This window comes from Panthera tigris, chromosome A2 (assembly GCF_018350195.1).
Source record: "Panthera tigris isolate Pti1 chromosome A2, P.tigris_Pti1_mat1.1, whole genome shotgun sequence".
NCBI lineage: Eukaryota > Metazoa > Chordata > Mammalia > Carnivora > Felidae > Panthera > Panthera tigris.
The window spans coordinates 112,698,845-112,820,740 of NC_056661.1; the positions used below are offsets into that span (position 1 = coordinate 112,698,845).

Sequence of the window (121,896 nt, forward strand, 5' to 3'; positions counted from 1 at the left end):
GTTTGAATGTGAATATTTATTTAGAATGAAAAATTATAGAACATTATAAATTTTTATAATACTAAGAAACAATGCAAATATTTTGAAATCTGGAAATATTATATCTTCATTAAATGCCGGCCTTATCCATTCAGACTGCTCTGTAACAAAATACCATAGGGTGGGCACCTTCAAAACAACAGAAATTTATTTCTCATGGTTCTAGAGGCGGGGAAGTTCAAGATGGAGATATCAGTATAGTCAAGTTCTGGTGAGAGTCTTCTTCCTGGTTCATAACAGTACTTCCTGGTTGTGTCCTCATTTGGGGGCTGGGGAGCTCTATGGGGTCTCTTTTTTAAGAACATTAACCAATTCATGAGGGCTCCACCTTCATGACCTAACCACCTCCAATACCATCGCTTTGGACATTAGGATTTCAACATATGAATTTACGGGGACAAAAATATTCAGACTATATCAGTGCCTGACACATCTTTCACCTTTTTTTTTTTTTAATTTTTCTTGCCTGAATACTGTTTGATAGCCTCTTTGCCCACTAATTTCAACATACTAATTTTATGGAAAGAATAGGAGTACAAGTCAGGATTTCCCCAACATAACTGATCAATTTTAAAAATTATTATTGGTATTTAAATGCCTAAAACATGTGATTTTACTCATAGACAAAAGTGCTGTTTGTAATATTGCTACAGATTTGTGACTGACAAGAAAAAAAATCTATTTTATGTGATTTTTATCAGAAAGAGGGGGGAAAAACTGCATCTGCTGCATTTTCATATATATTTTTGCTCAGTGGGAACTTATATTTTGCTTTTAAATGTTTATTTTTATCTTTGAGAGAAAGGGTGAGTGGGGGAGGGTCGAGAGAGAGAGAGGAGGACGGAGAGAGAATGCACATGATTGGGGGAGGAGCAGAGAGATAGGGGGACAGAGGATCTGAAGCGGCTCTGTGCTGACAGCAGAGAGCCTGATGCGGGGCTTGAACTCACGAACCATGAGATCCTGGCCTGAGCTGAAGTTGGACACTTAATTGGTGAGCCACCCAGGTGCCCTAAGTGGAAACTTCTAAATAGAAGTTGACCAGGTGCGTTTAAAAACCAAATCCTTTTCCATACACTAGCTTTTGTGTCTATTTTTAATGTCAAGTTTTGTTTCTTTTCTACCACCTACATGTTTCTGGTGCTATGGACACCAGACACATGATGGACAGGACACATGATTCATATCATCAGTCTACCTCCAGCACTGTACCATTGTGTCAAGATTCTAGGTGAGTTGGTTTCATTGTGTGGGTGTCCCTCCTACTCTGCGATAACTCAGTTATCAACCTCATAAATAACCTATTAAACACACACCAAACTTGTCTCCAACTCAGCTTTCTTTTAGCTAGTTCCCCAAAATGCTCACAACCTCTGCAAAAATCCCCAGCACAATGGGAAGTGTGAAAGGAGGGAAGTCTGAATGGAAAGAGGCAGCCATATTTACCAGTTATCATTAAAATAATTTCTAGAAATTTATATAATTGGATTGTTCTGATCAGTTGTTTTGAATGCCAATAGTTATTTCAATGATAATTCACCCCAGAGACGATTTGATAGTGGAAGCAAAATGGAAATATGAGTTTAAGGAGAACAAGGAACAACATCAAATTTCTAACTGCTGAAAAAAATCTTGTTCATGTATTTTAAATGAATAATGATGGCATCAAATCTATATGGTATTTTAATTATCTTTTCAACTTTTAAATATGCTGTAGAAGTTTAATTTTAAAATGCCATAGTTAAGTAAAATTACATCTTTTTACTTTTTAAACCTCTCATGGAAATTTTTAATATTAATTATAAAATGTTCAACAGGGTATGTGGTTTTTCAAAATGATTTTAGGATGTATATGAACAAAAATGCCTAATATCAATGCCCTAAATTCTCTAAGCTTTTCGCCTGTACAAAGCAATTCATCACTAATCTGTGAGCATGGATGACTGTAGTTCCCCATAGAAATTTCACAAAACTGTGAGTTAATATTTTATGCTCCTCATTAGTGGGATTAAAATTTTAGTGGGATAAAATTATTCTACTCTTAAAAATCCTTCTGAAAACCTTTTATTATGCCACCAGGATCCCTATAGGATATATACTTCCCTAAGGTAGGGAAGTTTATTTATCTTGATACACAGATATGGATGGTCCATAAAACATCACAATATCATTCTCAGTTGGCTGTCCCCAAAATGGGGACTCAAGTTCAGCTGAATTTAAATAGTTTCCCTTAGACTAGGTTCCCTAGCACCTAATTACACCTTAACCACCTTGGTTGTTACTTACATTGGACCTATTTTACTTATCCTAATGCTTTTATGGTTTTATTGTTTCTATGAATGAGTGGATTGCTTTCTTTCTTTGACCTTTAACTCATCCACTTGTTAAGCAAATAACACATAAATGAACTTGGATAAATTCAGTTGAATTAAGCAAATCATCAACCTGAATCAAAATACTCAGGTTAGATGATGGTATTATTGACTAGATACAGTCACAGAAGTACTAAATTAGCAGTGTATTTATTAAATAGTCAGAAAATTAAATAACTAAAATTATTACATTTTCTTTTTCCGACTGATAATCCTAATTACTCTTCTTTTGTGACTAAAAATTTAGGAATTAGAACTAGGGCGCATTGGAACGTTGTAGACATTACCAAAAAGGAAACAGTAGCCACCTAGACACATATTATGGATTTAAAAAATTATGATAGGGTGCCTGGGTGGCTCAGTCACTTAAGCTTCTGACTCAGTTTCGGCTCAGATCGTGATCTCACAGTTTGTGAGTTCAAGCCCTGTATCGAGTTGGGTGCTGACAGTGCAGAGCCTTCTTGGGATTCTCTCTCCCTCTCTCCCTGCCTCTCCCCTGCTCACTCTTATCTCTCTCTCTCAAAATAAGTAAACATTTAAAAAATAATAATAAAATAATAATAATTATTATTATTATAAGTCAAAATCATAGTTAGCAACCCAACCTTAGTAAATGCAAAAAAGAAATCACCAGGAAGTAAGTATATTATAAAACAGCAAATGATATTAAGTTCTAAAACATTTTGCAGAGCTACTTAAAATAATTAAATACAATCAATGTTATATTTATAAAACATTACAGAGATTCTTTAAATTCGAGGAATGAATGCATTTGTGATAAGCCTTCTGTAAGATAATACTACATACAATGAACTGATTCCCTTTAATTAAATCGTTCATTTCATTATGTATTTGTGAGGGAAAAAGAATCCACTCAGTGGAGTCTATTGAAAAATTTGATAGAGGGGCGCCTGGGTGGCTCAGTCGGTTAAACGTCCGACTTCAGCTCAGGTCACGATCTCGCGGTCTGTGAGTTCTAGCCCCGCGTCGGGCTCTGGGCTGATGGCTCAGAGCCTGGAGCCTGCTTCCGATTCTGTGTCTCCCTCTCTCTCTGCCCCTCCCCCGTTCATGCTCTGTCTCTCTCTGTCTCAAAAATAAATAAAACGTTAAAAAAAAATTAAAAAAAAAAAAAATTTGATAGAGGAAAAAATTAAGTTGAGGGACTATACCCGTATCTCTCCAGCGATGATTCCACATAGAAAGCACAGCCCCCATCTTTAATTTGCTTGAGAACCTCCATGAAGTCTTTCTGGTTCTTTAAAACCACAACAATAACAGGCAACAAAACACTATGTTAGCTACTCTTGTGTACTATCATTCTGGCAAAGTGTAGGTCAAAAATCTTAAATTGTCTTACAAATGATTCCATTTTATCTTAGATAAATTCTCAGTGCAGTATCTAAGCTATCTTAGGCAGATCAAGGCAGTTGCCAACCTGCTATGGGGAGTGTCTCTCTCCAGGAATCATACAATGCTTATAAAGTGGTTCCTCTTCAAGAGTATAAATATTTTATTTGCTCTTTTGACCTTGACAGAGAATCCATCAGAAAATTTTTATACCATCTTTATTCCTTTGCAAAATGTTAATCAAAAGAGATCCTCATACTTTATTTTCGAGTCCTACCTCTTTTAAGTCTTTCTCCTATAATCTAAATATGTGGTCCATGTCTCTACTGCAGCAATAGTGTGCCTTACTTGATTCCTCTATTGCTGAAGTGTTTTTATAGTAAAAATATTATACCCCAAAATTCCTTTCTCCTCATTGTCCTACGTAGTTCAATGAAAGCTTATTTCCAAATATTCTGCCACCCTCAATTAATGGGACCAGGACAGAATTGTAGATATTAGGGCCAAAGAATGAACAAAACTTATTTGATTTGTTGTAGTTTGGGCCTTCCTGATATAAATTATTATTAATGATTGAGAAGTTTAAGATGTTGGTTTTTTAGGGGAGCCTAGGTGTCTCAATCAGTTAAGTGCCTGACTTTGGCTCAGGTCATGATCTTGAGGTTCATGAGTTCAAGCCCCACATCAGGCTCTGTGCTGATAGCTCAGGGCCTGGAGCCTACCACAGATTCTGTCTCCCTCTCTCTCTGCCCCTCCCCAGGTCATACACTGTCTCATTCTCTCAAAAATAAATAAACATTAAAAAAAAATTTTTTTTAAGAGATGTTGGTTTTTTTAATTTTGTTTTGTTTTTTTAGTAACTTTCTGCCCAATCAAGAAGGGAAATAGGAAAGCTTTCTCTATAGTTTTTGAATCTGAGTCCTTCACTTGCCTTTGCAACTGAGAAGCATTCCGTGGGATTGCAGAAAGGAATAAATTCTCAATATTTCAAGCTCTAAGCACTATTGTCTAAAGTGCTTTCCTTTCTGAGGGACTCCATGTATAATTTTTTTTAATGTTTATTTATTTATTTTTGAAAGAGAGAGAGTGTGTGTGCAAGCATGAGGGGGTAGGGTCAGAGAGAGAGGGAGACAAAGAATCCCAAACAGGCTCCAAGCTGTCAGCACAGAGCCTGATGTGGGGCTGGACCCCACAGAGAGGCCATGACCTGAGCCGAAATCAAGAGACCGATGCCTAACTGACTGAGTCACCCAGGCACCCCATCCGTGTACTATTCTTAAAATCACAAATTCTCCGTGGCTTTAAAACCAGAGGTGGCTCTCTGTTGAGATGTATACCACACACTAGAGAAAATAGGCCTTTGATTCATTTTGTGAATGGCGAGAGACATGCCCAATTGCAGTATTTACCATTAATTATCTTAGAATCAAAGAAGACAACTATATGCAAATTTTTCCTTATTTTTTCACCTACTGTCTAAATCTTGACAGTTGACATTTTGATTGATCTTTTTTATTATTTTCTGTCTTTTTCCCTTTCTCACATTTTGTGTTCTTAAAACACAAAAACTCATAGGGGCGCCTGGGTGGTTCAGTCAGTTAAGCGTCTGACTTTGGCTCTGCCATTCCTGAGTTGGAGCCCCGCCTCGGACTCTGTGCTAACAGCTCAGAGCCTGGAGCCTGCTTCGGATTCTTTGTCTCCCTCTTTCTCTGCCCCTCCCCCACTCACACTCTGTCCCTCTCTCTGACAAAAAAAAAAAAAACATTAAAAGAAAAAAAAGAAATAAAAATGCATAACCTAAAAAAGAAAGGTACGATAACATGTATTAAAAGATAACCTGAGGCGTATTATCTAAGAGTTTTAGTAACTTTCTAAATCAAAAACCAATTTGAATTGGGCAGGGCCAAACCGGAAGTGGTTAAGAGTACTCTCCCAGCAGAAGCCAGAGCAAAGAGTTTTGTAAAGAAAAGGCAGAAAAAAAACAAAGAAAAGTTCTGATTGGCTATAGTTTAAGCACTTGCCTTATTTAGAAAAGCTTAGTTGACTGTTTGTGATTGGTTGCCTTTAGTTTTTTATTTCTTAGCCTTGCGGCATTTCCTGGCTTAGGTTTTGGTTTGCTTATGTAGGTTGCTGAGGTATCAACACCATCTCTGTCTAATGGCCTCCTTGGTTAATTATTTTAACACAGACATATGAATTGAATTTTTAAAGTTCAAACAACCTTTCCTCAACCGGGTTTTAGATACCTCTCCAGTAAGTACATAGAAGCCCATCCTTGATGAGTTACAGTAGTCTGGGGATTATGAAGCACCCTATCCCCAACCCCACTTCATATCCTACACTAGATCAAGGTAACTGAATAGCAGAAGCTCCACAGAGCAGGAATCAGGGGCAAGTTTTTGTACAGACTGCTGAGAATGTTGGGGTAGAAGGGCAAATGGCAGAGTTATGAGAGCCTCAAATGGGGAAAAGGAGAAGTATTCAGCTCTGTCTGCAGCTGGCTGTGGGACTGAGTTCAGGTTAGGACTGGGTATCATGAGAGAGTATTGCAGGATCTGGGGTTTGTTGTCCCGATGCTTCAAAAAATGAAGAGGTGGACACAAAATGAGCAGCGGGCAAAAGTTTATTAGAGTATAACATTAGAAAGTAAGAGTAGTAGGAAAACTCTCTCTTTACAGAGAGGGGACATTTGAAGTGAATGCCCACCGACAATAGGCAAGGGTCCTTGTTTTATAAGGTTCTAGTTGCCCCCCTCCCCTTCCCCCTTGTTCCTTCTCAAGTTCTACCCTTACTGGCTGGATAACTCTAGGTGCTGTGTAGTCCATTCTTGATTGGCTGTGGCCATACCTTCCTTATGGGTCATAGGTTTTATGGTCTACTTATTTTTAGTCAGGTCTTTGATCAAATTATTGAGGGAAACCTGAGGGGAGTAGGTGGTGTCTGTTACTTTCTTAAGAGGAACCTTAAGCCTGAGGGGGTTTGTTGAGGTCAGACACTCCCAGCATTGTTCCAAAATATGTGTTTTTCCCCCACCCAGGGACCTCAGGTCCTATCCTTTCCCTTTCTGCCTATTTTATCCTATCTTTTCCTATCATAAGAGGACCTGTAAACCAAAATGGAAAGTATTCACTTATACAACAAAACAACCGAAGGCCTAAATTCTACACAAACAATTGCATTGACTTGTTCACTACTGAGTAAAATATAATATTTGTAATTCATAAAAGCTCTTAAAAAGAAAAATTCAAAGGTAGATTTCATCATCAGTCTTAAATGAACCATCTGTAGCTACCATTTTGTTGTTGCAAGTGTGCCAACTAGCTTAACTCTGATTTCTTCAGAATAAAGTTGAACATCTAACTACTACAAAGGTAAATATAACCATGCTAATGACACTTCTATGAGTAGTATGAATTTATGTCAGTTAAACAATGGTATATAAATTTGAGAGCTTTGTAGAGATATACAATATTTTCAAATTAGAAATTCCATATTACAAACACCATTTGAGATTATTAATTTTCAATGGCATATTAGGAAAATCATATTAATATTTATCCTAATAATTTTAACAATAAATCAGTGGCCCTCTTGACATCTTTGGTCCTTCTTTATGACTACTTAGATTTCTTTTAAAAGTTTTTAGTCATAACAACCAACACAACAGAAATAAAAACAATAAGAGAATATTATGAGCAATTATATGCCAACAAAATGGGCAATCTGGAAGAAATGGACAAATTTCTAGAAACATATACACTACCAAAACTGAAACAGGAAGAAATAGAAAATTTGAACAGATCCATAACCCGTAAGGAAATCGAATTAGTAATCAAAAATCTGCCAAAAAACAAGAGTCCAGGGCCAGATGGCTTTCCAGGGGAATTCTACCAAACATTTAAGGAAGAGTTAACACCTATTCTCTTGAAACTGTTCCAAAAAATAGAAATGGAAGGAAAACTTCCAAACTCTTTCTATGAAGCCAGCATTACCCTGATTCCAAAACCAGACAGAGACCCCACTAAAAAGGAGAACTATAGATGAATTTCCCTGGTGAACATGGATGCAAAAATCCTCAACAAGGTATTAGCCAACCGGATCCAACAATACATTAAAAATATTATTCACCACGACCAAGTAGGATTTATACCTGAGATGCAGGGCTGGTTCAATATCCACAAAACAATTCACGTGATTCATCACATCAATAAAAGAAAGGACAAGAACCATATGATCCTCTCAATACATGCAGAGAAAGCATTTGACAAAATACAGCATCCTTTCTTGATAAAAACACTCAAGAAAGTAGGGATAGAAGGATCATACCTCAAAATGATAAAAGCCGTATACGAGCAACCCAACGCTAATATCATCCTCAATGGGGAAAAACTGAGAGTTTTCCCCCTAAGGTCAGAAACAAGACAGGGATGTCCACTCTCACCACTGTTATTCAACATAGCATTGGAAGTCTTAGCCTCTGCAATCAGACAACACAAAGAAATAAAAGGTACCCAAATCGGCCAGGAGGAGGTCAAACTTTCACTCTTTGCAGATGACATGATACTCTATATGGAAAACCCAAAAGATTCCACCAAAAAACTGCCAGAACTGATTCATGAATTCAGCAAAGTTGCAGGATATAAAATCAATGCACAGAAATCGGTTGCATCCCTATACACCAACAATGAAATGACAGAAAGAGAAATCAAGGAATCGATCCCATTTATAGTTACACCAAAAACCATAAAATACCTAGGAATAAATCTAACCAAAGAGGTGAAAAATCTATACACTGAAAACTATAGAAAGCTGATGAAAGAAATTGAAGAAGACACAAAGAAATGGAAAAAGATTCCATGCTCCTGGATAGGAAGAACACTGTTAAAATGTCGATACTGCCCAAAGCAATCTACATATTCAACACAATTCCTATCAAAGTAACACCAGCACTTTTCACAGAGCTAGAACAAATAATCCTAAAATTTGTATGGAACCAGAAAAGACCCCAAATAGCCAAAGCAATGTTGAAAAAGAAAACCAAAGCAGGAGGCATCACAACCCCAGACTAAAAGCTATACTACAAAGCTGTAATCATCAAGACAGTATGGTACTGGCACAAGAACAGACACTCAGATCAATGGAATAGAGAACGCAGAAATGGACCCACAAACTTATGGCCAACTCATCTTTGACAAAGCAGTAAAGAATATCCAATGGAATAAAGACAGTCTCTTCAGCAAGTGGTGCTGGGAAAACTGGACGGCGACATGCAGAAGAATGAACCTGGACCACTTTCTTAGACCATACACAAAAATAAACTCAAAATGGATCAAAGACCTCAATGTAAGACAGGAAGCCATCAAAATCCTCGAGGAGAAAGCAGGCAAAAACCTCTTTGATCTTGTCCGCAGCAATTTCTTATTCAACACGTCTCCGGAGGTAAGGGAGACAAAATCAAAAATTAACTACTGGGACCTCATCAAAATAAAAAGCTTCTGCACAGTGAAGGAAACAATCAGCAAAACTAAAAGGCAACCGACAGAATGGGAGAAGATATAAGCAAATGACATATCAGATAAAGGATTAGTATCCAAAATCTAGAAAGAACTTATCAAACTCAACACCCAAAAAACAAAGAATCCAGTGAAGAAATGGGCAAAAGACAGGAATAGACATTTCTCCAAAGAAGACATCCAGATGGCCAACTGACACATGAAAAAATGCTCAACATCACTCATCATCAGGGAAATACAAATCAAAACCACAATGAGATACCACCTTACACCTGTCAGAATGGCTAACATTAACAATTCACGCAACAACAGATGTCGGTGAAGATGCGGAGAAAGAGGATCTCTTTTGCATTGTTGGTGGGAATGCAAGCTGGTGCAGCCACTCTGGAAAACAGTATGGAGGTTTCTCAAAAAACTAAAAATAGAACTACCCTATAACCCAGCAATTGCACTACTAGGCATTTATCCAAGGGATACAGGTGTGCTGTTTCAAAGGGACACATGCACCCCCATGTTTATAGCAGCACTATCGACAATAGCCAAAGTATGGAAAGAGCCCAAATGTCCATCGATGGATGAATGGATAAAGATGTGATACACACACACACACACACACACACACACACACACACACAATGGAGTATTACTCAGCAATCAAAAAGAATGAAATCTTGCCATTTGCAACTACGTGGATGGAACTGAAGGGTATTATGCTAAGTGAAATGAGTCACTCAGAGAAAGACAAAAATTATATGACTTCATTCATATGAGGACTTTTAGAGACGAAATAGATGAACATAAGGGAAGGAAAACAAAAATAATAGAAAAACAGGGAGGGGGACAAAACAAAAGAGACCCTTAAATATGGAGAACAAACCGAGGGTTGCTGGAGGGGTTGTGGGAGGGGTGATGGGCTAAATGGGTAAGGGGCATTAAGGAATCTACTGAAATCATTGCTTCACTATATACGAACTAATTTGGATGTAAATTTTAAAAAATAAAGTTAAATCAAAAATAAATAAATAAAAATAAATAAAAGTTTTTAGTAATAGTAGTAACTAAGTAAGTCTCAAAATAGGGTGGTCAACACTTCATTTACAGACTACAAATGTAATCTGGTTGTATTCTATGGGCATAATTCAACCTTTTCTCATGAAAAAATTATCTTTGATTAGTAGTTGTGATATTGTGATTTATAATAAGAAATATATATTTGATCTACATTCCTCATTCCTGGTCCCAACCTCCTAAAACCTTCGGAATTTCCTCAAAGATTGGAACAATGGAAGCATCTTTTGTTTTGGTCTCTCCTCTTCAAACTGCTCCAGAGTGATAAAGGTGAAAGCACCTTTTGTTATTCATAACAAGGCCCTTTCAACTACACCTGAGTTTATGGTAATGAGATGACTTTTGGAAGTCCCCTAAGGATGGTGTCTTGTTGCCAGGGGAACCAACTCCCTGATTATGGGATTGGAGCTTTGGGTCCCACCTTCTAACCTCTGGGTGGGTGGGTGTGGGGGGGACTGAATTTTGAATTAACCATCAATGGCCAAGATTTAATCAATTGTGCCTCTGTAATAAAGCCTCCATAAGAATGCAAAAGGATGAGATTCACAGAGCTTCTGGGTTGTTAATAACATAGAGGTGCTGGGAGAGTAGCATGCCTGGAGAGGCCATGGGGGTTCCATGTCATGAGCTGAGAATAGAAGTTAAAGTGATAGAGATAGAATTTATTTAAAATAAAACACAAAAAAACCCCAAAACTATTTCAATAGAGGAAGAGAAATTCCTTAGAATAGAATTGGGCTGTATTCCAAATACAACCAGAACAAGTGGAGAATTATAACCAAGAAACAAGTTGAAGGGAGGAGCATTGGTGGATGGAAATTACTAATAGCAGACACTAATTCTGGGAGATTCTAGCTGAAATGACCTAACATGATTCTTGCAGAAGGCAGGCCAGGGTGCTCAAATATCGTCTGTGTGCTGTGTGTGTGTGTGTGTGTGCGTGCGTTTGTGTGTGTGTGTGTGGGGGTGCAGAATAGTGAGGGTTCAGAGTTTGGATATCAAGAATGGGGAATTCTCACTAAGATGACTTATCGGGATTCTGTGGAAAGGGTGTTCTACAAGGCAGTACAGCCCAAGGGATGGGCCTTGTAGGAGAGAAGGTTCAGGGGAACCTAACATTTGGTCAAGCAAAGAAGCTTTTTCATGCCTTTCTTCCATAGTTTGCCCCATGCATCTCTTCCATTGGGGTGTTTATTTGTATCCTTTGAAATATCCTTTATGTTAAAAAACAAAAATTCAAATTAGTAAATTTGATGATCTAATTAGCTTTTTTTTTTTTAACATTTATTAATTTTGAAAGACAGAGAGAGACAGAGTGCAAATTGGGAAGGGACATAGAGAGAGGGAGACACAGAATTCAAAGCAGGCTCCAGGCTCCAGGCTGTCAACACAGAGCCCGATGAGGGGCTCCAACTCACAGACCCTAAGATCATGACCTGAGCCAAAGTCAGCCACCCAACCAACTGAGCCACCCAGGTGCCCCGATCTAATTGGCTTTATTCAGTGATTCTTGAATTGGGCATCCTCATATGTAACAATAGAAAGTTGCTCCTAGGAGCTCTACAAAAGGGAGGCAGAAACAGGGCAGGACAGGAAGTTATTAGTAAAAGAAAAGAAAGCATTATTTCAGGCAAGATCACCTTCCTTTGGGGGAAGAGCAGATGACCTCACTAGTGGGGTCAGGAAATTCCACATTGACTGGTTAAAGGTCACATTCAGTCAGTTAAGTCTTTGTTTGCTGTCTTAGGAGCAAGTAATGCCACTGAGGTCATGTTATTGCTATCTTTTTCTTTTCCTTTCTTTTTTTAACATCGTAATAAATCATTAATAGTAAGTGACATGTTCCCCCTGAGTTCTGTGAGCCATTCTAGGAAGTAATTGAACTTGAAGAGGGGATCATGTTTATAGCCAGTTGATAGGTCAGAAGCCCAGATGAGAACATGGACTTGTGTTTGACATCTGAAGGGAGATAAGGAGCAGTCTTGTGGGATTGAACTCATAATGGTGGGAACTGATGCTAACTCAAGATATATAGTGTCAGAGTTGAGTTAAATTATAGGACACCCAGCTGGTGTTGGGAGAATCAGAGAATTGCTTAGTACGGAGAAATACTGCCACATGTTTGGTGACCAGAAGGGTCAGAGGTGAAGTATTCTGTGAGTAGAGTATAGTATTGAGACTAGAGGAGAAACACGGGAATGTATTTTCCCTCTACAGTAGTTAATTTCAGGATCTATATAGTTAGGACTTTTTAGCAATGACAGAAACCCAGCTTAAACTAGCTTACTTAGAATAGAAATATATTGGCTCAAATAATCCATAATAATGGTATTTCTGTTCCCACGCATGAGTTAATCCAAGTTCAAACAATATCATCAAGTTCTCTTGGCTCTGCTTGTCTTTGTATGTTGGCAATCTCCATGTTACAGAGATAATAGCTAATGACGGTCCCAGAGTAGTCCACACTGGTAGTCCATATGAAAGATAATTTTGCTCCACTAATTTTTGCTTCGGGTGGTTGTACTCCAACTCCAAACATGACCAAGGAAATTGGCCAGGTATCAGTCACATGCCTACCTCTGTTGGCAGAAAAAACAAAACAACTAGTGAAGAAAAAGAAAGAAAAACTTGTTAGCCAAAAAAGTTAATATAAGAGGGATCAGGAAGCAAATTATAATCATCATAAAACCCACTGAAATGGCTGTAAACTTCGGAATGTATATAACAGACCTGTAATATTACGAAGGAATAATTGGACAGGGGTAGGATGCTAAAAGCCAGTTACAGGATCTGCCCTGCAATGGAGAACAAGTCAAAACAAAATCAGTTGGACCAAGCACATTATTAGTTAGGCTGCAGACTAATTCTATGGTCTGGACTCAGGAATCAACAGAGTCTCCACAGACCTGATGCTTTCCTAGAAATTTAAGAAGTGCTATCCCTCAAATTTTTTAAATGTTCCTAACTATATCTGGAAGTCCAAGGAATTTGTGAGATGTCTGGAGTTCCATGGCTCCTCTAGGGAACCCTAGTAGATGTGATGGTGTCTAGAGACCCATGGAATCCCATGGATGCTGGCCAAATTAGAAATGTAGACCAGATATTCCCACTGTGTGTTAATTGTGTTTTAGGGTAGTGGTTCTCAAAGTCTGGACTCCAACTAGCAGCATCAGCAACAGCTGGGAACTTGTTAGAAAGGCAGATTCTCAGGTCCTCACCCCAGGACTATTGAAGTGGAAACTCTGGGGCTGGGGCCCAGCATCTGTGTTTTAACAAACCTTCTAGATGATGCTGATGCAACTGAAGTTTGAGAACCACGATCCAGAGCAGACTGGAAATGAACTTTACTAGTCAGACTCTTGAAAACATACTTTATTATGGTTCACATTATTGATCTGTCAGAAGAAAATGGAGTCGTTGCTCCAAATAACTCCCAACCGAGTTCATGAAGAATTATGGCTTCAGTGTAGATTATACTGTTAGCTGGTCATTTATTCCATAAATAAATGTACTGTATAATTATATGGAAACAAAATGTTTTGGTGGGGTTTTTTCTTTTTCATTTATTCTGTATAAATAGGCTGTTGTTATTATCCAAATTAATAGCTGTATTACACTCTGATTTATATAACGCAATGTAAAATTGCCATAATTACATTTCATGAAAAACACAGCTTGTATGGGAATGCTAAAATGATCAATATAATGTGACATCCTGCATTACACAAATATAGGAATGCACCCAAAAGTTAGTTCTTGGAAAGTATTAATCATAGTTTTAGATAATAGAAGACACATTAAACAATACAATTGTGATTATATAGTATTAGCAATAAATAACTTGAAAGTCAATTACACCCTTGCTCTGATATGAAAGTGTAGGAAAGGCAGAGACGTTTCAGATGCAGGTAAGCAAATATTGAGAATCTACAGTTGGTGGTCATTGACAGCTGACACTGATAGAGCCCTTACATGTGCCAAACACTGTGTTAGGAGTTTGATGAATACTAACTCAGCGGAGCCTGAAAACTTTCCTCTGAAGTACATTTCTTTTATTCATTCCCTTCTCTTCAGAAAAGTTAGAAAAGTTAAGCATGCTTTGCCTAGGGTTAAACAACCGATAGAGAAGGAAGCACGGCTCAAACCCAGTCTTTCACTACTTTGAAATAGGTGCTCCGAAGGACCAAACTATGAGAGTAGAACAACACGTGAAAAAACAAAAGAGTAACCTTGTGACCTTGCATTACGTAATGATTTCTTAAATATGATACCAAAACCACAAGTAACAACAACAATATATATATAAATAATTAGAATATATAATTAGAATATATATAATATATATAATTATAATATATAATATACATATTATAATATATAATATAATTATATATATATTATATATATATAGAAATATATATATATATATAAATTGGACTTCATAAAAATTAAACACTTTTGTGCTTTGAAGAATATCAAGAAAGCGAACAAACAACCCAATGAATGATAGAAAACATTTAAAAATTGTATCTGGTAAGGATTTTGTATCTAGAACAAATTGAAGAACTCCTACAACTTATTATAAGCTGAAGGTTTGCGTCCCTGCAAATTTCCTATATTGAAGACCTAATCCCCAGTATGGGTCTATGGGCATTAGGCCCATTAGATGGGGCATTTAAGGGTATAATAAAGGTTAAATGAGGTCATAAGGGTGGGGCTCTGAACCAATAGCATTAGCACTGGAGACAGCAAAAAAACTCCCTCTCTCCATCTTTGTGTCTCTTTTTCCTCAGAGAAAAGGCCATGGAATAGAAAGAATTAATTTGCAAAGCAGGAAGGGAGCTCTTACCAGAACCCAAACCTGCCAGACCTTGATCTTGGATTTTTTAGGCTCCAGAACTGTGAGAAAATAAATTTATGTTGTTTAAGCCACACAGTCTTTTGGTATTTTGTTATGACAGCCCAAGCAGACTAATACACAACTCAGTAATAAAAGATAATCCGAATGAAAATGTGCAAAGGACCTGAATAAACATTTCTCCAAGGAAGACATACAAATGGCCAGTAAACACATGTATTTTTTTTCTTTTTTTAAAAAAAACCTTTTTAACGTTTATTTTTGAGACAGAGAGAGACAGAGCATAAACAGGGGAGGGGCAGAGAGAGAGGGAGACACAGAATCTGAAACAGACTCCAGGCTCTGAGCTGTCAGCACAGAGCCCGACACGGGGCTTGAACTCATGGACCGTGAGATCATGACCTGAGCCGAAGCCGGATGCCTAACCGACTGAGCCACCCAGGCGCCCCATGAATTTTTTTTCTATATCACTAGTGATCAGGGATATCAGAACCATAATGAGATATCACTTCATATGTACTAGAATGGCTAAAATTTTAAAAACCAAAGGTTGGAAAAGATGTAGAGAAATTGGGACCTTCATAACACTACACTGTTGGTGGGAATTTAAGATGGGGAAGTCACTTTGGAAAAGGGACTGACAGTTTGTCAAGTGACTAAACATAGAGTTACCATATAACCTAGTAAGTCCACTCTTAAGTATATACCTAAGAGAAATAAAACATATGTCCACACAAACACTTGTGCACAAATGCTCAAGCAGCATTATTCATAATAGCCAAAAGGTAAAAACACCCAAATGTCTATCACCTGATGAATGGATAAAGAAAATATAGTATATTCACACAATGGAATATTATTCAGGTATGTGTCTTCCTGAAAAGGAATCAAGTTAGGGCACATATTGTATGATACCATTTATATAAAATGTCCAGAATAGACAAATCTATAAAGACAGAAAATAGACTGATGAAAAATTGCCCAGGGCTGGAGGGCTGTGGGATAGGGTTTGTGTGGTGACAGTTAAAGGGTACAAGACGTCCTTTAGGACTGACAAATGTTCTGAAATGGATTCTGGTGATAGTTGCACCACTTTGTGAATATACTTTTTCAAAAAATTGAATTATGCATTTTAAATGGGTATATTGAATGGTTATATCTCGATAAAGCTGTTACTGAAAAAAAGAGTGGAGATAGAGAATGATTAGTGTCCTTGGGAGAATGAAGGTTTAGGATAGCTGTTGGGGTAAGTGTGGCAAGACTTGCCAAGGATAACTATTTCTGTCCAGTGGTGAGAAACCAATTAAAATAAGATTGTGTGCACATTCAGGACTTTCAAGCCTGCAAGGTCAGCGTTCTTCAGCCCAGAGCCTGGAGGACAGAGAAAACAGGCTGGAAGACTTGCACCAAAGGGTGCAGACTTCGGTTAGCGTATGTCGTTCCTGGGGTTCTTTTCTTTCTTCTCTGATCATTCCTTCTTGGTCTCCTTTCTCTTGTCATCCTTCAAATGTCTGTGTCCTCAGGGACTCCACATGCCAGCCCTCTACTCTTCTTTCTCCACATGCTCCCTCTTGGTGAGCACACGCTGTCTTATGTTTCAGCTGCTACGAACATTTTGCTGGGTCCAGAGTATATGTCCCCAGCTCAGACCTTCCCTGAGCATAGCCCCAATTATTCAGCTGCCCATTAGACATCTCCATCTGATTGTCCACACATGTCCTAAACCAAAATGCCCAACCTTGCACTTTCTCCATCCAGCTTATCAGCTTCTACTCCCTATCTTGAAAAATGGGTAAGACTTTAAGATTCAGGTCAATTTTGCACACAGTACGGTAGTGGTTTCACAGGGCCCAATAAAATGAGAAGGTTTATAGATGTAAAGAGAACAGGGAAATGAAAGAGACTCAATAAATTACCCCTTTGATCAAGTCACACCTTTGGTTAACAACTCTCAATTATTCTTTAATATGCAGAGATGAAAACCCAAATTCTATATGCTGTTACTCATAATTCAACTTTCTCTGTAAATTTAATTCAAAAGAGCACATACTCAATATATGAGAAATTGTGATATAGATACAGACCTTGACTTCATCTAGTTTATGGTCTTGCAAGGGAAGCTTGAGAGTAAAAAAGAAATTTCCAAACGGTGTGATTAATGTCAATAAAGAATAAGCTCAAGCTGCTATGCCAGCACAGAGCGCATTTTACCCAGTAATTTGGGGTAGAGTGTAGGGAGTGAGTGTGTTAGAAATAGCTTTTCTGAGACTGGAAGAGTTTTGTTGTTGTTGTTGTTGTTGTCTTTTGAGACAGAGAGAGACAGAGCATGAGCAGGGGAGGGGCAGAGAGAGAGGGAGACACAGAATCCGAAGCAGGCTCCAGGCTCTGAGCTGTCAGCACAGAGCCCGATGCGGGGCTCGAACTCACAGACTGTGAGATCATGACCTGAGCTGAAGTCGGATGCTCAACCAACTGAGCCACCCAGGCGCCCCACTTTTTTTTTTTAATGTTTATTTATTTTTGAGAGACAGAAACAGAGTGCGAGTTGGGGAGGTGCAGAGAGAGGAAGACACAGAATCCAAAATAGCCTCCAGCCTCTTAGCTGTCAGCACAGTCTGCTGTAGGGCTCGGGCTTGAACTCATAGGCCGAGAGATAATGTCCTGAGCTGAAGTCGACTGAGCCACTCAGGCAGCCCAAAGCTGGAAAAGTTTCTGAAACAAACCCCATGAGTAGAAGTGTAGTGGAGAGAAAAGTATCACAGGAGTGTGGGGACCCATCAGTAAAAGTGGGTGCAGAGGGATGAGGCTTCGTGGGGAAATCTGGTGGAAGTAGATTGAGGAGTTTCAGTGAATAATGCAGGAGTCAAACTCAATGAGAAATGACAAAGTATACACAAAAGGGGATTTACCGTTTTTCCGATAAGCTTGGCTGTGAAGAGGAGAGAAAGATAAGGCAAGAGGCAAAGGAGGGTGTGTGCTGGGGGTAGTGCTTGGAGTCTTTATGTGTGTTTCTCAGATAAGAGAGGTGTGAACAAGTTTAAATGCTAAAGGGAAGAAGGCAGAGTCAGGAGAGGGTGGAGGGAGGGGCTGTGGGGCAATGGGCCTAATGTGAAAGAGGCTGAGAAACTGAAGCCTTTAGCCTCATTCTGGGGGATTAGAAGGAAGAGAGAAGATGGATGTGGCAAATAGGATGGCAGGGATTTGATGGATTTCATTTGCCCAGGGAAATGAGGGGGCAAATCAGGTAGATGGTTTGCAGAGTGTAGGGAATGTATGAAACAGCCATCCATGATGATTGTAGAAAGACTGAGTAGGAATGATAGAGGGAACGGCAAATGAACTGGTGTTTTCCATGAAGTTGGTAACCAGCTAACTTAGGAGTAAGTAAGAAACTGCGCAAAGATAAAGAGATTGGCCTTTGAGAAAGGAATGTGCTGTTTTATGACTTCAGAAGCAGATCAAACCCAGATGACGATAAGATCTTGACCTGGCAGTGAGACTTAGCTGCTAATTGGGGAAACGATGTGAAGGTATTTGCGATAACGAAGTCAATGAACTGAGAGGCCAGTGAATTGAAGGGAGCATCAAGGTGTAAGGCGAATTCCCCTAGGTGGTGGCAAGTCTTAGGGAGAAGAAGAAAACTGTGAAAGAAGGGCTTAGAGTCCTCAGGAATGATGGAGAGGAAGGAGAGTTAGGAAGGTAATGGTCAGGTGAAGAAGATTCTACAACTGGATGACATGACCCGTAAAGATGCAAAACGTCGAGGTGCCTGGGTGGCTCAGTCGGTTAAGCGGCCGACTTCGGCTCGGATCGTGATCTCGCGGTCAGTGAGTTCGAGCCCCGCGTGGGGCTCTGTGCTGACAGCTCCGAGCCTGGAGCCTGCTTCTGTTTCTATGTCTCCCTCTCTCTCTGCCCCTCCCCCGTTCGCGTTCTGTCTCTCTCTGCCTTTCAAAAATGAATAAATGTTAAAAAAAAAAATTTTTTTTAAAAAGATGCAAAATGTCTACAAAAAACTGGAAGAATGATTCAGAAACCATCTCCCTGCTTCTACCATCTATTCTTCATACAGCAGTTGAGTTGATTTTTTTTTTTTTTTTTTTTTAGAGAGAGAGAGCACGTGTGAGTGGGAGAGGGGCAGAGAGAGACACACAGAGAGAGAGAGAGAGAGAGAGAGAGAGAGAGTATCTTAAGTAGGCTCCATGCTTAGCACGGAGCCCAGTGTAGGGCTTGACCCCACAACCTTGGGATCATGACCTGAGCTGAAATCAAGAGTCGGACACTCAACCCACTGAGGCACCCAGGCACCCCAGGTTGATTTTTTTTTTGCTGTTTTTAATGCACTTCCGATCATGTTAATTGTCTATTCATGGCTTCTCACCTCCCTTTGAGTAACTCCAGTATGCCCACCTTGGCCCTCACTAGCTGTCCTGCCTATCTTTCCTCTCTGACTTCATCTCATACTACTTTTCTTCTTGTCCATCCCGCTCCAGCCACACCAGCTTCTTGCTGTCTCCAAACATGCAAAACTTGTCCCTGCCTCAGACCCTTTTCACTTGCTCTTGGCTATGCCTGGACAGCTCTTCCCCAGGGCTATGCTCATCCCCTCTCTGCTTACTGCTTATTTCTCACTTGCTCAGCAAGACCTTCCTGCTCTCATCCTGTGCCTATTCCTATAGGAAGTCCGTATTCTATACCTCTTCTTCATTTTCCTCCAGAGCACTCATCATCATCTGACTTGACACACATTTACTTTTTGTTCCCCCTAGCAACACTCTCCCAAGAATGGAAGCTACTTGAAGGCAGGATTTGGTGTCATTCTGTTCACTGCTATATGCCACAGGAGATATACATAAATATCTTTTTGAATGAAGGCAGTGGCAGTGGGCTGTGAGAAGGCAGTAGGTGAGAGAGTTGCAGGGGAAGGTGCAGAGGGAGGCATGGGAGCATGTCGAGGGGGTCGTTGCCATGCAATGGATGTCCAGTGGGAGCTCTGCGAAGTGTTGGTGGGGCAATGGATCAGTGAGAGGAAGCCTGGACCAGTATGGGGACACTAAGCCTGACAGCACCTGACATGATTTTATTGCCAACCCCTCACAGCAAGAATGGGTGATTGGAGGAATTTGCCTTTTGGGAAGTTTCCCAAGACAAGGACAGGGATTAGAGGTGTGGTGACATTTGTTGGCTTTAGAGTTCCCAAAAGGCTTAGAACCAACAGCCCTTGGATTGTACATCTGGATTGATTTGTACTTCTGAAGAAATTTTCATGAGAGACAATAGCAGCCATTGGGGTGTGGGAGGAAGATTTCTTGCCCATCCTGTGGATAGATGTGTTACCAAGGGCTCCCTGGCAGCCCTGTGCTCACAGGGCTCAGGTGAGTAGTTAGACACTGGCTAGTACCAGGGCACTTTACCAAGAGATCTCCACAGCAGCAGCTCTGAGGGGTGAGGGGTTGGCAATAAAATCATGTCAGGTGCTGTCAGGCTTAATTTTTACTGTCCCCACTTCAAATGTGAGCTTCCAGCATTTTCTTGCCTCCACACCTAGGCTCACACTGCTATCTGTCCGGAATGTCTTTCCCTTCCCCTAGAACTACTCATATTTTTGGCATCCTTTAAGACCCAACTCAAGCCTTATCTCCAGGACAGAGTGTTCCTTTACACCCCCAGGCTAGAGATTTGTTCCTTGCCTTATGCTCCCTTCGTGCTTATTGACTGTAGAATTCACTTATCATTTAATCACCTACTGCTCTGTGACATCTCTTCAGTGGTTGCATCGAACTCTTATTTATACCTTCTGGGTTGCATAATTTTTTTTTAATTTTTTTTTTAACGTTTTATTTATTTTTGAGACAGAGAGAGACAGAGCATGAACGGGGCAGGGGCAGAGAGAGAGGGAGACACAGAATCGGAAGCAGGCTCCAGGCTCTGAGCCATCAGCCCAGAGCCCGATGCGGGGCTCGAACTCACGGACCGCGAGATCGTGACCTGAGCTGAAGTCGGACGCTTAACCGACTGAGCCACCCAGGCGCCCCCTGGGTTGCATAATTTTTAAAAAAGTGTGTGTGTGTGTGTGTGTGTGTGTGTGTGTGTGTGTGTGTGATGGTGCCGTGCTGTCTCTCTAGCTTCCTTGCAGGCTTCTTGAAGGGAGGGCAAGTTTTGTTGTTTTTGCAGACCCCATATTATCTGACAGAAACCCTGACACATACAAGGTACACAGATCAGGGGCACCTGGGTGGCTCAGTTGGTTGAGCGTCCAACTCTTGATTTTGGCTCAGGTCACTATCTTGGGGTTCATGGGATCAAGCTCCTTGTCAGGCTATGGGATGATAGTGCAGAGCCTGCTTCTGATCCTTTCTCTCTCCACCTCTTTCTGCCCCTCCCCTGCTTGTGCTCTCTCTCTCTCAAAATAAATAAATAAACAAAATAAACATAAAAGAAGGTATTTAGACCATATAAATTGCTCCACTTTAATTTATTAATCATTAATACTCCATGCTGATACCCAAATGATAGTTCTATTTTCCTTCAAATGGTTTAACATAATGACACTGTAATATTATGTATTCTTACCATAAACATGTTATGCATTCTCCCATTTTTAAAAATTTTTAGATAAATTTATCTATTTTCAGAGAGAGAGAGAGAGAGAGACAGCACGAGCAGGGGAGGGGCTGAGAGAAAGGGAGAGAGAATTCCAAGCAGACTCAGCACTGCCAGCACAGAGCCTGAGGTGGGGCTCAAACTTACAACCATGAGATCACGGCCTGAGCCTTAATAAAGAGTCAGGCGCTTAGCGGACTGAGCCACCCAGGTGCCCCGTACTCTCCTGTTCCATTCACAGATGATTCTGTGGACTGATGCTGTTGGGATCTCTGTTGAACAATTCAATCTTAATTTTCCAGCCGCAGAGAGCTTGGTGGATAAGACTTTCCATAATCAGAAGTCCTGGTTTGAATATGAGCTCTGCCACTTGCTGGGAAGGTGAGCCTAAGCAAGTTATTTAACTTTTCCACACCTCAGTTTCTTTATGAGCAAAGTGGGGATTATAATAATATGCTTCTCATTGACTTATTGTGATTTAATTATGACTAAGTGAATTATGCCATGTGACATTCTTAGGTTGATATTGGTACATAATAAAGCCCTCAATACTTACTAGTATTTTTTTGTGTGGGTGACTTGAAATTTGCATATTTAAAATATGAGGTTCTCATACCTCTTTCCACCCTATTTTCACCACTAAGGAAGGAGGGTGGGATGAAGCTAGAAGGCTCTGGTGTCTACCTCAGGAGACCTGGTTATGGTCTAAACTCTGCCACATGGTTTGTATGTTATTTTAAGCAAGACACTTAACCTCTTGGGGTGCCATAAAGATCAAGGAGTAAACATCTGTGAAAGTACTTTTTAAACAGCAAGCTTGTTTTACCCAAAGAAGGAACTGTGGTTCAGGGCAGGAAACAAATTTAATTGGTTCCGTTTTGAAAATCTTACCCTTAGAAAGTTTGCTTCAGGGTAAGAGTAACTCTTTGTCTCACGTTGATTGGATTATCCTGATTATCTTACAAGGGCTTTTTTTTTTTTTTTTTTTTTGTAACTACTAGTGCTGTGGGAAGTTGTTCTGAGCCCTTGATACACTTCCTTTATACTTCCTTTCCTCGTTTGCAAATCTGGTTGGTGTACTAAACAAACAAGTACAGTCATACACATCTTTGTGGTTTAAAACCTGTTCCTGTGCTTTGACAATGGAGCTCTGTAGGGAATGGTAATGCGATTAGGACAGTAACTGGCTGGGGGAGTGAGAACAGCCACACCGGGCAACCATCCCTACAGGATTCCTGACAGAGAGGCAGGTTAGGAGCAAGGTCTCTGGCTTGAGTTGCCTGGGTTCGAATCCCCCCAGTTCTACTACTTATTTTCTGGGTGACATTGCAAATTATGTAACCTCTGAGTGCCTCTGCTTACACATCTGTAAAATGGGAACAACTATAGTACCTACCTTGTAGGGTTACTGTGGGAGTAAATGAGTAAATGTATGTGAAGTGCTTATATATGAGTGTGTGCTAACTGGGCATTTACTATTAATACATGCACAGAGTCAATGCTAGCAAAGGCATGTCCTTTGGTATTAGATACGCCTTCCCAAATACCAGTGCACCCTGGGACACATGGAGGATCTGGGACAGATGGGGGACTCACTTTGTCTAGGCTGCAGGTTTACTCTTCCTCTTTCTCCTTTTCTCTAAGGCCACAGCCAAGGCTAAGAAAGGTAGACTCAGAATACACCAATTAGATAAAGATGTAGACAGTGAGTCCCAGCGCTGCTTGGGTCTGCCACTTGGATCTTCCCAGGGCTGGTGGAGTCATTTCCAAATAATTTATTCCCTGGTTTATTTCTCCTAGCTAGTAGAAGAAAGGTGTGGCGTGGTAGTGGAAAGGATAGATGAGAAAGGAGAAAAGGAAAAGTGGTTTTGACATCGGATCTATACCCTGGTCCCATCTTTTCTGTTCTGCTCTTAGAAAAATATGTCTCTTAGAGAGAAATGGCTGGATTTTCTCTCACGTATAATTTGCCATTTCAAGTTTGAACTATTCCAATCTCATGAGTTATAGGAAAGGAAGACACCCCAAGGTGTAAAAGGTCAACGAGAATCAGGTGGACTGGGCCTCCTCCCTGGGAATTGAGGCAAGCAACCCCCTTGCTTCTTCTCACCTTCTCTAACCTCATAAAACAAAATGCATTCAGGAGCCCAAAGGAGAGGACTTCAACCACACAGCACCAGTTGCCTTCGAGTCTAGATTAGCACTTATAACGTTGCTGTGCATCAAATGACCTGGTGATCTTGTTACAGTACAAGGGTAGGCTTGAGATTCTGCATTTCTAACAAGCCCCAGGTGATGTTATTCCTGCTGGCCAAGGTCCTTTCTTAGAGTAGCAAGAGTCTCCCAGATAAATGGTGACCTAGAGTTGAGTGATGCACAAGGACTCCTGCTAAGTTACTACCCTCTAGATAGTGTGACCCATCTGAGTACACTTGACCTTGGCCAACCTGCTTCTTGGAAATGGAGTAACAAGAAATGTCCCAGTCCTTCATTCTGACTCCAGATTTTGAAAGAGTGTAGAGGAGGACAAAGATGTGTAAAGTAGTCAATCAGTCCTGTGAGTGATTTTCTAGTCTACCCATAAGCTAAAGTTGTCTCAAATAAGCCTAATGTGAACGTTGTACATTGGTGACAGTTCAAGTCTTAAAGGAGGAGCTGTGGAACAATGTCATTCATTATCTTCAGGATGGCAGATGACAACCCTAAATGTCATTTTTTAAAGCCTTTTCCTGGGGCATCTGGGAGGCTCAGTCAGTTAAGTGTCTGACTCCTGATTCTGGCTCAGGTCATGATCTCACTGTGACTTCAAGCCCCGCCTCGAGTCCCCACCCTTCCTCCCCTCCCCCTGTGTCAAGCCCTGCCTAGGGCTCTGCACAGACAGCTTGAAGCCTGCTTGGAATTCTCTTGCTCTCTCCCATTCTCTCTCTTTCTCTGCGCCTCTCCTGCTCATGCTCCCCACACAGGCACGCTGTCTCTCACTCTCTCAAAATAGATAAATAAAAACTTTAAAAAAAAAAAAAAAAGTAAAGTCTTTTCCTTATGATCACCCAAATCTTATTAGTCCTTCAATTTAGCTGTCAGCAACTACACAATTTCTATATACCAGTGCTTTACATACAGAACTTTATTCAATTTTTCCAAAATAATATATATATACATATATATGTCACATATATATACGTGTATATATACGTATATATACACGTATATATATACGTATATATATACGTGTATATATATATTTAATGTTTATTTTTGAGAGAGAGACAGAGTGCAAGCAGGGGAGGGGAGAAAGAGAGACACAGAATCCAAAGTAGGCTCCAGGCTCTGAGTTGTCAGCACAGAGCCTAATATGGGGCTCAAACCCATGCTTAACTGACTGGGCCAACTCAGGCACCCTCCAAACAGTATTTCAAAATAGAGATCACCTCCATTGGACAGATGAAAGAATTGAGACTCAGAGAGGTTAAGTAATTTGCCCAAGGTTATCCAGTTATGAAAACACAAGCGTTAGGCTAGGTAAGGCTAATTTCACTTCTCCTTCTACTACCTCCATGTTGTCCCAAAGATAGCAAAATAATTATTTCAAAATTGAGAAGACTTGTTCTTTGAAAGCAAATTTAGGGGGGCACCTGGGTGGCTCAGTCGGTTAAGTGTTTGACTTCAGCTCAGGTCATGATCTCGCTGTTCCTGAGTTTCAGCCCCGTGTGGGACTTTGTGCTGGCAGCTCGGAACCTGGAGCCTGTTTCAGACACTGTGTCTCCCCCTCTCTTTCTCTCTCTGTCCCTCCTCTGTCTTTCTCTCTAAAAAATAAATAAACATTAAAAAAAATTAAATAGCTTAAAAAAAAAAAAAACAACAAATTTAGGGGCACCTGGGTGGCTCATTCAGTTAAGCACCTAACTCTTTTTATTCTTGTTTTTTATTCTCAAGTTAGTTAACATAAAGTGTAGTCTTTTTTTTTTTTTTTTTTTTTTAAACATACAGTGTAGTCTTGGCTTCAGGAGTAGAACCCAATGATTCATCTGTTACATATGACAACCAGTGTTCATCACAAAGAGTGCCCTCCTTAATGCCCATCACCCATTTAACCATCCCCCACCAGCCCTCAATTTGTTCTCTGTTTTTAGGAGTCTCTTATGGTGTGCCTCCCTCTCTATTTTTATCTTCTTTTTCCTTCCCTTCCCCTATGTTCATCTGTTAAGTTTCTCAAATTCCACATATGAGTGAAATCATATCATATCTGTTTTTCTCTGACTGACTTATTTTGCTTAGCATAATACCCTCCAGTTCCATCCACGTTGTTGCAAATGGCAAGGTTTCATTCTTTTTCATCTCTGAATAGTATTCCATTGCATATATATACCACATCTTCTTAATCCATTCATCAGTTGATGGACATTTGGGCTCTTTCTATAATTTGGCTATTGTTGATAGAAGAGCCTGACTCTTGATTTTGGCTCAGGTCATGCTCTCATGGTTTGTGGGATTGAACCCCACGTCAGGCTCTGCACTGGACGTGGAGACTGCCTAAGATGCCCTCTCTCTCTCCCCCACCCCCCTCTCTCCCCAAAAAATTTTTTTAAATGAAAATAAAAACAAATTTAAATTGCACATTTGTTTGTTATCAATTGACTCCACTGATGTGAATTTTTGACAAAGCTATTGATGCTTAAGTTTCAAAGATTCCTGACTTGTAAAAGTTCCTTCCATGGCTCTCTAATTTTTATTCACAGTTTTGTAATCTTTTTTTTTTTTTTTCTAAAGTAGGTTCCATGCCCAACAAGGGTCTTGAGCTCACCACCCTGAAATCAAGAGTCACACACTCTACCAACTGAACCAGCCAGGTGTCCTATTCTTTGTTCTTAAAAGGGTTCCCTAAACTTTAAAAAATTGGGATTCCATAAAGTCTTAATCTGCTTCTGTTGCCATCGCATATAGAAATCTCCTACAATATTCCTAGTAAGTAGTAGCTCAGCCTGTACTTGAATTTCTCCAATTAAGAGCAGCTCACCGCCCCACAGGGAGTTTGTTTCATTTCAGATAGTTCTAATTCTTTGGAAGTTCTTTTTATATCATGCCAAAATCTACCTCTGGACAGTAACAACATCCACTTATCGATCTTAGTTCAGCCTTCTGAACCTACATAAAGTAAACCTAATTCCTCCCCATCTGACAGATCTGATAGTATCTAAAGGCTATTATAGTATCTTCTCCCAAGTCATCCTCAATGCTTAAAATTGTTTCTCATCTCTTGCCATCCTGGCCCACCACCTTCTTTTCTAGTTGTTGATCTCCTTCTTTTTTTAAAAAAAATTTTTTTAATGTTTCTTTATTTTTGAGACAGAGAGAGACAGAGCAGGAACGGGGGAGGGTCAAAGAGAAGGAGACACAGAATCTGAAACAGGTTCCAGGCTCTGAGCTGTCAGCACAGAGCCTGACGCGGGGCTCGAACTCACGGACCTCAAGATCATGACCTGAGCTGAAGTCGGCCACCCAACCGACTGAGCCACCCAGGCGCCCCTGATCTTAAAGAGCATTCTAGATGTGCCTTGATTGACAGAATAAAGCAACCTCCTTGTTATACTTATTTGTTGAGGACTTTGCGTTTACCACGGTGGAAATTTATCATCCCTGTTATATTTGACTCTTTGTTGTAACTTCCCCAATCACGTTGTACCCTTATTTTCTTTCCCCAGCCTTCATCTTCTTAAGAGATGCTTCCTGCTTTTCTTGTCACGGTGATGTTATTCACATCACATGATCTGTTGGGAGTTGGATTTAGGAGGACTTAGCAAGAAGGCTTCCTGGAACATTCCAGACACATGTTATGGGAAGACAGCACACCTACTGTCCCTGTACATAATATGACCATGTCTGTACCCCTTGGTGGGCATTCCCCCCTCCAAGTTCATACTCTTAATCTAGGTTTTCTCAAGATTTGGAAAAAATCTTCATAGGAAAGCTCAGTGAGCAAGATAATTATGATTTTTTTTCCCTTTTTTGTCACATTTGCCATTTATATTCTTTTCTACATGAATTTCTGTCAGTCTTTTTACCTTTTCATTTATTTATTTATTTATTTATTTATTTACTTATTTTTAGGATTCCTTCTTTCCTTTCCTGGTGATGTAGCAGCAGAGAAGTGCCCTAAGCCCATGTATCTTACACACCAAGTGAACACATCACACTCAGGTGATATGTACTCTTGGAAGGAAGCCAATGTATTCCCTGAAGGTTTCAGCTTTCATTCTCTGGTTGCCCTTTTCCCCACTTTTCTTCCTCACTGTTTTATATCTACCAGATTCCCTCCTATCTACCTCATGCCTTTTACTTTTGTTGGAAAAGACTCCTCACTCAGTCTTTTAAGTAGGGAAGTTAGTAAACTTCAGAGGTCAGAGTCTTTTGGACATAAATGGAGACCTTTTTTTCCCCAATTACATTTTAATTAAATTCTTCTCTGAAAGCTTTATAGCAGATTGCTTTAAAAAAATAAATACATATAGATGCTGAGACCCAAAAAGGCCACTGATGACCCCGAGGGCTATTTGCTCATGGAAAACACTTTTCATTCACTTAGATTGCTCACTATATTTTAGAACAAGAAGAATAGCAAAATGAAGACTTAATTTTTGTGAAGGATAATTAAAAAAACTGTGAACTAGAAAGGAAAGAAATTCAAATTATTAAGTGCCTGCCATGGAGATTACCTCATGTAATTTTCCTAATAACCTGTATAGAAGGAATAATTATGAAGATTTTACATATAGATGAGGAAACTCAAGGCAGTTAAGCAACTGGCCTGGGAGCCAAGATGGCAGCACTTCCTGCCAAGTTCTAAAGTAGCCAGTGTGCATCCTGCCTGACCTCCCTTAATTCTAGAATGGTTATTAGCCAAACTGCATGAACTCCATTATTAATGTCCTTAATAAACCTGCATTTTCATAACACCACAAGAATCTGGGGAGTCAGGAAGAGTAGCAGCTTGACAGCCTGGAAAACAATCCTGAGCAATTTAAAATGAATACTAAGTTTCATATTCCTTACCTCTTCTTTATACCAGACCTTTAAACTCTGAATTCATTTTTAGACTACCTGGCTATTTGTTCCCCTGAGCCCTATTTGGCTAATATACTTAGAGAAAGGATTTGGTGTTATCACAAAACAGAGTAGCCTCGGTAAATAACTGCTCCTGATATTCTAGAAAGAAGGACTAAAATGAAAATGTAAACATTAAAATCTTTGGCACTGACATAAATTCTCAGATATCTGGTTTTGAGTTGACTCATTTAGTGATTTTAGGGGTATTAGTGTGAGTTCTTTAAATCTCTGAGGGAGCCTTTTGGACAGTTTGGAACAATAAATTTATAGATTCTTGGGTTTTAAATTAACATTCAATTTATTAAAGTCATAATTCTTTTTCTCAGGCTTTCAATCTTCTTGGTCAATTTTTATTATTTATTTATTTGTTTGTTTGTTTGTTTATTTATTTATTTATTTATTTTTGGTCAGTTTCAAAATCTAAAAGTATTTGAATAAAATAAGATTATTTTTACCTGATCTCTGATTCATGCTCTATTAATTTCAAGCACATAAAATTTGTCTAAATAATCTCACATAGGAAATTAAATTCATTAAATATTTCAAACCACATTCTGAAATTTAATATAATTAATTCTTCCAAGCATTGTAAATACTTAAAATGGCAAATTCACAACCCTAACTTTGAAGTGGCCTTTTCAAAACAGTTACCAGTCTTTGGAGCCAGGAAGAGTTCTACTTTCTCTGAGAAACCGGCAGTTTGCTCTTTTCTTTTCTTTTTTTTTTTCCTTTTTCCTGTTTTCTAATAATGAGAATTGTACAACTAATTGTGTTTCCTTACATGCTCTGGCTGCTAAGAAGCTCAACGTCAAAATTAAAGCTCAGATAAAACCTATCTGTTGACACTATTGGTGATCATATTTGTGTTCTCTTTTTCATTTTGTTTTTTTTTAACGTTTATTTTTGAGAGAGAGAGAGAGAGAGAGGAGTGCGCAAACGAGTGGTGTGTGAATGAGTGGCGGAGGGGCAAAGAAAGAGGGAGACACAGAAGCTGAAGCTAGCTCCAGAATCTGAGCTGTCAGCACAGAGCCCGACGCAGGGCTTGAACTCATGAACTGTGAGATCATAACCTGAGTGGAAGTTGGCTGCTTAACCGACTAAGTCACCCAGGCACCCCAGGCCTGGTTTTTATATCAACTTATATTTCACTATTTTATTACATATGACTTAGATCCTTGTGCAAAGAAAAATGTTATCAATGAAAATAAATAAGAAAATTGAGCTGAATATTATTATTACTAGCTGTCCTTGGGATAGTTGAGAGAATCCATAATCATCATCAAAAATTAACGCTTGCAGCTACTTGGGAGAATAACTACTTATAATATTTAGGGTGCTCCTGTAGGTATACATATCTCTAACCCACTCTTGATGAATTTCATAGTCGGTTTTAATATAAACCATTCCAAATATCTTCCAAATTTGATATGAAATAATTCCAGCCAATTTGCTGTGACAGGGTCACTTTATTTTATTTTTACAGATCAGGTACTGAAACTTTAAAATTCACTAACTAAATAAATATATATTGAATGCTTATGATAGTCTGGGCATTTTCCTGTGCATTTAGGATCATGTGTGCACCTAATCGGGGAAGGGTAGGTTGTGGAGGGATAGAGGGTATGGGTGGGATAATAATCCACTCCTACTCTAGTGGAGCAAACCATTCTACCTAAATAGTACAAAAGGTATCCATGTGCAAAGAATATTTTAATGAGCTAGGCAAAGCGTTCATTTAGGTTGGTATTATCCTTTCTGAAATAGGGTACAAAATATATTATTATACAGAATATATGGCAAAAACCCACAGACATATACTGGAATATAAATGATAAGCAAATGCTTAATATTACCATATATATTCAGTTCCTAGAAATTGATAACAAAAACATAAAAACAATACCATAGGAAATTAAAAAGGCAATGGGCAACTTGGCCACTAAGCAAATGTAAAGAGGCCCAACCACTCTATAGCCAGGTAAATACACTCTTCACCCATTAGAGCTGTAGTAATTTACAAGGCCAGAATAATCCATGCTAGAGAAATTATAGGGAAGTGAGTACTCACACTTACCAGGTGAATTGTGAAATGAAATAACTTTTTGTACAATGATCTTACTGTATGTATAAAAATTTTAAATATGCATCACCTAGGGACAGCATTCCCACTGTTGGAAATCTTTCTGCTAAAACAAAATACTAACATAAAAGAATATCTTAGCAAGTACTAATACAAGTAAGTTTATTGCAAGTTATTTATGTTGGGGGGAAAATAGTAGACAACTTAAAGCTATCAGTAGGGATATTTTTATTGAATAAAATATATTCATGCTGCAGAACAGTAAATTCTATGAAAACAGTGATTTTGATTTCTACATTTTGAACTGGAGAGAACGACCATTATATATTAAAGTAAAAAAAAGCGAGTTTGCATATATACTTCTGTAGGTTGTGTGCATGCATGAAATTTTACGTTAAAAATGCACACATGAAGGGCTGCTGGGTGGCTCAGTCGTTTGAGTGTCTGACTTCGGCTCAGGTCATGATCTCACTGCTCGTGAGTTGGAGCCCCACATCGTGCTCTGTGCTGACAGCTAGGAGGCTGGAGCCTGCTTCAGATTCTGTATCTCCCTCTTTCTCTGCCCCTCCCCCATTCGTGCTCTGTCTCAGTCTTTCAGAAATAAATAAACATTAAAAAAAATTTTTTTTTAATGCACACATGTAAGCCAGATAAAAGTGAGAAAGCACTTGCCAATTAGTTATTGCTTAATTTAGTGTTTGGAATGGAGGCAGATGGAAAGAGGTTTTTACTCTGTGTTTGGCTTGTTGCAACTAATATATCTTAGCAATAATATTAATAATGATAATGAAAGTAATTATCATTATTAATGTTAATAATGATAGGTAACATTTAATGAGAGTTTACCATGTAGCAGAGACTGTCCTAAGAGCTTTTTTTTTTTTAAGGTTTGTTTTTAAGTAATCTCTACCTGCTATATGAAGCTCAGACTTAACGGTCTCGAGATCAAGAGTTGCAGGCTCTACCCACTGAGCCAGCCAGGCACCCCTGTCCTAGAGCTTTTAATCTCATTTGGTTCTTGGCACAATCCTATGAGATGGTAATATTATCATCTTCACCATTTTATAGACAAAGGAATGAGGCTCAGAGGAGGTGGTCACTTGTCTAAGGCTGCACTTTTAGTAAAGGCAGACCAGAATTTAAATCCAAGTAGTTTTATTGTAATGCTTATATTCTTTAAACAAAAATCCAATGAAAGATTTTTTTATTAATAAAAAATATATATTGAGCATATGGAATTGGCATGCTTTGGAAAGTTACAGTTGCAAACACACTGGGCATCTGTGCTGCATATTTCCATGATGTTTAATCACTAATTTTATATGCAGTCTTAAGAAAATTAATTTATCTATGTCTTAACTTCCACACTTAACCAAATATCTTCCATTTTGTGGCAACAGTGAGCCTCATACTCCTTTACACATATAAATTGATATAAAAAATTGAACACGTTTATACTATATGCATTAACTGCCAATAGCTATTAATTATGTTCTTATATAAATTAACAATAAATATAACTGGGTTAAAATCATAAACATTACACATTTAAAAACTGTAAGTTAAATCTTAGTAAGTTTTACATGAACAAACCATGAAACAGCTGTAAGTGCATATGAGGAACAACAGTGCCATCAACTCTTGCTAGAGAAAACACAGTCTGAAGGTCTATCTTTATTCACTATTTGACAATGTTGGTTACAAACGTAATTTATTACTTTAAAAGGCTTGTATATGTATATCACCTCTTGTACCTATTTCCCCATAAATGTTCTATATCCAGGCCCTAATTACATTACAATTACATTTCTAAAACTTTCTCTGCTTCCTGAAAACAATTATTACTGGTATTTAAGAAATTTATTTTTAAATTATTTTAAATTTATTTAAATTTTATTTTAAATTTAAATACAAAACTAAGGTGGTTTTGTACCTTACCAGGGTTTTATTATGATAGCAACTATGCATGGTCTCCTAGATGTACTAATGAAGCTACTTGTTCTAAACATAATGCTCATTGAATCTATATCCATTTCCTAATTGGCTACATTCTCAGTTAACACACTTTGAAGCAGAGGTGAATGTTAAATTTTGATCTTTCTGCGGTTTGTGGCCTCTCCAAACTTTTGCTTTCTGCTTCTCAAAGACAAAATCAAAGAGTTTAATTGTTTCAGCAAGTAGCTTCCTGGTGGAAATGCTCAGAATTGGTCCCTTTCATTCAAGTCACCTCAGTTTCTTTTCCTATAATATTCAAGTATCCTCTGGAGCTGCTTGTATCATTCATCTATAAGCATATTTATTAAAGTCTTACTCAATGTATCCTCAGCATTACAGGGGATTAAAGCCCTGGCCTTTGCCCTCAGAGAGCTAAGGGCTATTCTTGGCAGGGAGGGGGAAAAGGAGACTGGTGGTTTCATTGCGATCTTTTGAGCATTCAAGAGTTATTGACTGAATGGTCAGTTGAGAAATACCAGGTCCTAGAAAGTGGGGACCAGAAAATATTTTATATCTGAAAGAGACCTGTTAGAAATTCCAGAAACAAAAACAAACAAAAAATTCCAGCAACATTGTTCCAAATGTAGATTGATTCAGAATTGCAATTCTAAATGCACAGGAAATCTACCTAGATTCTAGGCTTGTTCTGCAGTGTAACCGGAAATATGAACTTTCTGCTCCACAAAGGTGGTAGGGAGAAAAAAAAAAGTCCATAGGACACTATTTTTTTCAAATTCTGGGATACTACTAGATTTTTTTTTTTTTTTTTTTTTTTAAGTAGGGAGAGTAAGAAGACCTAACTATTTTTTTTTCCTGAAGCCTTGCTTCAGTTAATATGATTGATTGACATTCAACTAATATATATTAATATGGCTCTAAAAACTGTTTCCCCTGGACAAATAAAGAGTGTCTAAGTCCCCTCCCCATGCCCAACATTGTTTCTCCACTCTTTGGAGCTCTCCACTCAGAAACTACACGGGTGATGCGTGGCAGCGGTCCTCTAGGACACGGGTAGATCTTGGAGGCAGTGTTTTATCTGAGTAGTCAGTGCTCAGTGTTGTTAAATATTTTGAATAAAAATGCTCAGTTTCCTCTTTGTATGTATGTGTGTGTGTATACACATTAGGTCAGTATAAAATAGTGTTAGAACCACTATTCTATGGGCAATATGAGTGTAGGAAGAAAACTTTTTTTTTTTTTTTTTAATTCAGAGAGAGAGAGAGAATTCCAAGCAGGCTCCACATAGACAGTGCAGAGCCCAACACACGGTTGGAACCCACAAACTGTGATATCATGACCTGAGCCAAAATCAAGAGTCAGATGCTTAAACTGACTGAACCACCCAGGCACCCCAGGAAGGAACCATTTTATTTTTTTTTTTAATTTTTTTTTTATTTGACATTTATTTATTTTTGAGACATAGAGAGACAGAGCATGAACGGGGGAGGGTCAGAGAGAGAGGTAGACACAGAATCTGAAACAGGCTCCAAGCTGTCAGCACAGAGCCCGATGCGGGGCTCGAACTCACAGACTGTGAGATCATGACCTGAGCCGAAGTCAGTTGCCCAACCGACTGAGCCACCCAGGCGCCCCAGGAAGGAACTATTTTAAACCAACTACTTCCTCCAAGAGACCAGCCTCGTAGGCCTAAGGCTGAGAATTTTATTGAATTTCTATTTACACTTACCTACACAGAGAATGATCCTGGCTTTCCACCTACCATGATGATATCAACTTCTTAAACTAATTATATTAAGACTAAAATTAAAGTGATTTAAAGAAAAATATTAAGTATATCATAGTATAGATGATTCACAGCTTAAGTTAGGAAGGTGGTATAAGAATGACTATAATTTTGGAACTGTCTCATCTAGCTAAACCTTCTATTAGACAAAATGCTGGTGCCTGAGAACAGATTAATTTAGATCACCTGCCCCAGGTCTTATGGCTCAGCCATGGATGAGAAGCTTTTGGTCCATGATAGAAAGCAGGCCTTGATAACTATTGAAGGGTAGCAGAATGTGCCATTCCAAAATACTGCTACTTTGGCATATTATTTTGAGCTGTATGCAGTTGAAAAACAGCAAATACAGAGAGATGCTCCCTCCAATCCCCTTATCTGCCTAAAGACATAGCCCCTAAAAGGAACTCAATTTTCATAACCTCCCTCTGCCCCCCCCTCCCCCGCCAGGGAGTTTCATCAACCAGGGAAGACTGACTCACAGGAGAGGAGACTACAAGTCTATACCATACCCAGAAAACTTTCACAAACTATCATACCTTCCATCTATTTGGCTACAGGCCAATCTGTGTTTCCTAAAAATTATTTACCCTCCCCCTAAGAGGCCTACATCCCCCTTCCCCTTTCCCTATTACGATATTTAACTCTGAATTTTAAGCTATTTTGGGGAGTTGTTCATTTTTTCTTGGGTATCTCCCATGCATACATGAGGTATACATGTTAATAAAATTCTGGAATTACTTGCTGTTGTCAATTATTACAGAAGTCTCTTCTAAGAAATCAGAGGGTAGAGGAAAAATTATCTTTCCTCCTCTATAGTATGTTTCATGAATACCAGGATTACCACTATCTATAGGGTACAGAATATTTACAATACTTTGTAGATCCATACTGAAAGGATAAGCATTCTTATTTATTTATTTTTTAAGTATTTATTTATTTATTTTGAGAGAATGCACAGCAGAGGGGCAAGAGAGAGGGAGAGAGGGAATGCCAAGCAGGTTGTGTGCCCTGTCGGCACAGAGCCCAATGCGGGGTTCGATCTCAGGAACTGTTGAGGTCATGACCTGAGCTGAAATCAAGAGTCAGACACTTAACCAACTGAGCCACCCAGGCACCCTTGTTTATTTATTTTTAAATTATATTCTTTCAGCTAATTTTTTAAAATTTATTTTGAGAGAGAAAAAAAAGCATGAGTGGGGGAGGGGCAGAGAGCAAGACTGAGAAAGAGAATCCCAAGCAGGCTACACTCAGTCATGGGGGAGCCTGAAGCAGGACCGGAACCCCAACCCTGAGATCATGACCTGAGCCAAGTATGGACACTTACTGAGCCACCCAGGTGCCCCTAAGCATTCTTTTTAAAATCTGTGGTTCAGAGTCAGTGACATTGTCCCTCTGAAGCAGGTTTTGTAAGAAAACTGCCAAGGAATGTCCCAATTCATAAGACTGCAAAATGTCTTCCTTCATTTATCATAATGAATTGGAGAAAAAAAAAATGACTCGAGGATAGAGTTTATCTGTAAATGCAAGAAGCACTTTTGAGTTTCTGTATTGTACATGGTGGGGTCGAAAGCAGGTTATTTAAGGATCTTAGTCTCATTTTTTTAAGAAGGGGTAGACAATACTATGTAATTCTTTATTTGAAGTGCTTTGTCTTTCTGCACTGCTGGCTTTGTCATCAGCCAATGTTGCAATTATTTTAACAAGCAGAGGAAATGCCAGTCAAGTGTAGCACCTGGGACCTCCTCACCCTTGCAACATACTAGGCTTCAAGAAGGAGACAACAACGCTCAAAGCTGTGTGAGCCCAGGTTAAATGGGAATGGGTGACTGAGCTTGGGTGTGTAAGAGCACCTTGTCCCCAGGGCCAATGTTTACATTAGCGATTCACTTCCACTTTTGGTACACTTAATCAGCCGCCTATTATATTCCACGGTACCATCCTGACTTCAGGACTTTGAAGGACAGCTTTGAAGACTGCTCAAGTACATTTGACATTAAAATGCTTTGTGCAGCCAGATGTGAATTCCACCTGCCCAGAAGCTTATGCTGAACTGTGACTAGGGCTGACCCAAACGGAGCTGGGTTTTTCTTCGCCTCCAGAATCTTGTGAGACCAGTAAGAGTGAGAAGTCCGCCAACCACAAGGGCTACTTGGCAAAACACGATGCAACCTTAGAAGGCGGGTCATTGCTCTGTTCCAGAAGCCAGTTAGAGACAACAAATAAAATGGAAGATGCTTCTCTGTGGTAAAGCAGGCCTCGTATTTGAAGCGGAAGGCCTGAAAGAGGGAGGTAAGCAAAGAAAGGAAAGGCGAAGGCACGGCTCCTAGAAACCGGGTTCATTCAAACCCGGAGGACAGCAAACCCCGCCTCCCCACGCCGCCGCCTGCTCAATCGCCAAGCGCTCCGGGTGTGAGCTCTCCCTGCGGGGAGCGGCTTGGAGCCGAGGAGGCGGTGGCAGAGGTGGTTTGGGCAGCCCCGCGCGGCGGATAGGCCCAGGCAAACAACACCCATTCCCCCTCCCCCTCGCTTAGTTCAACTCCCACTCGGCCCCGGCCACGCCCTGCCGCCACCGCCCCCTCGGGCAGCTTTCCGCTCCGCAGCCAGGCCTCGGTCGGGGGCGGGAGGGTAGGCGGTGCCTCGGAGGGGCCGCCGCGGCCGCCGGAAACTACAAGGGCCGATAGGCTTTGCGGCAGCGAACCGCCCCCTTTCTCCCACCACTCAGCGCGCGTCACTAGGGCCTCAGCCAATGGGGCCCGAGCCAGGGAAAAAGGGCGCCCGGGTCCGGATGCGCCTCAGGAAAGCCATGCTCCCTGCGCAGGGGCAGCGGGCAGTTCACCCGGCGCGCCAAGCCGTCGGTGGTCCGCACGTCCCCTCATCCGACCCATTCGCTTCCCTTGAGCGACAGCCCTACTTTTTCCTTTAGTGGCAATTCCGAGGGATGCTGGAGCAGGTTTTTGAGGGGAGGGCGCTGGGAAATGAGTAGGGGGCGGGATATCCTGAGACAACAAGTTTGGCTGTATGGAGGGCCTACCGGCAGCGAGCCTGAGCTAGAACGCCGAGAGAAGGAGTACCGGAGAAGCCAAAGGAGGAAAAGAAGAGCGGCTGAAAGGATAACCCCGGGAAAGGGGGTGGAGAGGAGGCGGCCCCAGCGCCCCGGCCCCCGGCAGGTCGGCGGCCAATCCGCTGGGGGAAGGGGTGGAGAGTCGGCGGCTCCGGCGGAGAGAGGCCGAGGGGGGTGGGGAGTCGGCCGGGCTCGCACCGCCCTGGCCCCGCCCCCAGCCCTCGCCGCCGCCCGCGCCGCGCGCCGCTGCTGTCAATCAAGGGCGAGTCAGCCGGGCTCGGGCGGAGAGAGGAGCTGCTACGCCACAGCCCAGCGGCGGCCATTCGCGGAAAAAGAGGCAGAGCCTGTGCCAGCTACAGCCTCCTCCGAGCCACCGCGGGCGGGCGGGACCGGCCTCTCCTCCCGCCTCGCCCCCACCCCCACCCACCTCTATCCCTGTGTCTCCGTCTGAGGGTTTGTCCTGTTAATGCGGGATGAGCGGTACGTATTCTCCACCCCCCTCGGTCTCCTTCACCGCCTCCCTCCCTCCCTCCCTCCCTCCCCAGACCCTGCTCGGTTCTCCCCCCTCCCCCGGGGCCGCTGAGATGCTTTAAGGGGAGGAGGAGAGGAAGGGAGGATATCAGGGGGAGGGAAGGAGGGTTGTGTTTTGTCTTAATGTCTGAGAGAGAACAACCTTCTGGGTGTTGCTCTGGAGCGGATGGGTCGGGTTTCAAACCACGTTTTGTGATATCCCCCTCCTCCCTTCCCTCCTTCTCCCCCACCCCCTGCCGGTGTGCGTGGATCGCGGGTTTATGGAGATTAATGTTCGGGGGGAGGGGAAGAGGAGGAGAGGGGGAAGACGAATAATAATAATCCTAATAACCTGTTGTCGTGGGGGGGGGTTTGTTGCAGATCAGAAGAAGGAGGAGGAGGAGGAGGCGGCGGCGGCAGCAGCAGCAGCGGCGATGGCTACAGAAGGAGGGAAAACCTCTGAGCCAGAGAATAACAATAAAAAACCTAAAACCTCAGGCTCCCAGGTAAAAGCAAACATATAAAAAAATTCATCACGAAACGTAAGGGGAGAGAGGGAGTTATGTCCTTTAATTGCCCAGAACTGAAGAACAGAATACAAATGTTCATCCACTCAAAGCATCTTTCTGAGAGTGAGGAAGTTAAATTGTAAATTCATAAAGATTTCACATGTTTAAGGGATAACGTTGTTTAAAATTACATCAGGAACTCAGACCAGTAGAAAACGGTGTGTATTTTCCCAAGGGCATTTTGAGTTTATGAGAATATACTTTACAAAAGTTTCTTAGAAATTTCCTTTTATTTGAACTTTATATTACAGTATCTGTTTCCTTTTTTCCTCTATCTTCTTGCTCTTGTTACTATTTCTTTTTGATTTCTGTCATTGCCTAAGTAAGTTCTGAAATGTAGAGCTGTCAAAATAAATAAATAAATAAATAAATAAATAAATAAACAAACAAACAAACCCCTTCCATCTACTGGCCTCCACTAAATCCGCCCACTTTTTTTTCCCCCTCTCCTTTATCATCTCATTTTTGGGTAGGACTCTCAGCCCTCTCCTCTGGCTTTACTGGCAGCTACTTGCAGCAAAATAGGGACTCCTGGTGAAAATCAAGCAACTGGACAACAACAAATTATTATAGATCCAAGCCAAGGATTGGTGCAACTTCAAAATCAACCACAACAGCTAGAACTGGTAACAACACAACTTGCTGGAAACACTTGGCAACTTGTTGCCTCCACTCCTCCTGCTTCAAAAGAAAATAACGTTTCTCAACCAGCTTCTAGTTCATCTAGTTCTTCCAGCAGTAATAACGGGAGTGCATCTCCTACAAAAACGAAATCAGGTAATTCTTCCGCCCCTGGTCAATTTCAAGTCATACAAGTACAAAATCCGAGTGGTAGTGTCCAGTACCAAGTGATTCCACAACTTCAGACAGTGGAAGGCCAGCAGATTCAAATCAATCCAGCTAGTAGTTCATCTCTACAGGATTTGCAGGGTCAAATCCAGCTCATTTCTGCAGGTAATAATCAAGCTATACTCACAGCTGCTAACAGGACAGCTTCTGGGAATATTCTTGCTCAAAACCTGGCAAATCAGACCGTTCCAGTCCAAATTAGACCTGGTGTTTCAATACCACTGCAATTACAGACCCTTCCTGGTACTCAGGCTCAAGTTGTAACAACCCTACCAATTAACATTGGAGGAGTGACTTTAGCTTTGCCAGTGATAAACAACGTGACTGCTGGAGGAGGGACTGGACAGGTTGGCCAGCCTGCTACTACTACTGATAGTGGGACTTCCAACGGGAGTCAGTTAGTTTCCACACCCACCACTACCACCGCTTCTGCCAGTACTATGCCGGAATCTCCCTCCTCCTCCACTACCTGCACAACCACTGCTTCGACGTCTCTGACAAGCAGTGACACGTTAGTGAGCTCAGCAGACACGGGCCAGTATGCAAGCACATCAGCCAGTAGTTCTGAACGCACTATTGAAGAATCTCAAACACCTGCTGCTACTGAGTCTGAAGCGCAGAGCTCCAGTCAGCTTCAGTCTAATGGAATACAAAACACACAGGATCAATCAAATTCTCTTCAGCAGGTGCAGATTGTAGGCCAGCCTATCTTACAGCAGATCCAGATCCAACAGCCTCAGCAACAGATTATTCAGGCTATTCCGCCACAGTCATTTCAACTTCAGTCAGGGCAGACAATTCAGACCATCCAGCAGCAGCCTTTGCAGAATGTTCAACTTCAAGCAGTAAATCCGACTCAGGTGCTTATCAGGGCTCCAACTTTAACACCTTCAGGGCAAATCAGTTGGCAAACTGTACAGGTTCAGAATATTCAGAGTCTTTCAAATTTGCAAGTTCAGAATGCTGGGTTATCCCAACAATTAACCATCACCCCAGTGTCTTCAAGTGGTGGCACAACCCTTGCTCAAATTGCTCCTGTGGCTGTTGCTGGTGCCCCAATAACTTTGAATACTGCCCAGCTTGCATCAGTGCCTAACCTTCAGACAGTGAGTGTTGCCAACCTGGGTGCTGCAGGTGTTCAAGTTCAAGGAGTTCCGGTTACAATCACTAGTGTTGCAGGTAAGTTACTACAGTCTTTTCTCTGTAAGATCCTTTCATACAGTTTTTAATAAGTTACTGCTTTTCTTTGCTAACTTAGATTTGAAGACCTCTGAAATGAACATAATCACAGGGAATCTAAAATGACAGGAATGTTAACTTCCGTAACAAGTCATCGTGTGACCCATTCGCGTCTGTACGTTTTAATGTTAGGTTGTAGAAGTTATATTTGTTAGACAGTTTTATAAACTTATTTTTCCATGGAGCAAAACTTCCTGATTAGAATCAAAATTGTCTTCTGTAATTTAGAGATATTTGAATACACTTGAACTCTTCAGAAAGAACTAATAAAAAAGATGTTAAAGATGTTTGTATCTTTAAAAGAAAGTAGGTTGAAAGTTGAATTAATACGTGGTTGTGAATCTGTTGAAGTTTTAATTCTGCTTTGTAATAAGTCTAACTTTTTCTTCAATTGCAAGTTATTTCTCATTCAGCATCTTGTTGCTCATGCTTTTGCGTTTTTTTTACACAGTGTTGTTTTAAACTAGGTTTTGATGCAGTTTAGAGATACAGTTTTAAGTTGCAAATTGATTAATTTTTTATGTCTACTTTTCTGTTAAAACCAGCATTTTCTCAGGATTTTGTATTAGTAGTTATTCGCATATAAAATTGTATATAAATCTTATGGTTCTGTTATTTTTAGGCATTTTTTAGTGTGAAGTTGTTGAAAAGCAATTAAGAATGAAAATAGTAAAATGTCACTAACTTGAATTAATTGTAGTAAGGTCATTTTAAAAACCAATTATAAAGCAATTGTTTGTCATGTATGTAAAGAGATTTCTGAAGTATTTGCGAAACTAGACTTACTAAGTATTTAAAATTTTCTTGACTTGTCTTATTTTACCTAATACTTTTTGTTTTCTAGTAATTAAACACTTTTTACTGATTCTGATTAGGTGCAAACCTACTTGTGGTTTTCATGCCTTTGATAGTGTCAGGTCTCTAGTTAAATATTTTTATGTTGATAATATGAATGAGCACATCACTTTTTAATGACCTTTCTAGAAATAAGTTTCAGAAAAATTATGCTAAACTGCTTGTTTTACAGTTAATACCTAAAGTAGTTGTATATATTTATGATTGGAAATTGCCAAATTGAGCTCTCTGGTCAGGAAGAATAGAGATTACATGTTATATTTAGATGCCCATAACCTCTAAACCAGATCTTTCCAGTAGAATTTTCTGTGATGAAGAAGTGTTGTACATCCTATCCAGTGTGTTAGCCACTAGCCATATGCAGCTGTTGAGCATTTAAAATGTGGCTAGTGCAACTGAAGAACTGAATTTTTAATTCATTTAATTTTAATTTTAATAGACACGTGACTAGTGGCTTTTGTATTGACAGGACAGTAACCTAATCAAAGAGTATTTTGAGTGTGGTAGTTTTCCCCCTAAAATTATTGCAGGACAATTATATAAATGTTTCTCTGTATTACAGTCCATAGATTGTTTTCTTCCTGTTCTTTTCCTAAACGTTGACAGTATCTTAAGTATTTCAGAAAAATATCTGTTTTTGGTGGATTGTTTGACAGTTTGCATTATCAAAGCAAAAGTTAGTTCACTTAAATTTTGATTTGCCTATTAAGCATTAGTTGTGAATTATGCTTAAGAGAATTGAGTAATTTATAAGTTAGGTCAGGAATAGTCAATTCTTCTGTACTCTCATTGGTATCAGTTACAGCCCCTTGTCTATTATGAGGGTGAGTCATTGATACTAAGAGTATGATCTTCTGACCACCTAACTCAGATTTATTTGCATGTTGTATTATTATGAATGCAGCATCCACTTTCTGGAACTATAACTTTTGGGGGTGTGGTCATGGAATTTGCCTATCAGATAAACTTTCCAGGTCATTCTAAATTCTCGTTGAAATTTGAGAACCAAGGATCTAATCATTACTAGTGAGCCATAAAGCAAAATATGGAAGCAGATGGGTGTTGGACCTAGTTCATGTATGCCTCAAAGAATGGATTTTAATGACAAAAAGAATTTACAGTTTTTATTTCACAAGCATGTATTGACTAGCCACATGCTGAGTACTCCCAATAGGTATGTTTAGTCTTCCATTTTCTGGGTTTTTTGGTTTTTTTTTTTTTTTTAAGAGTTTACATGATTTGAATGTCGCTTAAGTGTATAAGGAAATTTAAACTTTATGTAGTTGGATTTTTTTCTCTTGAAACCAAAGATTTTAAATTTTGTTGATGTTGAAGAGTTTATGTTCAAATAGATATGCTCAATCATTTTAAGAAGATAACCATGTTACAAAGATCAGAAATGTACCAATTTTTGCAAGTCAATGCAGTTCATCTGAGACTAGTTCATAGATTTTTACTTTATTTTTTTACTATAGTAGGTGCTTGCCAAATGTTTGCTGAATTAAGGCATAGAAGGTGATGGAAAAGACAGCAGTTTGGAATTGGGAGCAAGGCCTGGAGTGGTTTTAATGAAGCTGGTGAAATGGCTTTATTTTCATTAATGTCTTTTGGCTTTGAGTTTTTAAGACATCAACAGTAGACACCAGGTGCTTTACTCTCTCTACAAGAGGGAGAATGAGCAAAAAGTACCCACATATCCCTTTTATAAATGAGTCCTGTAAGTTCTGATCTTTTACTTTGTGTCCCCATTTACTTTTTGTTACTTTTTGACTGTTTCATATATCTATTTCCTTCCCCCAAATAGTATTGATTTTGTTTAATTTGTGGGGAAAATTTTTGCTCTAAATATTCATGACAGTTTTTACGAGGCTTGAAAAAATTTCTTAAAAAAATTTTTTTTTAATGTTTTATTTATTTTTGAGAGAGAGAGAGAGAGCAGGGGAGGGGCAGAGAGAGATGGAGACACAGAGCCCGTCGCAGGGCTTGAACTCATAAACTGCAAGATAATGACCTGAGCTGAAGCTGGATGCTTGACTGACTGAGCTACACAGGTGTCCCTTGAAAAAATTCTTAATAGTTGGCTTTGACAAAATGCAATGACTCAGTCAATACCCAGGGGCTAAAAGTTATCTGCCATCCATCCTCATGTCACTCTTGGAGATACAGGAAGGTTCTAGATGATACGGATAGGAAAAAAATTGGATAAGGTAGATAAAATGAAACTAGTTCTTGAGGCTAGGGAGCTTCATACTTGATTTTATGAAAAGAGAATGTTAGTGACAACTTAGGGGGAATCTCTTGCCATGGTATTGAATTCGACATAATGTGTTTCTGTGGTTTGGTCTCTCCTCTCAGAATCTTGACTTTCCAGGCTGAGTATCTAGCATTTAATTAGTTGGAATTATAGTAGGAACTAAGTACATGTTGCCCTTACATACTTATATACTTTGTTTCCTTGTTGGATTATGAGTTTGACTTTGACTGAAGGAAAAGCAGAAATCCCTTTTAAAGAGCACAGGTAACGAATCATTTTTCTGGTTTAAGAACGTCCTTTAACTAAGTGAGGAAAGTAAGATTTTTGTTCTAAAAGGACTACCAGTTTGCACAGTGTGCTCAGGTAGCCAAAGAGCCCTAGGTAAAATGAACATTAGGAGTTACACCTTCTTAAACAATTTAGAACATGTAGGGACCATTGATATCTAAATCTGTAATTAACTTGCATTGGCTAGTGACTTTCTTTGGTTTTGGCCTTAATTGGCCAAAGAACCTGTGTTTGCTTGATGGATGGATATTTCTTGGCAATGTTAGTGGTAATTAACATTTTAAGGCTAATACACAAAGGAAGTTCAAACTTGAAGATAAGATGTTGCTGGCCCTTTAAGAACTTGACTCTCCAACCTTCCTTTACCTTTTTGGATTTAACGTATGAAACCTGGGGATCATCAATGGGAAGGCCAGTTCTTCATAATTAGGGAAAATGGGGGCCAAAGAAAAGAATTGATTTATATATATTTAATTTGGAAACTTAATCTAGTACAATCAACTTTTTTTTTAATGTTTATTTATTTTGAGAGAGAGAGAATGTAGGGACAGGGGGAGTTGGCAGAGAGAGAGAGAGAGAGAGAGAGAGAGAGAGAGAGAGAGAGAAGAGAAGAGAAGAGAAGAGAAGAGAAGAGACGAGACGAGACGAGACGAGACGAGATGAGAAGAGAAGAGAATCCTAAGCAGGCTCAGCACTTGTCAGGGCAGAGCCCAAAGTGGGGCTCCATCCCACAACCCTGAGATCGTGACCTGAGCCAAACTTAAGAGTCAGTTGTTTAAGCCACTGAGTCACTCAGGTACCCACACCATACTTTTTTATAGAGGTACTAAAAGTAGAAATTGACTTGAAGTTTAATACTAATATTTCTTTTGCTATTCTATTAATTTGGATTTTCTTAGTAGGCATCTTAATCTATACATGTGTTATACTTGTATACGGATTTATAAACATATATACATATTTGTGTGTAGAGCTATATGTATGCCTGCTGTGTTTGGTTGTTAATTTTTGGAGGGTTTTTTTGTTTTGTTTTGTTTTTTAGAAAGTCAGGTTTGCTTTTCTAATTTTATTTCTCTAAAATCTTCTAGTACTGTTTGTTACATGTAGAATTCATTATGAAGAACTTACATCTTGTACCCTGTACAAGTGATTTCGGTTCTGAATTACCAAGTTGATTTTACCCATTAGATAACATACAGCATGACCTTTAAGATTTGTTGATGATGACATAACAACATCATTGCCAATTTTTAAGTTCTTCATGGAAGATGAAAAGGTATCCAGTGTAGAGCCGCATTAATTTTTAAAAGGGCATCTTTTAGGATATTTCAGAATAGAGGGGGGTGCAAGGGAAGATAGAGTTTTAATTATCTTTTTTTTTTTTAATTTTTGTAACGTTTATTTATTTTTGAGAGAGAGAGAGACAGAGAGACAGAGCATGATGGAGGAGGGGCAGAAAGAGAAGGAGACACAGAATCCGAAGCAGACTGCAGGCTCCGAGCTGTCAGCACAGAGCCTGATGCGGGGCTCCAACTCACAGACTATGAGATCATGACCTGAGCCAAAGTCAGATGCCCAACTGACTGAGCCACCCAGGCACCCCAATTATCTCCTTTTTGAATCTGAATCAGGAAACCTATAATAAGTCATACTTAAGGAATATTGGAGTAGGCATAAAAGCAAGTTGAAGAGAAGGAAAAGGAGGCTTGATTAAGAAAGAAGATAGGGGGAAAGTGCTATACATAGATCTCATAGAAATAACATAGATTTACAAGATGGTAGAATTTTAGTTTGAAAGGATCTTTGATGTTATTGCTTACCAGTTGTAGCCATTGGATATCACTGCTAAAGTCTATTTATAAAGGGATTTTGTATTTTTCTGTTACAAGTGAAAGCAGAAATAGGCTTTCAGAAGTTTCACAGTCCTACATTAAGTATTTGGGGATGACATAGTAAGAATTGACAGTGAAAGGGGGAACCTGGCCTGATACCAAACCATACTTTTATGTGGGCTTTTCTGTACTCTCTTGATTTAGTTACAATTGGATGTTCATAATGCCTGTCAGTTTGCTACCTAATAAATGAGCAGATTGTGGCAAAGGGAAACCTGTTGAACCACAAATTGCTTATGTATGTGTGTGGTGAGATAAAGGCTTAATGAAACCATAATTAAGGTAACTTAAAGATAATTGAGCATCTCTCCCCTACCCTCACTCCTTAGTGGTATTTTAGAAATGAGGAAACTGAAGCCTAGAAAAGTTGAATGACTTTCTTGTACTTTTGGGCAAAGTGAGCACTAGAATCTTGACTGCTGCTCTAGTTGTCTTTCTGCTCTATTGCTGGCTTTGTTATTCAAATCTTTTGCTAGTGAGTAAATATAGTTGAAGTTTAGGGACCAGAGATGGAGAGTATCTAGCTTGACTTTGTGTTCTCCCAGATAGATTTTGTCTGTTGTCACTGGATATTCAGCTTTAGTATACTGAATAGAGTGTTGGTAAAAAGCACAATTCTGTAGGTTGCCTTGTTAATGAGCTTAATGTTGGAATTTTAGTCGCATTGTTTTGTACTTTCTTGAAAGAGCAAATTCAGAACTAAAGAGATTGGTAAACTGTATATGTAGGTTAAGCAAATCCTCAGGCTGTCAAGCTACTGTATCGATTTAAAAACAAATTTTTTTTTAGTATATTTATTTTGAGAGAGAGAGAGAGAGGGAGAGCACAAGCAGGGGAGGGGCAGAGAGAAGGAGAGACAGAATCCCAAGCAGACTCCACACCATCAGCACAGAGCCCAATGCTGGGGGCTCAAACTCATGAACCCAAGATCATGACCTGAGCTGAGCTAAGAGTCGGATGCTTAACCGACTGAGCCACCCAGGTGCCTCTGTTTTTGTTTTTTTTGTTTTTTGTTTTTTTTTTAAATGAGACTTGTGGAGGAATAAAACAAACATTTATTGTTTACCTTAGAGCTTGTTAGGTGCTAGGTTAAGTATTTTATATTATTTCATTAAAATCCTCAATATCTTTGTAAGCTGGTCTGATTGTGCCCATTTTACAGATAGCCTCATGAGTTTTAATTTCTTTAAGAAAATTTGCCATCCAGGGTGCCTGGGTGGCTCAGTAGGTTAAGTGTCCAACTTTGCTTTAGGTCATGATCTTCTTTTCCTGGGTTCCGGCCTGTGTCAGGCTCTGTGCTGACAGTTCAGAGCCTGGAGCCTGCTTCAGATTCTGTCTCTCTCTCTGCCCCTCCCACACTGGCACTTTGTCTCTCTCTCTCTCTCTCTCTCTCTCTCTCTCTCACTCTGTTTCCCACAAATAAACATTAAAAAAAATTAAAAAAAAAAACAAAAAGAAAAAATTTGCCCTAGTGGTAGAGCCATGATTTAAAATCATCTATTGGTTCCGAGTCTTTTGTTTAGGAGACATAAGATAAAAGGATATGTTCAGAGGTGAAGGCTATTTTTTATCCTTTTGTGTCTGTAGGTAAACTTAAGACCTGTAAAGGGTAAGTGGTTTTGAAAATTGAAATGCTGACTCTGCAGTTAAAGTTTCTTCTAGCTCTAACATTCTGTAGCACGGACAGATAATTATGACTAAAAGTAGTAAAAGAAATGGTGAATAGAAACTAGTGTGGCTGTGTGGAGACCTTGTTGTTAAACTCAGATTTTAAAATAGTATACGTGGAAGGTAGAAGGAAGGACAAAGGATTCAGAATGAAAACAAAGAGGGGCACCTGGGTGGCTCAGTTGGTTAAGCGTCCAGCTTCAGCTCAGGTCATGATCTTGTGGTTTGTGGGTTTAAGCCCTGCGTCGGGCTCTGTGCTGACAGCTCAGAACCTGGAGCCTGTTTTGGATTCTGTGTCTCCCTCGCTTACACTCTGCCTCTCTCTCTCTCTCTCTCTCTCTCTCTCTCTCTCTCTCTCTCTCTCTTTCTCTCTCTCTCTCTCTCTTTCTCTCTCTTTCTCTCTCTTTCTCTTTCTCTTTCAAAATTATGTAAATAAACATTAAAAGAAAAGAATGAAAACAAAGAGCAGCTTGACATTTTAAGAATAATGTCGGGAAAGCAGAAACTCATAATAAAGTAGGCTTTTAAAATAATTTTAAACAACTTGTAAGGCTTCAGATCACAGCAAAAGACGCGTATTGCCTGAGCAAAATGATGTAATATGGAGAAAAGACAGCTGCTGGGCTGTGCTTCTGTCAACCAGCAAGAAAAATTCAGTTCCAGCTAAAATAACTGGACCTGTATTCACTGAGATTATTTGTGCAAAGTTAGTGAGTAGATAAGGGACATTTGTTTGCTTTTTGGAAGTTAGAATGATCCAGATAAATGCCATCCTAGGATCAGAAGGGACTTTCAAATTCAGTTTCAGGCCAGTATCAGTAACTTAAAAATTATGCACATGGAAAAATTGAGCATGAATAAGCACCTCACTGTTTGAAAACATTCTATAGTGCAAACAGATGAGTTTGATAACATCTTTAACAAAGGCCCTGAGTGAATTATCCAGTAGTTGGCTTCTGAGCATTTAAAAAAGAATTCAGGGATCATGGGGAACCCATATGGCTTCACTAAGAAACTAGGTTTATGTATTCTTTTGCTAAGGTTTTCAGATGAGTATAGAAAAGAAATAATGCTGCCACAATATATTTTGATTTCAGCATTGATAGTCATGATGTCTTTAAAGGCTCATTCATACCTGGTTTCTCAATTGTATGAGAAATGATTGTCTATTTCAGTAGACGTCCTTGGTATTATGGCATAGGTTTCTATCCTTGATACAATCCTGTTAAGTATTTTTTTCAAATACTGTACTGAAGGATGGCCTATTTAATTAAAGATGAAGCAAAGCTGGGAGACTTTGCTAATAATTACGATGGGGATAGACTTGAGATTCGAACTGATCTTAATAGTCTGGAATGCTGGGTCAGAATTAGCAAGATAAATACAACAGATCCTCTGTTTAAAAGGGTAGGGGAAATTGTGTACCTACAAGATGAAAAACCTAGGTTGACTGCAGGACATGTGAAGGTGATTTGGGATTTATTGGCTTGATATGAATCAAGAGTAGAGTAAAGCTCCTCCTTTACTTTGTGTTTGTCAGACCATTTCTGCAATATTGTGTGCTTTGCTAGTTGTGGCACATTTTAAATGGACACTGACAAACTGGCAAGCGTATCAGAAGGGATTCCTGGAATGCAGAGTGCGGAAAACATTTCACACTAGCAATCATTGAAGAGTGGGGGGTTTTATTGTTAAAACAAGAGGAACTGTGACTGCTGTCTTTCGATATAGGAAAAGTTTTTTAATCTGTTTTGTTTGACCCTTGGAAATCAATAGAAGAATATGTCTATATACACAAGTGGACTAGTGCTGTAAAGTAATGGAATGGTTTGTTTCATGAAGTAGTGACCTTCCTGTATTAAAGGCTGGATGTCCATGTCAGAGATAGTGCAGAATGTAGAAGAATTTCTTGCATGGGAAGTTTGATTAGGTAAACTGCAAGTCTTCTAAAATTGAAGATTCTATGAATATTTGATTATGTGGTCCTATTCTGGGTACTTCCATCCAGCATATGGTGAGAATTCTCTGGAAGTCTTAGTTAAACTTACATGACTGACCAAGTATTTAAGGATTTTAGAGGGTGGGGGTTGAGGGTCACATTTATCATTTTTCTTATTACAGAGGGAGTATAATTAAGGTGAATTCTCTTAAGCAATAAATATAATATTTTACTTCATAAATAGATTTCTGTTCTTCATTGTTAGACTTACTGCACTCTAAGATGTTTTTCTGTTATTTGCACTTTTATTTGGTGACCGCAAAGCATTAGTATTTTAAACATGTACTTTGTCGTCCAACATTGAATTTGTAGTTAGGATATTTCATCTCAGTAGCTCTTTAGCCATGTTTAGTCATGTTTCTGATACTGTCACTTTAGTACCAACAATGTGATTACTTTAGTGGAATTGGAGAGCATTTGGAAAATTAGGATCCTAATAAAGTTCAAACTCTGGATGCACTTACAACTTCGAATTTATTAATTTACCCAGTGGAGTGAACAGATCCAGTAGGTCTTTCTTTTTGGCTCAGAATATCTAGCACATAGGTGTTTAAAAAAAAAAAAAAAAGATTCAGGGGTACTTGGGTGGCTCAGTCGATTAAAACATCTGACTTCGGTTCAGGTCATGATCTCGTGGTCTGTGAGTTTGAGCCCGTTGTGGGGCTCTGTGCTGACAGCTCGGAGCCTGGAGCCTGCTTTGGATTCTGCGTCTCCCTCTCTCTCTGCCCCTCACCCCGCTCATGCTCTCTCTCGCTCTCAAAAATAAATAAACATACGAAAAAATTTTTAAAAATTATGCAGAAAATACTAAATCCATCAGGCAAGATCACTGTGCGTTGAAATATTTTCACGTCAAGATAAAATCACAGTTTTCCACAACCCATTGCTAAAATAAAGAGGAAAAAGACTTCAAAAAAATTATTTGAGACTTGAGACTCTTTTAAATAGAGAAAGTGTTACTTGAGATATATGAAGGTTCTCTTTTCCTTAGGTACAATAATAAAGTTAGGAGTAGCGATTATCTGTTTCATGAGTGGTGTGGTGTAAGTAGTAGTTTTATTGCTGCAGACATCAGTACTGAGAGGCTTCCTAGAGCACAGGTATTTTGTGTTCCAGGTGCTATTCAGGTGTGGCCCAAAGAGGAGACACAGGAGAGGCACAGGAAAAAAAGTTTATTATGCTCACATGTCCTAGAGAGACTGTCACTGTACACTGAGAGGGGATCACACGGGAGGGGAGACCAAGGGAGCTGGCTCAGCCAAGCAGGTGGGGAGCAGAGAGAGCGAGGACCCATGGGCAGATGCTTTTCTTGGGTGGTCAGGATGGAGTACATAAGAAAAGGCATTGAGGGCATTTCATCTAAATGTTACTAGGTCCCAGTCAGGGGAAGGTAGGAAGGGAAACTCAAGGCAGGGGCCACCCCCTTATCACCCTGCCTGGGCAGGGTGCTCACAGCCTGCTTGAGGAGATGTGCAGGCAGCAGGAAAACATTTTAAAATTTATAATACAACAGGACCAAGAATTAGAACTCTCACATTTTTGCTTGGGTGCTGCTCCCCATTAGCTTTTCCATCCTGGACAAACATGTTATAATTGGAGTTTTGTTCCTTTTCTCATTTGTAAAACGGTCGTATTAATTCCTTCGCTTTTTACCTCGTAGAGTTGCAAAGATAAGATGACATAATAGGTACAAAAAAGCTTAACTATTATGAAGAAAACTATACCATTGACCCTTAAACAGCATCCGGCTTAGAAGTGCTGACCCCACACAGTCGAAAATTTGCATATAACTTTTGACTCCCCCACAACTTAACTACTGATAACCTACTGTTGAGTGGAAGACTTAGTTACAACATCAACAGAGTCACTTAACACATATTTTTTATGTTGTATGTATGATATACTGTATTCTTAAGCCAGAGAAAATGTTATTAAGAAAATCATAAGGAAGAGAAAATACATTTATAGTGCTGAATTTATTGAAAACATCTGCGTGTAAGTGGACTCGTGCAGTTTAAATCCATGTCGTTCAAGGGTCAACTATATATGAAAGTTGGAAGTTGCTAAGGTCTCTATTCTCATCCACTTGAATGTGAAGTAGTAAAGTGGGAGAATGAGTAGTTTTTGATACGGATATTAGCTGGAGTTAAATATCAGATGCAGATAAGAAAGTTGTATAAAAGGAATATCAGAAACCTTTGCAGTGCAACTAAGGATGGAGAGAGGTGTATCTATAGGTGGAAAAAAAAGCAGTATGTTAATTGTATGAGATCTAAGTGCTGCATGCTCAGTCTGTGTTAGACTCCGAAAGTATTCACCTGTCTTAAAAGGATGCTCATGTTGAGGAGGTGAGGCTTACGTTCATGAAACAATTACAGGGCAATTTACAGTTGCATATGAGAGTTTATCCTTCAATACTAGGTTTTGAGATCTGGAAAACAAGTTTTGAGAGCTCAGAGACAAGTGAAATCAGTGGATTGGAGTAAACGAGGAAGGCTTTCGGTGTTGAAGATAGGTCTTGAACCAGGCCTCGAAGATTGGTTTGGAAAGTGGACGTTTGAGACTGACGATAGAGAAGTGAAGACAGAGGTGTCTTGAGCCAAGCGGCTGAACTTGAAAAGCATAAAGCGCTCACATGGAGGCGTGTGGCTAACACAGCGAGTGGCATTCCCTCATCTGTGCTCCATCCGTCTGTGCTCCATCGCAGCCAGCCGTCTCACAGAGAGGCTCAAGGTATGCCACGTGAGCGGCCTGCCACCTCTGCTTCAGAGAAGTTGTGTGTTTGTTGGACTGTTTCCTAACATTTAGTTGAAGAAGGGCCTCTGCCAAAATAATACTAAAAGTTAGTTTCAAAAACGTGAATCTTCTAGGTGAAAGCGATTGAATGGAAAGATTTAGGAAGCAAATGATACTATTAAAGTGTTTCTCTCTAGGTGAAAGTGTGGAAAAGTTAGGAGCCCAGGAGAAAGTACGTCGTTGGAGTAATTTAGTCATGAACTCACAGTGGCCTTTAGAAGGACTGTGGCAGTGAAGTTGCTTAATACAAAACACAGGTTGTCAAACTTCCCTTTAGTACAGAGAATGTTGACCTGAAAGAAGTGGTAACAGGTTAGGTAAAAACATCAGATTTGCTGGTTCTTTTTCTCTGTTCTGTATCAAGTATCGTAATAGGCATTGAGAAACTGAAGATGAAGTGAGACATGTTTGATGCTCTCACAGAATATATGATCTCTTGCAGGGACATACTGTATTTTATTTCTTTGCTGCCAAAACATACTTTTTTTTTTTTTTTTTTAACATTTCAACGTCTTCAAAATTGAAATGTACCTTACAGTCAAAGGCATGTTATAATTAGTGGAATCTTTTTTTCCTTACAATCCCTGCATCTTAGAGACAATAGAATGTGATGAATATATAGTTAATTTAATTACAACATGGCATTTGGCTAATAAAGGCTATGAGTGAGGTTGTAGAAGCCCACAGGAAAGAAACACTAGTTCTGCTTTCTTCTAGGGTTCTGGAAATGTTTTTATGGAGAGGGTTATAACTGAGCTGGGCCCTAATGGATTACTAAAATTTTGCCAGGTCAGGTTGAGGAGGGCCATTGTAGGTTATGTTGGATTTTACATGCAGTTTGGAAATTGATTTAAGGAGTTTTCTACAAATGTTGCAAACTTCAGACTGGGATCAAGAAATATTAACATACATAAAGTTGAATTGTAAACTTCCTGTGGGCAGAAGCTGTGTCTTATATGGTATTTTTCTGCTTACGTATTGATGGATATCGTTTGGTACATTAAAATCCTGATACTAAACTAGGGGGAAGGAGAACTTTGATTTCATAGGAGAATGAGATCGATAGGTCCTTGGAATAGATTCAAGATGCATACTTAAAAAAGGAACAAGAGAGTTACGATCATAAAAGGAAAAGTGGTTAGTAAAATGAAACAAAAGGAACTCACATCTGATTGTTTCCTGTGTTTTGGTAGACAATTGCAGGTGAGAATCTTAGCAATGAGGGCAGTTTTGAGGAGAATCCAAAAGTGCTTACAGTTTACGGGTTGTTTCTGTCCCCCTGAATTTATTATGTTCCTCTGAATTAATAATACGGCCAGAGAGAGTTTAGTACAGTTCTGTAAATAATGAGTCAAGTCACCATAGCTTTTTGTTCACAGAAGCGGAGCTGCTTTTGCACAGGAGTATAGGAACCAGATAGTGATCTGTGCTGTGGTAAGTGGGTACCTATGCCTGGCGTGGGAGTGGGAGAGGGGGCGGAAAATCCTTGTTTCGTTGTAGTTGAGGATGTCTAGGCCAACGAGTTCAGGAAGAAGAGGGAAGAAGAAAAGGGTAGATGCAGATGATGACAAATACTAATTGAATTTATATAGGAGAAATGCTTCTACTTAAAGTGGTTTTTAAATCTTCTGCATTTTCCCTTATATTTAAATCTACATATGAACCAATTGGAGACGTTAACATTCGACAGATTATTTGTCATAAATACTACAAATTATGATAATGTGCTTGTTGAAGCAGTAATATGATTTTATCATAGTTGTGATTTAATTAATGAAGTTTTATAAAGTTAAATCTCATTGAATTTTTATTTCTAGAATTTCTGTCATCTTTTGTTCTCATTGGCGGGATGTCAGTACCTATATTGATTTTAATGGTAGGGCAGGTAAATGGTTCTGGTAACCTCTTGATAGGCTTTCATCCATTTCATGGCTTCTCTGCTGGGAGCCTATATTCCTAAATTCAGCAATCAGGTACTCAGCATCTTTATTGTGAAGCTTGATGTGTTCCTTATAAAATAACATGGGACTGAACTCCCTCTTCCGTAGTGTTCTAATGGGGAACGAAATTAATTTAGTGTTCTTTTATGAATGAATTAAGTAAAAGGGTTCTTAACTCCTATGCTTGTTTTATATTTCGGGTCACATTTACTGCATATTTATAGTGTGCCAGATACTGTATCCTACACTTGATATATTGACTCATTTACTCTTCAGAACACCCTATAAAGTTAAGCATTCTGGTCAGGTGCAAAACCTAACGCCTAGAGTGGTACAAACTTGCCCAAGGTCACAAAATCCAGACACAGTTTGTCTGTAGGACCTTGCACTTTGTCCATTACCACTTAAATTGTCTCTCACTGTATATGCTCTATGTGCTACAGTGTGTGTTTCCTGTGATCATTTGTGGAATTCGTTCATTGTTTTTTGTGTATCAGACACTGCTTAAATATTATATATATATTAACCCTTTTAATTTTTGCAATTCTTTGAAGAAGGTAATGATGGTGACCTCGGTTGATAAAATGGGAAACCAAGGCCATCAGAAGTTAATATCTTGGCCGAGGTCATACAGCCAATATGTTAGACAGCTAGTAAGTGAAAGTACTTTTTATAAGGCTGCTCTGGGTGAACAGGACTATCACCTACCTTTACAGCTAAGTAATACTATTGTAAGTAATTTGTTGTAATTATTGTAGTGTATTCAGTAAGGCATTGATGTCTGTATAGCTGAGCAGTCTACTCCTCTTCTTCCTTTCGAGACACAGGGCATAAATGCCATAAAGAGGATTAGAATAAAAAAAGATTGTATTACTTTGTGTATCCTATGTTGATTGGGAATTTGAGGCCAGCAAAGACATTTCCTTCATTAAATATATGTGTACCATAAATCAATTTTGAGTGAATTTTTAAAGACAGAGTCTAAGAATATAAGCCATAGAGGAGTCTTATATTTCATTTTCATTAATATTTATAATATAGTAATATTAATATTTAATATATTGGTAATATTAATATGTAACAATATAAATATATCATGCATTATTAAATATAATCAGTATATGGTAATTAATATTTATACTAATTTAATGTTATTTATATTATGCTGATACAAAAACTAATAAAAATATCAGGTATGTAAAAAAGTGTATGCTTTATGAAGTCTATATTTCATGAGTTGCTTTTTTTTCTAATTTTTTTTTAATGTTTATTTTTGAGACAGAGAGAGACAGAGCTGAACGGGGGAGGGTCAGAGAGAGAGGGAGACACAGAATCTGAAACAGGCTCCAGGCTCTGAGCTGTCAGCACAGAGCCTGACGTGGGGCTCGAACTCACAGACCGTGAGATCATGACCTGAGCTGAAGTCAGATGCTTAACCAACTGTGCCACCCAGGTGCCCCTCATGAGTTGCTTCTTGATCAGCATGTGACATGTCAATAGACAGGAATTTACTTCCTGAGGAAATACTAAGAAATGACTTTAAGAAAACCCCAAAACAATAAGAATTATATGTATAGAATTTATGTTAATTAGATAATTCTCTTGTTATTTTCATGTATTAGTTCATTTGACAGGGATGGTGCTTTAACTTTATTATTGTCTAGTGGATAAATAATAAGAAATATTCAAATATCTGCCATTGTATACCAGACATTGTTCTAGATAGTGGGGAACCAAAGTAGACACGTTCTGTAATCATGGGTCCTATACTTTATTATAGGTGAGTTCTTTTTTTATCTCAGTCTTAGATTATTCCTATTTTTTTTTAAGTTTATTTCTTTCTTTTGAGAGAGAGTGCATGCATGCCCTTGCACATGAAGGGCAGAGAGGGAGAGAGAGAATCCCAAGGGCATAGCCTGACAAGGGGCTCCTTCTCAAATCAAGAGTTGGATGCTTAATTGACTGAGCCACCCAGGTGCCCCAGATTATTGCTATTTTTAATAGATGAGGAAAGGAAAGGTTAAGTAATTTGCCCAGTGTTACAGAATTAATACATGGGTATGTTGGGGAAAGAACTCAGATTCCATCTGGCTTCAAAATTCTTACTCCTTGGCACTGGGATTCATTCATTCACTCATTTTACAGAGCGAGAGAGCATGAGCAGGGGCAGAGAGAGAGAGAGAGAGAATTTTCAAGTCTGCTCCATGCTCAGCATAAAGCCTGACATGGGGCTTGATTCCATGACCCTGGGAACATAATCTGAGCTGAATTCAAGAAGTCAAGACACTTAACTGACTGAGCCACCCAGGCACCCTGGGTAAATTACTTTCTATGAAAAGTTTTTAAAAGGTTTTTTTTTTTTCCCCATTTTTAAAGTAACCAATTATCAAAGAAAATTAAAGATCAATTTACATTTTACAAGAGATTGATAGACCACAGTAAATTTATAGTATACGAGAATGGGGTAAGTTTATAGTCTCTATATTTTGAAAGGATGTGATTGAGTTCATTTTGTCTATAAGTTTGTGTGTGTATGCATTTACATATATATATTTAATCATTATAAACATCGAGAAAAAACTTGAGATTATATTCTCCGTTTGTGGACCTATTCGTCACCTTCCTTGTTCTTTCATCATTATCCTTCAAGTCTACCAACTCATTTTGGGGTAATTCGGAAAAAAATAACATACTTCCTCCCACTCTCCCACCCTTATCCCAAGTCACAAAGAAAACTTGATTGTTGAAATCATAGTGTTCACAGCTTTCATTGTGCTTTTGAAAAGATTCTTTGGTGGCTATCTGAACAGGTAGTGATAACTATGTATAATTTTCAAACTGGAAGGCAAACATGTTTTATTCCATAAGCAGTTTGATGAGCAGAGGTAACCATGATATATTTAACAAAAGAGCTCTGTTGCTGGGTAGCAGGTTAACTCTGCCACTAAATAGTTGTGTCACCTTTGGGATTGGAGGTCTTGGTATTTTCCTTTTGTTACAATAAAATGTTTGTGAATGTATTTTGTAAAGTGAAATATTTGAGATATTTTTTAGTGTTTAAAATTGTATAATTTTAAGCACAAGTTTGTGGAAACCAAATTGAACTTAAATTTTATTTCAGTGAGCCAAGAGGAAAACTCAGGGAAAATACCATTTACCAGTGTTTCTAGTTTTTAAGTCAAGTTGATTACTTTGGGGAGTAAAACTGAATGAGATATGTCAGTATCTCCATCTTCATCTGCTGGAACTTTGTTTTTGTTTTGGCAAATTTTCGAGGCCACATCTAATACTGAGTCTAACGCTCTTGTCCTTTGAAGGTCAGTCATCTATCTAAGTTTGAGTTATTAGTAAGGATTTACAGAATTTTTAGAAAATGATTCACCACCATCCTTTTAAACTAAGCACATGCCTAGCCTTTAGCAACAGCAAAAATGAGGGCCAGGCCCCTAAACCCTTGAGCATTCAGATTGCCATCTGGGAGCTCATTTGACTACTCAAAATGCCCTTGCCAGTGGGTATAGATATGGAAGATGCCTGGTCAAAGACCAGCTGCCCTTTAAGCCAGGGAGTATGCTTGCTTAGGTCTGAGCCTCTCTAGCTAACAAGCAGCAGAGATTAGCCCTGTGAGAATTCATGTTGCAGCTACAGTGACTTCACAGAGAGCTCTTTAATCCATTAGCTCCTAACCTTCCCAAAAGCTAGGTTCTGATCTTCAGACCAACAATTTCACCACAGTCCTTGTTGCCTTCTTGCTCTCCAACTTAACAGTAATCATCCCAACCTACCTATTTTATTACCTTACTACCTCATGACTTAGATGCCTGCACCAGGGACAATAAAGTAAAATCTAGAAATACAGAAGTAGAAGAGTTAGGTGGATCTTTGAATATCTTGGCTTCAAAGGAGAAAACTTGTTACTGCTCATTCTAGAAGATGAAGCATATGACAGCTGATTTGTAGACCAAAGATGTCTCATGAGAGCAGTAGGATCTTCATCTGCTGGAACTTTAGAATTTTAAGCTTGAAAGTATTATAGCAGGGAGAACGCCATTTTCAGCATCACAACTACCGGCGCATGGAGTTTAATAAGAGGTTCCAGTTGTTACCTTGGGAAGAAAGTACTACTTGAAATGCTGGATTGTCCTAATGTCAAGATGCTTTTGTAGAATGTCATCTGTGATGATTTTTTTTTCAAATTAAGTAATGATAAAATGGATTTTTCTTAAACAGAAGTTTCAAAAGCAATTTTTAAAAAATGTTTATGTATCTGTGAGAGAGATAGAGCTTGAGTGGGGGAGGGGCAGACAGAGAGGGAGACAAGAATCCAAAGCAGGCTTCAGGCTCTGAGTTGTCAGCACAGAGCCTGGCCTGGGGCTTGAACTCACGAACCATGAGATCATGACCTGAGCTGAATTCAGATGCTTAACTGACTGAGCCACCCAGGCGCCCCTCAAAAACAATTTTAAGTATAATATTTTCTTGGATTCTACTTGGTAAATAAATTTAAATTTATGGAAGCACTTTTAAAAGTATATATTTAGTTACCCCTGATTGCTGAGAAATAAAAGCTATTTTGGAAATGATGTCTTAGGTTATGTGAGGTCTAGCACTCTACTCTTATACAAAAGTTCAAAAGAAAAACACAGAATTGTGCCCTCAAATACTGTTACAAGTACCCCAGTAAGGAATTTGTGTTTCATTAGTTATTAAGAATCCTGCATGCTTTTCAGTATGCTAGCCCAGTTACAGTAAAGGCCAGTGAGCAGTTAATCCTCAGTGGTTAGGAATACGTAACTATTTTTTTCTACACAATAATACTATATCTTTAACTTAAAATGAAGGAGACGTTGTGGTGTGGGTGAAGATAGTGGTGGACAAGAATCAAGACCTGGCTTCAGTCCCATGGTCTGCCATTTACTGTCTGTGATACAGTGATGCCTTTCAGCTTTCTTGAGCGATTAGTAAACACCTGTAAAATGAATATTAAACTGCCTACTGCACAGTTTTTCTGAGGATTAATGTGTGAGGAGTGATGTGTGAAAATGTTTTATAAATACCAAAGTATTAAATAGATGTAAACTATTATTAATCATAAATTTATCCTTTCTCTTCTAAATTAACAGGTGTGTGTATTTAGCATTTTGCAGTCTCATTTTCTACTACATGGTCATTTTTGTATCTGAAGTGTATAGTGCAATGCTGATATATACTGAGTGTTCAATAAATACCCAGCAGAAATGAGACTTCTCTATTAGCTTAATTGCATGTGTTAATTGTGGTTTTATTTTCTGTATTCTGATGCTTTGACATCTAGGGTCCTGCTGCCCCTGGAGGGCACTGCCCCTTCCAGGATTAATCATTTCCTAGAGATAGTAAACAACTCCCCCCTTGTGTATGCTTTTCAAATACAAACCAACCAATCTGGACCCCACTCCCCAATCTATCCTTGATAGGCCCTCACACTTCAGGCCACCATCTGCCTGTCCTACCCACCCCAGGGCCAGGTACCAGACAACTAGGGACAGCCTCTGTACCTCCTGAGCCCTCTGAAATTATTCAAGCTAGCCAATTCTAAGCCTCTTTCCCTTGTCTTGCCTTTTCCTTCCTGTGGAAACCATAGTTTACTGTGGCTCTTGTCTTTCATTCTAATCCCTCCCTCTGCCTTCTGACTAACCCTGGTACTTTCCTATGTAGCCCCCTGTGGCATGGCTTGCCCCTTCCTCTTGGGAACTGTGAATAATAAACTGTCTTTCCAAGCCGGTCTTCTCATCTGTTAGCCTTATTATACTCACATTTTCTATTGATACATTATATTTAAAACAGTGAGCTGCTGATTTATTTTATAATGCTTATGGCAAAGAATCTTATTAAGAAATAGTATTAAATATTGTTAAATTTGAAGTTTTCTTAAGAAGTAACATGAATATTCAGAATGATACTGAGATATGTATGTGTGTAGGTAGTTAAATGTGTGCATGCATATGTATGTATATGTATACACAAATATGTATGTATGTATATACACCTTTTTAAAACTTCATGGAAAGATGACAAATTCTGATTTCCAAGCTACCTTTACACACCGTCTTTGGTTCAGCTCTTTTTGTTTGTAAGTGAGAAGATTAAGGCCCAAAGTGGATATATAGTTTAACCAAATCATACCTATAGTTGTTGGCAAACCCAGGGTAACCTAGGTCTGACTCTTTCAGGCTTAAATAGATGTGTGAGTGTTACAAGTTTTTTTATTAGGAAGAAAATTATAGGCAACTTTTTCTTCCTTTTCTCAAGGGAATAAGATCTTAATTTTGTTTTCTCCTGTCCCAAGTGGCAGTGGTTTGGTTGCTTAGTAATTGTTCCTATTTATATAATTTTTTTCATCTAGCATCTAATGTATTTACTTAAATTTTATTTATTTCGTAAACTATTTTAATAGATATTTTATGCACAGATATTCAGATATTTTACATCCAAATCTGGATGTTTTATGTTCAAAATTCACCCATGTTGTATCTCAGCTCTTTTTTTTTTTTTTAATTTTGTTTTTGTTGTTAGAATCACAAGCTTAGAAACTTGTGATGGCTTTTAAACTAGATATTTTCTTGTACACATTTTTCTAGTATTTGTACTTTTAATGATAAATTTGACTGGGTCACGTAATTATATTGTGAATGAGATAATATGAGGAGAAATGGAGAGAACAGTGAATTATAGTGAGTTTTTCTTAGTGGGTTTTTTGGTTTCTTATTTTTCAGTAGACATAATATTAGGAAGTAAATATACAAGATTTGTGGTGAAATTGTTTTCTGCTGTGTTCTGTTTTGCTGGATCTTTATGTAAATATTGGATCAATTTTGGTTTTCCACTTTCAAAGAAACAAAGAAAGGAAAGCCTGAAAGGTGGCTTTAAACTGGTTCTCCATACAGACACTAGTGATTGCTGTCCATTTCTTGAGGAAACTGAACAAAATGTAATTATGTTGGAAGGTGAAATTTAGGTTACATTAAAGAAATACATTAAGTAGTTGAACAAGGTATGACTTACTGAAGAAGATTGTTGAACCTCTGCCCATGAAAATCTGTCATTCTAGCTTATTTTAGAATTGCATGTCAGCTGCTCCCCAGGGATCCTCTAATTTTCTGAATAAGAGAAATTTTATTTTTTGATCATAGAATAAAGCACTTAGCAACTTCATTATAGTATAACCTTAAGTCATGTAAGAGTGATACAGAATAATCGAGTTCATTTGGATTTTCAAAAAAGTTTTCCATTCCCTGACAGATTTCCTGTCTACCTTTTTTTTTTTTTTGCCAGCTGTTATACCCGATCTCCTAGAGGCTCTAAGATGTGCTTATTGCCATAGCTTTCAGTTTTTGTAGTGGAAAACAAACAGCTATGAGTGGAGCTAAGTAATGGTCCACTGTATTACCTCTGCTAGTACTGTGATCATCTTGGCTTCTTCCAGTATCTGTAGGCAATGCCTTGCATATAGTCACTGCTTAGTTAAAGATTTGTAGGTCTGTTGAAAAAATTGTTTTATATTTAATGATTCGATTTCATTTTCCATAAGTGTGTGGGCATTTTTCAAAACTTGTCAATTACTTGAAGGACTGATATTTATTGTAAACTTTGCATTTTACCTTTTGGAAATGCTTTGCCTTTTTTGTTAATTGGAATAAAAGATAATCATTTTATTAATCCTCTGGTAGCATGAAAATCTCCATATTCTGCTAATATAAAATCTTCTGATCTTATGTAATGATCTGTATCACATTTATTTATTAATTTTTTTAATGTATATTCTTGAGAGAGAGAAAGAATGAACCGGGGAGGGGCAAAGAAAGAGGGAGACGCAGAATCTGAAGCAGGCTCTAGGCTTTCAGCTGTCAGCACAGAGCCTGATGCAGGACACGAACCCATGGACTACGAGGTCATGACCTGAGGCAAAGTTGGACTCTTAACTGACTGAGGCACCTGGGCTCCCCTGATATGTTCACTTCTAAATTGACCTTGTGTTTTGTAACTGCTAATAAAAGTTAACGTTAAACCATTAAATTTTTTCTTGCGTTTTAGCACTATAGTTCCTTTTTGTACTGAAATGTTAGATACTCAGCCGGAGAGCTATACTCCAGATATTGTAAATCTGGCCAAATTTGGCACTTTTTTGTTTAGGATTTTAAAATCATTCAAAATTTTTATTAGTTGAAAATAAAATTTTAATGTGATATACATCTCCTGGTAGCCTTTTAGAACAACCTAAGCCAGAAACTTTTTAGGCTTCCTAAAAAATAATTAAAGGTAATTTTGTTCTTTTCAAGCTATTCTCTTAAGTTTATATAGTCTTTACTCAGTCTAGAAATGTGCAAGTTCCTTTCCTTTCAGAATCATCAAGGGTATTCTTTGATAGTGGCAAAGAGTATTCTTTGATAATGAATAGATTATTGTCTGCCCAAGCTGATAAAGCACATTGAGTTCTTACAAGGGATAGCACAATAGAAATATAAAATAATAAACTCCCTAATATGGTCAAAGGAAAGGGATATAAATGTGATCCACTATTTTTTATTTTCAGTAATTCTTTTATGGTAATTTATTTTGTGTCTATTGCCATATATCATAATCAAGTGCATATATGTGGAAATAATCTTGAGATCTTAGCCGTGAACAATGAATGAAGTAAACCACTAATTTAAAACAGTAATATAGGTATTGTAAATTCATGGTCTTTTGGAGCTTTATTGTGATGAAGAAATTAAAAGGACAAAATAGTTACACTTAAAGGTTCTTAATAACTTTTGAAGAGGCAATGTAGAGCTCTGTTAAAAGTATTAGGCTTTGACTGTAATTTTACAGTAAAGTTTATTTTTTTCCTTGTCTTCACATATCTTTATTTAAATTAGTCTCTTCTATCAAATGCACATAATTCTCTGATCTGTTTCTTAAAGTTTATTTATATAAATGAATTTTTTTAAAGAATCATTGTGAATTCATGTAAGTGAATAAAACCTTTTTTTTACCTGTGTTCTAACCAACCCCCCCCCCCCCCCACCAAACATGCTAAAAGTTATTTGTGTACCAAGAAAGTCAATGTAATTTTTAAAAATCCTCTTTTCCCCACAAAGATGTGCTGATAGTTTTCTCATCTGTACTGGAAGTGAAAACAGATGACTAGAACTAAATTCCCCACAACTGAAGATGCGTCTGGATTGCACGGTAGACAATCTAAGTTGGGTCTCACATGGTTGGAATGATCCTGTCCACATTTTTCAAGAAAATCTATGGCTTGTTCGTCTGCAGTTGAAAGTAGAAAGCTAGTATTTCCTGGTTGCTCAATTTGCTGTTTAGAGATGTAGCTTAAAATAGACATCTGTGGGGTTAGACTGATCCATGACAGCCTAAGAGTGTTGGCCCAGCCTCTTTTGGCCCTGAACTGTGTAACTATTTTAAGCTGTGACCTTAAGAACTGACAGGGCATACTGTACCCTCATAGCACTGGGTGCCAGTTCTGTATTTCCAGGGCTGGACAGATCAGCTATAAATTTCTATGCAATTAAGGCTATCATTCTGATGTTTGGGAAATCCTTGTACCCACCTGCACAAACTACTAGCTCGCCTTAATATATAGGATTTCGTTAAAATAAATAGCATTATAGGAAAAAAAATTACTTAAAACACAAATACTGTGTTTTACCTATTTATTTTGAGCATTGCTTGTTTGAATGAACTGCCTGTAAAACAGGAAAACCTAGAGGCATTTGATGATGATTGTTACAAGATTTTGCTGTTTTTTAGGTGGTTATTACACTAATGCCTGGTTCTGTGATTGCCTTTTCCCATATTCTTGGCTCTCATGTTAGACTGCTTATTTCCCCTCTTATTTCCTGTTTTATACATTTAGTAGTGTTCTTGGTTGCTGATTTACTTTTTCTTGTTACTTACAACCTCTCAACATACCTATTTTTTTGTGATTATTCCTTTGTTCTTACTAAGTACAGGCACAGGGCTAAGTTCATAGAACATAAAAGGGTGGTATAAGACACAGTCTTGGCTTTCTAAAAGCTTCTGTTCTAGTCGAGGAGACAGAATGTTCATTAAAATTAAAGATCGTATGTAGAAATAATACGCAGTGTTATGTGCTAAAAGTAGACTGAATGGTAAAAGGCAGTAATACTGAAATTAAGAGCAGGAAGAAGCCACTGAGAGATAGGGCAGAAATGAAAGGCTTCTTGAAGCCTTGGAGGCATGAACCGATTCTTAAGGGAAAGGAAAGCCTCCCCTCACCACCCCAAAAACACAAATAAAGAGGGAAGACATTATAAGCTGAAGAAACAAGAGGTGCAAAAGAGGAAGCTGGAATATGCTTTACATATTAAAGAAAAAAATTGGTAGGCCATTTAAGTTAGTGGAGACTTTGAGGGAAATGGTAGAAGATGAGGTTGGCAAGGTTGGTACAAGTCTGATTTTAGAATGGCAATGTCAGATTAAGGACAGGTGACAAATCATTGAAGGAGGGTGTGAATGTGTATATTTTTGAAGGATTAGGGGAAAGGAAGTTTCATTTATAAAATGGTGTTTTAGTTTTATTTTCTAGTAGACCTAGGAGGTACAGGAAAGCCAGTTGTTGGGACCATAGTGTTAGTTCAGATATCAGTAATGGGAAATCTGAACTTGGGTGTAAAGTGTGCAATTCAAGAGAATTCAAGAAAACAATTGACAGGATATGATTCATGAATATGGAGAGGAAAAATAAAGGTAATTCTTTTTTTTGTTTATATTTATTTTTGAGAGAGAGACAGAGGGCGAGCAGGAGAGAGGCAGAGAGAGAGGGAGACACAGAATCCAAAGCAGGCTTCAGGCTCTGAGCTGTCAGCCCAGAGCCCGATGTGGGGTGGGGCTTGAACTCACAGACTGCGAGATCATGACTCGAGCCAAAGTTGGAAGCTTACCTCACTGAGCCACCCAGGCACCCCAACTTAAGGTAATTCTTAAGAGTTTGAGCTTAGATGAGAGTGATTTCATCATTAAAAGAAAGGACATTGAGAAAAAGAAGGTGATGAGCCTGAATTTTTATATTTGTTAACTTTGACATCCATTAGAAATGTCCAGTTTGTATTTGGAATGTGAATCTGAGAAGAGGGATTAGAGTTGGCATCTGGTTTTGCAAGTCTTGTAGATACAGATGGTTATTGAAATTATGGCGGTGTGTGAAATTGATGAGGGAGCAGTTTCGAGTTTGAAGTGCAGAAGGATGAGAACTAGCCTTAGGCTTTACACTCAGTCTTTTGGGGACAAAAGAGATTGTCCATTCAAACAGATGGGGCACCTGGGTGGCTCAGTCAGTTAGGTGTCTGACTTTGGCTCAGGTCATGATCTCACTGTCCATGAGTTCGAGCCCCACGTTGGGCTCTGTGCTGACAGATCAGAGCTGGAGCCTGCTTCAGTTTCTGTGTCTCCTTCTCTCTCTGCCCCTCCCCCACTCATGCTTTGTCTGTCTCTGAAAAAATAAATCAACATTAAAAAAACTAGAAAAGTGAAAACAGAGAGATTGGAAGAGAACAGGTGGTATGTCAACAGCTAAGAGGAATCTCAGAGAGTGTTGAATGTTCAAAGGATGACTTGGAGAGTAAGCGTTGGGAAGAGTTCATGAATAGTGTTTGGATTATTTGGTAAGACCCGAGATCTGCGCTGTTCATTACGAAAGCCCCAGCCACATTTGACTATTTAAGGTAAAATTAATTATAATTAAAAATTCACTGGGACGCCTGGGTGGCTTATTCAGTCAAGTGGCCGATTTCAGCTCAGGTCATGATCTCGCGGTTCACAAGTTTGAGCCCCGCATCACTCTCTGTTCTGATAGCTCAGAGCCTGGAGCCTACTATGCCTTCTGTGTCTCCTTCTCTTTCTGCCCCTCCCCTGCTTGCTTGCTCTCTCTCTCTCAAAAATAAATAAACATTAAAAAATTTTTTTTTTTTTTAATTCATTTTCTCAGTTACACTGACCACATTTCAGTAGCTAATAGCCAATACAAACTGGACCTCTCTAATCAGGCTAGAGCCTGCCATATTGGACAGCCCTGATACAGAACATTTTCATTCTTGCAGAAAGATCCATAGGCTAGAACTACTTTACAAAACTTAGGAGATGCTACAGCAAAATTGAAAGCATTTAAGTAAATGAGTGGTAAAAATACTGACCTAGCAAGTATAGGGTACATTTGGAAAAATTTGATGAAAACAGGAAGAGGATAGTATCTTGGGGTCTGAGAAAGGCTTTTTAAAGTCTTTTTTTTTTTTTTTTAATATTTATTTACTTTGAGAGAGAACAAGAGGGAGTAGGGCAGAAAGAGAGGCAGAGACAGTCCCAAGCAGGCTGTGCACTAATAGCTCTGGGTCTCTATCCCGTGAACTGTGAGATCGTGACCTGAGTTGAAATCAAGAGTCCAACACTCAACCAACTGAGCCACCCAGGTGCCGGGATAACAGCTTTTTAAGACTATGATTATGATTTATTCATTCAGTAAATATTTATTGAGACCATATTATTTATGAAGTACTGTGCCTAGGTATAGACACCACGATGCTTAAGTTATTAAAACGTGTGTAGGTATATAATTGGAGCAGGAATGTTGGGGGTTAGAAATCCAGTGAGTTATGGATATACTGTAATAATGCTTTAAACAGCAGGACTCATCTTCTGTGGATACATAAAGTCTACTGTATAATCAAATGAGGAAATTTGTGAGGAATGTTTCCTCGAGGAGATGATTGATACAGGATGGCTCAGGTAGAATGACTAGAAATTAGCCAGGTTGGCAGAGAAAGGATTCCAGGCAAAAGGCAGAGTCACAAAATAGCAGATTTGATCAGGGAAGGGAACACAGTTTTGTGTGTTCACACCAAGAGTTCATGTGCTGTAGTCATGGTGGCAAGCACACGTTACAGAGATTCTTTCCTTGTCATGGAATTTATTTATTTATTTATTTATTTAATTTTTTAAAATTTTTTTTAATGTTTGTTTATTTTTGAGACAGAGAGAGACAGAGCATGAACGGGGGAGGGTCAGAGAGAGGGAGACACAGAATCGGAAACAGGCTCCAGGCTCCGAGCTGTCAGCACAGAGCCCGACGCGGGGCTCGAACTCACGGACCGCAAGATCATGACCTGAGCCGAAGTCGGCCGCCCAACCGACTGAGCCACCCAGGCGCGCCCCCCCTTGTCATGGAGTTTAAATGGTATCCTGAAAGCAATGGGGAGCCTTCAAAGGGCCTGAAGAGGTGGAGTATCATGGTCACGTCTACATTTTGGATTGCACAGTTTGGATATGGATGAGAGGAGGCTAATCTAGTTTTAAGCAGGTTGGTTGAGTAGGAACATAGAGTCAGAGGAAAGGGAAGAACCAGAGAGAGAGGAGGCTAAGGGGAAAACTGAGTATGTTTTCTGAGGCAGTAGTAAGAGATGAAAGCCTGTTGTTTTCTGAGGGATTTCTGAGGAGAATTGGCACTGTATGGGATAGAGGTTCAAAGAGGCAACGGATTAGCTAAGGATGCCAAGTGAAGTCAGGAAGGTTGCTGGATGGAGAGTGTGTGTCCAGGCACATGATGAGAGAACAAGATGAGAATGGAGATGAAGTTCCAAAGTGTTGGTAGTGAGGATGGTAGAAGGTTAAACGATAGCAGTCAAAGACGAAACAGCGCTGAGCGTGACTTCTTGGAAGTGGAGCAGTTCTAATGGGTGACAGAGTTTGAACTGGGAGACGTTTTTTTTTTTTTTTAATTTTTTTAATGTGTATTTTCTTGAGAGAGAGCAGGAACAGGGGAAGGGCAGAGAGAGAGAGAGAGAGAGAGGGAGGGAGGGAGGGAGGGAGACAGAATCAGCAGCAGGTCCCAGTCTCCGAGCTGTCAGCATAGAGCCCGATGCGGGGCTCGAACCCACAAACTGTGAGATCATGACCCGAGCCGAAGCCAGACACCCAACCGACAGAGCCACCCAGGCTCCCCTGAGCCGGGAGACAACTTGAGCCTAGAACCGATTTTCCTTTTCAAACCTGTTTCTCTTGCTGAGTTCCTTTGTCTCAGCTAATCATCTTTTCCTTGTCCCAGACTAGAATTCTTATAGACGGGTTTGATTTTCGTAACATTGATTTTTAGTTTTAGGCCTGACTCTTGCAATTAAACCTTGATTCACGTTTTGGTTTTGCCACTTAAGTCTTGATCAAGTGTATTTTTTTTTTGTTAATTTTTTTTTCAATGTTTACTTATTTTGAGAGAGAGACAGTATGATCAGGGGAGGGGCAGAGAGAGAGGGAGACACAGAATCCAAAGCTGGCTCCAGGCTCTGAGCTGTCAGCACAGAGCCTGATGTGGGTCTCGAACTCATGATCGTGACCTGAGCTGAAGTCGGACGCTTAGCCGACTGAGTTACCCAGGTGCACTTTAATCAAGTGTTTTTCTAGATGAGTGTTATCTATAAAATGTCAATAATCATGTTACTTTAGTGAGATGATAGGTGTAAAGTGCTTTGCACAGCGCTTAGAACATAGAGAAGTTTTTTTTAGTAGCTATTATTATTATTATTATTATTATTATTATTATAATATCTAGTTCGTTCTCTCTCTTGTCAGTGTTCTTTTCCAGGGCCTTGTCATTTACAAAGTAGAATAGCTTCATTGCCTCTAGCTTTTCTGTCACATGCTTGACATTCTGGAGTTTTCCTAAAACCCAGACTTGATTATGTACTCCTTTTCCCTTCCTCAGAACCTTCATAGGTTTCCAATTGCAAACTTTTCAAGTTATTAAACTTTTATGCATTTCATTTTCAAGAAGTAAGAGAGCCTAATGTGGAATAAAGTTTGTGATAATGGCTATAATTCAGTTCAGGACAATCTATGGTAACTCTGTCTACCTCTGAAGAACTGAAACAAACTTCAGATTTTTAAAAACTATTAGAATTCCATGTAGAAGTAGTCAGATTTTCCTTTGTTTTTTTTTTTGTTTGTTTGTTTTGTTTTTCTACCACCTTCTTAAATTAGTGTGGTTCAATAAAGAATGAATGGGATGTAGGGAAATTGTTTTTTGTTTTTTGGGTTTTTTTAATATTGAAATTTTAAAGGAAATAGTCACATCCTTTGGGGTCAGTTGTTTGCCCTGTGGGAAGGGATTCTGTAATGTAAACTTTTCCCTATGTAGACAAAGAGTTGAGAAGAGTTGATCCTTAATCTGGATTAAGGCCAGAATAAATCGAAATAACTAGGAGTCAAAGATAAATGTATGTCTTTGTTTTGACTAAGCTTTTCTCAGCTCTGCCCTGTTCATCTGTGTATTCCTAACCTATGGGAGGCACTCAGTAATTGCTTATTATAGTAAATTGTATTGAATACATGGAGCAGAGCTGCTTCATCCATTGGATTATTTGTGTATTGACCTTCTAAATTATGATGTGGAAGAATAAAGATTGAGACCTTTTATTTGTGTGCCAGTTACTAATTTGTAACTCCGAGAACTGCCTAATAATATTCTGTAATCAAGTAATTTTAGAGGAAAATGTAATTTTTTTTGAAAATGTTAATTTTTATTACAAACTAGAGTCAGGTTTTAATCATTAAAAAAATCATTATTCCAGTGATAGATTGTAGGAACAGTACTGTTCCAAGTTAAATTATATATATGTATATATATATATATATATATATATATATATATATGGTGTTCTGTGGAACATGGGCTTTAGAAAATGAGTGGACACTCTGAAACTGATTTAAGAGCCACGGTCATATTTTTTGTTAGCCATTTAGGGACTTTTCTCATAAGACTGTTACCTTTCTCATGAGACTAGGGTATTGCCAGTTCCTGGGGTATTAATTTGATGGTCTGTAACATTGTTTTCCCAGAGTTATACAGGCACATTAAATCCTTTTGACTTAATATGTGTTTTGTGTTTTTGTATAATTTGCGAACTATACTTGTTTATAAAAACTTAAAAAGTTGTCAGCCTTTTAAGTTAAATTATGTATTGCATTATTGAAGTGTGTGTGTGTAATTATTTGTAGTTAAGATGATTAGGTAGTTTACCTGTTTGAGAGTATGGCTTCCTAAAGTATTCTCTGATAGAGTCAAAATAGTCTGTGATTTAGTTTGTGTCTTTGAAATTTCAAGAACTGTTTTTCAGGTTCAGATCCTAGAGAAATTGATTTATGAAATCAGGATTGACAAAAGGCTGATTTATGAACTAGAATACTGGTTTTTCTTTTTTTTTTTTTTAAGTTTGTTTATTTTGAGAGAGAGAGAGAGAGGGAGACATCATGAGGAGAGAGAGGGAGAGAGAGAATCCCAAGCAGGCTCCATGCTGTCAGCACAGAGCCTGACATGGGGCTTGATCTCATGAACTGTGAGATCATGACCTGTGCCAAAATCGAGAGTTGGATGCTTAACCAAGACTGAGCCACCCAGGTGCCCATGTTTTTTCTTTTTAACATAAGCTAAGAGATAAATCTTTCCTATTACTGGAAGGCTGTTAATATTCTATTCCTGGTGTCAAGGGACCTGAGAAACCAAGTAATAATCAGAATTAATTGGTAAGCATAAAGTCAGAGCATTAGGAGGTAGATAGTCTTTTGGAGTAATAACCTGTCTCAGCAGGTTATGTGTGAAATATGTGAAAGTGCTTAACATGGTACCTGATGTGGTTGTTAACGATTTTCCTCGGGATTGAAACTATATCTGTTAATATAGAGTTCATCTTTCTATATCTAGTAACTAGAATATTTTTGCCTTCCAATTAGTGTTTTTTTAATATAATAGTACTAGATTAAATAGTGATAAATTCTTACTGTTTACTTTTTCCCATATGCTATACCAAACAGAAAAAATGTTATCAGGGGCACCTGGGTGACTCAGTTAAGTGTCCAATCTTGCTTTCAGTTCAGGTCATGATTTCACAGTTCATGGATTCGATCCCTGCCTGCTTTGTGCTCTGCACTGACAACACGACAGCACAGAGCCTGTTTGAGATTCTCTTCTCCTCTCTCTGCTCCTCCCACCCCCAAAATAAATAAATAAACTTAAAAAAAAATGACAGATTTCCTCAAGAAGAACATCTTGAAATTAATTAAATTTTAGTTATAATGGTGCAGGTGGAATTCTGTAAGGAAAATTATTTTCGCAGTGACTGTTTCAATCTAATGTTCCTTCTTGTCCAAAGAAGTTTTATATGCTGATGTACTTTAGCAGTGTCGTCAAATCTTGGTGTGACATTTCTGGGAAATGTACAATCTCCCATGATGACTGTGCTGCTTTTACTATTTAGGTATTTTTTGAAGTATAGTTGACACACAATGTTACATTAGTTTCAGGTGTACAACATGGTGATTCTTACAACTCTGTAGGTAACCCTCTACATTATGCTGTGCTCATCACAAGTGTAGCTACCATCTGTCACCACACGACACTACTACAATGCCATTGACTGCATCCCTCATGCTATACCTTTCATCCCCATGCCTTATTCATTCTATAACTAGAAGCCTGTACCTTCCACTCTCCTTCACCCATTTGCCAATTCTCCACCCCCTCCCTTCTGGCAGCCACCAGTTCTCCATATTCTTGGGTACAGTGCTTTTTTTTTTTCCTTAAGCATTTTTAGATAGATCTCCAAATCAGTCATAAACATCTCAAACTATATGAATACAATGGGTTTGAGCAAACTTAGCTGTGAGCTTTTTGCAGTTTCCATGGGTAAACTTCTGCCAGTGTGTGTGTCTAGGTGGGTTTTGTTTGTTTGTTTTTTTTTTTTAATTTTTTTTTTTTTTCAACGTTTATTTTATTTTTTGGGACAGAGAGAGACAGAGCATGAACGGGGGAGGGACAGAGAGAGAGGGAGACACAGAATCGGAAACAGGCTCCAGGCTCTGAGCCATCAGCCCAGAGCCTGACGCGGGGCTCGAACTCACGGACCGTGAGATCGTGACCTGGCTGAAGTCGGACGCTTAACCGACTGCGCCACCCAGGCGCCCCTTGTTTGTTTTTTTAATACTTTTCTGTTTATGCCCTACTCATATTGTATTGAAAGACATCTCTAAAACAGAAAGTAGGAAGAAAATATTGAGTTTATTTTTCTGATCAAATAACTGCAAGTGTCTACTTCTTATGTTTATTTTATAATGTATTCATTGATACACATTTATTATATGCATGTTAGTTATAAATAAATGTATTAGGTTGTGAAGTTAAGGTATTTTTCCTGGTGGCATTATGTAGTAAAGTTTGGAGTCCACTATTGTTTATTTTCTTAAAATCAGCATTCTTTGTGCTTGCTTCTTAATTCTTTTTAAATGTCCCTTCTAAGCGATTCCTTCTGTTAGGAATATGTTCTTTCTTCCTTACACTTTCTTGAATTTGATAGGTATCAGATCATGATGTTTAGGCTACATTTAAAAAAAAATTTTTTTTTAATGTTTATTATTTTTGAGAGAGAGAGAGAGACAGACAGACAGAGACAGAGAGCAAGCAGGGGAGGGGTAGAGAGAGAGGGAGAAACAGAATCAGAAGCAGGCTCCAGGCTCTGAGCTGCCAGCACAGAGCCTGATGCGGGGCTCAAACTCAACAGACTGTGAGATCATGACCTGAGCTGAAGTTGGCCACTTAAACCGACTGAGCCACCCAGGCGCCCCTACATTTTAAAAATGTCATCCACATCTGTTCTTCATGGTCCACATTTGCTCTTCATGAATAATGGCAACTTGTTTGGGGCTTTCAATGGGAAGAAAAAAGCTTAAGTAACACCTACCACTCCTCACCAGTAGCAGATTCTAAGTGTCTGGTGTTGCCTTTCCTTCCTAGTTCCAGGTTCAAAAGAGCAGCACCTTCAAGCATCAAAATTGATAGGCAGATTTTACATATATATACCATAGGGGTATTTACTCTAGAACTGCAGCCTACTATGTTTTGGGCATTGTTGAATTTCTGATCCTTAATTTTAAGAGATGTTTGGCATGTAAATGAAGCTTGACCTAGTTGGGTTTTTTTAAATAAAAGTTAATGAAAACCCCGCATGTTACATTTTACCTATTTTTGGTTAAAGCACCATTTTTTTTTTTAAGTGTCTTTTGTTTTTTTTTTTTTATTTTAACTTGTTTTATTTTTTATTTTTTTTTAATTTACATCCAAGTTAGTTAGCATATAGTGCAATGATTTCAGGAATAGATTCCTTACTGCCCCTTATTTAGCCCATCCCCCCTCCCATAACCTTCCCGTAACCTTCCCATAACCCTCCTGTAACCCTCAGTTTGTTCTCCATATTTATGAGTCTCTTCTGTTTTGTCCCCCTCCCTGTTTTTATATTATTTTTGTTTCCCTTCCTTTATGTTCATCTGTCTCTTAAAGTCCTCATATGAGTGAAGTCATATGATTTTTGTCTTTCTTGGACGACTCATTTCACTTAGCAGAATACCCTCCAGTTCCATCCATGTAGTTGCAAATGGCAAGACTTCATTCTTTTTGATTGCCGAGTAATACTCCATTGTATGTATATACCATATCTTTATCCATTCATCCCTCGATGGACATTTGGGCTCTTTCCATACTTTGGCTATTGTTGATAGTGTTGCTATAAACATGGAGGTGCATGTGTCTCTTTGAAACAGCACACCTGTATCCCTTGGATAAATGCCTAGTAGTGAAATTGCTGGGTTGTAGGGTAGTTGTATTTTTAGTTTTTTGAGGAACCTCCATACTGTTTTCCAGAGTGGCTGCACCAGCTTGCATGCCCAGGTTAAAGCACCTTTTTTATCTAATTTGATCAAAGGTCATATCAGCATACTGATTTAATCATGTCTGTAATGTAATATAGAAGATATGATAGATCTTCTATAGGTCTTACTTAAAAATGATGAATAGAACTTCCATTCTCAGTTCCATTCAGAGTAATTGGCAGTGTTGTGTCTTAATGTGGTCTTGAACCAATTAGTTTCTTACTTAAAACCATTTATAACTTTCTATTGCCTCCAAAGCCCAAATAAGATTTCTGGTTTCTAGGGAGGATGGTGTAGCCTATAGAGGACTAGAGGGCTCTGGATTTAGGTTAACACCTTGGCTTTGCTATGTAATGGGAAGTTTATATAATCTTTCAGAGCCTTCGGAGAGAGCATTAGATGACAAGAGTGTGAGTGTAAACTAGTTGAGAATAGTTCTGGCCATTTAGTAAACATAAATAATTATTATATGTCAGCTGTTGTCGGAATTGGGGATGGGAGGGATGGGCGTGATACCTTAACAAGGACCCACTCCTCGCCCACCGCCAAAAGTCACTGTTGTAAGAAATTGAATAAGGCCCTTCCTGATCTGTTCCAACTCTTTCTTTAGTGCCTCACTTCCTTGAACTTTAATCTCTAGCAATATGCTGTCTCAGAGTTACGCCTTTAAATATACTCTTCCTGTGGCTCTCCTGTTTGCCTTTACTCTTTCTACCAGTAAGTGGTTTCTTCTCCATGAAGCCTTCATTGTTTCTTCTTGACATTATATCGCTTTCCTCTGTACTACTTACGCATCTTACTCATTTTTTTAATGTTATGTATATTTATACTTATTTGCTCGTCATCCCTACAGGTGAGTTTCAGGCCAGATTGTAGTCATCTTTATTTACCCAGCAGTGTTAAGCACATAGCAGGTACTCAGGAAATGTTTATTGAATTAATAAATCTCACTTGTACCCTAGGTTCTCATTCAGAGATCTAAGATTTATAAAAATCTGACTGACTGTTATTAGGTATTTGTACTTAATAAAATTGTGCAATTTTAGATGTAGTGAAGTTAACATTTCTGTTGAGTGTTTATTATATTGCAGACATTGTACTTAGTGTGTCATACTAAGTGTTATTTCTTAGTATTCTCAAGTTATAGTTCATCTGTAGACAACACTACATTATCTCAGTTAATTCCCACCACTCCCAGGTCCTCAAAGAAAGAAACTAGAGAGGATTAGAATTCAGAGATAAATCTGAGTCCAGAGCTTTGTTAAATCTATAATTTAACTAAATCTGCTAAACTATCTGTTGTGCCTACTCAGAACCTCAATATTGGTTTAAAAATTGTGTATGTCCCATGCTGTGTAAATAATCTTGGAAGTCAGTGGCTAATATAGCTCATCTTCATTTAAAAAGTGCAGAGAGGGGTTCTTGAGGGGCTTAGTCAGTTGAGCATTCGACTCTAGATGTTAGCTTGGGTCATGATCCCAGTGTTGTGGGACCAAGCCCTGTTTCGGGCTCTGTGTTGAGCATGGAGCTTGCTTAAGATTCTCTCTCTCCCTCCCTCTCCCTCCCTCTCCCTCCCTCCCTTTCTCTCTCTGCCTCCTCCCCCACACATGCTCTGTCTCTCTAAAATAAATAAAAAATTTTAAAAAGCAAGTTCTGCCTTCATGGTAGCTTATACTGAATGCAATAAAGTTTAAAAAGTTATATAAAAAAAGTATAGAGAACACTGAATAATTTCTTAATATTCTCAAGTTATAGTTCGTCTATAGACAAGACTTTGTTACAGTTCTTGAATAAAGTAAACGTATTTTGTAGGTAATGAGCATAATTCCCAAACTCAGTATGTTATTCTTTGTGTTGCCACTATGCTATAGGGATCTGTCCAAGTCCATTATCTGCCAAATGTGTTAAAGCCCATTCCCCAATTTTTTTTAATGTTTATTTATTTTTGAGAGAGGCAGAGAGGGGCTCTGTCAGTGCAGAGCCCAGTATGGGACTGGAACTTAAGAGCCATGAGATCATGACCTGAGCCGAAATTAAGAGTTGGATGCTTAACTGACTGAGCCATGTGGGCGCTCCCCATTCCTAAATTTATGGACATTATAAAATTTTTTTTTTACTTTACTCTCTTTGTAAAGACTTTAATTCAGTCATGTAGGGTTTTTTTTTTGGTTTTTTTGTTGTTTTTTTTTTAATGGAGACTCATGTAGTCTTTTGTAGTTTTTATGGGTATCCTACAAATGTACCATATTTTCATAATTTCTGTTTTGGTTATAGTTATGTTATGAGTATATGAGAGTCATGAAGGTTAGTTGAGTTTTTTGGGAGCTCATTTTAATCAGTGTTTCTTAACCTCAGCACTATTGACATTTTAGGCCAGATATTTTTTGATTTGGGAATTTGTTCTGTGCATTGGAAGATGTTCAGAAGTATCCCTGGCCTCAACTCACTAAATACCAGTAATGATCCCCCGAGTTGTGGCAACCAAAAATGTCTCCAGACGTTGTCAAATATCCCCTGGAAGACAAAATTACTTCCAGTTGAGAACCACTAGTTTAAAGAGATTTAGAACCACGAAAAGTAGATTTTTTTTTTCTAGTTACCCTCCCCCCACTTTGAACAGTTTTATTGAGGTATAAGTCATATACTCTACAACCAGTTAAAGTTTATATTCAGTGGCTTTTAGTATATTCACAGTTGTGCAACCATTACCACAATCTAATTTTAGGACATTTTCATAACCTCATAAAGAAACCCCAGGCATATTACCAGTCACTTCCCATTTCTCCTCCCTGTCCCTGAGCCCTAGACATACCTGGTTATCTTTTTATTTTTAGGAATATACACTCTGCTTGTCTGTTTTAAATCATTATAAAGCAAACCAGTTTCTATTTCAGAGTATAATTATTTATTGAAAACTATTTGAAATACAAGACTTACATTCTTTCCTATGTATACGTTTAGAGGCCCTTAGACATTTGTTTAGGCAGACTCCCAAGTTTCATCTGTAGAGGAAATAAATCCCAATAGTCTGAGTTAAGACTCATTTTAGTATTATTCGGAAGAGTAACATTTTATTCTTGTGTTGCCACCCCACTCAATGGAGACTCACAGCAATAATAATAGCTAACAAATAATGAACAGTTCTGTGCCAGGCGCTGTGGTAAGGGGTTTGTAAAAATTAACTCGTTTAATTCTTACATTAGCTCTTGGAGTTGGGAGCATTCCTTTATAAATTGGGTTTTTTTTTCCCCCCCTGCTATTCCAGACCTGATATGGAGAAAGAACTATGTTGAAAGAAAGGATCATTAGAAGGCATACACTCATGCACTTCAGAGTCTCTCTCTCTCTCAAAATTAATAAATAAACATTAAAAAAACATAGATTTCCTTCTATTCAGGTCTTAATTTATGTCCTTTATGTCTTCTTCCTTAAGACCTTGCATGTTTCTAATTAGATTGATTCTTAGGTATTGATGGTTATTATTGCTGTTGTAAATGAAATATTTTTTCCTTTTATTTATTTATTTTTGTTTATTTATTTATTTTGAGAGAGACAGAGACAGCACGAGTGGGGGAGGGGCAGAGAGAGAGGGAGAAAGAGAATCCCAAGCAGGCTCTGCACTGCCAGCCCAGAGCCCAATGTGGGGCTTGAACTCACAAAACCATGAGATCAGGACCTGAGCGGAAACCAAGAGTCAGATGCATAGCTGACTCAGCCACCCATGCGTCCCATTTTCTTTTATTTTTTTCAGTTGACTGTTGCTGTTATGGAGGAAAGCATATTCTGATTCCCTCCCTTCCCTGTTGGTTTTTAATGTTGATCTTGTATTTGGCCATCTTGCTGAAATGTCTTATTCTAATAGTTTGTTGATTTTGTAGAGTTTCTTTTTCTTTTCTCATACAGATTTGTTATTTACCCTATTGCATTGACTTATACCTTCACAATATATAGAATATTATAGGTGAGAGTAGGAATCACTTGTTAAAAACCACAGTGGGATACCAATTTTTTGTCTATTAAATTTTTTTCTTAATCTTACTGAATCTCTCTTGTGCATGGTATGCAAAAGTACTCTTATATACTTTCAGTGGAAATATAAATGAATGTAACTCTTTATATATGCCTCTATAATTTTTTAATGTGTATATAAAGTCTTAAGAGTGTTTCATGTCCTTTGACCTAATAATCTCACTTCTAGGACTCCATCTCTTGGAAGTAATAAGAACAAATATTTTTGTTCACGTTGCTCATTATTTATGTTGCTTTTGCATTACTTGGAGTGTGTCAAAATAACGTTAATGTCTAATACTAGGGTAATGGTTTTGTAAATTGTGGTATATGTATGTGATGGAATATTATACACTCATTACACTATTTTAAAAGAATTTGCAATAACTTGGAAGCACTTATATTCTTAAGTAAAAAAGAACAGAATGCAACAGAGTTGTTTATTAGTAGAGTTGCATCATTATCAAAATGCCAGAACAGAGTAGAAGCACAGACACCATAATGATAATATTGATAATCTGTGGGTAATGACTATATGGATGATTTTGTTTCCTCCCTAATTCTTTTCTGTGGTGAGCATGTGTTGTTAAAATCAGAAGAAAAAACTTAAAGTGTATGTATCTGTAATACGAAGCTATGTTTACCTTCTTCAAAATATGTGGAAGGGGAGAAATCTTCGCCTATTTTATTAAATGTCATTTGGTTATAATTATTTTTTAAAGTAGACTTTTTTGAAGAGTATAACTCCTCAAGAAAGATCTTGTTGAATGTGGGTAACACAGATTCTGGGCTAAAGCTGATACCTGAGAGAAAAGAAACAGTAGTTTCAGTGGCAGGTTGTGATTTATACTTCGGGATGTACTCCTAAATAATCTGAATTCCAGATCAATGAAGCAGGAGAGAATTGTGGTGAATGTCCACCTTATCCTGTTTCTTACTGTCTTACTACCCGTGGTCCATGTCTTTTGAAAGGTAGGTGTCATCTAGTAGTGGCCTTGTGATCTCCTGCTGGCCTACTTTCATAAGAACGCTTGCTGTGTTTGTATGGATTTTAGATTGCCATTCACTTTATTTAAGAAACATTCATTGAGTACTTCCAGTGTGCCAGGAACTTTGCTGGGCAAAGGACGTAAAACCACACAGAGGCCCTCTGTTCTGAGCAGCTTTTGTTAGAAATAATTTGTGATTAATATTGTGATGGAATGAGAGGGTTATCTGATAAGAGGCAGCAGGAATACTCAGATTCTGATTCCCTCCCTAAGGTCTCTTAGGGAGCTAGGTATACTGAAATTCAAGTCAGAGTAACACTTTATTGGCTTAGGTGTAGGCCCCTCCATCTCAAAATTCAGAGAGCTAGGTTAGTCTGTATGGAAGATGCTGTCTTTCTTTACTAGTTAAATCTGCTTTCCTTTCTGAAGCTTAAATTCAAGTCTCTTAGTACTGTATTGAGGCAAAGGACCATTCCAGCTGGTGCTAAAGGAAAATGTGCAAGAAACAAAGTTTCTCCCAAATACCCATTCTAGATGTTCTTGAATATCTAGCATTCTAATACCATGCCACCTGCCAACCAACTGGTCCCTGTTACCCTTGTCCCAGTTCCTACGTTTGAAAAAGGGAGCAGAACAAAAAAGGAAAGGAATAGGAAAGATAGCTTGGTTGTTCCAAGCAGCCTTGGAATGTTTTTTACCTATGGTAGCATGGAAGGAAAAGAAAGGGTCACCCACTGTACCATCATGATGCATAGTTATATTTCCAAGAAATTCTGAGTTATTTGTAAGATCATGTCATAAAACAGTTTAAGTGATGACAGAGAGGTTAGAGACAAGAGTTTTAAAAGAGCGTTAATAGCTTTTTCCTTCAGACATTTTAATAGTGAAGGTGTTTTGTAGCCATAAATGTATAGTTTCTATAATTACTTGTTTTTCCCATTTTCACCAGCACTGTCATTGGCACAGCTTCTTATATTTTTTAACATCTTTTTTTAAACATCTTTGTTATTTTTCCTTGACAAATTGAACAGAAAGTCATTGCAACAAACCAACCGTTTTCCCTATGTAACAGCTTCTTCCTGTGCTTATTTTTTTTTATTATCCTGATTGAATTATAAGCAGTAGTGGTCTCATTAATGCAGATTTCATTGTCTAGTGTCTAAATCATGCTGTACCCAACTTACCCTATTAAAAAAAGTGACAGTTGAGAAATTTCAGCTCAACACAGTGACAGCAGCCACTAGCACATGGGTCAGTCCTTTGTTCTTAAGTCTGACACACCCTGGCAATACGTTTTTAAGAATGGAAAACAAAGAGAGGTGTATTTAGCTCCTCAGAGACCATAATATATGATCCTTTAGAAAGACAAAACAAATAAGCATTTATAGTATCTGCATTCACCATACAATTTGTCTGCTGATATAACAAGATTATTATGCACAGGATATTATGTGAAAAGAAGGAAGAGGTATCTGACCTAGATTCAGAAAGACACTTAGCAGGAAGACTTCCCAAAGGTAATGACACATGAATTGAGTTCTGTAAGATGAATCAGCTTTTCCAAGATCAACAAAGATGGAGATTTGGGATGGGGGTTAGTCAAAACTCCCAGAGATAATCAAGAATGGAACATTTGAAGAAGTAGGAGTTCAATGTAGCTGGTGTTGAGAATGGGAATGGAGGAAGAGTACTGAGATGAAGCTATAAAAGTAAGCGAAAACTAGATTATGTATTGTGCCAAGAAATGTTGACTGTATTGTGAATTCATTGAAGACTCATAGACTTTTCGGGAACCCGATTTGTATATGCGGTATGGGATTGGAAAGGGCAAAACTGGCATAATGGTGATAAGGACCTGTGCTATTGCATAGGTAATAGGGATGGAGAAAATGGACAAATCTGAGATATTTGAAAAGGTATACTCAACAAGACTACTGGTCAATGTAAGTAATACAGTGGAAGGAGAATAGCTTTTAGAGTTAGCTAGACTTGGATTCAAATCCCAGCTCTTGTCACTTAGCTGTTTTGTGACCTTGGGTGTTTTATGTACCTCTCAGAACTTCAGTCTTCTTAGCTTAAAATTGGGACAGTAGTATTCAGTCCATTGGGATGTGAGGAGTATGTGAAGTAATAGTTGTAAGATGTCCAGTAAATAAGCATAAAATGATAGCTACTGTTGTGGGGATGGAGGAGATGGAGGAGAGTTAAGAACGACTTCCAAGTTTTCAGTTTGGGCAATGAGAAGGAGCTAGTTTAGGAGAAGAGGATAACCTGTATGATTCTTGGACACATCGCCTGCAAGACAGCTGTTGGCCATGTTCCCTGGCAGATGACAATAAGAGTCTGACACTTGAGAGATATTTAAGCCAAAGATACAGATTTGAGAGACCTCAGCTTAAAATAGAAGTAAAATTTATGAAAGCGGATGAGATAACCCAAGGAGGGAGTTAGAAGAAATGACGGAAAACCGGAAAGTGGCCTAAGAAAGACATCAGCGTGGAGATGGTGAGAGAAGTAGGAGGAACACCAGTGGGAGTACTATCAATGAAGCACAGGCATGTAGGATTTCGAGGAGCGTGTAGGATTAGCAGCTTCAGGTGCTCCAGAGACATGAAACAGGATCAAAAAGAAGAGTATCTTTGGGTTTATGAATGAAGAAGTTGTTAGTTCTGTCATGATTTTAGTAGAGTGGTGGGTTCAACATGGAATTTTAGTAGTTTGAGGAGAGAATGGGAAAGGAGTAAAGGTAACCAATGTGGATAAATCTTTTAAAAATGTGACACAGGGGCACCTGGCTTGCTCAATCGGTGGAGCATGTCACTCTTGATCTTGAGGTTGTGAGTTTGAGTCCCACATTGGGTGCAGAGATTACTTAAAAATAAAATCTTTTGTTTTCTTTTTTCTTTTTCTTTTTCAAAAATTTTAAATATCCTTATTTATTTTTGAGAGAAAGGGGGAAGGAGGAAGGGGCAGAGAGAGAGAGGGACAGAATATCCAAAGTGGGCTCTGTGCTGACAGCAGAGAGCCCGACAGGGGCCTTGAACCCATGAACCACGAGACCATGACCTGAGCTGGATTTGGAAGCTTAACCGATTGAACCACCCAGGCGCCCGAAAATAAAATCTTTTAAAAATAAAAATGTGACAGAAGCTTAGATTTAAATGCTGGTAATAGCTAACAAAGAAGAGGGGGTTTCTCAGAATGTAGGAAATTAGGTAGCTTCTTCAGTCAAGTTTTAAGAAGGAAAGAATGGTTGATTGTGTCACATGAGGCAGGGTAATCATGTATTGCTCAGTGGGAAAATTCACATTGGATTTGGCTACGAAGAGGAAGTCTGTGAGCCAGGAGTTAAGTCTTTGTGGTGGAGTCCTTTGAATGCAGACTTTGGCCGATGGTGAATGACTGAAAGTTAGCATTTTTAAATTTCTGGAAGCAGTTTGAAGGATGAGGTAAGAGATGTGGGTCCCATTTAGGCTGGTAGAGGTACAAAGTAACAAGGATCTGGACCGAGATTATGGTTCTGACAATAGAAAGATAAGATGAATCCAAGAGCTGTTACCCTTTTATGCGCTTTTTAACTTAGCTATCACATGGATGTAATTAATGGGTAAAGGAGAAGTAGCCTAAAAGTTGACGTTTTACTGTTTTGAGTGTAGTAATAAGGAGGGTAGTAATTAGCACTTATCAAAACAGAAACAGTAGTAGTAGCAGTTTTGAAGATGAATTAATTTTTAAAAATTCCTTTATTAAGCTTTTGTTCCTGAGTGGCTACTATGTGTTGGGTGGTGTTCCATGGGCTGGAAACAGCAGTGAACTTGACAGGCAAGATCCTTTTTCTCATAGCACTTAACATTCAGAAATGAGGAGGCAAAGATAGAAAAAAGTTAAAAAGGATAAGATAATTTAAACCAGGTAAGACAAAACTTGGTGATGATAGAGAAATGGACTAAAAGGTACCATTTTAGATGATGTGGTCAGGAATGGTATTTCTAAAGAGGAGAGTTTTGAACTTAGAATATTACTAAGGAGTCAGCTGTGCAAAGATTTAGGTGGCACGGCATTTCCATTCAGACGAGAGAGTATATGCAGTGGCCATAAGAAGGGAATGAGCTTGATTTGTTTGAGGGCTAGAAAGAAAGGTCACTGTGTCAGAAGCAGAGTGAGAGGGGAGAGACTAATAATAATTGGTGAGGTCTGACAGGGTGGGTTTAAACTTGAGCAGGGCCTTGGAAGCCTTGGTAAGGAGTTCAGTGGCTTATACTTGACTGGCAGCAGTGGAAATGAAAGAAAAGTAATACTGAACTATGTTGAACTTGAATGATCTAGGACATCTAGATGAAGAAGTCAAGAGAGTTGGTCAGGCTTAAATCTATAAATTCAAGTATTTGGTATTATTCATTGGACTAACTTGCCAAGTTGTGTAGGCATTGAACAGATAAATGCCCATAATGAGGAGACTTGAGGAGTCTATCGAGGAAATGATCAAAGGAACTGAGGAAAATGAGCAGCCAGTGATCAGGGGATTCCTAGCACTTCTTTGACATAATGAAGGACATGCATTACCATTGCATCTAATACCCTTGCAACTTGAAAGGCATGACCAAGTGTTGTATGAGCAATAGCTGCAAAAATTATGGCCAGAAATATCTCATGACTTAAGGAATGTAAAGAATACTTACCACATTAAAATACCCACACTCCATAGGGACCAAGCTTTAAAGATTTTGTATAGTGCTGGTTCAGATAGAATTCCTGTTTCTATAAGTGCATTTATTTTGCAGTAAACAGGGAGTATGTGTATTGCTGTGACTCTAGATACACAAGTAGTTTGCAAAGTTTACTTCGCCTTGGGCATCCGTAAGGAATCTGGTTTTACTGAATATGTACAACTTTTAAGTACTCAAAAGACACGTAGAGACATAATAGTTATACTTTACATGTACGTATTGTTTTATTGTTTACAGTCTTTACCCTTTAGGATCTTCAGAAAGAACTCTCTGAAGTAGATAAGGGACAGGAATTTAAGGGAGGTCAGCATTATTAGAGGTGAGATAACTTGAGGGTATCCAAGTGCACGGTCACCAAATCGGACATGAATTCAGAACTTTGGATTTTACTTGCACTGTTTTACCTATCACACCATGTTAATTCAAAGATGATCAAAAATTTAAATGTTAGGAGGAAAACTAAAATATGTATCCTTACTAAAACAATGACAAAATACATATTTTTTTATTTGTATTACAAATATTGATGCTGTACCAAAAGTTTCAGAGTGCTTTGAATACACAGAGGAGAATGAGATTGACTTTGGCTAGGAGAATTAGAGGTTTAGTTTTCACTTGCTGATTTTTATTATCTTTTCTTGATAGCTCTGAATGTTTAAAGTACTACATATGCAGCTTTGAAATAAACCCTTTATTTTATACCCAATTCTCTTGTGTTTATTTCTGCTACCATATTTTATTCTGGTGTTGCCACCCAACTCAATGGACACTCGTAGCAGTAATAATAGCTAACAAATAATAACAAATAACCAATAATGAACTCTGTGGCAGGCCCTGTGGTAAGGAGTTTTTAAAAATTAACTTGTTTAATTCTTACATCAACTCTCACAGGTGGGAACATTCCTTTATAAATAGGTGTTTCTTAGCTGCCCTTCCAAAACTGATGTGGAGAAAGAACTGTGTTGAGAGAAAGGATGATTATAAGGCATACTCCTGTGCACTTCACAGGAGATATTTTTTTGTCATATTATGTATTATTTATCATAGTTTTCCCTAAGTGAAGAAGTCAAGTTGGTATATGTACTAACCTGAGAGGTGAAATCTGAGCTACATGAGTGAATAAAGTAGTAATGTCCTAAATGTCTATTTTATGATTATAGTGATAGTATGTAATAATCATGGGTGGTTTTACACTTTAAAAAACTACGTAACTCAGTGTGTATAATAAAAAAAAGATTTCCTTAATAAAGAAATGTTTGCTTAACCTAAAGTATCTAGGAATGAGAAATATCTATAAAACTTAATCATTCGTTTAGTTACTTTTTACTCCTGTATTTTCTTGGAGTGAATGAGATACGTTGTTTACTGTGGAAATGGATACAGCATCCTTCATCTGAGGATCTCAGAGTGCTTTTCAAATAATGTCTCATGAATCCTCACAGCACTTTGATGAGGTAGGTAGGTGGCAAGTATTGTTGTCTTCATTTTTACAGATGAGGAAATTAAAGCCAGGAGAGGGTTAAATGATTTATGTGTAGTCCCACCAACCAGACAGAGAGGCAGCCTGAACTACTTAATAAGAATATTGTATTTTAGGAGGGTTTGCATAATACAAATCATTAACCCCTTTGCTGTTGTATTTTACACAGATTAACTATTAAAACAAATATGGTAGTTTTTAAATGTCCACATGGAATTTTTTTTTATCCTTTCTTTAGAAATAGAAAACATTATAATACTCTTTCCCCCTCACCCCCAATTTTTAGGTCAGCAGCAAGGACAAGATGGAGTAAAGGTCCAACAAGCCACGATAGCTCCTGTAACTGTAGCAGTTGGAGGAATTGCTAACGCAACGATAGGTGCTGTTAGTCCTGACCAACTCACACAAGTGCATTTGCAGCAAGGCCAGCAAGCTTCTGATCAAGAGGTGCAGCCTGGCAAGAGGCTTCGAAGAGTTGCCTGTTCCTGTCCTAATTGTAGGGAAGGAGAAGGAAGGTAAATGCTCTGTTACCAACTTTATCTCTCTGGAAGGCGTAAAATAGTAGGTAAACCAAGCCGTTGGCCGGGTCCTTGGATCACTAGAATGTCACTGGCTCTGTAGCCCAGAAGTTGAGATACAATATTGTTATTACAGGGATTAAATTGAGCTAGTTTAGAAATGGAGTTTTAGTGGTCCTCCACCTTCTGCCTTCTACTTTTAGTGGCTTTCTTGTTTCATTTGTTATGCAAAAATTTTAATTTTATGGATATAAAATTCATATACTGTACAGTTTCACTCAAAGTGTACATTTCATTGGTTTTTAGTATATTCACAAAGTTGTGCATCCATCATCACAATTTTAGGACATTTTGATACCCTGCAAAAGAAACCCTGACTTCTTTAGCCCTCAACCCCCTTGGCCCCCTTTCTTCCCAACTCAAGGAAGCCATTGAACAGATTTCTGTCTTTATTCAATTCTGGACGTGCATATAAATGGAATCATACAATATGTGATCTTTTGATTGGTTTCATTTACGTAGCATAATGTTTTCAAGGTTTATCTATATTCTAGCACATATTAGTACCTCATTCTTTTTAATGAACAAATGAACGTTTCATTGTATGGATACACAGTATTTTACTTACCCATTTATCTTTTGGTGGACACTTGGAATTTTTCCACCAGTTGGCTCCTATGCTGCTATAAACACTTTTATACAAATTTTTGTGTGGCATAGGTTTTTAGTTCTCTTGAAATGGACAAGGAGTGGACAAGGAGTGGAATTAATGCTCCATGTAGTAACTCTAAGTCTAGCCACTTGAGGAACTGCCAGACTATTTTCCAAAGTAACTGTACCATTTTACGTTCCCACCAGCAGTGTATGAGGGTTCCAGTTCGTTGCCAACACTTGTTATAATTTGGCTTTTTGATTATAGATTTCCTTGTGTGCGTGAAATGGTATTTCAGTATGGTTTTAATTTGCATTTTTCTGATGACTTCATTAGTCAGGTGTGTTTTCATGTGTTTATTGGCCATTTGTGTGTCTTATTTGGAGAAATGTCTATTAAGATCTTTTGCCTATTTTAAATTAGATTTTTTAAGTTAAATTGTAATAGCTTTATGTATTCTAGATACAAGTCCCTTATCAGATACATGATTTGCAAATATTTTTTTCCCAATCTGAGAGTTGTCTTTTCACTTTCTTGATAGTGTCCTTTGAAACACCTAAGTTTTTAATTTTGATGAAATTCAGCCTTGTGTTTGGTTGCTTCTGCTTTTGGTGTCCTGTCTAAGAATCCATTGCCACATCTGAGGTCACAGAGATTCCTCATTTTCTTGTGAGGGTTTTATAGTTTTTGCTCTTACATTTAGGTCTTTGATCGGTTTTGGGGTTAGTTTTTGTGTATGGTGTGAGGTAAGGATCCATTCAACACCATTTGTTGAAGACTCTCCCCTCCCCATTCATTGAATGGTCTTGTCACCCTTGTCAAAAATCAGTTAGCCATATAAGCCAAATAGGTTTATTTCTAGACTGTTGGTTTTATTCCAATGAGCTGTATGTCTGTCTTTATGCCTCTACTACACAGTCTTGATTACTTTGTCCTCTGAACTTTTGAAATCGGGCACTATGTGTTCTCTTTGTTATTCTTTATCAGTATTGTTTTGATTGTACAGAGACACTTGCAATTCCATGTGAATTTTAGAATCAGTCAGCTTGTCAGTTTGTTTGAGATCTTCTCTGATTTCTTTTGACACTATTTTGTAGTTTTCAGAGTATAAGTTTTGTACTTCTTTGTTAAATTTATTCCTAAGTATTTTATTCTTTTTGATGCTATTATAAATGGATCTTTTTTTTTATTGTTCATTGCAAGTGTATACAAACACAATTAATTTTTGTGTATTAATCTTGTATCTGTAACCTTACTGAACTCTTTTTATTAGTTCTAATAGTTTTTTTTTTTTTTTAGTGGATTCATTAGGGTTTTACTATATGTAAGATCATGTAATCTGCAAAAAGAGATAGTTTTCCTTCATTCTTTCCAGTCTTGATGACTTTTATTTCTTTTTCTAACCTAATTGTTCCATCCAGAATCTACAGTATAATGTTGAATATAAGTAGCAAAAGTGGACATCTTTGTTTTGTTCCTGATCTTAAGTGTTTCACCATTAAGTATGTTGCTAGCTCTGAGCTTTCTCATATATGCCTTTAATTAAGCAAGCTCCCTTCTATCCCTACTTCATTTTGTTTTTGTCATGAAAGGACGTTGGATTTTTCAGATGCTTTTGTGTATCTGTTGAGATGATCATGTAGTTTCTATCTTTTTTCTATTGGTATTAATTGATTGTCAGATGTTAAAGTACTTTTGCATTTGTGGAATAAACCCAACTTAGTCATGGTATGTAATTTTATACACACACACACACACACACACACGCACGCACAGTTATATTTAGTTTACTAGTATTTTGTTAAGTTCTGCATCTGTGTTCGTAAGAGATATTGGTCTGTAGTTTTTTTTAATGTCTTTGCTTTTGGAAAGGATAATATTGGGCTCATAGAATGATTCGGGAAGTGTTTCCTCCAGTTTATTTTTGAAAAAGTTTGTGAAGAACTGTTTGTGAAGAATAATTCTTCAGCTGTTTTGTAGAATTTATCAGTGAAACTAAGTCCTAGGCTTGTGGGTATTTTTCTTATGGGTATTTTTTGACTACTAATTCATCTAATTTATCTGTTTACTTTTAAGGGTTTTTCTGATTGTTCTTGAATCACTTTTTGGTACTTAATGTCTTTTTGGGAATTTGTCCATCTCATCTAAGTTATTTAAGTAATTGGCATACAGTTATTCTTGGTATTCTTGTATAATCCTTTTTATTTCTGTAAGGTTGGTAATGATGTCCTCTTTCGTTTCAGATTCTAGTAATTTGAGTCTTTTCTTTTTTTCTTGGTCAGTCTACCTTAAGGCTTGTTCAATTTTGTTGACCTTTTCAAAAGTCAAGTCACATCAGCTTTTGGTTTCATTGATTTTTTTTTTCCCTGTTGTTTTCGTATTCTTTATTTCATTAGTTCCTGCTCTATTTTTTATTATTTCCTTCCTTTTGTTTGCTTTATTTTAGATTTAATTTGCTTTTTCCGTTGTCTTAAGATGGAAGGTTAGGTTATTGATTTAAGATATTTTTTGATGTCGGCATTTACAGCTAAAAATTTCTCTCTGGGGTGCCTATGTGGCTCAGGTCAGTTAAGTGTCTGACTCTGGATTTTGGCTCAGGTCAAGATCTTGGAGTTAAGGAGATCAAGCCCAGAGTTGGGCTCTGCACTCAAAGGGTGGAGCCTGCTTGGGATTCTCTCTCTCCCTCTTTCTCCACCCCTCCCCTGCTCACATGAGCTTGTGCACATGTGTGTACTCTCTTTCTGTCCAATAAATAAATTCTAAAATTAAAAAATTCTCTCTTAAGCATTGCTTTACATGTATCCCTTAAATTTGGTTATGTTGTATCTTCGTTCATCTCGGGCTTTTTCCTGCTTTCCCTTTCGATTTCTTCTTTGACCCACTGGTTATTTAGAAGTGTATTATTTAATTTCTAGGTATTTGTGAATTTTCCAATTTCCTGCTATAATTTCTAGTTTTATGTCATTGTGGTCAGAAACCATACTTTGCATTACTTCTGTCTTCTGTTGAGGTTTGTTTCATGGCCTAGCCATATGATTTATTTTGGAGAACATTACATGTTCACTTGAGAAGAATGTATATTTTGCTGCTGTTTAGTGGAGTGTTTTATGGATATTTGTTAGGTCAAGTTTATCAAGTGTTCTCTTTCCTTGTTGCTCTTCTGCTTAATTGTTTTATGAAGTTATCATTGCAAATAGAGTATTGACATCTCCAACTGTTACTGTTGAATTGTCTCTTTCTCCCTTCATTTCTGTCAGTTTACTTCATCTGTTTAGGTGTTCTCTTGTTACTCTAAGTGCACGTATGTTTATAATTGTTATATGTTCCTGATGGATTGACCCATTTAGCCCTATAAAATTTCCCCCTTTGTCTTCAATAACATTTGTTTTTAAAGTTTATTTTGTCTTGTATTATTAGTACAGCCACTCCAGCTTTCTTGTGGTGGTTGTTTGCATACCTTTTTCCATCTTTTTTACTTTAATCTCCCTGTATCTTTCAGTCTTTGAATGTGACCTATGTCACTGTAGACAGCATGTAGTTTGGATCTTAGTGTTTTTTTGTTTTTTCTTTAATTCACTGTGACAAAATCTGTCTTTTGAGTGTAGTGTGTAATCCATTTGCATTTGATGTTATTAATATGGTTGAATTTGTCTTTCAGTTTGCTTGTTTTTGTGTGTGTCATGTCTTTTTTCCTCCTTTGTTACTCTCTTTTTCATTAAGTGAATATAATATAGCACTTTATTTTTTTACTTATTAAAAAAATTTTTTATTGTTTTATTATTTTTGACAGAGAGACAGAGCATGTGTGGGGAAGGGGCAGAGAGAGAGGGAGACACAGAATCCAAAGCAGGCTTCAGGCTCTAAGCTGTTCAGACTCCCAAATTGGGAGATCATGACCTGAGCCGAAGTCAGATGCCTAACCAACTTAGCCACACAGCCATCCCTATAGCACTTTAATTTTGTTAATAATTTTTTCACTTATATTATTTTGAGTTATTTCCATAGTACTTGCTCTGGGCCTTATCATATACATATTGATCATTATCAGTTTAAGATTTATAGTAACTTAATCCCAGTGAATTACAGAAATGTTCTCTCTTTATAGCTTACTTCTTTTTGTGATGTTATTATATATATTATCCATCTGTGTTACAAACCCAATAATACATTATTATAATTATTACTTTATATAATGTCTTGTAAAGAAATTGAGAGAAGATGAGCAAGCATATCTAACTTTTGCTATGTTAACTTTATCAGTAGTTCTCTGTTCTGGATGTTTGAGTTCCTTTCTGGCATCATTTTCTTAGCCCAGTCGAGCTTTGCTCCTACCTCCCTGCTTTGTGCTGTTAATGGCAAATATATTAAATATATTACATTTCTGTAATGTTGTGGCCTTTAACAATACATTTTACACCTAGTGTTTTTAAAATTACTTTTCAAATCAGGTAAGACAAGAAATACGCACTTACACTGTCCTTTGTAATTACATAATTACCTTTGCTGGTGATCTCTTGCTTGTTTGTGTGCATCTTAATTGTGTAATTACTTTCTGCATCCAGTTGATTCAACCTGAAGATCTTCCTTTACTATTTCTTGCAAAGGAGGTCTGCTCAAAACAAATTCTCTGTGTTTGTGTATCCAGGAATATCTTTGTTTCATTTCTGAAAGGTAGTTTTGCTAGATAGAGTCTTGTTTGAGTTGTTTCCTTTGAGTACTTTGAATATGTTTTCACCCTGCCTTCTAAGCTCCATTGTTCTGCTGAGAAGCAAGTTCTTATTGTTACTGCAGTTCCCTTGTAAGTGAGGAGTTATTTTTCCCTTGCCGCTTTCGGGATTTTGTCCTGTCTTTGGGTTTCAGGATTTTTTAGTACATAAGGTGTCTATTTGTGGATCTGTGCAGTTAGCCTGCTTGGAGTTTGTTGAGCTTATTGCATGTGTAGATTCATGTTTTTGAGTAATTAATTAAGTTTGCAGTCATTATTTCTTTGAATATTTTTTCTGTGGCACTTTTTCTCTCTCTCCTTCTCTCCCTCCTCCTCCTCCTTTCCCCTCCCCTGTCCTCCCCGTTCCTTCCCTCACCGATACTTGGATGTCCCACATTTCTCAGACACTCTGTTCATTTTCCTTTCTTTTCTTGTCTCTTTTTAAGTTACATCGTCTCTATTGATCTACCTTCAATTTTATTCTTCCTTCCCTTTTTTGAGTCCCTCTAGTGAATTTTTCATTTCAGTTGTACTTCTCATTTCCACAATTTCCTCTTGGTAGTTTTTTTTAACCATTTGTAACTCTTCATTGATATTCTTTATTTGATGTGACATTGTCATTATATCTTGCTTTGCTTCTTTAATCATGGTGTCCTTTAGTTCTTTAAACATATTTATAAATGGCTATTTTGAAGTCTTGTTAAATCTGCTCTCCCAGTTTCACTTGCCTGCTTTTTTTTTTTTTTTTTTTTTAGTGAAGGGTCATATTCCTCTGTTTTATTTTTGGCATGTCTTAGATTTTTTGTTGGAAACTGGATGGTTTAGATAATACATTGTAGTAACTCTTAGTACTGCCCCCCCCCCCCCCCCCCCCCCACCCCCCCCCCCACCCCTGGTTTATTGTTGTTTGCTTGCTTATTTAGTGACTGGCTGGATTATTTTGGTGAACTTCCCTTAACTCGCCATGAAGCATGTTGCTCACTGTCGCCATGAAGTATGTTGCTCCTCAGTGGATGCAAAATTCGGTATGCTTACAGTGACCCTGGAGGACAGTGGTTTGGGCAGAGATCTTTAGTGTCCTGTCCCTAACCACACCCAGTTGTTAAACTCCACTAATTGTCCACTGATTGCTCTATTGTTTTCAAAGCCCTGAAATGTATATTGCTCTACAAAGTGATCCAATCAGATTTTTTTTTTAAAGGACTAGATCAACAGGCCTGCGCTTTGAGATTTATGAGTCTGTAGGGCTACTCCCAGCTGCCTCTTCCCTCCCTTCTTTCAGTCAGCCTAGTGAGCATAGTTTTGCCTATTTCTCCATTGTATCTATTAGTCCCCTCCCAACTTCATTTTGCAACCGCCAGCACTGATTTTAAGAGCACCCATACGCTGAAGTTTTTCCACACTTTGTTTGCAAATGAATTCAGTTCCTTGGGAAGAGATTTGGAATTCTGTTACATGCTGTGCTCTCTCTGGCCAACATCTCTTTGTCATGGCTCCTGAACATAGGGTTGGGATAGTGGCACATTTCTTTCTGAGTGGCATCCCTGATCTGAGAGCTAAATGCTTGGTGGCAGGGCAGCAGCAATGGCCTCAGGCTTTCTTGACTTGCCTCTGCTGGCTTGGAAGTTCTGATGTATGCACTACAAAGGAGCTGAGTCAAAGGTGACTGGACTGCAGTATTTTCACTGTGCCCTATCCAAGGTAGAGCCAAGGTCTCAGGAGTTGGGTTTGGGTAGAAGAGAGTTCCCTACCTGTCAGTCACACTTGCCTGAAACTTAGCCTCAGCAGCAGGTAATTGGGGGTGGAATAAGAAATGCTGACCTCTTGCCCCTTCCTAGGGAGATAAGCTCAAACTAGGAGATGTGAAAAGGGAACCCTGTTCTTGGCTGCGCCCATCTGCAGTCTTTATGTGTCAAGGGAAGTGATAGGAAATTGGGAGAGAGGGTTGGGTCTTGGTTCAAATACCATAGGCTCTCACTCTTCTTACCAACTCTTAATTTTCTTGAGTATTTATTTATTTGCTATATGTTCATAGAGCCATTTCCAGGAACTGTACATATTATTTGTTTTGTTTTCATACTTTTCACTGGTTTCACTAGGGACTAGGCCAATGGAGCTCTTCATGCTTTCTTTCCTACTGGGAGTTAAACTCTGAACCGTACACTTTTAAATGGAGATTACCATTTTTTTGGTATTTGAGAAGAATTTTCAAGTGTCTTGAAAAGCTTAGAGATTTTTTCCAAAGGGAAGAGGCTGTTAGGGAAGGAACATGAAGTCCGTGGTAGAACACGAACTCTCTGAGGTTAACATGTTTTCATAACAGTTTTGAGTTTCATACATAACCCTTTTTTGATTAGAATTTTTCTGATTTTTAACTACAATTATAGCATGATTTTAAAAACCCATTCAGAAGTGTATCATTTAAGAACTTTAATTCCCTTTTGTTTTTCTGTAATTATAAGCTTGGTGTCTAAGAGTATAATTAATGTTTGGTTTTTGTTTTTGTTAGAGGCAGTAATGAACCAGGAAAAAAGAAACAGCATATTTGTCATATTGAAGGATGTGGAAAAGTTTATGGCAAAACATCTCACCTACGAGCACATCTTCGCTGGCATACTGGAGAAAGACCTTTTGTATGCAACTGGATGTTTTGTGGCAAAAGATTCACAAGGAGTGATGAACTCCAGAGACACAGAAGAACCCATACAGGTTAGTTGTTTTACTGCAGGGTTTGTACGTTTTTAATGCTTAGATGAAAATTGGAAATATGCAAATTAAAGACAATTCACTTTACTGATTTTATGAAAGTTGTTTAAGATCAAAATTCGTGGGTCACTTGAGTGGCTCAGTCGGTTAAGCGTCCGACTTCAGCTTAGGTCATGATCTCACAGTCTGTGAGTTTGAGCCTCACGTCGGGCTCTGTGCTGACAGCTCAGAGCCTGGAGCCTGCTTCGGATTCTGTGTCTCCCTCTCTCTCTGACCCTCTCCCGTACATGCTCTGTCTCTCTCTGTCTCAAAAATAAATGTTAAAAAAAAAAAAAAGATCAAAATCGTTACCTCATTTCCAGGATACGTTTTATTCCACTTTTTGTGAGGTTTACTAGAGTAATTACATAACAAGGAATATATTCCGTTTACTTAACCTGTTGTATTCTTAGCATGTTGAATTCACATACATTATTTTTCGTCAGTATTTACATAGGTGAAGAGAGTTGAATTCTGATCTTATTGGTGACCTTTATTAGTTTTTGGTTTTTTTACAATTTAGAAAATTGACTAAAGTATCAAGAATAATATAACAAATATACGCCTCTCAGAATTGACAGCTGTTGATGTTATATTTGTTATTTTTTAATAAAACAAATCCTACAAAGTTGACATCGTCTTTGTCCTCTCAAAGACAACAGCCCCCATGCATTTAAAATGTAGGTTTTTAGTACAGTTTTAATACTCTTGCATATATTATTCATGCATGTGTATGTAAAATACTGTTTTGTGTGTTGTGAAATTTCACATAAATGATACAGTATCATAATTTCATTTATCATTATGTCTTGAGATCTATCCAAGTTCATATGTGTACATACAAATGTATGTATACATGTTTGCTATGTAGTATTTTGTTATATGACTGCCATACTGTTTATCCATTCCTTGTGCTGCTTAAATTATCATTAGTTTTTTTTTACTATCATGAACTTTGCTACTGTGAACATACAGTGAACATGTGTGCCAAATAGAATTTTTGGATCACAGAGAATTTAATGTGTTTTGCTAAATAAGTGCCAAAGAATCTCTCAAGTGGCTGGTAACCATTTCTATTTCACTAGCAGTGACTGAGAGTTTCCGCTTGCTGTGTGTTCACCAGTACTGACTGGTGTTGACTTTTGAAAATTTTTGTCAGTTTGTGGCATCTGGCTGGCTTACTTGGTAGAGCATGTGACTCTTTATCTCAGGATTGTGAGTTCAAGCCCCATGTTGGCTGTGAAGCGTACTTTAAAAAATAAATAAATAAAAACATGCTTATTGCTTTAAAAAAAAGAAAATTTTTGTATATCTAAAATGGTTTCCTTATTTATTTATTTTTTTAATTTTGAGTGAGACAGAGAGAGAGAGAGAGACAGAGCACGAGCAGGGGAGAGGTAGAGAGAGAGGGAGACACAGAATCCAAAGCAGGCTCCAGGCTCTGAGCTGTCAGCACAGAGCCTGACGCGGGGCTTGAACCCACGGACCGTGAGATCATGACCTGAGCCGATGTCGTACGCTTAACCAACGAAGCACCCAAGTGTCCCTGGTTTCCTTATTTTTTTAAGTAGCAGTTTTCCCGGTTATCCATGAGATTAAGCATCTTTTCTTGTTGATTGATCATTTATATTTCATTTTCTGTTGATTATTTATTTCCTTGCTCACTTTTCTTTTAGGTTGTTTTTCTTTTTCTTACTGATTTATGTGTTGTAATTTCCCCCTATATTGCTAGTATTTGAACTTCTTGCTATTTTTTGTCACATGGAAGTTTTACATTTTTTAGTCAAATATGTTTTTTCTTTTGTCCTTTGCTTTTCTTATTTTTTTTAAACGTTTATTTATTTTGAGAGAGAGGGAGCAAGAAAGAGCACGCGCATAAGCGGAAGAGGGGTAGAAAGAGCAAATCCCAAGCAGGCTCCATGCTGCCAGCGCAGAGGTAGACATGGGGTTCAATCTCATGAACTGGGAGATAGATCATGACCTGAGCTGAAATCAAGAGTCGGACACTTAACCAACTGAGCCACCCAGGCACCCCTCCTTTTTTTATTTTGAATGAAATCCTCTCCTATCCCAAGATCATAAAGTTTTTAAAAATATTTTCTTCTAATGGTTTTAAAGTTTTCGTGTAAGTTTCATCTTCTTTTTCTAAGTTTTGCATAGAACAACCACCCTCTCTACTTAGAATGCCTGTATACATCTGGGTTTCAGTATTTAATTGTTGAATAAATTAGTAATTTGGATAAATTTGCAAATTAGACTAACCTTTAACTTGTACCAAGGTACATGTGGGACAAAAGAGGAAATAGAATTGGCATGTATTGATCAGCTACCATACATCACATGTTTGAAATAAATTATCTCATTTGATTCTAACAGTAACACTGAGATAGAAATTAGCTCCATTTTATGGATTAGAAAATAGTGTCAGAGAAGAAAAAATAGTTAAATTTAAAAGTGATAAAGTTACTTAGTTTGATATGTACATAAATTAGTAGGCAGAGTCTTAGTAATACTGGCTGAGTCCCTGAGTTAGCATAGTTTGAAAAAAGTTTTTAAAGGTTTCCATATGGTATTGCATTAGGATTTTTTTTTTAATTTTTTAAAACATTTTTTAATGTTTATTTCTGTGAGAGAGAGAGACAGACAGACAGAATGTGAGCAGGGGAGGGGCAAGAGAGAGGGGGAGACACAATCTGAGCCCAGTGTAGGGCTCAAACCCACAAACAGTGAGGTCATGACCTGAGCCAAAGTCACACACTTAACCGGCTGAGCCACCCAGGCGCTCCTGCATTAGGACTTTTAATAGTGCCACCTCACCATTGATATTGGCAAATATGGTGTGATTAATCCCATAATAGTGTTGATGTCTGTTTTAAAAAAGTGCTCTGCCATTTATGTCAGTACGACAGGATGCAATGTTTCCGCTGTGGATTAGCAGTGGGACAAGTTAGAGAAGCCAAGAAAAATTGCCGCTTTCTTTGAATTTGGAACTGCACATTGTGATTTCATCATTTTATTTGAGAAAGTCTTGTCAAGTCTAAAGTCTTGTCTCACATATCCACATTCATACAGATATACAAAACAAATTTATTCAAGGATTTAAATACACATATACTTCAAAACCAAATTACTAATGATTTGGAGGCATATTTTCTTTTTTTTTTTTTAACTATTAGTACCATTGTAACCTACTAGCCTGAATAATCAGAATTGAATGTATTTTAAGCTTACTTTCAGTGTTTCGAACATCTTCAATACATCATGCACAAAATTGTTGAACTATTTTTTTCTTAAGGGGCAACCACTACACTAAGTAGAAATTCAGTACCTTACTATAAATGAATATATGAGTTATTTTTATTTACTGCTGAAAATAGTGCCAATTATTTTTGCTTTTTTGGGAATTTTTTTTTTTTTTAAAGCTTACTCATTTATTATTATTATTTATGAGTGGGAGAGGGGCAGAGAGAGAGGGAGACCCAGAATCCAAAGCAAGCTCCGGGCTCTGAGCTGTCAGCACAGAGCATGATGCAGGGCTTGAACTCACAAACCGTGAGATCATTACCTGAGGTGAAGTCAGATGCTTAACCTGGGTGAGCCACCCAGGCACCCCTTTTTAATTTCCAAATGTCACATGTATATGGTATTTAAAAATCAAGTCATAGGGTTACCATGGTGGCTCAGTTGGTAGAGCACTTGACTCTTGATCTCAGGGTCATGAGTTCAAGCCCCATGCCTGGCATAGAGCTTACTTCAAAAAATATTTAAAAAAAATTAAATTGTAAAAGAGGTTACAATGTTAAGGGGATTTTTTAAAAATTATCTTTACTTGAAGGATAGTTGACACATTAGTTTCAGGTGTACAACATAGTGATTTGACACTTGTATACATTATGAAATGCTTACCATAGTAAGTGGTTACCATCTGTCACTGTATAAGATTATGACTATATTCTCTGTGCTTTACTTTACATCCCTATGACTTTTTATTTTATAATTGTAAGTTTGTTCCTTTTAATCCCCTTCATTTAAGCCCATCTCTCTATCTCATTCCCTTCGGGCAACTGCCAGTTTGCTGTCTGGATTTATGAGTCTGTTTCTGTTTTGTTTTGCTTGTTCATTTGTTTCGTTTTTTGGATTCCACACATAAGTGAAATCATATGGTATTTTGTCTTTGATCAGACTTACTTCACTTAGCATAATACCGTCTAGTTTCATCCATCTTTTATAAATGGCAGAATTTCTTTCTTATTTTATGGCTGAGTAATATTCTATTGTCAGTATATACCATATCCTCTTTGTCTGTTTATCAGTGGTCACTTGAGTTGCTTTCAGATCTTGGCATAGGAGTGTGTATGTCTTTTCAAATTAGTGTTCTTTTTCTTCCCAGAAGTGCAATTACTGGATTGTATGGTATTTCTATTTTAATTTGTTAAGGAACCTTCATATTATTTTTTACAGTGCTTAACACCAATTTATATTCCCACCAACAGTTCCCTTTTTCCTCCATCCTCATAACAATTATTTTTTTGTCTTTTTGATATTAGTCATTCTGACAGTTGTGAGGTTATAGCTCATTGGAGTTTTGATTTGTATTTCCTTGACAATTAGTGATGTTGAGCATCTTTTCATGTTATCTGTTGTCCATCTCTATGTCTTCTTTGGAAAAATGTCTTTTCTGGTTCTCTGCCCATTTATTAATCAGGTTTTTTTTTTTTTTTTTTTTTTTTTTTGGTGTTGAGTTGTAGGAGTTCCTTATATATTTTGGATGTTAACCCCCTTATCAGATACATCATTTACAAACATTTAAGGGGAATCTTTGCCACATCCCCTGTTCTGACCCCGAAAGGACTGTATTTAGTCTTGTTAACTCTTCTTACATTTTTATTCTTCTTCTGATGGTTTCTAAATAATATGCTTATGTTGTTATTGATCTGTCAATATTAGGCACTATCTCTTGACTTCTTACATTAAGAGTTAAGAAATTACCTCACTTTACATCATCTTTTGACATTCAGGTTTTTTTTAACTTAGTGCCGGCCTGACACAGTCTCTTGACTTAACCACCCTGTGTTAGAGATACTAGCATTCACCTCTTAACTTCTCTTACCTATTTCTCTTCTCTTTTTCTTCATGTTAAAATGTTTACTTTCTCTTAAATAAGCACTGTTGCCGTTTTTTTGTAGCTTAGTTCTTAAAGTAGAAAACCAATAAATAATAATGTTATGACTGTGATGTGATGAGTCTGATTATATATCTTTTCCTGTTTTTTTCTTCAGGTGTCTAAATTCCTTTTTTTACCCTTGCATTGGCTAACTTTATCACCTCCTTTTGTTATTTAGCCTTTTCAAAAATAGTATTAATTCCATCCAATTTATCCTTTCACTTGGAGGTTCCAGCTTTCTAATCAGTCGGATTCTTCTGTAAGGTTGCTGCACACGATAATCTTGAGACTTTTCTTCCCTGCTGTACTGGTTTTGATCCAGTGTTCTCAAGATCTCCTCTCTTCATTTTTCTTAGTTTACTTGATTGCCAGAAAACATTCTGAAATGCTTCCTACAGTAAAGCTCTAGGAAGTAAATTTGTCTGAAAATGTCTTTCTTCATTAAAAAAAAAAAAAGTTTTTGAGAGAGACCTCGCATGTGCGCACAAGCAGAGGAGGGATAGGGAGGAAGAGAATTTCAAACAGGTTGCACGCTCAGCTCAGAGCCTAACGTGGGGCCATGATCCCACAACCATGAGATCGTGATCTGAGCCAAAATCAAGAGTCAGATCCTGAGCTGACTGAGCCATCCTGGACCCCTGTCTGAAAATGTCTTTATATTGCTTTCCCAGTTAATAGATGGCTTGGCTAATATAACAGAATTGTAGGTTGAAAATGATACTTAAAACATTAGTGGCACTGCTCTATCATTTTCTTGCATTTGTTTTATTAATATGAAGTCCATTGTTATTCTTCTCTTCCTTTTTTGTAGGTGACCTAATTTCCCCTGTCAGCTTTTAAAAGCTTGTTTTCTTATTTACTTATAATTTTTACCCTGAAATAGTTTTACAGAAGAAGTTGTGAAGATAGCATAGAGAGTTCTTACATCCCTTTCACCCAGCTTCCTCTAATGCTAACCTCTTCCATATTCCTATAATTTATGAAGACTAAGAAGTTGATATTGGTATAATACTAGTAATTAAATTACAGACTTTTCCACAAATGATACCTTTTCTGTTCCTGGATTCAATCCATAACACCACATTCTATTTATTTGTCGTGGCTCTTTAGTCTCCTGTAATCTGAAATTTCCTTACTCTTTTTTTTTATTGATGTACTTTTTTTTTTTTTTTTTGGCTCACCTTGACACTTTTGAAAGTTAGGTATTTTGTAGAATATCCCTCAATTTGTGTTTGTCTGGTATTTTCTCATGATTAGAGTCAGGTTACGAATTGTTGTTGGGAAGAATATCACAGGTATCATTGCCCTTCTTCATCGCATTGCATCAGGAAGTACACGATGTCCGTGTATCTTATTGTTGGTGAATTGGTTAAGATCTTGTGTGCCAGGTAGCTCCACTGTGAAGTTGTTTCTTCTTTCCATACACTGTTTATTGGAAGCAAGTTACTAAGTCTGGTCTACACTAAAGGGGCGGTGAAGTAAACTCTACCTCTTGGAGGGACGAGTGACAAAGAATTTTTGGATGTACTGTAAAACAACCACTGTAATTAGTAAATATTTCTCGAGAGGGGGTAGGGCAGGGGGAAGGTCGTATTCTTCAAGTCTATGCAATTATCCTGTTTCTCTGTAAAGAAAATCCTGTTTCCCTTTTAGTATTCCTCATTGTTTCTTGCCTGCAGCAATTACTTTATTGTGTTAAAGGTCATTTTTTATTTCCCTTTTTTGCTTCTCCAGTTTTTAGTTTTGATTCTTATACAAGGAAGATTTATACCTTCTTCCCCAATTATTTGTTTATTTGTAATCCAGCATGGACTCATGAGTATTTATTTTATTTTGTGGGTTATAATACAATATTGTCATTATTTTCTGGCTCACATTGTTCCATCTTTGGCCAGTTGGAAGTTGTTTTAGATTGCTGCCTCTATCCTTTTTGACATGCCCCCATTCTTTTGTTTTGTCTTGTTTTTTTAACTGCAAGAGCCTCTTTTAATCTTTGTTTTTTTAATTGCATAATTATGTATGTTTGCATAGTTTTTCATTTATTGTGCAAACCTGTTGGACTTTTCCACTCAGGGTTCACCTTCATCCCCTTTCTACCTTTTCTCTCATTTTCCCTTTTTTATTCTCTATTCTTTTTGCAGTCTTACTTTGTCTAAGTGGGATGCCTCTACATTGATTTTTTTTTTTAACATCTTACAGCTTTTTTTTTTACCTTTTAATTTCCTGTGTGATTTCTTAAGTTTATACTCAGATATGTCTTCTGATTTTTTTTCTTCCAAGAGTGCTTTTCTACTGTTTCTTTTTTGTAGCATACTCTTCTCATTGTATGGATGCAGGAGTTTGCTGAAAATCTGAGTTTTCCAGCTAAGTATTTTTTTTAATATTTATGTTTCCTCCAAGGTAATTTTTTTTTGTTTGTTTGTTTGTACCTTGCTTTTTCCCATGTTATAGGCTTTCCTGAATTGTCCAGTGGTCCTTGGCCTTTATTCAAGTTGATGATGGTGATTGGTAACTATGTTGGAATGAAGTATTAAGGAAGTTTTATGAACTGGTGGCTTTCATTTTAGGCAACTGGGCAGGGATACTGTGTTATAATGCAAGATACCTAATTACCAAAATACTGTAATGTACTGTGGGGCAACATTTCTTTTTTTTTTTTTTTTAATTTATTGTTTAATTTACATCCAAGTTAGTTAGCATATGGTGCAACAATGAATTTAGGATGCCCTTTTTACCCATTTAGACCATTTGCCTCCTCCTACAACCCCTCCAGCAACCCTCTGTTTGTTCTCTATATTTAAGAGTCATTTATGGGGGCACATTTCTGTAGATAAAAATCATCAAATGTTTTGACCCAATTTTTTGATAGTAGGATTAATGATCCATGTACAGACTTTAATTTACTCTTTTATGTTCCATGTTTCCCTCTCACCGTTTTGAGTCCAATATTTCTACACAATTTTATCGAAGACAGATGGGCTCTCTTCTAGATATATCTTCTTCCTTAATAGTCTGTATTCTAGTCTGCAGAAATTTGATAAAATCAAAACTTATATAGCATTGCATAACACAAGTGAGTTTCACAGGAATTTTTCCTCCTTTGTCTCCTAGCAATGACCCTGTGGGCACTGAATAGCTGTAATACATAGCAAACACCATATACATCCAGCCTGAGAACTGAGAAGAGAGGCCTCTCTACCCTGAGGCCAACTCTGTTTGTAGGTTGTGCTGCAGTAGTGGCAGCAGAGACCTGAAAACCTGAGAAAATACCTGCCATCTCTGTCCAAAGAAACCCAGAAATGGGGCCCTTGGTTTCTATTGAATATGAGGAGGGTCACTATTATTTTACTCCATTGCTATTTTAATCTGAAGGCCCTGACACTATTGTGTATGTACAGAATGGTGTAGGATGCCTCAAGAATTCTGGCTTTCTGGCAGGAGGAACCAAGAAGAAGGGATATCAGTTGGAAAGTATGAGGGAAATTTTGGAGAGATCTGTGAAAGGTGATTCCCTAATTTCATGTATGGAACAGAATAAATTCTGGGCTCACCCGTGAGCTGCACATGCACAGAATAGACCCAAAGAACCATAACAAATGCTTCAAGAAGTGAACTGTCTTATAAACCACTACCTGATTGCCAGAATGTGCTGAGCAGACCTAAACATAACAAAGTCTTTGAAAATGATTTAATATGGGAACCCGTAAAGAGGGCAAGATAGAACTAGTCTGAAACCAGATAGGTCAGTTGCCTACTAAAACAAAAACAAAAACTTAACATTCCCCAGAGGATTCTTTAACAGGATGCAAAGTCACCACAACATAATACCCAAAATGTCTGGGATACAACCGAAAATTATTCAACATACTGTGACTCAAGTAAAGTTGACTTTGTGACTTTGTGACTTTGTGACTGTGTCAAGATGATCCACGTGTTGGAATTATCAGTGACTTTAAAGCAGCTATTATAACCATCATTCGTGGACTAAAGGTAGACATGTTTGAAATAAAAAGAAAGGCAGAAGTTTTCAGAAGCAAAATTGAAACTCTAAAAAAGAACTAAATGGTAATTTTGGAACTGAAAAAAAAATGCATTATGCAAAGTTAAAAATTCATTATATGTGCTCAACAGCAAATAGAGATAACAGAGAAGAGTCACTGAAGTTGAAGATAGTTCACTAGAAATTATAAAGAACAGAAAAGAAAAAAGATCAGGGGAAAAACATGAACTAGGTCTCAGGGACTTGTGGAACTTACAAAGTTGGTTGTCATTGGAGTTCCAGAAGGAGAGGAGGAAAAGTGTGATGTAGAAAAATCTTTGACAAAATAACGAACTGGGACTTCAGCCATTATTAGGTGTAAATTATAGATTTAAGATGCTTGTTGAATTCCAAACAGGAATTGACAAGAAATCATGCCCAGATACATGATAATCAATTTGCTAAAAATCAAAGGTAAAGAAAAAATCTGGAAAGGAGTCTGAAAAAATGACACATTGTGTATAGAAGAACAGAAATTTGAACGATGAATAATTTCTCTTCAGAGAATATGGAGGCCAGAAAAAGAAAAGAATTGCCAACTCAGCATTTTATATCCAGTGAAAGTATCCTCAATAAGAAAGGCAAAACAAAGGGATTTTCAGATGAAGAAAATCTACGAATTTGTTGTCATGTTTTATGACATTTTATGATCTTTATCTGCTAAATATTTATGATATTTATCTACTCAAAAAAAATGCTAAAAGTTTTTTAGGCTGAAAGGAAATCATACCAGAGAAATTTAATTTAAAAAAAAAAAAAAGCAAAATAAATGGTAAATACTTGGGTAAATATAGCAGACTGTTATTCCTCTGCTTAAATTTTTAAAAAATGTTTGTTTAAAATAAAAATCTTAATACAGGTATATTTCATTGTATGTGAATGTAATATATGTGGTAAATACAGTGTAAAGTGGAGAGGGTAAAGAGTCTATATGGTTGAAACTTCTTTGTTTTACTGTGAAAATCTAGAAGTTGGTATATGTGTTATGAAAAGTTAGATATGCATATTGTAATCCCTTTTATCGGCTGCTAAAAATACAGAGATTTTGGGGGGGGGTAAGGAGAATAAATTAAAATAGAATGCTAAATAATACTCAACCCAAAAGAAAGGAGAGAAGGGAAAAACAAAAGTGAAAAACAGGACAAAAATGGAAAACAGATACCAAAATGATAGACTTAAATATAATCAATAATTATGTATAATACAGACAAAATAGACTTCATAGAACAATGAAAATTACTGGATATGACAAGACATTTCTTGATGGAATGGCTCACTTTCCACATAGGCATAACAATTCTAAATACAATAGGCACTTAACAACAGAGCTCTAAAATGTATGAAGCAAGAACTGATGGAACTAAAAGGAAAAATAGACCAATCCACAATTAGTCTTGTAGAGTTGACACTCTTTTCTTAGTAATTGTTACAAGTAGACAGAAAAGTAGAAAGGATATAGAACATTATCAGTCAAATTGCACTAACTGACATTCATAGAACACTTTAGCCAATTGCAACAGAATATTTTATATATGAGTACATGGAGCATTCTTGAAGATAAATTATGTTCTTTGCCATGATATACACCTTAACAAATTAAAAGAATAGAAATCACACAAAGTATGTTCTCAGATCATAATAGAATTAAATTGTAAGTCAGTAACAAAAATACCTGGGAAACCTTCAAATTTTGGAAACTAACCAAGACGTTTCTGACTAACCCTGTGCGTCAAGAGGGTATCTCAAGGGATACTACAAAATATTTTCAGTTGAATGAAAATACATATCAAAATTTGTGGGATGTAGGTAAAATAGTACTTGGAAGGAATTTATGGCATTGAATGTTTTTATTAGTAACAAAGAAAGGTCTTAAGTCAATAATTCTTAAATAGAATGAGCTTGTACCTTAAAGAACTAGAAAACAAATGAATCAAACCCAAAACAGGAAGTTACGAAGCAATAAAGAGGACAAATAAAATTGAAAATAGAAAAATTAATAAAGATCATTCAAACCAAAGCTAAGTTTTCTTTGAAAAGGTAGAATTGAGAAGTCTAGCCAGATTGGCCAAGAAAATTTATCAATGCCAGGAATGGAAAAGGGAGATATTATTAGAGCTCCTACAGACAATATAAAAGTAAAGGAATGCTATGAATAATTCTACACTCTGAATTAGATGACTAAGATGAAGTGGATCAACTCCTTAAAAGACACACAAGTGATCAATACTTGCTCAAGAAGAAATAAATAATATGAATAGCACCATATGTATTAAAGAAATTGAATTTTAACTAAAAACTTTTGACAAAACCGTAGGCTCAGAAAGAAAACCTTATTGGCAAATTCTACTATATTAAGCAATTAATGATACCAATTCTGCAGTCATTTTTAGAAAATAAATGAGGGAACACTTAAGTATTTTATGAGGCCTTCATTAACTTGATACTAAAACCAGAGAAAGACATTACTAGTGAAGAAGAAAAAAACTTAACAGACCAGTATCCTCATAAATACAAATGTCAAAATCCTCAACAAAATATTAAACCACGTCCAGTAATATATTAAAAAGACTAATATATCATGAGTCAGTTGTGTTTATTCCAAGAATGAAAGCTGATTGAACATTCCAAAATCAGTCAATGTAATTTACCATATTAACAAGAGAAAGAAAAAAAATCATATGATTACTTAAATACATACACCAAAAGCATTTGGGAAAATCTGCATTTGGTTTGATAAGAACTCTCAGCAAACTTAAGAATTAAAGGTTATATCCTTAACCAGGTAAGGGGTATTTGTTAAAAACTTATAGTTAAGTTTTTACTTAATGATGGAGGACCTAATACCCATAGGATAAGGAACAAGGCAGAGATGTCTGCTTTTTCTTTTTCTTTTTTTTTTTTTTTTAATCAATCTTCTTCACCATTGTACTGGAAGTCCTACCCAGTACACTAAAGCAGGAAAAGACATATAGATTGTAATGAAAGAATTAAGTGTCTTTATTTGCAGACACCCTGGTTGTCTATTTAGAAAAACCCTGGTATCTATAAAAAAGTCTGTTCATACAAATAAATGTGTTTTTAATACAACACCAAAAGTACAATCCATAAAAGAACTGATAAATTGGACTTGATAAAGACAAAAACTTTTGCTCTGTTAAACATTTTGTTAAGAAAATGAAAACACGAGACACACACTGAGAAAATATTTGGAAAAAAAAACATATCTGACATGTACTTTCATCTAGAATATATAAGGAATTCTCACACCTCAACAATTTGTAAACAAAAAACCCAGTTTTTAAAAATTGGCAAAGGATTTGGACATTTCACCAAAGAAGATATACATGTGAAAAGCACATGAAAATATTCCACATCACCTGTTATTTGAGGAATGCAAATTAAAATTGCAACAAAATACCAGCACACTTCTGTTAACATGGCTAAAATTAAAGACAAGGACACCAAAATCCTGACAATTAGAACCATTGGCAAGAATGCCAAGCCATTGGAAATGCAAAATGGTACAGCATCTTTGGAAACATTTTGGAATTTTCCTATAAAGTTAAACATATATTTAGCAAATATGACCTAGCAATCTACTCTTGAGTATTCACCCCAAAGAAATAAAAACTATGTTCACACAAAAAGCTATGTATATATGTGTAGCAGATTTTATTTATAATCACCTTAAATTGGAAATAATCCAAATATTCAACTGGTAAATGGATAAAAACTGTGTTATATTGTTGGAAGAGGCAATTGAGAGGACTTGACTGCTGGTTGACCTGCAAGCTGAACCTGTGTAATCAGAGGCTTCTCACCTCCCTCCCGTGTCCTTGTAATATACATTGTGCCCACTCTTCCCACATTGGGAGCTATTCTAAGGATGTAGCCTTGAGAGAGAGCGGTGTTGAAACCATCTGGACAGTGTATGTCACTGAACCCAGTTAAGACTTCTGTGTAAACTTTTAAGATTTGGCAAGTGGGTACAGAGATCTATTCATCTGAAGGCTATCCAAAACAAGCCTCATAAGTAAGTTCCCTTTCTTGTAAGTTAAAACTTGCACCTACCAATGTGGAATGGTCTGCCTCTTTTGGTTTCTTCTTGCCCTTTGTGTAAAGGGCCAATTTGTGAACCAACACATATCTATACAAGAGAGTACCACTCTTCAACACAGAGGAATGCATTATTAATATACACAACCACAGGGGTAAAATTCAGATGCATTATGTTAAGTGAATGATCCTAGCATCAAAAGCCTACCTATTATATGACTTCATTTATATGACATTATGGAAAAGTAAAAACTATAGAGACAGAGAACAGATTATTGTTTTCTAGGGTATAAGGGTGAAAAAGAGAATTTAACTATAGAAAGGCTTTGTGAAGGAATTTTTGAAAGTGATAGCAACTCTTCCATATGTTTACTTTGTTGATGACTAAATGATTTAATACATTTGTCAAAATTCACAGAGCTATGTACCAAGAATAATTTTACTGTATATAAATTAAAACAAAGTTTTTAAAGTGTGAGACAAAGTCTTATCTTTGAGAAATTAAATTGTAAAAAGGGAGATTTTTTTTTTTTTTAAGAATCCAAAGCCATTTTCATATGCTTCATACATATGCTTCAATATCATACACTTCTCTTAACTCTTCCAAGGATAATATTTGAGCCAGAGGAACTTCTAAAAATGATTATGTGCAACCCTGTCATTTTATAAATAAGGACTAACCTGAAGTCTTAGGAGGTTGATTGATTTCTTTACTAAGGCCCAAACTTAGTTCCTTGAGCCAAGTTGAGAGATTCATGATTAATAAGAATAAGCCATGGGAGTAGTAAACAAATTGAGACTAAAATTTCTGGGTCCTTTCAGTGTGCAGGGATTTTTCTAAATGCTTTTTTGCATTCATTTTCTAATTTAATCCTTTGAGCAATAACATAAAATAGGTATCTCTGTTATTCCTAGTTTTAAATGAAGAAACTAAGAATTGGATAGAGAAGTTGCCCAAAGTTCATGGCTAGTAGGTGAAGCAAAATTAAAAAATTTTTATCCTGATCTAGGATCCAATTCATACAAAAAAAGAAAGTAGCATATGTCAAGACCTATAAACAGTTCAGTGTTTGGGAACCATAATATTTGTGACAATAGATTAAACAAAAAAGGTTGGCAGAGTCCAGTTACTGTAGGATGTTATATACTATTTAATTTTTTTTTCCACAGCCATAGGAAATAGGAAACCACTGAAAGTTTCCAGCAGTTAATCAGGTAGTCCTCTTTTTATTTTAGACCATTTGGTATTTGTATGGAGAATAAATTCACAGGGAGTAATATTGAGACCAATTATCAAAGACAATTGTTAAGATCCTAAGTAAAACAGAAGTTGTAACAATATATAGGGACCCATTCCAGGAAATGTTTGTGTAGTAAAATTGACAGGACATGGTGATTATTAAACGTGAGAAAAGAGATAATTGGTACCAGTGATAACTGCTACCAAATGAAATGGAGAATACAGGAGAAGAATAAGTATATTGTAGAATTTTCTACCTCCCTTCACTTCTCTCAGTTTTGTTTCTTATGCTTCAGGACTCTATTGTTATGTGCATGTATATGTATGATTGCTATATCTTCTTGATGGGAATGAGTCTTTTATCATAAAGTGTACCTTGTTTGTAGTTACTATTTTTATCATATTGGTCTGTTAAAACAACTATTTCAGCTCTCATTTGCATGTTCTATCTTTTTTCCATCCTTTTACTTTTAGCCCATTCATGCTTGAGTTTAAAGTGAGCCTCTTTTAGACAGCATAATAGTTGGATCATGTTTTTCTTTAATTTATTCTGGCAACCTCTGCCTTTCAATTGGAGCATTAATACATTCATTTGATGGAATTACTGATGAGGGCTTCCACCATTTTGGTATTTGTTTTCTGTATGGTTCTTTTTTGTTCCTGTATTCCTCTGTTATTGGCATTTGGTGTTAAATAGACCTTGTGTATTATTTTAATGTCATTTCTTTATAATAATGTTAATATATTATTTTCTTAGTGATTGCCTGCTTTGGGGATTACAGTTCACATATTACAATAATCTAGGTGTACCAATCTACTAGCAATAAATTCTTCAAGTTTTTATTAATCTGGGAATATCTGAATTTCTCATTTTTGAAAAATAGTTTTGCTGTATATAGAATTCTTGGTTGACAGGACTTTCCTTGTATCATCTCAGTGCTTTCTGGCCTCTATGAGCTCTGATAAAAAAAAAAAAAAATCAGCTGCTATTATTTGACAATCCTTTGTAGGTAATGCGTCACTTCTCTTGCTACTTTGTAGATTCTCTTTGTTTTTTACTTTAAGCAGTTTGTGATATGTCTAACTGGTAATCTCTTTCCATTTAACCTATTTGGAGCTTATTGAGTTTCTTACATGTGTACATTAATGTTTTTCATTAGATGTGGGAAGTTTTCAGTTATCCTTTCTGCATATATTCTCTCTTTATATATCTTGGAACAATAAATCTCTCACTCTTTGTGTGTATGTTGGAGTGCCCTTCAATACTCACCCAGACAGTTGACGACTCTGTTTTAGCCTTCCCTTTCTGCTTATGCAGAGCCTCAAAAGTTAAGCACACATGAGAGTTTGGGCCTTCTCAGGCTTTTCCTGAGCAGGCTCACAGCTTTCATTTCCATTTTCATTTCATTTCATTTCATTTTTTATTTTAGAGAGAGTGTGTAAGCTGGGGAGGGCGGCAGAAGAAGAGAGAATCTCAAGCAGGCTTCACACTCCATATAGAGGACACCACAGGGCTCGATCCCACAACCTGAGGACCATGACTTGAGCCGAAATCAAGAGTCAGACCCTCAACCTAAGCCACCCAGGTGCCCCCAGGCTCACGCTTTAAAGTATATATGTGGCCATCTAGATTCCAAGGAAATGACAGAGCTTTTTTTCAAAGCCACTATGGGTATTTTATCTCCCAGCTCCTCCTTTTAAGCTTTTTGTTCAGTCTTTCTGTTTGTCCCAAGTGTTAATCCATTGCCTGGGGCATCCATGAAGTTAAAACTCTTAACCTGCAATTGTTCAGACAAACACCTGTTCCTTTCTGGCCCTGAAAAGACTTTTCACATTGGACTGCCTCCAGGTCAGGTTCAGTACAATAGTTTTCAAGTGAAGCCCTCCAAAGAACCACTAGACAGATTAGACAGGTCACATAAGGCAATTCCTTGGAAATGAGGTTTTGAAAGAGTTCCAGCTCTCTTCTCCCTCTGGTAGCTAGTGGGCCTTCTGGGGAGTTTAAGATGGAATTAGGGAAGTTAAAATACCATAAAATTTGCTGTTCTAATCAAGATTCAGCCATTTTTCTTTAATAAACAATGATGAATTTTGTGATATTTTAAATGATGTAAATGGCATATCTCAGAGATGTTGAATTCCCAGTTGGGTTTAGAAATCTGGATCTTGAGGTCATTGTTCATTTATAGATCACAGTTAAAACTATTAGAGTAGATAAGATTGCTTTAAAAAAGCATTTGTGATAAAATTGACCATATGATTCCTATATTCAAATAGATAATTGCTGAGTGAAGAAATGAAAACTTACTCATAATGCAAATTGATGTCCTTATAAGTCTCAAGTCTCAGCCCATCACTCAGAACAGCCTTGCAAGCCTATTTTTTGGGGGTCAGATTCCACTTTTTTTTTTTTTTTTTTTAATGTTTACTTATTTTTGAGAGAGTGAGCACGTGCGAGCAGGGGAGGAGCAGAGAGGGAGACAGAGGATCCAAAGAAGGCTCTGTGCTGACATCAGAGTCTGATGCAGGTCTTAAACTCAGAAACCAAACCGTGAGATCGTGACCTGAGTAGAAGTCAGATGCTTAACCGACTTAAGGCACCCAGATGCCCCAGCTTCCACATTATTTTAATAATTATCTAAATCTACTTGGAGCGCCTGGCTGTCTCGACCGGTGAAGCGTGTGACTTGGTCTCAGGTTGTGAGTTTAAGCCTTGTGTTGAGTGTAGAGATTACTTAACAATAAAATCTTAATAATAGTAATCATCATCTCAGTCTTTTTGAGTCTTATTTCCATTGTCCTTCATACTCAACCTCCCTTTACTCCTAGTTTCTCTAATTTGGGAAGATGTAAGTCACATGACTTACCTGAAATTATTTTTCCTTCCCCTTTTAATTTACTTTTATCTACAGGTAATGACAGAGGAGAAATGAAGGTACTCATGAAAGATTCATTTAGATATTCTAGGCTGGGTAGGTAAAAAAGAGTATCCGGAGGGACCAATAGGTTATAAAGGTGTTGGAGGTGAGGGTTACAGGGGCCAACAGGCCTCCCAGTTTGAATAACTAGGCTTCTTAGAAAAAAACTGAAAAATTGTTTATTTAATGTGGGTTGTAAATAAATGGTGTTATTGTTACTAAGAAATTGTGTATGGTTGACCCTTGAACAGCACAGTTTTGACCTGCTCAGGTCCACTTATATGTGGATTTTTTTTTATATATATATAAATACTGTAAAGTACTATAAATATCTTTTTCTCTTCCTTATGATATTCTTCATAATGTTTTCTTTCTTCTAGTTTACTTTTTAAATTTTTTAATGTTTATTTATTTTTAAGAGAGAGAGAGACAACATGAGTGGGGGAGAGGCAGAAAGAGAGGGAAACACAGAATCCGAAGCAGGCACCAGGGTCTGAGCTGTCAGCACAGAACCCAATGCTGGGCTTGAACTCATGAACCATGAGATCATGACCTGAGCTGAAATCAGATGCTTAACTGACTGAGCCACCCAGGCGTCCCTCTAGTTTACTTTATTGTTAGAATACGGTATATAATATTTTTAACACAAAATATGTGTTAATTGATTATTTATGCTATTGGTAAGGCATCTGATCAACAATAGGCTATTAGCAGTTAAATTTGGGGCAGTGAAAAGTTACACACAAATTTTCATTTGTGCAGGTATGGGGGTCGGTGCTCCTAACCCCTCTGTTTTTCAAGGGTCAAACTGTATATGCTACACATGGATATTTGATAAAAGTTATTCATGAGCAAAGGGGTATGTTTTTTACTTAGTTATAACAAATGCCAGACATTTAAAAATGTCCCTGTCGTGTGTTAAATTGTGTGTCTCAGAGGGATATGTTCAAGTCCTAATCTCTGGTGAATGTGACCTTATTTGGAAATAGGTTTTTTTGCAGATTAAATAAAGATGAGGTCATACTACACACAGTGACTAAGATTTAGGACCTAGTGGACCCTAAACCCAATTACTGAGTAATGTCTTTGTAAGAAGGGAAGACGACACAGAGACACTTCCCACGTGAAGACAGAGGGAGAGATTAGAGAGATGCAGCTATAAGCCAGTGAATTCCAAGGATTCCCAGAAGTCACCAAAGCTGGGATAAGGCAAGAAAAAATTCTTCTCTAGAGCCTTTGGTGGGAGCATTGCCCTACTGACACCTTCATTTTCGACTTCTGGCATCCAGAACTTGAGAGAATAGATACCTGTCATTTGGAGCTACCCAGTTTGTATGGGCTTTCTTACAAAAGCCCAGGGAAACTAATACAGTCACTTGGTTCCTGAAATTAATTTTAATCTAAATATAAAAAATTAATTTATTTTTTTTCAAGTTTAGTCTGAGAGAGAGTGAGTGAGCGTGCTCCAGAGGGGCAGACAGAGAGAGTGAGAGAGAGAGAGGGAAAGAAAGAATCCCAAGCAGGCTCCACATTGTCAGTGTGGAGCCCAATACAGGGCTCAAACCCATGAACTGTGAGGTTATAACCTGAGCCAAAATCAGGAGTTGGTCGCTTAGCCGACTGAGCCACCCAGATGCCCCTAAAAAACTAATTTTAATTTCTAAATATATTATCAAATGACAAATTTAGAAATAACATTAATTCACAAAGTATGTTTTATGCATTATATTAGCTTAGATTTGAGGGTAACATGTTGAAAACAGATGAAAGGCAGAACTATGATAGCAAGATAATTGGCTCTTGATGGTACTTCAAATAAATAAAGCTTAAAAGAGCTGATTTATTGCATTCATTCACATCTGTGATTCCATTTGACAATCAGGTTTTTTTTCTGAGAGAGATTACTGTTGAGAATATTATGCTAAGAAGTAATCTAATGTAGTTCCTAAATATGAATCTTCTACTTAAATCCTTTTAAAAGACTACCGTATTTTAACAATCATGTAATACAACATGGCCTTCTCTTAATAACCTAGGTAAAAGAAGCAATTCTTTTATCTATACTCAGTTAAACCAAAATTGTTTGAGTTATGTTCTTGATATTTTGTGGTAGAAATAAAATTTGGGGGACACCTGGGTGGCTTAGTTGGTTTAGCATCTGACCCTTGATTTTTGGTTCAGATCGTGATCTCACAGTTCGTGAGTTAAAGTTCTGCACTGACTTCACACTGACAAGGTGCGAAACCTACTTGGGATTCTCTGTCTCCCTCTCCCTCTGCCCCACTCGTTCTCTCTCTCTCCTTCCCTCAAAATAAATAAAGTTTAATAAAAAAGAAATGAAATTTGGAATTTGTCCTTAACATGCTTTGGGTACCTGTAATGAAGATACTTCACAGATTTTGAACCATATAGATCAGCCATCATTTATTTCCTTATTATGCTTTAATTTTTTTCGAGGTTCTGACTTAAGTAACTCTTAGTTTTCTATTGCTGCCATAACAAGCTGTCTCAAATTTAACAGCTCAAAAGAACACACATTTATTGTATCACAATTTCTTTAAGTCAGAAGTCTGAGTAGGCTTGGTCTGGGTCCTCCACTTAGTGCCTCACAAAGTCAAACTCGGGTGTCAGCTGGGCTATTCCTTACTGACAGCTGTAGGAGAAAATCTGCTTCCAAACTCACTGACACTGTCAACCAGATTGTTTTTGCTCTTGAAGGACACAGGTCCTTGTTTCCTTGCTGGCTTTCAGCTGTGGGCTGTTGTTTGCTCCTGGAGGCTGTCCACATTCTTTCTCATACTTTCCATGTGGCACCCTTCACCAATAGCAGGTCAAATCCCTTTCATTTCTAATCTCTCTGATTTTTCCTTCTGCAACTCTGACTCCACCTGAAGAAAACTTAGCTTTTAACAGCTCATGTGATTAGATTGGGCCCGCTCAGTTAAATCAGAATAATCTTCCCGTATTAACCTCTGTTATCTTCGTTACATCCCTTGCCGTGTAATAAAACATATTCACAAGTTCCAAGGGATTAGGGCATGGACACCTTTGGGAGCCATTCCTGCCCGTCCTAAGTAATCTAGTATCAAGTTTCAGTTTTTATTTGTACTAACTATAAAAGTATTAATCTCCTAAGAATAATTATAAAATAACATAATTATAAATATAAGGAAGATACTGTATTACATTAGTACAGGAACTCTGACTTCCTTGCAATAAAGAGGAATGATAATTTTGGGCAACAATAAGAAATTTAGAAATTGACACCACAGAAAACACTTCTTTGTGGAAAAGGATAGCACAATAAAATGTCATTTCCCTAACGTTAGTTTAATTGCGTAGCGTAACTTACTTTGAGATTCTAGCCAACTTTCATTGCTTAAAATTAATTGACACCCACACCAGTTAGAAGTAGACAGACTAAAAAGGTCCTCATACAAATGCTGTCACCATGATATCTCACGTATCTTACAGTTTGCCACTAGAGTATCTAGGACTTGTATTTCTTAATTGTTACTGATAGCTCCATGTGGTTGCAAATGACTATCTTAAGATAATGGGATCTTAAAATGTCAGAGACTCTCACTTGTTCATTTTTGTATCACTGTTGCTTGGCACATTGTGGATACTGAACAAATATTTGTTGAAAAATGAGTTCACAAACATCACCACAGCTAACAAAGACTTATTAAACAACTACTGTGTACAGGTTGATCACCCATTTGATTCAGGGCTTACTAAATGATCTTGTGTCTTCAAGCCATCACCACCTGATTTCTTGTGATTATTCCTGGCCATTGTTGTTATAAAAGAACGGAGGACTGTAATTGCACTTTGATGGTGTAGCATTAAAAACCCAAACTAGAAATACAGTGCCTTGAATCCTGCTGTGATACTAATAAGTTCTTTGATTTCCCAAGAAGATTAATTAATTTCTGAGCCTCAGCTCACAGATTTATAAAATGAAAATGTGAAATAAGATCTTGAAGCTTTAAAATTTGTAAATTATGAATTTTTCTTTTGAAGTAAATGGGAGACTTGAAATAGAGGAGTTCAAGATTGATCTTAACCGAACACCCTCATTTAATCATTTTTTGGCCTTTTCTATGTATCAGCATTCAGGAAAAATAAATGTTTTTGAGAATTTTGTCTAAACCATGTACTTATCCTTTCATTTAATTTTTCAAGACTAAAAGAGAAAGTTTAAATGAGATATTGCTAATGTAATTTTTTTAGAAAATAGAAGCAAACACAAAGATGTGGGGGAATTAGCTGATATGGATGGACTTGAACCTATAGATTTTCTATTGGTAAGTCAAAAGCAAGGCCAAGTAAAAAAGTCAGCCAAACTGAATTTCCTTATTATTCAAGTCCTAGTGTCAGACTTGGAAAACATTTCTTTCCCTTAAGTAACAAACTTAGAGGAAAGGACTGAAGCTAATAGTTGATCTGTTGTGAACACGACGACACACCACTTAACCACATTTTTTTGTGCCCCATCCATTATGCACAGAAGTGAAATGTCTTTTTTCTTTTAAGGTAACGTTTAATTTGTTTTTATTCAAAAACAGAGAAGTAGTTAGTTCCTGTGGAGCTATCTTACATCTTAAGGAGAGCATATTTCAGGGTCACTTTGTATACGAGAACCTGACAGCCTTATTCTGTGAGACGTACAAATTATTAAATTTGAAACGCAGTATTCACCTTACTCTCATTTTTGCCTTGTGAAGAAACTCAGTGCACTACTAAATTATTAACTGATTTTATTTGAGGTAGTTCTAAGATAGTTTTTTGCCTCCAGGCATTATTAATTTTTTTTTTTTAACGTTTATTCATCTTTGAGAGAGAGGGACAGATCATGAGTGGGGGAGGGGCAGAGAGAGGGAGACACAGAATCCGAAGCAGGCTCCAGGCTCCGAGCTGTCAGCACAGAGCCCGACGCGGGGCTTGAACTCAGGAACCGCGAGATCATGACCTGAGCCAAAGTCAGACACTCAACCGGCTGAGCCATCCAGGTGCCCCTGCCTCTAGGCATTATAATTAAAACAGAGGCAGTAGGTAGTAAAGAGTAGACATGAGCCTTGAACTATATATTGTTATACCTGGAAGAGATTTTTGAGATTCTGTTAGAAATCCTCCTACTTTCAACTGGTCTGGGTGGCTCAGTCAGTTGAGCACCCAACTTCAGCTCAGGTCATGATCTCACGGTTCTGGATTTTGAGCCCTGCATCAGATTCACTGTCTGTCCGGATCCTGCTTTGGATCCTCTGTCCTCTCTCTCTGCTCCCCAAAATAAATAAACATTCAAAAAAAAAAAAAAAAAAGAAATCCTCATTTCGTAAATGGGGAAACTGAGGCACAGAGTGGCTCTTTAACTGGCTTCAGCTTTTACTTCCAGTTCTTAGCAGAACCAAGACTTTAACTCAACTCATTGATTCCTAGTCACATGCTCTTTCCTGTTCTGCGTTGCTTGTTTGATAGCATTTTAAAATAAAACAGAATGAAAGTATTTTGCATCTGGTCAAAAGTTAAACAAAAGTATAGTATGACCAGAAGAGAAATTATTCAACATTATTATTTCATTTAAATAAAGTATGTGTGACTTCATTCACTGTTTTTTTGTTTAGGTGAAAAGAGGTTTGAATGCCCGGAATGTTCTAAAAGGTTTATGCGGAGTGATCATCTCTCCAAACATGTCAAAACGCACCAGAATAAGAAAGGTGGTGGGACAGCTCTTGCCATTGTTACCTCGGGAGAACTGGACTCATCTGTTACAGAGGTGCTTGGCTCCCCAAGAATTGTCACAGTTGCAGCCATTTCTCAAGATTCAAACCCAGCAACTCCCAATGTTTCAACCAACATGGAAGAATTCTGAAAAGTTATTTATAACAGAGACCTCTAGTGCTGCACTTAAGTTTACACACCTTTGAAAATCTGGAAATGGGCTGGTCAAGTGGATTACAGAGTAGGAAATCAATCATGTTTTCATTCTTGGCTTCTTTATATATTCCAAGATTTGGGGTCAACATGTGAAGTGTTGATTTTTAGAAATACAAAAAGCATACTGATGTACTGGTAACAGAAAAGTATTTCCTCCATACTATAAGTTGTAGCCATTTGGAAATATATCACATAATCTTTAAACTGAATTTTCCCCTCTCTTAACATCATGTGTTAACATGTTTAAAAAGACAGACCTCAGTAGTTTGCAGGCTGGACCTTAAGTGGACTTGTTTTCTTTGGAGTACTTTGTTATAAATTCAGTCAGTAATAATTTTATGTAGATTTTTTTTCTATAGCACAGAAAACAGTTAACTGATGATAGGGATAATATTTTATTTCCTTAGCTTGTTTTTTGGAAAATCAACCGAAAATAGTTTTGGCCGTCTTTTCTAAATGTTAGAAATTCTTCAACAGTTGAATTAGGTAAGTTCCACAAAAGTAATCTGAGATGCATCTCAGATCTTTATTACCACTACATTATAGTAGTGTGTATGCAGACAATCAGTGAAGTCCAATTACTTTCTCCATTTGGAGACACAAGAGGAACTTAGAGCTAAACTTTAGGTTAAATTTTAGATTGAAACCTTAGGAAAATACTGGGGTGGGGAGGGTGGTTGAAACAAACTCATAATAGCTTCAGGAAAATAAAATGAGGCAACCTAACATATGTAAGTTTTGAAGTTAGGATTGATGATATTCCTAACCCTAGGTTGAACCACAAAATTCATTTTAAATGTTTATATTGGAAATATTTGCCTAGAGTATAAATCATTCTGTAGTTTCATATTCTGTAAATATGAGTTATGTTGACAATGTGCAGAATTCTTTATGCTTTGACTTGGTAGCCAAAGAAAGAATTATCACACTTTTTTTTGTAAGGCCAGCAGAAAATTATCTTTTAACTACGTTACAATTTCCGTTTTCCTCTCTGCTAAAATTTCGCCAACCCCATTTTATTTCTAGTACTGTGTTAGAAGGCTGGTTACGAATTTATAACATAGAAATATCTTTATGTTATGCCAATAACTGAATTTTCCCTAAAGAGACAGCCTAACAGATATATAATGATGTGATACTATGAAGCACGTTATTTTTTAAAAATCAGAATAACTTTCAAATAAATGACTAAGGAAAAAAATTATATTTTATTGTTTATGCAAGGATCTTCTAGGAAAGGTGGCCAAAAGTCTCCTATGAAACAAATTTGGATTATACCAACAGTTTAAGTATTAGTAAGATATTTCTCACTTTAAAAATGTATTTACCTGGAAACATAATGGAATTGGAATTGACCATTTGAAAACTAAAACTTTTAACTGCCTGGTTTATTAACATTATTAGTTTGGGGACCGTTTGAATAAAGGTACGTGTTTTCTTGTGCATTTCTCTATTATTTCAGGAAAAGTACTACTCCTGCGAATTCTCTTCCAGAATCGTGGTGTTTCTTGTCTTTTCGATGAAGGAGAAATACTGTAGCGATCACTGTTTACACTGTGCACACTTCGGGCCAGCCCTTTGTAGCGCTCTGTAAAGCTGGAGGCCTTTTGTGCTTTCAGTTTGTATAAAAAAGCTTTGAGATTAAAGGAAAAAAAAATTTTTACACTGTGGTTATAAATTTCAAGTTTCTTAAAGCTTTTGTAGACTTGTAACAAAGTCTTTAAATTTTAGTTGGATTTTGTAAATTGTTTTGTATATTTTATTTAATGTACTCTTAACAACTGATGTATCTGGCTTTAAAACATCAGAATCAGTTTGTTGTTTTGTTTGGTACAGAGGAGCATTTGGTCGTGTGAATTTTAATTTTATTATATAGGAGCTGAAACATCAAATATATATTTTATCTATCATTATGCTACACAATCAGTGCTATAAATTTTTTTATGCAAAGAAACTTTCCTAATGTTCGAATCATGTTTCCTCAAAGTGACACTTTTCGTTGTTGTTAATACCAAGTATGAGCTCTCTGCACCGTTATTCCATGAACCGGTTTTAATGCATACCTGTGTATGCTCATCAGAAATGGAAGTTATTTTTTAATCAACAATGAGGCCTATTATAAATTTAACAAACTGAATCTGGATAGCTTTATAGCATATAAAATACATTAATTTGTGTTAGCAGGTGCACATTTCACCACTGAAATGAGAACTATTTTGACAGTCTGTTCTGCATACCATTCTGAATCCACTTTTCTGTCTTATAAGAATCGTAAATTTCAATGTCCTTTATTTGACTCAGTGGGATATAGCTGTTATAAGTAATAGGGCACAGATGTGCAGTAGAGTCATATTTAATGGCATTTCACTGTTCATTCCCTTTGCCACCGTTATAAAACTTTTCTTTATTGTAATTATCAGTGCAAAGCTATGTATTTATCATGGTAGAACTCCAGTGTTAGAATAGTTTTTTCTTACAGTATACTTTCTTTGGTTAGGTTTGTGTATGTGTTGCTGATTACATTAGAACTTGATGTTAAGTCATTATTTATCACACTCTCATGAGAGCAGTAATAAAAGTGTGTAATCTAGGAGAAAAAGTTAATTTGTCAAACTTAGATAAGCATGATGTTTAGGTCCTATTTTTCAATTTTATAACTGTTTTATTGCAACAATATTTGTATTTAAGTCTTCATTTTAATGCCTTGTGGTGTTTTTTTATGCATGTCACTAAGTTGTCATCCCACATAAATTGATGTGCAGCATAGGGTATTAAATCTACATAATGATTTTAAAACAGAAATAGTTGATGGTAAAATGTAAATGTTTTGCAAAAATTCCTTATAAAAAGTTTTGTAGTAACATTTCACTTGTAAATTTTTTTTGTAAAAAAAAAAAAAAAAAGAAAATGAAAAAAAAAGATGAATCCAGAAAAAAACCTGTTTCCCATATCCTAGAATTTAGACAATTATTCTGCCAGCAAAGCCTCTGGGGCTGTAATTGACATTTTTACAGTGCTGATTTGTATAAAATTTGTTTTTTGTGGATTTGGAAATAAAATCATGTACAAGTTGTTGCCTGCAATAACAATTGCAAGTAACCTATTAAAAATTCCCTTGAGTTTAACATGTTTCTTCATTTAATTATGTATACTATAAAGCAGCAATAAATTATTTGAAGTATCAACCTTCTTATCACGGTGAACACTGGGAAGTAAATGCTTCTCACTAGAAAACGTATTGGCAACTCTTCATAATTCCTGGTATAAGATCTGGTCACCATTTCTCTGAACATACTGCCAGAGAACACCGATGCAGATTTCATGTTAATTTGTAGCCATTGCCCTAGACATTTATGGAAATTAAAATTTGATTTAGGACATTTTTTACTTAAATGTTTTTAAAGCAGTAAATGTTAGGAAATTGTAGGAAGAGCTAAAAACGAACACATAATTAAAATACTATTTAAGCTCACAGAAATACTAAGAAGAAGCAGAGTATGCCACATAAATGCCACAAAATCTGTAAGCAAAAGCTGTTGTCTTTTCCTCCGGGGAGAGCCCTACAGATCTCATAAAGAACCTTACTAACATGATGAATACATTATTGTAACAACTTCACTTATCAGATTTCCAAGCTCAGGCCAGATTAGATGATACGGCCAAGTGAGGGGCGGGGGCTGGTGGCGGGGGGCGGGGGGGAGTTAGGCAGCAAGGGAAGTCCCCTGGCTCACTGGCAGAAGACTCCAGAAAGAGTCTTTTTACATCTAGTAATCCAGAGCTAGCTCTATAGGTTGCCTTGTACAGGAGAGCCCAAAGGTAAAGGTATGTTTATGTTACAACTCAGTGTAGTGTAGTATCTGTGTGTTCATAACAATAACTGAATCGAGAAACGGTTAAATTTGTGCTATTATGCCAAACAAGACCAGTTACAGAGTAAATTGTTCAAGAAATTTGTGTCAAATTAAAGATGATAAAATTACCAGAAAAAGTCACATTTGGAAGTTTCAGGATGATACTGCATAAAAGAAATGATTGTGAAATTGGAACATTAAATTTTTTTTTTTTTTTTTTAATTTTTAGTATGATAATACCAGTTTGATTCTTGGGACTTCTTGGGACTTCAACCACATAACTATGAACAAGACTGAATGGAAGAAAATCGAAAGTAATGTTTTTTACTTTATCATAGATTATTGATGTAAAACATTTGGGGTAATGAGCAGGGAAAGGTGAAGCGGTGCTGGGAGCAAGACTGTAATATAGTGTGGTTCACAGTGCTGTTGGTGAGGATGATTTCAAGTCCAGAAGAAAGGATCGCGTGTTGAGTATTTTTATTTA

The 121,896-nt window shown here is 37.6% G+C and overlaps 1 protein-coding gene across 2 annotated transcripts; it reads left to right on the top strand.

The window, feature by feature from the left end:
- Positions 1-38,017: 38,017 nt before the first annotated feature.
- On the top strand, positions 38,018-120,400 carry SP4 (Sp4 transcription factor). Of its 2 annotated transcripts, none has more exons than XM_007089071.3 (6): positions 38,018-38,258; positions 38,670-38,794; positions 39,331-40,885; positions 85,868-86,096; positions 93,966-94,165; positions 117,246-120,400. In XM_007089071.3, the coding sequence occupies exons 1-6, from the start codon at positions 38,252-38,254 to the stop codon at positions 117,491-117,493; spliced, it is 2,364 nt and encodes a 787-aa protein (XP_007089133.1). In that variant the 5' UTR covers positions 38,018-38,251; the 3' UTR covers positions 117,494-120,400. The 2 variants fall into 2 exon arrangements, with proteins under 2 accessions (XP_007089133.1, XP_042823861.1); XM_042967927.1 differs by lacking the exon at positions 117,246-120,400 and adding an exon at positions 101,817-102,035.
- Positions 120,401-121,896: the final 1,496 nt, after the last annotated feature.

What these genes read in the sequence shown, in the direction of transcription:
- SP4 (XM_007089071.3), top strand. An exon ending in CTAAAACCTCAGGCTCCCAG is followed by an intron (nt 38,795 to 39,330) that starts GTAAAAGCAAAC and finishes ATTTTTGGGTAG; the next exon opens with GACTCTCAGCCCTCTCCTCT. An exon ending in TGTAGGGAAGGAGAAGGAAG is followed by an intron (nt 86,097 to 93,965) that starts GTAAATGCTCTG and finishes TGTTTTTGTTAG; the next exon opens with AGGCAGTAATGAACCAGGAA.